General features: G+C 36.1%; 5 protein-coding genes across 19 annotated transcripts in view; 4 read left to right on the top strand and 1 right to left on the bottom strand.

The window, feature by feature from the left end:
* Positions 1-15,534, top strand: part of LOC131163796 (ubiquitin carboxyl-terminal hydrolase 6-like) — a 40,553-nt gene extending 25,019 nt beyond the window's left edge. Inside the window, exons 12-19 of the mRNA XM_058120551.1 lie at positions 12,690-12,778; positions 12,958-13,027; positions 13,262-13,342; positions 13,442-13,537; positions 13,652-13,700; positions 14,059-14,169; positions 14,285-14,359; positions 15,248-15,534. Of these exons, the coding sequence (XP_057976534.1) occupies positions 12,690-12,778; positions 12,958-13,027; positions 13,262-13,342; positions 13,442-13,537; positions 13,652-13,700; positions 14,059-14,169; positions 14,285-14,359; positions 15,248-15,303 (627 nt within the window). The 3' untranslated portion in view covers positions 15,304-15,534. The remainder of the gene's footprint in view (positions 1-12,689; positions 12,779-12,957; positions 13,028-13,261; positions 13,343-13,441; positions 13,538-13,651; positions 13,701-14,058; positions 14,170-14,284; positions 14,360-15,247) is intronic.
* A 5,727-nt stretch (positions 15,535-21,261) lies between these two features.
* LOC131163795 (dof zinc finger protein DOF3.1-like) lies at positions 21,262-23,242 on the bottom strand. Its single transcript, XM_058120550.1, has one exon. It carries the CDS (start codon positions 22,286-22,288, stop codon positions 21,608-21,610), a length of 681 nt encoding a protein of 226 aa, XP_057976533.1. The 5' UTR covers positions 22,289-23,242; the 3' UTR covers positions 21,262-21,607.
* Positions 23,243-68,116: 44,874 nt separating this feature from the next.
* On the top strand, positions 68,117-78,402 carry LOC131164306 (PHD finger-like domain-containing protein 5A). Its single transcript, XM_058121400.1, has 2 exons — positions 68,117-68,264; positions 77,853-78,402. Exon 2 carries the CDS (start codon positions 77,894-77,896, stop codon positions 78,224-78,226), a length of 333 nt encoding a protein of 110 aa, XP_057977383.1. The 5' UTR covers positions 68,117-68,264; positions 77,853-77,893; the 3' UTR covers positions 78,227-78,402.
* Positions 78,403-94,490: 16,088 nt separating this feature from the next.
* On the top strand, positions 94,491-100,017 carry LOC131163758 (oleosin G-like). Of its 3 annotated transcripts, XM_058120489.1 has the most exons (3): positions 94,492-95,037; positions 98,389-98,507; positions 98,606-98,800. In XM_058120489.1, exons 1-2 carry the CDS (start codon positions 94,568-94,570, stop codon positions 98,480-98,482), a joined length of 564 nt encoding a protein of 187 aa, XP_057976472.1. In that variant the 5' UTR covers positions 94,492-94,567; the 3' UTR covers positions 98,483-98,507; positions 98,606-98,800. The 3 variants fall into 3 exon arrangements, with proteins under 3 accessions (XP_057976474.1, XP_057976472.1, XP_057976473.1); XM_058120491.1 differs by lacking the exons at positions 98,389-98,507; positions 98,606-98,800 and adding an exon at positions 99,613-100,017 and having other exon boundaries at positions 94,491-95,037; XM_058120490.1 differs by having other exon boundaries at positions 97,754-98,800.
* Positions 100,018-109,492: 9,475 nt separating this feature from the next.
* Positions 109,493-143,648, top strand: LOC131163757 (glutamyl-tRNA(Gln) amidotransferase subunit C, chloroplastic/mitochondrial). 13 transcript variants are annotated; one of them, XM_058120486.1, is made up of 8 exons: positions 109,503-109,961; positions 116,049-116,133; positions 126,079-126,327; positions 126,488-126,528; positions 132,161-132,216; positions 133,139-133,190; positions 133,299-133,389; positions 143,408-143,648. In XM_058120486.1, exons 3-7 carry the CDS (start codon positions 126,139-126,141, stop codon positions 133,372-133,374), a joined length of 414 nt encoding a protein of 137 aa, XP_057976469.1. In that variant the 5' UTR covers positions 109,503-109,961; positions 116,049-116,133; positions 126,079-126,138; the 3' UTR covers positions 133,375-133,389; positions 143,408-143,648. The 13 variants fall into 13 exon arrangements, with proteins under 13 accessions (XP_057976458.1, XP_057976469.1, XP_057976471.1 ...); XM_058120488.1 differs by lacking the exons at positions 116,049-116,133; positions 143,408-143,648 and adding an exon at positions 141,109-141,302 and having other exon boundaries at positions 126,032-126,327; XM_058120487.1 differs by lacking the exons at positions 116,049-116,133; positions 143,408-143,648 and adding an exon at positions 140,713-141,082 and having other exon boundaries at positions 126,032-126,327.
* The last annotated feature ends 531 nt before the right edge of the window (positions 143,649-144,179 follow it).

Genomic DNA, 144,179 nt, shown 5'->3' with positions numbered 1-144,179 from the left:
CAGATAGAGGATGGATGCAGGAGTCCACTTAGTTCAGTTATTGCATTCAAGATTTTGAGCCACCCTTCCAAATTGAAACCCTTCGGGAAGATCAAATCCACCCTTTGCTGCTGGTTTCTAAGATGGAGATGAACTTGCCATGCTTGTTTGGCTTCAGGAGGAGCAACAGGGTTTTCTCCTAGTTTTGCATTCTGTGAAATCTTGAGGGTGAGAGGGGGCCTCTTCTTGAGCTCTAGAAGTCTTCCAAACTTGAAGGAACCAAGAAAGCTTCTTCAAATCCAAAAAGAAGTGTGACAACCATTCCATAGTTCCATGAGTCTCAAGATGTTGGTTTCCTCCCCTTCAGTGGTCAAATCGGAGGTCTTCCTCTTGATCCACATTGAGAGCTTTGTGCCAGCCATGGAAGAAGGCAGGAGGGTGAGGTTGTGGGTGGGGGAGACCCTAAAGTTGCAAGGAATGAAAGCCAAAGTTGTGCAGGGGAAAGAGAATTGCAAGTAGGGGTGTATTTGAGTGTGTTCGAATTGAGTCGAGACAACACAGTAAAATACTCAAACTTGACTCGAAAATGTTAAGTTCGAAACTCAATTCAAACTTGATCGATTTCACAATTGTTAAACTCGAACTCGACTCAGTTGTAAGTTCATAAAACTCGAGCTCGACCCGATTATAAGTTAATATTAAATACATATATAAATATATATATATAATGTAAATATAATATTAAATATATTTATAAAATATATATTATATGACATAATATAAAAATAATAAAATAAAAAAGATCGATTAGGCTAGAAACTCAACTCAAGTATAATGACTGAGCTCGAACTTGACTCGTTAAAATACTGGAGTAGCTTGAACTTGAGTAGAATCGAGTTGAGCCGAGTTGGGGGCTGAGTCAAGTCTGAGTAGCTTGTGAGTAAGCTTGACTCACTTACACTTCTAATTGCTGGGTACGGAAAGGTATTGCAAAGGGTTTAGGGTTTTTGACATAGAAGGAAGGAGAGGACAGAGGAAAGAAGGAAGGGATGAGAAGAAATACAGGGATCTTTAGGTTTAAGGATGCCTCCTGTCATCACGAGAGGGAAGAGCCCTCCGTCGCGAACCAAGGAGGAGGGATGGGCAAGGGGGAATGACGGAGGGGAGCATCTCGAAGCTTCACTCTAAAACAACCTTTTTCAATACTTAAGTGAAGAGATATATTGATGTAGGACAAGAAGTAAGATGTTGGGAAGGTCCTTGCTGGAAAATAATTAAGATGAATTGGGTCAAGGAATTGTGGGGTTAAGATAGTAGTTTATTATGTGTTTTTAGTATTAATTAGTATAAGGATTATGTGTATTTGGGGGTGGCTTGTAATATTTGTGTAAAGTATGGGTTTGTTTGTAATTCATGTAGTTTTAGGGTATGTGTGTTATTTTGTGTTTAGGTTTTCTTATAAATAGTGCGTGAAAGTCATGATGTAGGCAGTTGTTGATGAATGAATTGAATTGAACATGAGTTTCCCCCTGGTATCTCCTCTCTCCTCCCTTCCCCTTCTCTTCTATTTCTTCTAATTTCTCCATAGCTGCGGAACTGTGATGCTGGCCCTGCATCATTTGGTATCAGAGCCTAACCATGATCAACATTCTTCCATTTCGCTCCTCCCATTCTCCCTCACTCTTCTCTTCTTCTTGTTTCTTCTCTGTTTCTGATCTCCTGTTCTGTCCATAATTTCCTGCTGCCCAGCAGCCGTCTGCCCTCTTCTTCTACTCTGTTTCTCTTCTCCTTTTCTTATTCTTTTTCTCTTTAATTCTCCCCCATAACCCTCTCAACTTACTTTCTAATTTCTGAATTCTGAGGCTGTCTCTTGGCAGTTTCTGTCCAGCAACTCCTCCAACCTCCCATCTTCTTCTTTTCTCTCTTTCAGTTTCTCAATTCTCTCTCTCTCCCTCTCTATGCATCTCTGAGTTAAATGAAAATCAGTTCTGCAGTTTTGAACTTTTCAAAAATTTCAGTCGTGTCCCCTACTTTCCAGTGACCATCCTGCAACACCACCCACACCACCAAAAACAGAACTTCCTGAAACCCTACCCCTGAAAATTTCATCGCCGTCTGACCACTGGAGGAACCCCACGTGCCAGCCAAAATTTCTCCAGCCATGGCACCACCACCACCAATAAATTCCTCATCCCTTGATCTCCCCTCAACCAAATTTTCATTGCCAGAGGTGCCTCACTGACACGCACTCGAGACCTGTGACTAGGAAATTTCCACAGTTTTCTGCAATTTCCAGTCTTGCAAAAAATTGCTTCAGCATGGATTTTCTCCACAATATTTTGATCTGCAAGTAGATATTTTGCTGTGGACACAACATATTGAAACAAGGGTGATAATTTGGCACGAAACCCTTAAATTACTGCTGCCAACGTCAAAATTTAGGGTTGTTTTTTTTTTTGGCTGTAATTTGTCAGTTTTCTTCGTGAATTTGTTTCATTTCAGCTGGACAATCAGTATCAAGGCGGATTAAAGATAGTTTTTGAGAAATTGGGAGTAAGGCTTGTGGGAAATTGTGTTAAAGGGTTGTGATGTATAGCTGCAGCATGTATATATGCATAAATTCAGCAACATGATGACAAATTATTGGCCAAAGGAATGCCATTTGTCTTACCTTGGGCACAATTTCTACCTCCTCAACACCTTTCTCAAGTGTGGAGAAAAGGTTTGCAAAATCATCATTGATGGAAAAATGCCCAATGAATGTGGTTTCCATAAATGGAGTCATTTGTCTGCGGCTTCATCTGGAACCTCACCCAAAGCCTTATGTGATATCTTGGGTTGATAACTCTTTTGTACATTAATGAAAGATGTTTGGTTCCCATCCAAATGGGTGAATATTTGGCTAATGTTTAGTGTGATATCCTACCTGTGAAGATTGGCCATGTACGCCTTGGTTCTCCTTGGTTGAATGATTTAGGGGTGACTCAAGGACATGAGAACAAATATGTCTCTCATTATAATGGGATGAAAATCCTTTTGAAGTCCGCTCTACTATTGAACGAAGACAAAGAATCAGTCATAATTACTCAACTTGAAGACGATACAAGGAAGGAGATGAATGTGTTTGAAGACATCCAAAGTCCTTCAAACATTCTAATTGTTGAGTTTGTCATTCCCGATGTGCTTATTGAAGCCAACTCTCAATTAAAGTCTATGATGCTGCCATCGTGGTTTCTTGTATCATTCCCACGCTGGCTTTCAAAGACTCCAAGTCTGCTTCTCCCTTTTGATCCTCCAACATTTCAAATTTTGAGGTCAAATTTTTTCTAATTGGGGGAGAGTTGATGTAGGACAAGAAGTAAGACCTTGGGAAGATCCTTGCTGGAAAATAATCAAGAAGAGTTGGGTTAATGAATTTTGGGGTTAAGTTAGTAGTTTATTATGTATTTTTAGTATTAATCAGTATAGGATTATGCGTATTTGGGGTTTGTTTGTAATATTTGTGTAAAGTATGGATTTGTAATTCATGTAGTTTTAGGGGTATGTGTGTAATTCTGTGTGTGAAAGCCATGATGCGAGGCGCCCCCCCCCCCCCCCCCCCGCGGGGGGGGGGGGGGTTCTCCTCCATTCCCCTTCCTCTTCTAATTTCTCCATAGCTGCAGAACCTTGATGCTGCCCCTGCATCATATATAGTTGATTGTTCCTGTGTGAAATCCCGTTTCTTCTCTGCTGTTTCTTTGAGTGGAACATAGAAACAATTTACTGACTGGATTGATAAGAATAACTGAGTAGTCTTAAGGATGACAAAGGGAGCTATGTGATTCTGATGATTTCTTGGAGAGCTTGTGTTTGTTTGTCAAGGGATTATTGTTGGACCAGTCTATGGCAGAACACCTCGCAGATGTAAATTTTTTGGTTTGCTCACCATCTCGGCCATGCTGTGAGTTTCCATATGATATCCCTGTATATTTAAGTGAGTATTTATTATTTGGGCAGCATGAAGTGGGGATGAGGTCTCTAGGAAGTTTTTTGAAGAAGCACAAGTTGGTGTTTGCCATTTGAAGAACTTAGATAATTGAGTAGAAAATTTAATTGAAGAAGGGTCTTTGGCTATTGTCCTTCAAGTGATTGACTTCCAATTGATGTCATTAATGAGTCTACTCCAAATAAAGAGCGGGGTATTGCTGTGAATGAGCCTATCACGGAGGATCAAGAGGACTCCACTTTCTAAGAAGTTATATTATCCATTCCTAAATTTTCTAATTTTTCTATTGATTCTTTGTGCCGAAAGGAAACATATCGAGGGTAAGTTATCAAGTCCATTAGGGAAAGAATTGAAAGTAATGGTTACTCTTAAACCATAAGACAGAAGAAAATGAGGGTGCAAGGAGAATTGAATAAATTAGCTACTTCTATGAATTATGGAGGGGGAGAGGAGGATGGAGGGGGAGGGGGGGGGGGGGAGGGGGTAAATTGGTTAAATTATAAGATCATTAGCTGGAATGTAAAAAAGTGTCTTGGTTATGTGAGGGAGGGGGGGCTTATTAGAGGATTTTGAACAAGAGTTCTCCCCAGATATTGTTTTCTTCAAGAAACTAGACTTGAAGGTGTTTGGGGGGAGGGATGGGTTGGTGTCAGAATTTTGGGAGGCTAGGTGTAAGTTCCCTGTTTTTTTTTTTTTTGGGGGCAGGGGTGGGGGGGTTGGGGAAATCTATATCTTGTGGGATACTCATTTTATGGTTAAAAGAGAACTGTCATGTGGGTTTTTTTTCTTTGTTTTATTGGACGTGGAAGGTAGGGATCAGTGGTGGTTTTCATTGATCCATGGTTCTAGTAGGTCTGCTTATAAGTCTTATTTTTGGAATGAGTTATTTTCTGTGCACGGTCTTCGCTGTCCTAGTTGGGTTCTACTAAGGGACTTCAATATGGAGAGATTTCCTCGGGGAAGGCGGAATTTTTATAGGTTTATTGGGAATTATGGGCTGAGGGATCTTCCTGGGATAATGCTTTATTTTCCTGATCTTGTTTTTGTTTTTTTTGTTTTTTCTTGGTTTTTGGGGGGGGGGGGGGGGGTGGGTGGTTGGAGTAGCTAGTTTGTTTAGATAGGTTCTCATTTTCAAGGAAGTGTGAGAATGAGTTTCCTAACCTCTCAAAGTTTTTTGTCTAGACCAATGTTGGGTTATTTTCCTCTTTGTTAAGAGTCTATCGTGGCCAAGTGGGGATTGGCTCTGTTTAGATTTGGGAATATTTAGCTCCTTTGTTAGTCCTTCTAGTCTTTGGAGAAATATTTGGAGTGAGAATATTGAGAAGGGGTTGGGAGGCTTCATGTTTATTAAAAACTCAAGTGATTAAACTAGGGGTTAAAAATGTGAAACATTGAAGTTTTTGGGGATACCAGGGGTAAGAAGGATACCATTTTAGGTGAGCTTGATTTGTTCGATAGAAGAAGAAATATCTCATCATCTAAGAAGAGGAGGAGGAGGACATAAGGAGTTGGAGGTAAGAAACCTAAATAGGGAGGATTGCTGTCACTTCTTGGTTGTTGAATAGATTGCCAAATGTTTTTTGCTAATTTGTTTACTTTCGGAGGTGACTCTTTTTTGGGAGGGAGTTTGGGGGTGTTTGTCTATAGACCTATTTGTAGGGGTGTGAGTCAAGCCTAATCACAAGCTAGTCTGGCTCGACTTGCTTTGTAACTTGACTAAACTTTGATTCTACTCGAGTTCGATTCAAGCTTGAGTAGCTTAATGAGTTGAGTTCGAGTTCTATAACACTATTCACAAGCCTAATTGAGCCTAATTGACCTTTTGAAATTTTATTATTTTATATTATAAATTTTGTATAATACATATTATATATATATATATATATATATACATTTATTATTTATATTATTTTTGTATTAATTTATAATCAAATTGAGCTTAATCAAGTCAAGCTTGAGTTTTAAAACTTGCAGCTGAGTAGAGCTTGAGTTCAACAATTTTGTGACTAATCAAGTTCGAGTCGAGTTTCAAGCTCAACATTTTCGAGTCGAGTCGAGTTGAATTTGAGTATCTCATTGTGTTGATTTGACTTAACTCAAAATACACCCCTTCATATGTGTGCGTGTTTAGTGTGGAGACTGAGTTCTAGAGATTGGGCAAGTCTTATGACACAGGCAGGAAGGTCAATATGGTTGTGTTTGGGATGGAGAGGGATAAGGCTTTGGGTACATATGGGTTTATTATGGCTATCTTTGTGATTGTTGGGGTTTTTTTTTTTCTTTTTTTGGGGGGGAGGGGGGAGGGGTGGTGAGAGTGTTGGTGAAGATCTCCAATGAGTCCTATTTTAATGGGATTTAGGGCCAGAGTATTAACTCAACTTTCATCACTTTGGTGCCTAAGAATTGATCTATTAAAGTTGCAGAGTTTTTCCCTATCACTCTAGTGGCCGCTGTGTACAAGATCTTCACAAAGGTTTCAGCAGATAGGTTGAGTTTTGCATTAGGAGACACTATCTCTGAGGCTCAAAGTACTTTTGTGGGGAATTGGCAGATTGTGGATGAGGTTGTTGCGGATGTTTGTAGGAGCCAAGGAGGAAGAGAAGGGGGTTGTGTTTAAAGCAGACTCTGAAACCTTTTCATTCCCCATATTAAATTCCTGCTGGGAAGGGGTAGTAATGCCCATTTCTGGAAAGATCCTTGGTTGGGGAATATAGATTTGTCCACCTCCTTTCCATGCCTCTTTCACTTGAGCTTAGGGCAGGATGGTTCCATTTCTTCTTTTTTTGTTGATCCAATTGGTGCTTTGCCATCTTGGGATTTCCATTTTCGTAAGTCATTGAACAATACAAGAGGGAGATGGTAGAGCTATCCATTTTGCTAGTCTTGTTGAATAAATGTCATTTTTCTTTAGAGGAGGATTGTTGGTCTTGGTATTTGGATCTTTGAGGGGCTTATTCTTGCAAGTCCTTTTGTGACTTTCTGACTAGATCTATTAATCTTTTCCTCTTTTTAAATCCATTTGGAAGGCCAAAGGCCTCTTTAAAATCAAGGCTTTTATCTGGTTGGTTGTGCTTGATAGAATTAATACCAATAACTTGCTGCTGGTCGGGAGACCTTTGAAGGCTGTATCTTCATACGTCTGTGTTCGTAGTTTTAACTGTTCAGGATCTGCATTTCATTTGTTTATACATTGTGATTATGCTTGGGGGTTATGGAATACGTATTTGGTTTTTTAGGCAAATGGGCGAGTTCTGAGGCAGCAGAGGATTTTTTGGCAGTTTCTTTTGTTGGTTTTGGCAGGGAAAAAGAAAGGGCAGTGCTCTTGAAATGTGCTTTTTGTGCAGTATTTTTTTAGGGGGGGGGGGGGGTGGTTCTAGGGAAGTCATCTTATTTGCTGGTTTGGGACAAGATACATTATTTGGCTTCTCTTTGTTGTGTGGGGTATGGAAATTTTAAGAGGGTGATTTTTTACGATACTCAGCGTGATTGGCGTTATGCGTTGGAATGTTAGTTTGTGCTGGTTTTATTTGTTTTTTTGGTTTTCTGATTTTTTTCTTTGTTTCTTTATCCAGATTTTTGACTTCATTAAGAAGATGCCTTATTCTCCTGGTTGTATATTTCTTTTACTATTCTTGTGATGTATTTTTCTAGGGAAGTCATCTAATTTACTGGTTTGGGAAAAGATACATTATTTGGCTTCTTTTTGTTGTATGGGTTAGGGGAATTTTAAGGGGGTGATCTTTTACGATACTCAGCGCAATTGGCGTTATGTGTTGGAATGTTAATTCGTGCTGGTTTTTTTAGTTTTCTGATTTTTTTCTTTGTTTCTTTATCTGGATATTTCTATACTTTATTAAGAAGATGTCTTATTCTCCTGGCTGTATATTCTTAATCTATTAATGAGATTCTTATTTTACTTTTTTTTTAAAATAGACTTTGAAAAGGCTTATGACGTGTAATTTTTATTTATTTATTTATTTTTTTGCATAAAATCTTTATGAGGAAGGTTTTGGTGATAGGTGGCGTGATATAGGACAAGCGAGAGATTTGAGATATAGAGAGAAGAAGAAGAGGAAGAAGAAGTAGAAGAAGCAATTAACTGCAGTAGTCTGAATTCAAATCAATTAACTGGAGAATAACTTGCATGTTCCCCAGGTATACCCACTACTAAATAATAACACATTTGCATAAAAAACTCAATAAAACAAGAAATTACATAACCCCAAGGTACTTAAATACACAAAATAAAACTGAAGTGACTAAACTTCTAAAATAACAAGAGTTTTTCCAAACTAAAATTTAAAAACATAGAACATCTAAAATTCTCCATTGGTGGTTTTCCATTATGGCGGGCTTGGATGAGTGTATGCTTGTCTAATGCCTATTTCTTAGTCATTATGAATGGAGATCCTAAATCATGGTTTAGGGCTTCAAGGTGGGGTTACATCAAGGGATCCACTTTCGCCTTTTTTGTTTGCTCTTGTGGTAGATGTCTTGAGCAGATCAGTTCATGGGGCCATAGATAGTGTGGGCTTGGATGGGGAATGAGGGGGGTTGTTGTGTGTCATCTTCAGTTTGTGAATGACATTATTTTACTTTGATCATAGGGAGTTCTTAAATATGCTTACTAATTCGCAATTGTTTGAGCATGTTTCTAGTTTAAAAATAAATTTGAAGAGAGGAATGGCTTGTATCAATTTGAGTGTGTCTAGAATCTAGATCCTTGGAATTGTCCTCTTGAGCTGGGTGTGGTATAGGTTGGCCTTTGACCTATCTAGGAGTGCCTTTATGTGGTAATCCTAGGTCTTTTAGGTTTTCAAATTTTATGGTGGAGAAGGTGTCCAAGTAGTTGGACTGGTGGAACCCTAAAAGGGTGCTTTTTTCTTCTTCTTCTTCTTCATTTTTTTTGTTTTTTCAAATTTCAAATGGGGATCAATTCTCTTGGCATTTTCATTTTCGTAGGTCTCTTAATGATGGGTAGGTGTTGGAGCTCACATGCTTATTATGCCGTACTCCCTCTCGGAATGACCGGTCACTTGTTATTGACACACTTTGGGGGAGCATTCTTGCGACCTGTGTTTTGAGCATTTGACCCATGTTTTACACTAAATTTGAATTTGATTTGGTGAACCAAATTTGAACTTGAGTTGGGATCTAAATAGTTAATATTGAATTATTTTAACCATTTGGTAGCTAATATCTTAAGACATGTTGTTCAATTTTTACCTTCTCAACTCTTAGGAGCATAAATATTTTGATAAAATTAACAAACAATTATGTAAACTAAAAATTTTAATTCAATTTAATAATATTTTATTTTCATATATTTAATTAATAATTATAAATAAATATAATATAGTTATTTTTATATTAAAACTAATATTATTTTTAAAAATTTTTGGAACTTGAGTGTTGAATTTTGTCATTTTAAATTTTTAAAAGGGATAAAATTGGAAAAGAGACCTATGAATTTCCCAGTAACTGAATCAGACATGTTTGATGTTTCCAAGTACAGTTTTATCAGACAAATTTTAAGAAAATTTAGAGTGGTCACGAAATAGTGTGATGTCTGACGGTTCTTTTTCGGATATAACCTCTATTCAAAGGCAATTAATCAAACACATGCGCCTTTAATAGGGTTAAAATTAAGAACTCAACATTAACAATCTGTTGCAGAGTAGGAGGCCTTTTAAGGATTTATATCCGGATGTATATTCTTTTACTGCGTTTGGGAGCATGGATTTTGCATGGATTTGTATTTGGTTCGATTTTGACAGATTTCAATACAATTTTATATTACATCTTATCCTATTCCAATGCAAATTCAAATGCATTGCCTCTCCAAACATAGGGTTTATGTTTTGTTGGTTAGAATCTGTTTTGCACCTGTTCCTTCATTGTTCTTTTTCATGGAGGGGGTGCAATAATTCATTTGGTCTATTTGGAGAGAGTCGGGTTTGTTCAAAGTTGGTGGAGGGAAATTCAAATCCATGGCTTCTCCAAACGTAGGGTTTAAGTTTTGTTGGTTAGAATCTGTTTCGCACTTGTTCCTTCATTGTTCTGTTTCATGGAGGGGTTGCAATAATTTATTTGGTCTATTTGGCGAGAGTTGGGTTTGTCCAGAGTTGGAGGAGGATTTATTGGCTATCTTGTTTACAGGTTTTGGGAGTAGAGATGATTCGGTGTTGTGGAGGTGCGGGTTGTTTGCTGTCTTGTGGGGATTTAGTTGGAGCAGAATGCACATATATTCATGGGATAGATGTGTTGCTTCGGGATAGGATTTGGTGTATGACCTTCTTGTGAGCTTTTGCACCTGGTTGTTTTAGAGGACTGTTGATTTTGGGTTTACAGCATGATTGGAGGGCATGCTGTTTTGGGTTTTTTTTTTTGCTTTTTTGTTTCTTATATCTTCAAAAGAGTATTCTTTTGCTCCTTCTTGTACTTTCTTTCTCTCAATGAAATATCTTTTTTTTTTTCTATAAAAATGAATTACTCCATTTCATTCACCATCATTACTTAATTTACATTTTTTTTGGTATTCTTTTTTTGTACCCCTGCTTTCTCTAAAGCCTATATGTTTTATTTTTCAACAATTTCTACGAAAAGCTTTTGTGTAGAGGACATTTCTTTTCTAGTCCCGTCCATTAGCATTGTATCGTCAGCAGTTCAGCACCCAAAAAAAAAAAAATGCCTCTTGCATAATGCAAGCGAGCATATTTATTTGATAATTTTTTTGTAAGTTAATAATTTCGTTCTTTCTTTACGTTTATTTTTAATTAGGTAATATCTTTAATATTCTAAGGTACTGATATTTAAGATGGTTATTTTTTGGTTTGTTTAGGATTCTAAAATTAGTTTTCTTGTTTCTTAATCATTGTGAGCTTATAAATGGCCCCTTTTTATTTATTTATTTAGAGCTGAATTAGAATTGAATTTGTGTTGGTCAATTGTCCGCATCGATTAGTAACAGAGCAGACTCTGAGTTGACACAGTTACCAGTGTGTTAACAGGATATGGGATTTTGACTTAAATTGCCACGTCTACTGGTGTCTGATAGGATTGTTTGAGAATTTCATTTTAAGCTCGCACGTTTCATGATGTCAACTTAGACTGACATGTATTGCCGACTCACCACATGTTCCACCTTTGCCACCACCATTGTCACCTTCTTACCCGTTTCTCCTATCGTCACCTCCTTGACCCTTTCTCCACCTGCTACTATCTTTTACACAGCTGCTGGATTTGAAAGAAAAAAATCAGTTTTGTCATGAGGTATATTTGACACGAGCAAAATTTTCTTTAAAAGATTTTTCTTTCATCTTCTTGTGACCATAGTTGAGGTCCAAGTTTGTGATTGAAGATTGGATCAGTGATCTCTTAGTTGAGCTTGAAACTTTTTTTGTCCCCGATGGCTATAGCCTGGATCTCATTTTGGGTTAACCCATGTCCACGGTCTTAGTCAGTTATCCTTGGTTTACTTAAATGGTCTCTTACTTTACCTGGACCAGTTGTCTTGCTTGACCCTACATAAACCAACATTTTTCACCTGTTGTTCCAACTGGAGTTAGCTTTATGTGCCGTGCCCATCCCAATTGAAGCTGAAAGCAGAACCACTTGTGTTTAGCCCACTACTGAAGGACCAGACTTGTGGATTAACTGAATCTTGAAAGAGAGTTGACCAGATTGCAAAAATTTTCTGATTCTAGAAAGATACTGAGATTGCAGTGAGAAATTCTGACTTTTCCTGTAAGAAAATGAAAATGAAGAGAAAAATGGTGACAGGAATGGAGTGTCAGCCATCACAGGATTAACTTGCCTCCACAATATCTAAGCTGGATAGATTGATTTTAGGACGAGCAATACTTATTTCACCCTATTGTATCTATTGTTAACTCCAATACATGTTGAATTCATTATTCGACATAAATTTGTTAGACTAATCTCTTATTTTGTTTGTATCCTTCATTAGCTTGGCAATCTTGGTTCTTGATCATTTGTATGTTTGAAATTCTAGTCTGAGTTGTACCAGTAGGGGAGAATGATGCAGAATGCAAGCAAGCACATTTAGTTCTTAACAATTTTATTGTAATTTTTTAAATTTCTTTAGTATTATTTTTATTTGGGTAATATCTTTTAGATTCTGGGTTATTTTTTTTTTAGAAAATAGTATTTTAGTTTATTTAGGATTCCAAAATTACTCATGGCCTAAGCGTTGTGAGGTTATAAATGTCCCTTTTTTTTTAATTTGATTTTGAGTTGAATTAGAATTGAATTTGTGTTTGATGTTTGTCATTCATCAATGCCTTAAAACACTATCTTGAATATGTCTAGCAAGGTCTTCCTTAAAGGACCATAGCTAATGCAAAAATTTTGACGTAATGCTGGTCTTAAACCTATCATCTAGGAAATGCATTTGTTTCTCTACAAGTGTACTTGCAGTAGTTAGTAAATTACTGCTACATCACTCATTTCATTCACTATGTTTACTGAATTGCTAGAAATGACTCCCTCCCCCCAAGAATCTAGACTACACACCATTTGGGCATCATGAAGTTCAAAATCATACAATTTAATTGAGGTTTAAAATACATTGTTCAATTGTTTGTTGTTTCTGAAAGAAATTAGTGGCATATCTGTAGGATATTTCAATAATACAATTTCCTCTTAGTCTTAAGCAGCAGATAGAGTTGACAAGTCCTTCATTGCATCAATTTCTTTTGTCCAGGGTCTAAAATCAGAATTGGAAAAGGCTTCTCCTTCCTTAGGCCGTAGTGCAATATACTTGAAAGAGTCACGCATCAATGATTTGCCAAGGTAAGTAATGATTGTTTTCTAGCCTGATCACTGGCGACAAAATGTCTCTACTGCTGTGGTATACTGTTTTATCTCAGTTGAGTCCTTTTGCAACTTTTTTTCGTAATGTTTCACTGCTTCTTTAGTGTACTGTTTCTTTGAAAGAATGAGAAATTCTTATAGCTATTTTTCTTTTCAAGATACTTGACTATTCAGTTTGTCCGCTTTTTTTGGAAGAGGGAGTCAAATCAGAAGGCCAAGATTTTGCGGGTAGCTTTCATCATCTTTTTCTCATGCCTGCTTTTATTTTTTCACATTCTTACTGTTGTGAAAAAAAAAAAAAAAATCACTAAAAGATATGGGGCCAAGTTCAGATTATTGGTCAGCAATTAGCTAATAGCTTGCATGCTTTGATGGCCCTTGCACGTTCTTGTGCTATCAAACTAGCTTCATTGAATCAGTTCAAGTATCAATTATATTCTAAATTTGTTTATATTTTTGTAGAAAGTAGATTATCCACTGGAATTGGATGTTTATGATCTTTGTTCAGATGATCTTCGCAAAAAATTGGAAGCTCCTCGCCAGGTGTTTACTTGCATTATGCTTTGGCTAACCTCAAGTTAATTGTATGTGTTGTCGACATTTGATTGATTCATAACTTTTTCTATGTTGGTAAATTATCAGATGCTAAGGGATGAGGAAGGTAAAAAACTTGGATTGAAAACAAAGCAGAAGAGCTCTAGTTCAAGAAATGATGATGTCAAGATGCCTGACGTGGAGGTACCTGATTGTTGTGGCTGCTCTGTCACTTTCTAGCGTAGCCTCGTGCACACTGATTTGCAAAAATATCTTGTGGTTATATCTTGCATTTTTATATTTATTTTGTTCAAGCAGGGACCATCAAATGGAGGTGGAGAACCATCAACTGACACATTGCAGGAAGGTGAAAATTCTTTTGCGTTTCTCAATGATTTCATGGCGTTTCGAGATTTAATTTGCAGTTCCCCTTGAGCTACAGCAACATTCAGGGCTGTTTATCTGATGTATTAAAAGAAATGACTTGGCCGCAAGAGGCCAAGGCCCAACCCCTTCATCTCCGTGACAGAATAGGCATTACGAATCTAGCTTGTTAGGGAAGTCCATATCCTGTACCCATCCAGTGTGGTCATAAAGGCTCTTGTATGCCACGCTTAGGAATAAAGTAGCTGCGTGGAATTTTTTGGATCAGTGCATAATGGGGTTAACTATTAAAATGCACTAATATTTCTAATGGGGTTTACTATTGGAGTGTTGACTTTCAGGCAACAAGGAAATGCACCTGACTGGAATTTATGATTTGGTTGCTGTGCTGACACATAAAGGAAGGAGTGCTGATTCAGGGCATTATGTTGCTTGGGTGAAGCAAGAAAGTGGTCAGTCCTCACTCCTCCAGGAAAAACTAGTTGTCACCATCTTTATCCCGTAATTTGTGTTAGATTTTACTTTTGGACTGCTAACTAAAGATTAAAGAAATTTGTGTGGTCACAGGAAAATGGATAGAGTATGATGACGATAATCCAATCCCACAGCGTGAGGATGACATCACTAAGCTGTCTGGAGGAGGTAAAGTCGTGCATAAATTGTATGATACCTATTGTGTAACCACTGCAGCATATTAGCTCGTCTGTAATGAATACCATGTTTGCTTTGCTGCTAAATTTTCTATTAAAACCCTCTGTTGTGACCCTCATGCATTATAAAGGAGTATAAATGCAACATTCAGTGCCCAAAGCGCTGTGCCACATTGTGGTTTGGGGAAAGCATGATGTTGGGAAGTTGAATCTTGGTTATTTTGGAAAACTGAAATATGAAATATTAAAGAGTTGGTTTTTAGGAAGTTGGCGGGGAAGGCAGTTATGGGAAGTCAAAGACCATCTTACTTAAATAGTAAATTTGTATTTATTTGAGAGAGGAATTTTGTTTGGAAAGATAGAAAAAAGAATAGAGTAAGAGTACAAGGAGGAATCCAGACCTGTTGTAGTAGTACTAGCTGCAGACCTTGGCTGCACCCACCCACCCTCCTCCTGCTGTTGGTTTGGGAAAATTTGAGATAATTGGTTGTAGACGGATACAGAAACCCATGTTATTCTAAACATTACGCCATAATATTCGAAGTCATTTTCCTTAGTTGCAGTTGAGAGATGTTGCTCAATATTTGCTAAGCTGGAACGGAATGAAAAAATTTATTATGTAAAATGTGCAGAAGAAAAAAGTGATTTTTTCCATCCCATTGTATTATTGTTTTGTTTTCCAATTATGTAGACTGATCTGTCATTTTTTGTCATTCCATGACATTGATTTTGGCATTTTTACTTGAACTTGGTCATCTCCTTCGACCAGAAAAAAAAAAAAAAAAAAAATGTAACCGTAATCGGAGAGCGTACAGCTGTATCATTATCCTCCGCATGCATGTGTTATGGGCACTGACTCAAGTCATCTTTGTGTTTTCAGGGGATTGGCATATGGCGTACATCTGCATGTACAAGGCCCGGGTTGTTTCTTTGTAATATTTATTTCGTACCGTAATTCTTTTTATCCAAACCATCTGTGAATGACCACACACAGGGACTCACATAGTCGATCAGGCATTTTATGAAATGAGGTCTGTTGCTCTTACGCTGGCTGCTTTTGAATTAACATTGTGTTGTAAGGTTTTCTTTCAACTTCATTTGATTCTCATCTTTCTTTTGAACGGAACCCATGTGGAGTGTAAAAAGATAGATACCTTTTGCTTGTCATCTTGCTCTCCTAGAGAAGCGTTCTTGCCGTTTCTGTGAACTTGTAGTGACCCATAATAATTCTCATGTCTTGAAAGCAACTGCATGCGATATTTGCGTGGATGGGGATCGTGACCGGCGCCGATGGCGCTCATGTATGAGAGAGATCTAATCATTTCAGTTCGTCAAATGCTGGTGGGGACTGAAATCAAACGAAGGTGGGCTGGCTGCCGTTGGAAACAAACAATAATTAGTGTAGCCCGGGCAGGGATAAGGAATGAGTGCAATCGCAAACACTTGGTGATGGCCCAAAAGGAAATGCGAAGGTCAAAGGTCAAGAGTAATGAAAATGGTGGGGATGGCCCATCTGCTCCCTATCCACCACATGCCCCTACGTCCGTCGCCATCATTGTCCTCCTCCTATTTCCTCCTTTCTACTTCTACAACATATATGATGCGTAGAAGCAGCCGCATGCACGCAACATCATCATTTTGGGTTAATCACAAAATTCTTCCCTCCATAAGCTTTGACAGCATATATTTAAATAAAAGCGATAGGCACTCCATTCCGAATTTAGATCTAGGGAGAAAAGTGATGAGACATTTTTAAAAAAAATTAATATTAATTTCCTCATTAGCTAGGAATTTTATTTTAATTATACACTTGACTAAAAAATGTAGATTAAAATAAATCAGGTATTAAGGCACGGGGAGTTGGTTACGTTACGTTACGTTAATATATTTTTTGTTGTTACATGTGATTTTGAGCAAATTTTCCCAACAACATGAGCCATGATAAATCATTTATTTTATTCTTTTTGGGCTAGGCATAATCTTTATTTCGTTTTTTTGATTTCAGATATGCCCTTACTATTTCACCACTATCCAAAATACCTTTTTGGTTTTACCCAGTTACTTTTAACCCTAGTTAATTTCTTTTTCAACTTCCACGACATATTCAAGATGTTGACTATATAACTTCATCTATTCTTAACTAGTAAATATTATTTTTTGGAACTAAGATGGCGGTATAAAATTATTAACCTGAGATCCAACCATGATTTCAGAGGGTGGGTGGTAGTGTACCCAAAGTAAGCAACATTATTATTCTCTCTCTCTCTCTCTCAATGTGCATGCAAGAGTGGCCACCCCAATGATGACAAATAATAATATTGGGTGTGCTTAGTTCATGAGTGGATGATGGAGCATAGAATGTGGAGAACAGTGAAATTGTTGGCAGGTGTTGATGGTAAATGCTGCAGCAAAATTGGCCCCTCACCACACAATACACACACACACACACACATTGTCTACGCTGATGCAGACCTCGTTTATTTGGGTGATGGTCATAGGTGAATTCCCAGCATTCAAACCTGGTGGGCTCAGCAAATGAGAAGCTCAAGTTAAGGGAGAAGGTCAAGTTAAGGGGCTCACCTAGATTGGACATGGAAGATCAGTTTTTGCCCTTTTGCCAATTGCTTCTTGCCAAATTACAAATCATGTAGAAAGCTTCTTTTTGGGAAAGGAATGGACTTTAGAACAGTGCCAACTTAATTTGCCATGCAAGGCCAGGTGCTTTCATTACAAGCTAGCTTCTTCTTCTTTTTTTTCAAAGTCATCTTGTAGATGCAGCCATCAATCGCCATCCATTGGATTGTGATGATTTCGACCATTGATTTTATTTTCCAAGCGTGGACCCACATGAAGTTCTAATTCTAGATTTCCCCCACTAGGCCCAAACATTTTCATTCAAACCTAGGAGGGGTAGGCAGCCCCCACACAGGCGGTGGGTTACAGATGGAATGGTAATAGCAAGCCCCCTAGGGTGGACCATTTTTAGCACATCATATAGAGGGAGAGGGAGAGAGAGAATTTGATGATTCAACTCCCTTAATTGATAATTGTCACATCTATACCCACACATATATGTCATTTAATAGCTTCCCACAATTTATTGAAGATGATGTAATGTATAAAGTTAAAGTAGGTTGGATAAAATGTAGAAATGCTTTAAGTGTACTCTGTGATCGTAGAATACCCTTAAAATTAAAAGAAAAGTTTTATAAGATAGTTATAAGACCAGTTATATTATATGGATCAGAATGTTGGGCAACAAAAAAATAGAATATTCAAAAAGTAAAATTTGTCGAGATAAAAATGCTTAAATGGATGAATGGTATAACATTAAAAGATAAATTAAGGAATTGTAAGGTTAGGTATAGCTCCTATAGAAGATAAAATAAGAGAGGGACGACTCAGATGGTATGGAGACTTGCAACGTAAGCCACATAGTGCGCCAATAAGGAAGAGTGAGTTAATTACTGTGGGGGACAATAGAAAGGGTAGGGGTAGACCTAAAATAATTTGGGACGAGATAGTGAGTAAGGATTTAAAATCCCTGAATCTGTAAAAAAAAAAAAATGATTCATGATCGCATAAATTGGCGGAAAATGATTCATATAACCAACTCCACCTAGTGGGACTAAAAGCTTGGTTTTGTTGTTGTTTTGTTGTATGTATAGTAAAGACTAATAATAGACTTTGAATCAATAATAAAGTTGTTCCTTTATAAGCAATTGGTCATGAGTTGGAGTATAAAGAAATATTTTTCCTACATAAAAGTAGGAGTAATGCTCCATAATCTATGATGACCCTCTTCTTATCCTTGCAAAGCAAAGTGTTTTGTAATCTGAATACACCCTTTTCTATACATGCCTAAAGGCAACAATATATTTACAAAGAGACTCAAATTGTCAACTAAACTATGGAAAACAAGGAGATTAATAACTAGTCTAAAGTTTGGTTCAATTCTTAACTATCTGAGTTGCATTGATTTAGAAAATTACTCTACACAAAGATTTCAAGCATTTGAGATTCAATCCCTAACTATTTATATTCAATTTAGGAAATCAGTCTATGCAAAGGCATCTTACAAACATAATAATGTATTTAATTTTATTGATAATCCTAAAGTTTTTTGCACACCACTATGCCACTACTATTCACTAACAATACATTGGCCAAGTTGTTCCTTTTGGTAACAAGTGCAATGAAAATTATATAGTCAATACTTGAAATTATAAAATCATATTTCATTCCATAGTTGTATACCAAATAAATGACAAGAGTAACCAAACAATTAGGAGTAAACATCTTTATTATATTACTTGACAATGCATGGTATACGATTATGCGTGTAGAGACAAGACAATATTGGACTTGGGTTACACAAGAGGAGACAACCCATCTCCCATCACATATCCCTTTTCACCTCTCCTAAGAGTGGCCTTGAGCCCCTGGGTATGTCCAAGTTTTGTGTAACATTTTGTTACTTGTGTTGTTTAGAATTGGAGTCTATGGCTCCTTGCTCGAGGTATGTTCGGAGACTTTCTGTACATATCCCTTTTTATCAATATATTTACCCTTTATTGATAAAAAAAAAAAAATTGAACTCAAGACCTCCAATAAGGATGTTTTAAGTTTTGACCACTAAGATATCTCCTAGGAAACAAAAACAATAAAAAATATTTATACATTCCCCTAATCATTAACTAATTAAACTATCCCTTAACCTTCCAAATTCCCCTTACATATGTGTGTATTTTTTAAACCACCTCCTTACCCTCCCAAATTCCACTTATATGTGTATATATTTTCATTCCCATTTTTTTTCCCTTCTTTACCGTTAGTGTTTTAAAAAAAAAAAAAAAAATGTTAAAGAGGTTGTGCTACAAAATAGAAGTTGTACATCCCACTTATAAAATTCCTTCTTACCACATTTATAGTGATGAATACCATTGGATAAAATTTGGACTTTGAGCTAATGATTCATATCTTGACTCCTTATGGAAAGGTTTAGGGTTTAAGTTTCCTTGAAAAAGATTCCTCACAATTTTTTAGGGGGAGGGGAGGAGGGACATTTTGTGGTTTTAGGAGTGAGAAGGGGGCATATCTATTCTTACATTCCCCCCAAAAAAAGTTCCATGGATATTATCCTAAGTCCAATGCTTCAACTATATGTTAAAATTTCTTAAAAAAAATAGCTTCAAGATTTTTTTGATAGGTTTTTTTCCCATTCAAATCAACTACTAAAACCAAACCATTTAAATTCCCAAAAAAAGAATGATTCACTTTACCTTCTCCTTTTTTCTAAATCTTAACACTTCAAACAACTCATTCACTATAAACTATAATGACTATGATAAATTGGAATACGACTATGATGCATTTTTATTCATTTGCTTAATTGTTGTGAAAGTTTAATATTTTCACAAAAAAAAAAATATTTAAAATATTTTTTAAAATTAACTTTAAAGAATTTATTCCCTTTTAAAAATATTTAAAAAAAAAATTAAATTTAAAGAATTTATTCCCTTCTTTAAATGAAACAGAATGTCATTGTTTCTCTAATTTGATTATAACTTTATTCACTGTGTCATACCACGTGTATTAAATAAATTTATTTCTTGTCATCATGAATTATTAAATAATTAATATACTTGTTTTTGGAAATTTTATTTCAAATAATTCAATTTAACTTAAAATTAGTAATCAAATTGATACTTCGTTATGATATTAATTGCCATGCTTTAGAAATAAATTTTTGGTCCAAAATAAATTCATGTCTTTAGTTCTTCAATTTTTTTTCACAATATTGACTTTCCATAACCATGTGAGCATAAATGTCCTTATACTCAAATGTTTGAGAAGGCGAAAGGCGGTAGAGTCATTTTAACATAAAAAGCTTTCTTTTAACAAATCTAATAAATAACCTAAACTTGCATGCCATGTATGAAAAGAAAAAAAAAAATAAAATGATTTTTTTGTAAATGTAGTGATTTACGACTTTGAACATTCGACTAATTTACTGAAATAACGAACTCACTCTTCTAATTTTTTTTTTCACTTAAATACAAAAATTTAATACTAATGGAAGTTTCGTAATCCCTTAAACCCTAACCTTAACATAAAATAAAATTAAAAAAAAAAACAAAAAACAAAACAAAACATAAAATTATAAACCTTGCAATTATATTTTTTATACCACCACCTCGGTGAAATTCATGGATGAGAATGACTTAAGTGAAACATGTCCCAAGTGCATGTCTGTCAGTGTCACCATGTAGTGTATAAAGTACATTAGAAAATTTGTGACAACCGGCGATGCCGCCGGCGGTAAATGCCACCCATAATCCAGCCAAGCAAGAAAATTAGGTTCCTGCAAACTAACCCTAACTTAAAACCCCAAGACTACTCAATTCACCAATAGTAGTACTGCAGTAGTCCTATGCAAACTCCTGCCGCTTTCACTGATTAGTGATTTCATTCACATTATTCACATCCAGTTTCCACTTTCCACGCAAACTCCACATTTGGGCAAGGCAGCGCCCACCACCCCCCGCCCCCCAAAAACCTCAGTTTCTGTCTGTTTGGACGCCGAGAAACCAAAGAAAAATCATAAAAAGACAACTAGTATAAAGTGAGGAAAAGGGCAATGCAGAAACATTATAAATATTATAATAAAAGCTTCAGCAGCTCGCTCTCTCTCTCTCTCTCTCACTGGATTTCTGATATCTCCTCTCCATAATATCTTGCCGGTGAACAACAAAATGTCAAATCATCTACAGTGTCATAGGTATATTTATGGAAGAATGGATTGAACATGACATGGCAACAATCTGCATTAACACATATGGAGACTGATGATCATGATAAATCATTATAATAATAAGGGAAGGAGATAAGAAATTCTCACAAGATAGGAGATATATTCATATAATACATATATATATATATATATATATGTAAATATATAATTTTACTTGAAAGAACACATACATACACACACCACACACAAACATGATGATCTAAATCAATACCTACAGAAAACCATTGCTGTGGGGGAGAGGCATGTCACCTCAGGAGCATCACTACAAAATCATTCAACCTCATCTGTGATCAACACCATACCTTCTAAGTATCATATCATCACATTTCTCAAAAACCAACACCATTAGGATCATCATCATCATCATCATCATCATCATCCCAAACAAACTCTCTCTCTATCTCTCTCTAGTTTTTTTTTAATCATTTACTGAAAGGTAGAACCTGGTGTGTAAATGGCAAGATCAGGCCAGCCATTGCTACCGCCCCAGCAGCTTGGATCACCAGCCTGAATGCCCAGAAAGGTATCTGCATTGCTTGTGCTCTGCAACTCCAATGCCGGGTCTGCAACTCCACCCGACGCAGAACCTGAATTGAGGTCCGAACCCGAATTCAGGTTCTCCCCAAACTCACCCAGCTGCACCGCCCGATGACCCGGTCCGTTCGGATTCAACCCATCCAGCAGGCTCCCGAATTGCCCATTCGACGCGAGCAGCGAGCTGAAGCTCCCCGGAACGTCCAGCATCCGGCGATCCGGATGATCGACCGATGTCGCCGGCGGGGCGAAAACCGCGTTGATTTCGGGTTTCGGAGCCCCATTTTGGGCATAACTAGAAGACGATGCCGATGGAGAAGACGAGGACGCGCGTTTTGGGTTAGAGGAACGCTTCGTGTTCTTGCGGCTTCCGCCGCCGACGGGGATGTTCCTCAGAGCACCGCCTTTGGTCCAGTATCTTCTGCAGTTCTTGCAGAAATGGCGCGGCTGCGAGAGGTTGTAGTTGTTGTAGTAGCAAAATTTGGTGTTGGTGGAGTCGCAGCGAGGGCATTTCAGGTGTTCTTGCTCTGGAAATGGAGGTTTGATGGTGGGAAATGTTGATGGATCTTGCATTCTTGAGACCCAACACGCACAATTTTTTGGGTTTTTCTTTGTCCCTTCTTTGCGATTGTTGCGACAGAAGCACAAGAAAAACGAGGACTAATTTCAGAACAAAGTTTTGAACCTTTTTTCTCTCTGCTTTTAGGATTTGGCAAATTGGGTATGGTGGAAGAGAGGGATTTTTTTTCCTCGAGTGGGCTAGCAGAAAAGAGGGGTATGAATGAAGATCTGAAGTGGGTTTTCGAGGATTTCAGGATTTGATTAACTGTGAACCTTTCTGGGCGGCTGCGAAGCGGCGAAAAGCAGACAACACCAACCAAAAAAAACACAGGACAAAAAGGGATGGCAAGGAGATATTTTAAGTCCCAAAGAAGATTGCAGAAAGGGCAACACCCAAAAAATACAAAATCAGAAGCTACTTGTAAAATAGACGACAGGCAACACAATTTCCATTGCCACAGCTCACAACCCAGAAACAGAGAAGCTCCGAAGTTGAATTTTCATGGCGAAACCCAGTAGAGAACTCAATTTCGCAGGTGGGTCTTCTGTTTCATGGACGAGAAACCAAGAAAAGCAACAGAAAGCTACAACCACAAAGAAGAATAAGAAGAAAAAGAAGAAGAGAAGAAGAAGAAGAAGACGAAGAAGAGGAGGAGGAGGAGGAGGAGGAGGAGAGAGATGCTTTGGCCTGAACCCTGATGCAGATTATGAATCCGCGTCCGCGTGAGAGTGACGACCAAGCTTGAAATAGAACACAGCTCGCTCTCTCTCTCTCTTTGTAGCAGGGGAATTTGGATTGGCTAAGCTTCTGGTCAGTCCCACAGCTTCCACTAAATCTAATTTAATCAAAAAGTAATCCATATAATGTTAAATAATGGAAACAGTAATTTGTATATGCTCTGTTCTTGGCTGCTCTTGTAACTAGCAAGCATAGCCATTGATTTTTTATTGAGACCAAACGTCAAACCCCCTACTCAAGCTGTTCTCACTAGACCTCAACTGGACGACTCTTCCATGACCATGACTTGTCCTTGTTACTTCTCACCCCTTCAATGCTACTAACTGTATTATAATTTTCTTGTTGCTTTGCGCCATTTTTCTCTTTAATAAAAAATTAAGACTTTATGCTCTGTTGACATTAGAAATGAATCATCTCTTTAAAATTTTTCCTATTAGCGTGTGCATATTTGTTATTTTAAATCTCATTTAAAATTCAAAATTTTAATATTTTGAAATTTTAAAAAATAAAAATTATATTAGTTGAGAAATAAAATAACTCGAAAAAGTTAATAGCCCATTTGAATGTAAAAATAATTTTTTTTATTTTATCTTTCAAAAAATTACAAAAAAAAATTTAGCTAGTTTTTAAAGTTTATGGCATTTGTTTAAAAAATACAATAAAATAGTTTTCTTAATTATAATTTTGGGTTCTGGTGACACTAGAAATAATCTATCTCTTTTGAATTTTTCGATTAGTTTTATTTGTGTTGGCAAGATCATTAGTCTGAATATGAGTTAGTAGTTCGAGTTTAAATTTTGAAAATAATCAAATAATGAGTGAGTTGGGAAATGGATTGGCTCACACTTTATTCCAATCAGGTTTAGTGTAAAATTTTCCTTCCTTTGAAAAAAATGTTATATTGGTGTTTGACCCAGAAACAATATTTGAAGGTCTAAGCAGTCAAAACCAGATAGCACTTCACTTGTTCCTTATTTCAAACTTAGTGCATCTTTATTTCCTAATACAGATGAGGAACGTAGGTATATGTCACAAGTTCCTTATGCAAGTGTAGTTAGTAGTCTGAAGTATGCAATAGTTTGTACAAAACCTGATATTTCACAAGCTTTTAGTATGGTGAGCAGGTATATGCATGATCTGGGTAAAGGACATTGATAAACTTTGAAATGAATTTTACGATACATTATGAATATTATTGATGTTGGTATAATATTTGAGAAAAATAATACTATTGATCAACGTGTCGTTGGATATGTGAATTCTGATTTGGCATGTAATTTGGATAAACGCCGACCAACTACTGGATATGTATTTACATTTATTAATGGTCCAGTGAGTTGGAGGTTAACCTTATAGTTTACTATTGTTTGTCTACAACAGAAGTAGAGTACATGGTAGCTTCAAAGGCTGTTAAAGAAGCTATTTGGTTGTAGAGTTTACTTGAAAATTTGAGAATTTTTTAGAAGCACATTATTGTGTTTTGTGATAGTTAGAGTGTTATTCATTTGATAAAAAATCAAGTCTACCATGCACGAACGAAACACATCGACGTTCGATTTCACTTTATGTGGGACATAATTAATGAAGGCAAAATACTTCTTCAGACGATTGTTACAGAAAATCCCACAAATATGTTGACCAATATTGTGACAACAATCAAGTTCAAACATTATTTGGACTTAATCAATATCTTACAAGTCCGAATACTTTTGGAAAACACCAATGATGTGAAATTCTAAAGAATGTTTGTGATTGAAAATTTTGTTGAATTTATTGTTAAGATGGAAAATGTTATTTTTTGTCCCATATTGGTGGACAGTTTTTTAAAACTTTTAGTTTGAAACTATGTAAGGAGCTTCCCTCACCATTTATAATTATACCTCCCATTTGAAGAGTTACAAATAGTATTTGTACTCTAAAATATTTCTAATTACTATTGGTAATTTGAAATTTACACAAGTTGTAATTTTCTAAAAGTAGTGGATTGATCGTTGGTGCCCAATAGCGTAGGTAATTCTATACCAAATCTCATAAGTTTTTGTATTATTCTTTATTTCTGTATTTTATTATTAGTTTTTGCATTATTTTAGTTTTGTTATATATTCAATAACAAAAGTTATTATATTGGTTGTTGATTAAAGTGTAATCCCAAGAGGGGGGGGGGTGAATTGGATATTAAAAAATTAATTCACTTAATTTTCTTTTACATACTTCTTATAGGTTTACCAACTACTTCTAGTTGCTCAATTATGTGTGAGTGTGACAATCCTATCTATGCATGCAATATACTCAATTTAAATACAACGCGGAAGATAAAGAGTAAAAGGAAGAGAGATGACAAACACGATTTTACGAGATTCAGCTGACTTGGCCTACGTCCTCGCCTTGAGCAACCACTCAAGGATTCACTAATAACTCTACTCCTTAAAGTAGGACAAAGCTTCCCTTACAAACCGCTGCTTACAAGAGATACAACTCCCTCCTTATCCGCTGCTCAAAAGAGGTACAGCTTCCTCCTCACACCCAGTTCACAACCCGAATCGTGTTTACAATGAAATATGAGAAATAACACTCAAAACAATGCTTCCAACAAAAGCTTGTGAGTACAATTCAATTTCCTAGTACATTATCATATGATATAACTTGAAGCTCAAGAATGTATGAAAAAACGATACAATCGTTTGATGTATGATATGTGTCAACACACAAATTCGTATTTAATCAAAAACTCCCAAGTGAAAATATATTTGGAATGCTTTGGAGTCCACTAGGGTTCTTGATTCACTTTGTAAAGATGCTCAAGTATATTTGAAGTGAGTTATTTAACAAAAATTTTGCTTGAATACAACTCAATCAAAAATCACAAAGTTTTCCTTCAAGTTCCAATATTTTAATCAAAGTAGGTTTTTCAATAAGAAGCCCAATGAACAATATATATATGAATATGTGTTTATCTACTTCTTGAAGTTCAAATCAATCAACCACGCTAACAAGTTTTTCTCAAAACATGATCTTCTCGAAATTCAGTTTTTATATGTGAATATACACTTAAGATCAAAACCTCTTTCTAACAATAAACAAGTAAAGAGATGAGAGATTCTTGAAAAATGATAACTTGACAGATCAAACCTTAATACTGGATCAAAATTTAGTTCGATGAATGAATGCTCTTTTGATTTCAGTAGAGATTTTCCCAAACGGAGATGGAAGAAGATTGAAGTGCAGAAAAACCAGCTCTAGGGTTCAAATCTTGCAATGAGAAGTTTATCTTTCTTGGTTTGTCCTTGTGCATATGTTCTAGGGTTTAGATATTCATAATATATATTATATTACCCTTAGAATTAATCTTAGCCGTTGGATTAATAAGATACTTTGCGTGTCTTTTTAATAAAGAGCTGATTTTTAGGCTTTCCCGTGAGTTCAGGCAATCGAACTCGACTTCAGGCGCCTGAGGTTCCAAGGTCAGGCGATCGAAGAGCCTCGACCAGGTTCTGTCTTCTCCATTTAATTCTTCAGGCGACTGAACTTAATCTTCAGGCAATCGAAAAAATTCTTCAGGCTATTGAGGTTTGAGTTCAGGCGACCGAACTACCCATTCTCTCAAATTTTTATTTCTAACTAAAAATATGCTTGGCTTCTTTTAATGGATCTTTCATAAAATATATTTTTCATGATTTTGAAAACATTTCAAGGTCCATGAGAGTTTCCTAATGATGTACATGAAATGCATGAATCCTAAAACTATTCTAAGTTATAATGAGCTTCAAAATAAATCATATGCCAATGTAAATACATAAGCTCTAAATACCCATTCCCAAGAGTTTCTTGAACTTTGCCTCTTCCATCTTGATTCTCGTACTCTTTAAGTTCCAAGATACTTTCCACGATTTGTAGGCTTTACTTGAAGGCATCCACAACTTGTTATCTTTCCGTGCATGGTTAATATAGGTCCTGTACACAGACTCAATGCACAAATCAAATACCAAGTGATTTGTCATTATTAAAACAAGTTTGGACTCGTAGAGTCAATAATCTCCCCCTTTTTGATGATGACAAATGCACGAGCAAAAATATATAATGGATTTAACCCAACTAAGGCTCCCCCTTAATTAATGCATCAAATATTCAATGAATGACAATATACTCATGTTCATACACAAAGTGTTTATCCTGAATCCAAATGAAATAAGAAATATGCTTATAATAAATGTAATATGCTAGATTTCTCCCTTTGAATATCTCACCCTTTGCAAATTAGTTTTACCACCAAGACTCTTTGCTTCCATTAATTAGTTTTGCTTTTCCAGATTTTTGCTTTCCAGATTTTCTCCCCCTTTTGACATCAACAAAAAGGTGTAAACAAATGTTCTTTTTCCCTTTAGTGATCTTAAGGTTTTGAATGTATCCAAAAGTTGATACCAAATATTAATAATATTAATAATATGCACGTTCAAGTGATTAAGTCGTAAGAGATGTTGCTCCCTTGGAATTATATCATTTAATCATGATTCTAAGCAACCTCTCGACTATGCATGAGACCTATTTTTTATGTTCTACAACAGTTGTATAAAAAAACATAGTAATAAACAAGTTTTAACACTATTTTCTTGTGAAAATAATTTTTTTTTTTCATTTCTAATTTTTCAAATACTTATAAAAATGCCACCAGATCTTTCAATTTTGTAAATAAAATATAAAAATTGAAAATATCTTTCTATTTTCTTTTTTCAAATTTTTGACTTTGCATTTGGGGAGTATGCAATTTGGATCTTCAATTTTGATTTGTATAGATATTGAAAAATATAATGTAAAATTGCATTGAATTTCTTCAAAATCTACACAAATGCAAATCTAAACCTTAAAATTCATGATCTCAAATACCAGCTTCTATAATTTTTGAAAAATTAAACAAATAATTTTATAATTATTCTAAAGTTTATAAATAAATAAAAATATATTTTGAACAACCAAACAAACTCTTTATTTTCTGTCTTTTACTGTGAATTTTGGAAAACTAAAAAAAATGCTATTTTTTTAAAATTCTTTGGAAAAACTAAAAAAATTTAGAAAATATTTTCTACAATTAAATAGCTTTAAAAGTTCTTGAGTTCGAATAGTGATCTAATATGGAAACGGGCTTTTGAATCTAATGATTTAGAACTTTTAAAACTTAAGATTTTTATGATGTAGGTTTCAAATTCTAATCTTGGAGGGAGTGAGGAAGAGTATGAGATAGGAAAGGAGTTATGACCTCTTTGATGGGGATCAACAATCCTCAAACATAACATTCGCTGAGATGGTGTCATATGGATACATTTCTTGAGATGAAGACAACTGTGCAACTTTATAAAAAAATGCATAACTTCATCTACAAAGGCCCAAATAGCCCGATTCCAATTGGGCTAGAAAGAAAACTTCCATACCTTTCTTTGGGTATAAGAAAACACATGAAGTTCAAATTGTGCACGAGTTGGCAGCCCAATAAAAGTAGTCATTCATCTAGAAATTCTGCATCACTTGGACATTTGTACGCCTTCCCTAAATATGCCATAACTTTCTCTAAAAAAATTAGTGGTTCAAAGTGTGTTGCAAAGAAGACTTCCATATATTTAATTTGGTATATGGTAGGTGAGCTAATTCAAAGTATTGAACATATGGAAGACCAAAGAATTAGACTATTTGTTTTGAAATTTCTACATTTTTGACTTTTTGGTTTCACTTTATCCTTTTCCATTCAAAGCTTTGTTATATTTTATTTACCTATAGTTAGAGGGTTGTTCCAACATCTCTATATATAGCTAGGCATGTAAGTTATTAGGGACATCATGTATTTTGAATCGAATCAAGAGTTATTGCCTTGTGCTTAAGCTTTAAGCTTGTTCCCTCTTTGTGAACGAGTGGTGAGAGACCACATCCCTTCTCCTTTGGAGATTGAGTGGTGAGAGGCCACAAAATTATCATTCTCCATTCTCTATCTTACCATTCCAGTAGATGTTGTGTGAGATTATTGCTTCAACAATCAATCGGATCAAACACAACCCCAAGTAGTGCCAAGAATCATCATTCAGGATATCGAACAAGGTTCGAGTGTGTTGTGTTCATCATTCCGAATAATTTCAGTAAGCTCATTTCAAACACTTCCAAAATACACCCTAGATAGTCAATATAATATTCATCTTCTAGTAGCTTTTTCAAAAAATCCATTGCATGTATTTGAATAATCTTTGCAGACAAACTCTTCAAAGCCAAGAAGATTTTCAACACTTGACCACTTAATTGTGTCTTATTCTAAAGATATATAATTTGTATGTTTAGGCTTAATTCTAAGGCTTAAATCTACCATCTTTCAAGTGATTATTTTATCCTACTTGATTAGATCCTTAAGGACAAGTCTACGTGAATCTTATAACTTTTTGAAATTTCCACAACTTGTAGTTTTCGCATATAATTTATATTGTTCATTGTGGTTAGTTAAATTCTCATCTTAAAGTGTATCTAGTGTGTGCACATGTGATACCCCATGGAATAAAGTCTTGAAAAGGATTTGATGTTACTACCCATATCAACAAGGTGCACCTTTCTTTTCGAGAATCTTCCCATAAGAACTCCACAGTTAAGCATGCTTAGCTTGGAGTAATCTTGGGATGAATGACCTTCGAGGAAGTTTCTAAAGAAGTGTATGAATGAGGACAAAACACACTGAAAAGGACACGTGTTGGTTTGTGGAGTCAGTCATTAGTCCGATAAGGCCCGCCACCCCTGTTGTCTTGTCCAGGTGGACGAGGAGAGACATAGTGTTCCCTGACAAATCCAGGTTGGGGCGTTACAAAATGGTATTAGAGAGATTATCCAGCTGGAAGTGTGATGAGATTCACATCACCTGAGTTTGGAAATGTGGGTTCGCAACAAGGACGTTGTGTTTATAAGTGGGGAAGAATGTGATACCCGTGGAAGAAAGGCCTGAAAAAGATTTGGTATTACTACCCATATCAACAAGGTGCACCTTTCTTTTCGGGGAGCCTTCCCATAAAAACTCCACTGTTAAGCATGCTTGTTTTGGAGTGATCTTGGGATGGGTGACCTTCTGAGAAGTTTTATTAGGAAGTGTGTAAGTGAGAAAAAAATACACTAAAAAGGGCACGTGTTGGTCTGTGGGGCGAGTCATTAGTCTGATAAGGTCTGGCCCCTTGTTGTCTAGGCGAGGTGGAGGAGGAGAGACGCAGTGCTCCCTGGCAGACCTAGATTGGGGCATTACAACATATTTGTGAGAGGGTCTTTGGTAGGACTAGGGTTCCTAGAATTGTCCTACATCATATTGGCATCAGAGACTAAGTTTGGCTAGGTTGGCTAGTTTACATAGCTCAAGTAGTGGATTGACCCTCATTTTCACTTTGGCCGAATGCCCCATTGGGTGTTCCTTGTGTTGGCTTGATACCCATTAGATGGCAACTAGGTCTGGAAATGCATATTGAGGTCGCAGATCTGATTATGAACGGGATAACATCCTTGATGACCTCCAAGAACAAGTCCTTAGATTGAATAGGGACCTAGAATAGGCCTTAACTAGAATTGAGAGGCTAGAAACTCAAAACCCACAAGACCCACCTCAAGGAAGCATAGAGCAGCCCTTAGAACAAGAAAATGAAGGCTAAGAGAGGCCTCCATCTAGGGAACGACCTCTATCCTCGAGGATTCGACCTCACTTTCCAAGAGGATGACCTCCTCCTCCACCAAGATGATTTCCTCCCAAAGATAATTATAGGAGACCCCAACATCGTAATCCTTATGACCCATACTGGGATGATGAGGAATATGACTTGGATGAATTTCAAGGTCGAAAACCACACCGTAGGGACTGACATGATCCTTACGAGGACATGACTAGGAAGGTGAAGATAGAAGCCCCTATATTTGATGGTGAAATGAATACCAAACTTTTTCAAGATTGGTTAGCTGAGATGGATGCCTACTTTGAGTGGTACAGGATGATTGACCCTCATCGGGTCCAATGTGCTAAGATGAGATTGATTGGGCAAGTGAAACTCCATTGGATGAATGTGGAGAGGCAAGAGGTCACCTACATTATAGGTCCATTGAGCATTGGGATTTGATGAAAGATATGCTCACTAAGAAGTATGTGCCTATTAGCTACCAAAAGCACCTTATGGATCAACTCTACAGCTTACGCCAGGGTAATATAACTGTTTCTGAGTATAGACCCAATTCGATGAGTTGTCTATTAGGTGTGGAGTTGATGAGACAGAGAGACAACAAATTTCTAGGTTCCGCCCTGGGTTAAGGCCCGAACTAAGGAGAGAGATGTTTCCCCATCATATAACATCTATTGAACAAGCATTTAATCTAACTTATGACTTTGAGCAGATGAACAAAGGGCAAATGGGAAGGTGGTATGGAAACCCCTTAAATGAATTTTATTTTAGGAAAATCCAGGGCATTGAGAAGTCTAAACAAGCATCTGCAAGTCAAGTCACTTCTCATGGGAGCAACCCCACATTCCAACAACCATTGGACAAAGGAAAAGCCCCAATGAAGGGATCCTCTCGCCAAAATTCTAGCACAAAAGTATGTTTCAAGTGCCACAAAAAGGTACACTTTGCCAGGAAATGCCCTAATAGGAATTTAGCAATTGACAGAGAAGAGGAAGAAGACAATGCACTATATGATGCTGCAAATGAAGCAAGTGAAGATGTGCTAAGTAGTGAGGATGATGAGAATGTGCAGCTAAGTGTGATGAGGGATCTTATAGTAATGCCTAGGGGAGAGGAAGATTGGCTTCGTACTTCTATTTTCTACACTTATATCAAGTATGGGAGTAAAATCTGCAAAATGATCATAGATGGTGGGAGCTGCATGAATGTGATTTCAAAGTCAGTAGTTGAAAAGTTGAGATTAAAAACAGAGCCTCATCTGAACCCATATAATGTTGCATGGTTCAATGCAACCACCATGCTAGTAAGTCATAGGTGTTTAGTCCCTATTAATATTGGAGAGTATGAGGACCAAATTTGGTGTGAAGTGCTCCCTATGAACGTTGCTCATATTCTATTAGGGAGACCTTGGATATTTGACATGGATGTCTCACATAATGAGCGTGCCAACACCTCCTCCTTTAAGTGTAATGGCAAGAGAATCATTCTCAGTCCACTTGAGCCCAAGAATGAGAAAATCAAGAAGAAAGAGGAGATGAAAGGAAAACAAGTTGGTCGAACCTTACATATTTTGAACAAGAAGGACTTTGAGTTTAAGAGTCAAGAAACTCAGGTCGTTTATGTGGTTGCTGCCAAGGAAGCCGAGCTGAAGAGTCTTAAGCAGGAGACACCTCCAAAAGTATTCCCCATACTTTCTGAATTTGAGGATGTCATTTCTAAGCCACCGAGTGAATTGCCTCCGATGAGAAATATTCAACATGCTATTGATCTTGTTCCTGGTTCATCTCTATCTAATTTGCCACATTATAGAATGAACCCAAAGGAACATGACAAGCTAAAGAGGTAAGTAGATGAACTAAGGGAAAATGGTTTTATTCAGGAGAGCATGAGTCCAAGTGCATGTCCTACCATTCTCACTCCCAAAAAGGATGGCACCGGGAGGATGTGCATTGATAGTAAAACTATCAACAAGATCACCGTCAAGTATCGATTTCCTATACCTAGACTTGACGAAATGCTTGATCAGATGGTGGGATCCAAAATATTTTCCAAGATAGATCTTAAAAGTGGATACCATCATATTAGAATCCGATTAGGGGATGAGTGGAAAATTGCTTTCAAGACAAAGGATGGGTTATATGAGTGGTTAGTGATGTCATTCAGCTTAACTAACGCACCAAGTACTTTCATGAGAGTTATGACCCAACTTTTAAGACCTTTCATTGGGCACTTCCTAGCAGTCTACTTTGATGATATCTTGATCTATAGTTAGACTAGGGAGGATGACCTTCTCCACTTGAGGAGCATCTTTGAGGTCCTAAGAGAACAAAAATTGGATGCAAACCTAAAGAAGTGTGTCTTTATGACCACACATGTAATGCCCCGGACCCGCCACGTGGTGCCCGGAGTGTTAAGAGTCCAAAAATGTGTCTCTAATACCATTCACATAGCAGAACTAACTAAACAACCTCAAATAAAATACCAGAGTGCTATATATATATATATATATATATATATATATATATATATTTGCATATGCAAAACCGTAAAAAGAAAAAACAACCATATTCTCCATTTTTACATAATCAGTACAAAATATTAAACACAGTCTATACACATATCCATTCTTTTATTTACTCACAAAACTACCCCACCCTGGAGCTTTCTAAGCTCGATCACCTAGAGGACCTGAAAATATTAATAAACCATCGGGGTGAGACACCTCTCAGTAAGGAAGAAACAAGTTACAATAGTGTGTGGCTGAAGTGTTTAATATATAATTACAAAATATACATATAGTTGTATTTCACTATCAATAGCAGTTGAGAAAATGCATTCTTAATCACATTGTCGACTTCTCTGTCACCCAATCACATACGCACATACATAATCATTTTTACTAATAATTTTCAAGAATAGGGAAGTCTACTTGCCCATACAAGTTGATTCCCTATGCTCTAGTACTAAAACCAGGGCACTCACCTTTCTCAGTAAGCCCTCGGATTATGTATCCCAGTAAATTCTCCGAGAATAGGGAAGGTCACTCGCCCATACAAGTGACTTCCCTCTACTTTAGTATCCATAGATAATTACCAGAGCACTCGCCTTCCTCAGCAAGCCCTCAGGTGAAGAGTTTGACTTTACCGTAAATACTTATGTAATTAAAGTTACACATATCCAATGCCGTAATTTCACAGAGTTCCACACATATACGCATACCGCAACCAATCCACACAGGATAATTCACACAGTCTTCATTCACACCTGCATAGGGTTCATATCCACATAGAATACAACATCCACACAGGACTATCAACCACATAGGTTACACGGTCCACACAGGACTAATCATCACATAGGTTACAACACATACCACCATGTTCATGGTAAATAGGTAAAACAAACTCCTCATACTACTGTCAATGTTTTACCCCCCAATATAAACGTCCATATAATGACCTCCTTATACCACTGCCAACGTTATATGACGTTTATATCAGGTACGATATAACGACCTCCTCATACCACTGCTAACGCTATATCGCAATTTACATGAACCACAACACAAATCAATAACAAAACCAACCACTCAAGCATATCACACATCTACCACAGTATACACAATCAAACAGTATCCACAACCAACTAGTATTTTTAACCAAGGAGAATTTGCAGCCCAAATAGTATTCATAATCACACAATAAATCATAATTCCATAGTACTCGCAACCATTTAATTATCAAAGTTGTTTTCATGCCACACAATTGTTCCTAATATAATATATAATCAAAAACAATATTTTCAATACTTGCACCGTTCAGAAAACTATACCAATATATATATATATACATATATATATATATATATATAAATATATATATATATATAAAATTTTATACCCAAATTTAACCGGTTTAAATTAATAAAAAGTTGTTATAAAGTATTTCCCCTTACCTGCTCCTCATGTTCCTGCCTAAACCAAACGAAAATAAGACTCTGTATTCCAAAAATCTCAACTTAATCAAATTTCAGAAAAACACTCATTTAATACTTCCTAGGCTCCATATATTTCAAAATAATAATAAAACCCTAAAATATCTCACTTATCCTGATTTTGGGATGATTCTCAAGTACTCTAAACTGAAAATCTTCTCTGCCTATGTTGCAGAGAATCTTCCCAGGAGTCTCGTGGTAGCTTCCGATCATCGAATCGAAGAGAAATGGGACCAGTAACCTAGAGAAAAGGTGAGAGGGCCATTTTCTAGAGAGAGAGAAACTACATGCAATATTTTCTTGCTGAAAAATGAGGCAAACTCTATTTATAGGTAGGGACTCGTCTATGAGAACCGTGGATTCATCGACGATCCCATGAAGAACCCTCATCGACGAGATTATGTGCTCGTTGACAAGTTTCAAGATATCTCAAGCCCTCTCGGTAACTCCTCATCGACGAGACATGTGCCCTCGTCGACAGGCCAAGGAAGAACATTCATCGACGAGACCAGTTGGTTTGTCGACGAGTTCTCACTGATCTTTCTTTAAAAATTCCTTTTTCTTCCTTTTTTCCCTTTCTTCTATTTTTTCTCTATTCCATTTATTATCTTCCTTATTATTTTAAATAGTTAAAATTTTTCGGGTCGTTACATTATCCATTCCTTCAGAAAATTTCATCCTCGAAATTCGTTAATCATCCATTTTTTCAACTAAAAAGCTAACTAACCACATTCATACATTTCAATCAATTTAAACATATACAACATCGAATCATGCAAAGTCAAACAAAATTAATACTTATGCTAACGTAGACATATTACCTGCGCCTTTAGCATTGTCCCTGTCGGATGTATCCAACATATAAACATGTGCTGGGGCACTGCTGCTGCGAGGTATGAGGTTATTCCTCTAATTATAATTTGGAGTTGGTGCGTTGTTCAGAGGATCTCGATATTCCCGAGCTATATGACCATATTTGCCGCATCTATAGCACATGACACCCCTACTCTGGCATTCTCCCCAATGCCGCTGGTTGCATTTAGAACAGTGGGAGAGTGACGAATCGCCCTAACGTCCTCGATCATTTCTTTCCGACCCCTAACCTGCAACATCTTTATCTCCCCTCCACAACCCTTGTCTGACATTTGTTTGGGGATGGGGAGACACGTGTCTCCTTCTTCGTTTTGATGCCTCTACGCCTCACTACAGACTCAACTCTGCAACAATGGCTTTCTTCACCAATTCTTAGAAATCCTAAATCTGCAAACATACCATATGCTCGTGAATCCTCTGATTCAGACCCCTTTCAAACCACCTCGCCTTTTGGTATTCATCTGGAACCATGGAAGGTGCGAAGTGGAAAAGTTTCAGAAATTTAGTAGCATACTGCTGAATAGTGAGACACCCCTGAGTCAGGTTGAAAAATTCTTCCACCTTCGCATTTTTGGTGGTAACGGGGAAGTATCGGTCATAGAAGACCTGCTTGAAATGACCCCAGGTCATTACTATAGGTACTGCTCGCTATTCTTTCAACAGTTTCATCGCATGCCACCACCATTCAACTTCTCCAACCAGCTTAAAGGTGGCAAAAAGAACCTTTTGCTCCTCAGTACAATTCAGCACTACTAATATCTTTTCCATCTCTTGCATCCAAGTCTCAGCCTTGATTGGATCGGTGCCACCCTAAAAAATAGAGGGTTTCAAGCAGGTGAATTGATCGATTGTACAGCCCTGGTACACTAGTGGATAGCTTAATCCCACGAAATCTCGTCTCATCTCTTCCCTAACCTGACGAGCTATTCCTCGCAACAGTTGAGAGGTGTCAATTTCATCCTCATTGGAAGCTCCCAACTCGCTTCCTCCTTATTCATCCACTCCTTTGCCTCTAGAATCCATCCTGAATATATATTTAACATAGGCAAGTTTAAAATCTCTACATTTTAATATATCTGACAAAATCATAAAATAAGAAACCAATTTAATATCCAAATCCTCAATTAAGTATCTGATATTCAATTATCCTCAATCATCTTAACCTTCAAATTCGAATTCCAAATTTCAGTTTCTTCGCTTGGAAACATCACCATTGATGGATTTGCCGTGGTTTTTTTGAAACTGTCGACTGATATAGAAAATCATAGAAGTCCGTCAAGGAATTTCTACCTCTAGGCTAAAAAACAAACTCAAACTCCTATCAGTACTTTAATCTACCAATTCCTACCCTTATTCAACTCAAACCTATATTTTAGTGTTAATCCTCCTAAAGTCTGCAGAATCTATAACCTAAAGCTCTGAGCATTTCCATAACCAGGCAGTATGAATCTTATCACACTTCTGGCTGGCTATGGCTCTACTACCAACTGTAATGTCCCAGACTCGCCACGTGGGGCCCGAGTGTTAAGAGTCCAAACACGCGTCTCCAATACCATTCATGCAGCAGAACTAACTAAACAACTTCAAATAAAATATCAGGTGCTATATATATTTACATATGCAAACCCATAAAAAAAAATAACTTTATTCTCCATTTTTACATAACTAGTACAAAATATTAAATACGGTCTATACACATATCCATTCTTTTATTTACTCACAAAACTACCCCATCCTAGAGCTTTCTAAGCTCGATCACCTGGAGGACCTGAATAGATTAATAAACAGTCGGGACGAGATACCTCTTAGTAAGGAAGAAACAAGTTACAACAGTGTGTGACGAAAGTGTCGACTTTTCTGCCACCCAATCACATACGCACATACATAATCATTTTTACTAATAATTCTCAAGAATAGGGAAGTCTACCCACCCATACAAGAAGATTCTCTCTGCTCTAGTGCTAAAACCAAGGCACTCACATTTCTTAATAAGCCCTCGGGGTTATGTATCTAAGTAAAGTCTCTGAGAATAGGGAAGGTCACCCACCCATACAAGTAACTTCCCTCTACTCTAGTATCCACAAATATTTACCAAAGCACTCGCCTTCATCAACAAGCCCTCGGGTGAAGAGTTTGACTTTACCATAAATACTTATGTAATTAAAGTTACACATGTCCAAAGTCGTCATTTCACAGAGTTCCACACATATACACATACCACAACCAATCCACACAGGATAATTCACACAGTCTTCATTCATACCCACACAAGGTTCATATCCACACAGAATACAACGTCTACATAGGACTAGTTCACACAAGACTATTAACCATATAGGTTACACAGTCCACACAGGACAAATCATCACATAGATTACAACAAATACCACCATGTTTATGGTAAATAGGTAAAACAAACTCCTTATACCACTGCCAATGTTTTACCCCCAAATTAAACGTCCATATAACGACCTCCTCATACCACTGCCAACGTTATATAATGGTTATATTAGGTACGATATAACAACCTCCTTATACCACTGCCAACGCTATATCGCAATTTACATGAATTACAATACAAATCAATAACAAAACCAACCACTCAAGCACATCACGCATCTACCACAGTATACACAATCAGACAGTATCCACAACCAACCAGTATTTTCAACCAAGCAAAATTCGCAGCCCAAACAGTATTCACAATCACACAATAAATCATAATTCAGCAGTACTCGCAACCATTTAATTGTCAAAATTGTTTTCATGCCACACAATTATTCTTAATATAATATATAATCAAAACCAATATTTTAAATACCTGCACCGTTTAGAAAATTATACCAATATATATATACAATTTTATACCCAAATTTAACCAGTTTAAAATTAATAAAAAGTTGTTATAAAGTATTTCCCTTTACTTGCTCCTCGACGTGGATTCGTGGATGATCCCATGAAGAGCCCTCATTGATGAGACCGTGAGTTCGTCGACGAGTTTCAGGATATCTCAAATCCTCTTGGTAATTCCTCGTCAACGAGATATGTGCCCTCGTCAATGGTCCAAGGAAGAACGTTTGTCAACGAGACCAGTTGGTTCGTCGACGAGTTCTCGCTGATCTTTCTTTAAAAATTCCTTTTTCTTCCCTTTTTCCCTTTCTTCTATTTTTTCCCTATTCCCTTTATTATCTTCCTTATTATTTTAAATAGTTAAAAAAATTTTGGGTCGTTACAACACAAGTCATCTTCTTAGGGCTTGTAGTCTCTAACAAGGGAGTTTCTGTTGACCCCGAAAAGGTCAAAGCTATCAAGGATTGGCCCACTCCCCAAAACATTCATGAGGCAAGGAGTTTTCATGGGTTTGCCACATTCTCTAGAAGGTTCATTTGAAACTTCAGCATTATCATAGCTCCCATTACAAACTCTCTCAAGAAAGGTAAATTTTCATGCTCAAAAACTGCAACCAAAGCTTTTTTGAATATTACGGATATGATGACTAGAGCACCAGTGTTACGTCTCCCTTATTTTCAAAAACTATTTGAGGTTGCATGTGATGCATTGGGAGTTGGCATAGGTGTAAAGTCCCGAAAAATTAAAATGATTAAAATAATTAAATAATAATAATAATAAATGAACATATAAAAGAAATAGTATGAAAAAAAAATAATAAAAATATATATGAAATAAAATGAAATTAGACTAATTATTAATTAGTTAATTAATTGAATATTATTTAATTGAATTAATAAATTAATTAAATGTTATTTAAATAAATTAATTAAGTAAATTATATAATGGGTATATATATATATATATGTATATATATATATATATATGATTAAAGTAATAAGTATATATTCAATGTCCTGCTCCACGCCCCCCCCCCCTTCTCTGCAATTGCCTCTGCAATTGTTCCTACCTCCTGCGCAGCACGCTCACCTCCATCTTCCGTCTCTCTTCTTCTCTCAATTTCTCGGTGAATTTGTAGTGGATCGGGAAACGGAAGGTGCCGTTGGATTCCTAGTTCCGCTGCAGACATTTCTACTGAAGCATATTGATCGTGGGTTCCGACTTAGGCACTGCTCCTGGGGAAAGGTAATTTTTTCCCATTTTCTCAATTTTGCTTTAAATCTACTGTTAAATCGGCGAACGGGTACCACCACGTGGTCCTAATCATCGTCGTCGTCATTTTGACATAGGTAATTTTTCAATTGGGATTTTCTAGGCCCCACTCCAAAGCGAGAGTAGGATTTAGGAAATTTGGCAAATTAATTAAATTTGCGGGTATAACTGTAAATTGAAAATTTTGATCTTAGAAAATATTTAAATAGTACATTATTTAGAAATAATTTAAATGGAATTAAGGTTTTTGAATTAGGGCTCGGGTAAGCGCCGCGGGTGTAATTTTGGGCCCCGCAGGCATAATTTAGAAAATTAAGTGGGAGTGTTAAATATTAGTTTAAATGTTAATTTGAAGCGTGTGGAGCCTAGGGAAGGATAGATGGGTAGTATTTTGGGGAAATGAATTAATTAATTTAGGAAATTTGGTAATTTGGTTATATTTAAGGATATATTTAATTATTTAGAATTTATAGGTCTAGAAATTATTAAAATAATATTTTATTCAGGAATAATTTATTGGAACTAAGAATTTAATTTCAGGATCCGAGTGAACGCCACATGCATCTTTTCGGGGTCCCTGTTGGCGTAGTTAAAGAAACAAGGTAAGAGAGAAATTTATATATTAAATCAGGTTTTTCATGAATTATAAATGAACATGTGTTATTTATGTATATATATATTTTTTATGTGGGTTTAAAATGCCAGCCATGAAACTTATGTTTTCTGAGCCTAGGTTGTCGATATAGTTATGTATGTGTGAAAGTAAACAAACGAAAGTGAAAGGAATTTTCTAAGGAATTATGTAAGAAATGAAGTGCATTTTGAGCATGTAAATGTTAAATGTGGGTTGGCTTATTTTATGAGAAATATGTATGAATTTTACTGCTAAATTGTGTGGCATGAGTAAAATAGAATTTTGTATGAAATTATGTTATATATACGAGGTGCAAGATATACAGAAAATGAAATGAGCATGAAAATGATATATGAAATATGCTGCATGTGAGTGTTAATACAATCATGGAAATAACCATGGCTGAAAAGATGTCGACCACAGCTGAAAGGATGCCGAAGCTAACCAATCACGGCTGAAAAATGCCGACCACGGCTGAAAGGATGCCGAAACTAACTAATCACGGTTGAAAAGATGCCAACCACGGCTGAAAGGATGCCGAAGCTAACCAACCACGGCTGGAAAGATGCCGAGTATTTATGAATTAAAATAAAAATGAGTATGAAATCAAAATGAAATGTGAAATGTGAACAGATGTGTATAATTGAATAATGATAAAAATAATGATGTATTATGATATTAGAAGTATTTATGTATGTAAAACATGTTACGTTTGGGCGGGGCGCACTCTTCGCCTGAGGGCTTGCTGAGTAAGGCGAGTGCACTAGTAGCTTCAGATGTGGCAGTAGCTGCATTACGCACTAGGGCAAAGGGAACATACTTGTATGGGCGGGTTGGATTCCCTATCCTTAGGGCCTTTGCCGGTAAACTATTGTTGAACTGTGTGGGTACGAGATTAATCTACCACTTGAGGGCTTACTGAGTAAGGTGAGTGCTCTGATATGTTTTAATTGTGACCTTAGGGTTACCTAAGTATCAAAGGAGAGGGGTGCTACTTGTATGGGCGGGTAATCACCCCTATCCTTAGGTAATCTCATGGGTTAAATATTTGCACGTGATTGTTTAGGTTCAGAAAATGATTTCAATATTATATGATGATTTGCAAATGAAATAAAAATGATATCTATCTATCTCATGTTGGCCACACGCTGTTTTAATATGTATATTTCTTCCCTTACTGAGATGTGTCTCTTCTGAATATGATTATTTTTTTTTCAGGACATCCTCGAGGACGAGCCTAAGGAGCTCGAGGGTATTTAGCATTTTGAGGGACTTAAAGAGGAAGGGTATATTTTCAAAACACTTTGGGGGAATGTAAATATTTATGTTTTAAGTTTTTATGTTTTAAGCCTGTTGAGAACAGAATGGTTATGAAAATACTGAAATTCTTTTGGAGATGTATGTATATATGGGAATGCAGGTGTTGGATGGATACTTTGGATTATAGATAGAAATTAGTAAACTCTGGTATTGTGTTATATGGAGATTTTGTTATGCTTTCCATTGCGTATGTTAGGTTAATTATGGATTATCAAGGATTTTACCCGGTATAACGCGCCGGACCCAGGTTTAAAGGGTTCGGGGCGTTACAATAGGAGGAGTGCTTAGTTAAGAAGGTGACCCGATTGCCTTCTTCAGTGAGAAGTTGAATGAGGCAAAATAGAGATATTCCACTTATGACAAAGAGTTTTATGTAATAGTGCAGTCATTACGACACTGAAGACATTACCTCCTTCCTCAGGATTTTGTCTTATACTTTGACTACCAGGCCCTTAGGTATTTGCATACTTAAAGAAAGTTCAGGCATAGACACATAAAATGGTCGATTACATACAACAATTCACCTTTGTGCTCAAATACTGAGCTGGTGTCAAGAACAAAGCAGCTGATGCTTTGTGCCGAGTCGTAGCCACATTGCAGACACTTCATATTAAGGTTATTGGCTTCGAAAGCATCAAGCATGAATACCCTCAGTGTCACGACTTTTTTGATATATTCTTTGATCTACTTCAGGGTACTTCTATTACTCACCCCGATTTTGTCATTCATGATGGGTTCCTCTTCAAGGGAACAAGATTGTGCATCCCATCCACATCTCTATGTGACCATTTGCTTGAAGAGTTACATACGAGGGGCGCCACAGGTCATTTTGGTAGGGACAAGACAATTTCTATGGTAGAAGATAGGTTTTATTGGCCTAGTATCAAGAGGGATGTTGCCAGAATTGTTTCCCACTGTCGCACATGTTAGACAGCTAAGGGTAGGAAACAAAACACTAGGTTATACACTCCATTTCCAATGCCACACGTACCTTCGCAAGACATTAGCATGGACTTTATGCTAGGACCCCCTAGGACTGTGAGAGGAAATGATTCAGTATTTGTGGTTGTGGATAGATTTTCCAAGATGTCACATTTTATTCTATGCAAAAAAACACATGATGTAGAGACCGGGTGAATTATATTAATTAAATAATAGGAGGAGAAGAGACAAGGAAATTGTAATTTGGAATTCAATAGGGTCTCGTCGACGAACGCAACACGTTCGTTGATGAACATGTTGGATGGGATTGTCGACGAAAAGTTACCGAGGGACTAAGTTCTGAATTTCATCGACGAGGAATAAGCGTTCGTCGATGAACTCCCTTCGTGGCCTCGTCGACGAGGTGACGTGTCTTGTTGACAAGCGCAAGTGTATAAATAGCCTGAACTCGGTTTTCACCGCAGAATTCACGCGAATAAATTCTCTCTCTCTCTCTCTCCTATTTGGTTCTCCTTCCTTCTCTCTAATATTTTGGGTCCGTTCTTTGCCGGATCAATGATCTAAAGCCGCCACACTACTCCTAGGGAAGTTCTCTTTAAGTCTGCTAGAGTGGCTCGTTGGTGGGGCTGACTTGGACTCCATCCCAAATTCAGGGTAAGACTTTTTATTGAGTATTTGACATTCCTACAATTGTAGAAAAGGTAGCATTTGGAGAAATATTGAAGTTTTGTTTGGGGCAATATTATTTTCAGGGTGTTGAATAGGGAACCCTGCGCGTGCAGGACTAGTCATTTTAAGGGCTTTCCAGTTGTCAGGTAAGAGAGTAAACTAAAGTAGTAATTTTCCATGAAAATTATTATGAATTAATAGTAGATTAATTTACAGAAAACATGTACTATGTATGAGTATATTTGGGAATATATATACACACACCTGGGAAAATGTTAGGAAATGTGATTTTAGAATAGAATTCATGATTTTATTCAGTTTGTGTGGCATGAATATTATTTCACGTAGATTGTATTATGTTAAGTCAGTTCTACAGAAAAAGCATGTTTACAGTTATTTTCAAGAACAACATGGTAATACAGGAAATTATGATTTCAGAATATATGATAAACAGTACATATGCTTAGTTCAGTATCTATGATATGTTCAGTGCAAGGCCGCAGTTATTTATGTTAGCCGGTGCAAGGCCGCAGTTATATATGTATCCGGTGCAAGGCCGTGATTATTTATGTTATGACAAAATTCAGAAAATGTTATCAATCTATTTATGTTAAAACAGTATATGATTATGTACTATATATTATCAGAACCCGGATGATAGTTCAAATCAGTTTTCAGAAGAACGGTACCGTAGCTATATAGTTCAGATTAGTTCAGACTTGTGCTAACTACCCCTGCCAATAGAGGGGATGGGAGATGGATAGTCGATATGGCTTTCAGTGTAGAGTTGTAGAAGTCCACTTGGCAGTTCGGACCAGAGTGTGGAGGGCCCATCGTACTTACAGACATTTTTTATTCGGCAGTGGTCGGCCAGCCATTGTCGGGTTTCACCTTCGAGCTGCACAACCCGTCATAGGGGTTAATACATGACACCAGTTAGCTATTTATCCTGGGTAAATTCTAGTACTACTAGTTATAGCAAATGATTTCATGAACATTGAGATACAGTATGATTCAGTATAACTATGAAATGTATGATTATTCAGTTATAATACTATTAGTGTTTTCAGGCTTGTAATATGTACTATATGTTTATTATAGGACACAAATATTCATGTTACCACACAACTGTATTTAGTTTATTTCCCTTATTGAGAGGTGTCTCACCCCAGCTTAAACCATTTCCGGGAATCCAAAAAGACAGGCGGACCGAGCTCCGCGCCGTTGAGGTAGTTGTTCTACCCTACTAGAAGGGTGAGTTTGAACTAGGGTTAGTAGGTTTTTGATGTAAGATCCTAGTTTTATATTTTTGTGTTTTTAAGGATTGTATATATACCTCTACAGAAATATGGTGGAATGTAAGTAACTTTGATATTGTATTTTATGGTTGGGTGGATGAAATTTATGTTTACTACTATTTAGGTGTCCGCTGCATACAACAAGTGTGTCGTTATTACCCACGGGTTCGGGTTGACTTTGTTATGTTATAAGTTAATGGTATCAAGGAATTTAAAATGGTTTATTATGTAGTAAATTAAGTAGGTCGTTATAGTTTGGTATCAAAACCTAGGATGCTAGGTTTTGTAGACTCTAGAATGCAACGGTAACAATACCAGAGTATAAGATAAGGGAATTTAACGTGTAGTCTAGATTCAGGACTTTCGTGATAGTTTGTGTGTCTTTCCTGGGAAGACGATTTCAGGAAAGCCATGGTAAACTATTGTCGGGTTGGGTATTTAGGTTGTAGGATTGAACCTTGAATTAAGATCAGGAATGATAAATCGGTTAAGGATATAATATACTAGTTAGATGATATGTTATGGTAATAGGGTCCTAAGTTAAGATTATTGTCTTTTCAGGATGGACCCTAGAGGTAGTAGCACTCATGTTAGTGGTAATGAGGGTGTTGGGCCCTCGATTACTGCGCAGCGTGGCTCAGCAAGTTATGGCTGAAATTGTTAGGAACTCCAGAGAGCAGGGTGGTCTGTCTGCAGGCCACAATAGTTCGATTAAGAAGTTTATTAAGATAAATCCTCTGGCTTTCTTAGGAGGAACAGATCCTGCAGTCGCTAAAAATTGGATGCAGGAGATTGAAAAAGTGTTTACAGTGCTACAGTGTACTGAGGAGCAGAGGGTGTTGTTCGTTAGATATAAACTGACTAGAGAGGCCAAAAGATGGTGGATAGCAGTGAAACTTCTGGAGTAGCAGAGGACAATGCCTATATAGATGACATGAGATCGGTTTAAGGAGATATTTTTCGACAGATACTTTCCAGCCTCGTTTAGAGAAGCCAAGATAGAGGAGTTCCTAAATCTGAAGCAGGGACAGCAAATAGTGCAGCAGTATGTGGCGAAGTTCATTGAGTTATCTCGCTTCGCCCCTACATTATTCCAAATGAGACGAAGAAGGTAAAATAGTTTGAAAGAGGTCTGAGGAGAGAATTATATAAGCAAGTGTTGGTACTGAAATTGCAAGATTTTGCCGAGCTGGTAGATAGAGTTGTTATGGTAGAGGCCGGAAAGCGGTTGGAGGCTGAGGAGTAGAAATAGAGAAAGAGATCAACGCCTTCTGGTTCTTTGCAGGGGTCTAGTCGAGGTTCGTAGAAAAGAGGTGGCTACTATAGAGATCAGAGGCAGGAGTCAAGGAATCGTGGGTTTCAGGATATGCAATCTTTTCCAGCTTGTCCGACTTGTGGGAAGAGACACCCGGGTGAGTGTCATGCCGGGTGAGTTATTTGCTACCGATGTGGGGAGACAGGGCATATGATGAGGGATTTTCAAGCTCAGATTGGATCTGTTCCCACTCCTAGACCTGCTCGAGGAGACTATCAGGCGCCTTATGGAGATTAGTAAAGGAATTCGGCTCCAGCGAGAGTGTACGCCTTAACGCCTGGTGATGTTGAGACAATCGGCGACATGGTGACAGGTATGGTTAGCATGCTTTCATTTAAAGTTATTGTATTATTTGATTCAGGAGCCACATACTCGTTTGTGTATATGGGGTGTATTAAATTGTGTGAGGCAAAAACACAGTTGTTAGACACTGAATTGTTAGTAACTACACCGACCGGGTTAGTAGTGAGGTGTAGTAGGGTGCTCCGGGGCTGTCCAGTTGATATCTAGGGAAAAGTTTTGTTTGATGATTTGATAGTGCTAGATATGCACGAGTTTAATGTAATATTCGATAAGGATTGACTGGCAGCTAACTTAGCCAGTATAGACTATCGTTTAAGAGAAGTGATATGTAGACCTCCGGGAAGACCAGAATTCAGGTTTATAGGGTCGCGAGTGCAATTCCCACCTCAGTTAGTTTCAGCTATTCAGACGAGGAAACTGTTCTTAAGTGGTTGTCAGGGATTCGTGGCCTTTGTGAAGGAAATGTCAGGGAATGTATTGAAGCTCACTAGTACACTAGTGGTAAAAGAGTTTACGGATGTTTTTCTAGATGAGCTACCAAGCTTGCCACCTGATCGTGAGGTATATTTTCCTATTGATATGCTTGCAGGTACAACGCCAATCTCTAAAGCACCTTACCGAATGACGCCCACAGAGTTGGCAAAATTAAAGAATCAGTTGCAAGATTTTCTTGATAAGGTTTTTGTACGACCCAATGTATCTCTGTGGGGAGCTCTAGTGTTATTTGTGAAGAAGAAAGACGGGTCCACGAGAATGTGTACAGATTACAAGGAAATTAATAAGGTGACAATCAAGAATAAGTATCCTCTATCCCTTATAGATGACTTATTTGATCAACTCCAGGGTACACGGGTTTATTCTAAGATTGACCTTAGATCAAGCTACCATCAAGTGACAGTTAGGGCAAAAGACGTCTCGAAGACAAACTTTAGAACCAGGTATAGGCATTATGAATTTCTTGTTATGCCTTTTGGTATGACGAATGCTCCTGCATATTTATGGATTTGATGAATAAAATCTTCCACCAATATTTAGACCAGTTTATTGTTGTTTTTATTGATGATATACTGGTCTATTCGAGAAGCTATAAGGAGCATGAGACGCATTTGAGGCAGGTCTTACAGACGCTCAGAGGACAGAAGTTGTATGCCAAGTTCAACAAATGTGAATTCTGGCTCGAGAAGGTTGCATTTTTGGGGCATGTCATCTCAGGGGATGGAATTTCTGTGGTTCCTAGTAAAATTGATGCAATAGTGAATTGGGTTAGACCGAAGAATGTTCAGGAGATCAAAAGTTTCTTGGGGCTGGCTGGTTATTACCGTAATTTTGTTAAGGGATTTTCAGCGTTATCAGGACCTCTGACGTGACCGACTAGGAAGAATATCATATTTGAATGGGACGACAGCTGTAAGTAGAGCTTCCAAGAATTGAAGCAAAGGCTTGTCACAGCACTAGTGTTGATCATCCCGTCAGGGGGTGAGGGTTATGTTATTTATAGTGATGCGTCCGTGAAGGGACTTGGCTATGTATTGATGCAGCATGGTAGGATAGTAGCGTATGCTTCCAAGCAGTTGAAATAATATGAAAAGAACTACCCTACCCATGATCTTGAATTGGTTATAGTAGTATATGCATTGAAGATTTGGAGGCATTACCTGTGTGGCGAGCGATGCGAAATCTTCTTCGACCATAAGAGTTTAAAGTACTTTTTCACTCAGAAGGAACTGAACATGAGGTAGAGAAGGTGGTTGGAGCTTATTAAAGATTTTTATTGTACTATTAATTACCACCTAAGAAAAGCAAACGTGGTAGCTGATGCGTTGAGAAGGAAGTCTGTGGGACCAGCGCTGGCAGCTATGGAGATTCAGTATCCGATCATGATGGATCTGAAGAGACTCGACATTGAATTGGTCAAGAGTGATCCTCAGACATGTATCGTCAGTTTAGTGGTGCAACTTACTATGTAGAAAAGGATTAAAGCTGCTCAGAAAGAGGATCCAGAATTAGTAGAGGTAATAGTCAGAGTACAGGGTGGTCAGGGAGAGGAGTTTTGTATTACAAATAACGGAGCTTTGCGGTTCTATTTTAGATTATGTGTTCCAGCTAATGCTGATATCAGAATGACCATCCTAGAAGAGGCTCAAAGATCTCTATACACAGTTCATCCCGACAACACGAAAATGTATAGGGATTTGCGAGAGTCTTATTGGTGGAGTGGTATGAAGAAGGAAATTTTTGAGTATGTAGCACAGTGTTTGACGTGCTAGCAGGTAAAGGTTGAGCACTAGAGGCTGGCAGGTTAGTTGCAGCCACTTTTTATCCTGGAGTGGAAATGGGATCACATATCTATGGATTTTATTTCAAGGCTGCCGTCGGCATTGCATGGTCAGAATGCAATCTGAGTGATTGTAGATCGTTTGACCAAGACCACCCATTTCCTTCCCATCAAGATCAGCTACTCCATTAATAGACTTGCAGAGATTTATATTCAGGAGATAGTCCGTTCTCATGGTGTGCCAGTGTCTATAGTGTCAGATCGAGACCCGCGTTTCATGTCACGATTTTGGAAGAGCTTGTAGGAGGCTCTAGGGTCTCAGTTATCTTTCAGCATGACATTTCATCCTCAGTCAGATGGGCAGATTGAGAGGATGATTCAGATATTAGAAGATATGCTTCGAGCAAGTGTGCTGGATTTTGGGGTAGTTGGACCCAGTTTATGCCATTGGTGGAGTTTGCGTACAATCACAGTTATCAGACCAACATTGGCATGACACCGTTTGAAGCACTCTATGGTAGAAGGTGTCGATCTCCTCTATATTGGGATGAAATGGGAGAACGGAAAGTTGTGGGACCAAAGTTAGTACAACAAGCATATGATAAGGTTTGACTCATCAAAAATAGAATCAGTGCACCTTAGAACCAACAGAAAAGTTACGCTGATACCGGCCGCAGGAAATTGGAATTTGATATCGGCGATTATGTGTTTTTGAAAATAGATCCGTTAAAAGGGGTTATGAGATTTGGAAGGAAAGGTAAACTTAGCCCTTGGTTCATTTGCCCGTTCGAGATTCTAGAGAAAATGGGGCCGGTTGCCTACAGGCTAACTTTACCACCTGTGTTGTCTAGGATATATGACATATTCCATGTTTTCATGTTGAGAAAAATATGTCTCGGACCCTTCTCACATAATCAGTTATGGTGAATTAGAGTTCAGTGATTCATTAGTTTATGAGGAGGTACTAGTATATATTCTGGACAGGAAAAAGTAGGAATTACGTAATAAGAAGATTCCTCTAGTAAAAGTTCTGTGGAAAAATCAAGCAATAGAAGAAGTTTATTGAGAGCTTGAGGAATAGATAAGGCAGAAATATCCACATTTATTCAGTGGGGTTCAGTTATAATCAAGAAAGTATAAGTGGTTATGAAATGTTTCTTTTGCTGGTTAGTCAGTACATGTAGTAGTTTAGTTAGTAAGTAGTATTTTAGTTTTGGGAGAATTTTATTTTATATATGTAATCTCCCAGAACTCTAAATGTAACCACGATATTCCTCCACACAAGTGAGGGTAAGTAATAAAATAAGTAAACTGTTTGTTTTTAGGGGATGGTGAACCATATGGTTAGTAAATTTCGAGGACGAAATTTTTATTAGGAGGGGAGAATGTAGACACCCAGTGAATTATATTAATTAAATAATAGGAGGAGGAGAAAAGGAAATTGTAATTTGGAATTCAATAGGGTCACGTCGATGAACGTAGCACGTTTGTCGATGAACACGCTTGATGGGATCGTCGACAGGAATATGCATCTCGTCGACGAGAAGTTACCTAGGGGCTATTTTTAGTTCTGAATTTCATCGACGAGGAATAAGCATTCGTCAACGAACTCCCTTCATGGCCTCATCGATGAGGTGACTTGTCTCGTCGATGAGCGCAGGTGTATAAATAGCCTGAACTCGGTTTTCACTGTCGAATTCATGTGAAGAACTTCTCTCTCTCTCTCTCTCTCTCTCTCTCTCTCTCTCTCCTATTCGCTTCTCCTTCTTTCTTTCTAAGATTTTAGGTCCCTTCTTTGCCGGATCGACTATCTGAAGCCGCCACACTACTCATGGGTAAGTTCTCTTCAAGTTTGCTGGAGTGGATCGTTAGTGGGGCTAACTTGGACTCCATCCTAAATTTAGGATAAAACTTTTTATTGAGTATTTGACATTCCTACAATTGTAGAAAAGGTAGCATTTGGAGAAATATTGAAGTTTTGTTTGGGGCAATGTTGTTTTCAGGGTGTTGTATAGGAAACCTTGCGGGTGTAAGACTAGTCATTTTAGGGCTTTTCCAGTAGTCAGGTAAGTGAGTAAACTAAAGCAGTAATTTTTCATGAAAATTACTATTAATTAATAGCAGATTAATTTACAGAAAGCATGTATTATGTAAGAGTATATACACTTAGGAAATTATTGTTTTTACACAGGAATATGTTTTGGTGTAAATGTTAGGAAATGTGATTTTAGAACAGAATTTATGATTTTATGCAGTTTGTGTGGCATGAATATTATTTCATGTATATTGTATTATGTTAAGTCAGTTTTACAGAAAAAACATGTTTACAATTATTTTCAGGAATAAGATGATAATACAAGAAATTATGGTTTTAGAATATATGATAAACAGTACATATGCTCAGTTCAGTATCTATGATATGTTCGGCGCAAGGCTGTGATTGATAGCCAGCACAAGGCCGCAATTATATATGTTAGCCGGCATAAGGCCACAGTTATGTATGTATCTGATGTAAGGCCGTGATTATTTATGTTATGATAGAATTCAAAAAATGCTATCAATCTATTTATGTTAAAAGAGTATATAATTATGTACTGTATGTTATTAGAACCGGAATGATAGTTCAGATCAGTTTTTAGAAGCACGGTACTGTAGCTATACAGTTCAATTCAGTTTAGACTTGTGCTAATTACCCCTGCCAGTAAAGGGCATGGGAGATGGATAATCGATGTGGCTTTCAGTGTAAAGTTGTAGACGTCCACCTGGCAGTCCGGACCAGGGTGTGGTGGGCCCATTGTACTTACAGACATTTTTGACTCAGCAGTGGTCGGCCAGCCATTGTCGGATCCCGCCTTCGGGCTGCACACCCCGTCATGGGGTGTAATACATGACACCAGCTAGCTATTTATCCTGGGTAAATTTCAGTACTACTAGTTGTAGCAGATGATTTCATGAACATTGAGATACAATATGATTCAGTATAACTATGAAATGTATGATTATTCAGTTATGATACTATCAGTGTTTTTAGGCATGTAATATATACTGCGTGTTTATTATAGCAAGCAAATATTCATGTTACCGCACAACTGTATTTAGTTTATTTCCCTTACTAAGAGTTGTCTCACCCCAGCTTAAACCATTTCAGGGAATCCAGAAAGACAGGCGGACTGAGCTTCGCACCGTTGAGGCAGTTGTTCTACCCTACTAGAAGGGTGAGTTTGAACTAGGGTCAGAAGGTTTTTAATGTAAGATCCTAGTTTTATCTTTTGCTGTTTTTAAGGATTGTATATATACATCTACAGAAATATAGTGGAATGTAAGTAACTCTGATATTGTATTTTTGGTTGGGTGGATGAAATTTATGTTTATTGCTGCTTAGGTATCCGCTGCGTACAACAGGTGTGTCCCCGTTACCCACAGGTTCAGGTTGACTTTGTTATGTTATAAGTTAATGGTATTAGGGAATTTAAAATGGTTGATTATGTAGTAAATTAAGCAAGTCGTTACACATGATGCATTTAAAATTGCCAACATATTTTTTCAAGAGGTAGTGAGACTTCATGGTCTTCCTAAGACTATTGTTTATGATAAAGATGTTAAATTTGTTAGCTACTTCTAGAAAACTTTGTGAGCAATGCTAGGTACCAAGCTCAAGTTATCAAGTGCATACCGTCCCCAGACCGATGGACAAACTGAAGTGTTGCTTGGTTGGAGAGCATATCACCACATGGGATTTATATCTTCCTATGGCAGAGTTTGTATTCAATAGCTCAGTGAATAGGACCACAGGACTTAGCCCTTTTCAGGTTGTCATTGGTTATAGTCCTAGGAAGCCTATAGACCTCATTCCATTGCCACTAGAGTCTAGAGTTAGTGAGTCAGCTGATACTTTTGCAAAACACATACATGACTTACACTTTGAGATCAGAATGAAAATTAATTTGAGCAATGAACATTATAAATCTATGGCTGACATACATCGCAGGTTGCAGGAATTTTCAAAAGGTGATATGGTTATGGTTCATATTCATCCCAAACGAATTCCTTCAGGAAGGGTAAGAAAGCTTCATGCTAAAAAGATGAGACCATTTAAAGTCCTAAAGAAAATAAGTTCTAATGCATACATGTTAGATATTCCTTTTGATTATGGCATAAGCAATGTATTTAATGTTGAGAATCTAACCCATTTTCTTGAAGCCAAATCTTTTTCAGAGCCTAGTCATACTAACCCTGCAGGTGATCTTTCCCCATTTATAGACACAGATACTACTAAAGAGCCAAAATTGCCTTTGCCACCACCATTAATTCTACCCAAGAAACTTGAGCAAATTGAAAAGATTTTGGATGATAAAACAATACACACACGGGCTGGATCATATAAAAAAATCTTGGTCAAATGGAAAGGCAAGCCCCTATCAGAACGAAGTTGGATCTTAAAGGAAGAAGTTCTGCGCCTCAACCTAGAACTATACACCGAGTATCTTCAACAAAATTCTTCGGGGCAGAATTCTTCTCGGCCAATGAGAGATGATGGGGATCAACAATCCCCAAACATAACATTCGCTAAGATGGTGCACGTGGATACATTCGTTGGGATGAAGGTAACTACGCACTTTTACAAAAAAAAAATGCATAACTTCATCTATAAAGGCCCAAATAACCTGATTCCAATTGGGCTGGAAAGAAAACTCTCATACCTTTCTTTGGGTATAGGGAAACACATGAAGTTAAAATTGTGCACGAGTTGGCAGCCCAATAATAGTAGTCATTCGTCCAGAAATTTGCATCATATAGACAACTGTACACCTTCACCAAATATGCCATAATTTTCTCTAAAAAAAGTCCAAATGAAGTGGTTCAAAATGTGTTGCAAATAAGACTTCCATATCTTTAATTTGGTATATGGTAGGTGAGCTAATTCAAAGTATTGAACATATGGAAGGCTGAAGAATGAGACTATTTGTTTTGAAATTTCTACATTTTTGACTTTTTGGTTTCACTTTATCATTTTCCATTCAAAACTTTGTTATATTTTATTTACCTATGGTTGGAGGTTGTTCCAACATCTCTATATATAACTGGGCATGTAAGTTATTAGGGACATCAAGTATTTTGAATTGAATCAAGAGTTATTGCCTTGTGCTTAAACTTTAAGCTTGTTTCCTCTTTGTGAGTGAGTGGTAAGAGACTACATCCCTTCTCCTTTGGAGATTGAGTGGTGAGAGGCCACAAAATTATCATTCTCCATTCTCCATCTTACCATTCTAGTAGCTGTTGTGTGAGATTATTGCTTCAACAATCAAGCGGATCAATCACAACCCCAAGTAGTGTCGAGAATCATCATTCGGGATATCGAGCAAGGTTCAAGTGTGTTGTGTTAATCATTCTAAATAATTTTAGTAAACTCATTTCAAACACTTCCAAAATACACCCTAAATAGTCAATATAATATTCATCTTCCAGTAGCCTTTTCAAAAAATTCATTGCATGTTTTTGAACAATCTCTGCAGACAAACTCTTCAAAACCAAGAAGATTTTCAACACTTGAATGCTAGATTGTGTCTTATTTTAAGGATATATAATTTGTATGTTTAGACTTAATTTTAAGGCTTGAATCTACCATCTTTCAAGTGATTATCTTATCCTACTTGATTAGATCCTTAAGGATAAGTCTACGTGAATCTTATAACTTTTTAAAATTTCCACAATCTGTAGTTTTCACATATAATTTATATTGTCCATTGTGGTCAATTAAATTCTCATATTAAAGTGTATCTGGTGTATGCACATTTGTGAGAGGGTCTTTGGTAGGACTAGGGGTCCTAGAATTGTCCTACATCACTCTCTAATGCCCTATTTTATTTACTTTTTTTCTATTTTCAAATGTGAAGTCGAGGTTCAAATTCCATTGTTAATAGCAATAATAGTTAAGGGAGAGAATCCTGTTATATGATCGAGTCAATTTAGAAAACACTCATTCGGTTGTTAGAAAATTTGTTTTAGTAAAAAATTATTAACATTTAAAATTAAAATAATGGAGCTTCAAAACGTAACAAGTCAAATTAAGCGTTTGTTATAGAAAAAAACTCTTACGTCACTAACAAAATGCACCGTGGCTTGCACGTAAAGATTCTTAATTTAGAAATGAAATTATAATAAAAATATTACAGACTCATGTTTAATTCAACATTCATGCTATTTAAAAAAAAAAAAACTTTAAAATATAAAAAAAAAAATTATTTGACATTTATAGTCATGTTATAATTTGTAAAAATAAAATATTAATAAAATACGAAAAATTTTAATTTGTAAAAATAAAATATTAACAAAATGAAAAATTTTAATTTAATATTTATAGTCATGTTATAATTTGTTAAAATAAAATCTTAATAAAATATAAAAAAATTTAATTTAACGTTTATAGTCATCTTATAATTTGAAAAAATAAAATATTAATAAAATATGAAAAAATTTTAATTTAATATTTATAGTCATGTTATAATTGGTACAAATAAAATATTAACTTACTAGAAAAATGTCAATCAACAACAATATATATATATATATATATATATATATATATATATATCTCTTGTATAATTTATAATTTAAAATTTATTTCATATATTATATGTATAATAAAAAGAAGAAAAACTTATCTTTATAGCCGAATCCCAAATTTTTTTCTTTTTAGGTGTAAAAGACAATTACTTGGGTCCGTTTGGATTAAGGATTTTACATGGAAAAAAGAAGAAGTAGGGAACTCATTTTTTCTTATATTTTCATTCTCTATTAAATGCTATAAAGAATGAATGTTTATTTTAATATGATTAAAAAATTTTAAAAAATAAATATTAATAATGTGTAACATCAAATTTTTATTTATATATTTAATATATTTTTATTTTCTTTCTCATTTTGCTTGATAGTTAAACAATAAAATAAGGATTCTTTGATATTTTCCTTTCCTTTACCTAACATTTTTTGGACTCCAAACAGCGCCTAAGAAAACAAAGTACACAAAAAATATCACACCAATTAATCCTCACTCGTTATTATTTATAGATTAAAATATAAATAAATTAGAATAAAAAAATAAACGGCTTGAGATTATGTCTTATCAATGTTCAAAATTTAAATGTCAACTTTAAGCAACCTAAGTGACGAACACAACCCTTGTCGATTAATATTTACAAAATAAAATTATTTAAAAAAAAGCCTATATTAATATTATTTTTAAAACATATATATTTTATTTTTTTATATAAAAAAAAATTCAGTTGGTCTCCTAAATCCTAATTGCTAGGTACTCCTTGCTCCCATAGGTCGGCAGCCAGCTTGTGTCTCCCAATCAAAATCCTTTCCCGCAGTTCCATCACCAATCAAATGAATGGAGATTTTTATAATACCCAATTGGAGTAGGCCGGCTGTTCCAATCTATAACATGCCAATTTTGCTTTCCTTTGTTCTGGTTTTTGTTTTGTGTTGTGTTTTTCTTCTCCGGCACATAAAATAATTGTTGTCCCACCTGTGACAATGAAATTTCTCTGACCATCTTCTCATTTGTTGTAATTTGACAAAGCCATTTGACACCCCATCCCCCACAAATCCCTTATCTTATTCTAATGCTCGATTTAAGATTTAAAACACATTAGAGAAAAGAAAAGAAAATGTTAGAAAAATCTTCGTTTTCATGTTTGGCTATTAGGAAAGGTAAGAGATAAAATGAAAAAATATACCAATTTCACATGTGACAATGAATTTTCTCTGATCATGTTGTCTTTTATTGTAATTTAACAAGGCCATTTGACACCCCATCTCCCACAAATCCCTTAAATTATTCTAATGCTCGGTTTAAAATTTTAAAAATATTAGAGAAAATAAAGGAAAATATCAAAAAAAAAATCTACGTTTTCATGTTTGGTTGTTAGGAAAAGTATGAGATAAAATAAAAAATATACCAATTTCACCTCTGACAATGAATTTTCTCTGATCATGTTGTCTTTTATTGTAATTTAACAAAGCCATTTGACACCCCATCCCCCACAAATCCCTTAAATTATTCTAATGCTCGGTTTAAAATTTTAAAAATATTAGAGAAAATAAAGGAAAATATCAAAAAAAAATCTACGTTTTCATGTTTGGCTGTTCAAAAAAGTAAGAGAGAAAACGAAAAATACACCAATTTCATGAACATAATTTTGATTTTGCACATCATTAGTATTTGATTTTTCTTTATTTTTAGTCATACAAAAATAAACTTTCATTTCTAATAGAACTTGATGGATAGGGAAAATATACTTGAAAATGAGTTTCCTTCTTCTTCTTTTTTTCTTTTTTTTTTTCTTTTTCCAAGTAAAGTCCTCATTTCAAACGGACCATAAATGTTCATATTAAATATTTGAAATATTGTCATGAGTAATAACCCAATGTTATGAGTACTTTTTCTTCTAAAATCAAATATTTATAGAATTTATAAGCTTTTGCTTAAGTCAGAAGAACGTAAAAGTAAAGAATGCTAATTGACAAAAAAAATAGAGAAAAAACTAAGACTAAACTCACGTTAGTTATGTGTATATCTTTACGAGGTTATGTCTTATTCGTAGAGTGTTATAATTTGGTCTAAATCATAAACACTCTACATCTAGTAGCATTATAAATCTGACATAGTAATTATTTCTTAACATTGATTTATAAAAGATTTTAGGAATCCCCTCTAGATTTATTTTCATAATTAGATTGTGACATTTTAATTTAAACTTAAAGTTTTATTGTTCAAATTTTCATGTTTTATAATACTTTGCTCAGTTGAGTTAATTTTATGAAATTGTTCTTTCGACAAAGTACTCAATTAAGCTGCTTTAGGTAAACTCATTCTTCTTCTAATATCCTACCAAAATTTTAGACCGGATTAAAATAATAACCATGTCTTAGATGTAATATTATCAATAAAATCATGTATTTACCTTAAAATATTTTTTTACATCTGTAGTTTAAGAGAATGCAACTTATTCTATAATTCAAGTCAATCATTTACGAAGATTGATGTAGCGAGATTTTAGGAATGTTCTTGAGAGTTTCTTTTATAATTATATTCTAAAAATTTAGTCTAACTTGAAGTCTTCTTGTTCAAACTTCCATGATATATATAAGACAATATTCAACGAAACTATTTTCATAAAATCATTTCTTCTAGAATGATCAAATTTTGTTCAAAATTTTTTTTTATTACATAGGAACTCCAGCCACCAATGAGCCCTTTGAACCTCCTGGTGCGGCACCAAACTTATGGATCAGTGTCCTCCACCCCCAAATATCGCTAATAAGAGTAAAGTCCGAAATGCAGACACGACTTATGTGCGTCAGTTGGAAGTTTGGCCAACCCAACCCCTAGGACACATCTTCATTACCATCCATGGTCTCCTCTGTCTCATAGAGAACTCTCATCATCCACAGTCCAGCGAACTCTCATCATGCACGATCCCCACTGGCTCACAGAGTAAACTCTCACCATTTACAGGTACCGCTAGCTCTATGAGTGTATCTACCTAGAATTGAACCCTCGGTGCTCATTCTTATTTGCTGATGCCTTTCCACCGCGCCATGCCCGTGGAAGAATTGAGATAGAAAACGAGACACTTCTCATTATTTAGTGTAGAGCCTCCAATAAATCCCAAAAATAAAAAGTACAATAACTTACTGAAATACTCAATAAAACTGGTTAGATAAAATTATTCTTTCTAGTAAGTTTTATCAAATTTTAAATTAACTTATACTAGCACCCATCTTTCAACATTAAAAATAATTTTCCTAATAAAACTTCCAAGGGTAATGTTTGTGAGCTTTAACTTCAGATCTTGGAATTAGGTTTAAGTGACGATTTAGACAAATTTCAATATAATTTTATATTATATTTTATCTAAATCCAATATAACTTCAAATCTAAGGTCTCTCGAAACATAGAATTTTTTTTTTTTTTATGCTACTTTGAAAATGTTGCTCGTTTCATATTTGGTGTCAAAATTTGGCACATCAACTATAGTAAGAGATTAAAAAAATGGTGCATTAGGTAAATAGGTTAATTCACACTAATAAAATATTTATATCTTAATTAAAATCAAACCATTAGGGTATTTAGTATTGGCACATTTTCTCTTCTCCTTTGGGCCCCGTCACTGGGCCCGTGTATAAAGCGTGTCTTTGTCACATTAGAAATTATGTTTAGCCCATTTTTTTTATTAAAAAAAAAAAAACACAACTAAGCATTAAAAAAATTAAAAATTAAAAAATGCTTGCCGGCTCGGCTAAAACTCTGAAGCTTGAAGCCGGAAACTAAAACCGCAGCTAATCATCCCTTTTAATTTGATGGGGCATCTATTAAGCCCAAATCTTCCGAAAAGCCGAGCCGAGCCTAGTCGGGCAATGATGGGCCTACCAGGCATAGGCCCAATCAGGAGCTTGCGTGCGAATCAAGCAGTGTGTGCCAGCGGGAGCATCATTAGGGTTTTGCAACAGCGAATCTGGGCCGTTCATCTCACGGCGAGGGCATCTGTGGGCCCCACAACCTTGTGATTAGCGACGCTCGGTGAGGAATCGTAGCGTTGGGTTGCCGTCAAGGCACGGCCGGTGTCACAGGCGACGCGTGGCGGGTGATGGCGTGTGGGGTCCACTTGAAACTGTTCGGACGTGCTAAAGTGACAGCTCGGTGCAGTTAAAACGTTGTGAAGGGCCAGTCTTATTGGTCGGGGGCTGATTAGAGTTGGTCTGCCTTTCGCCTAGCGGGTCCTTCATTGCGCAATTTAGCAAAAAATTATCACAGATTTTATATTCTTTAATTTTAAATAATAGTTATTCTTACTATTGTACATTTTGAATTGGTAAAAAAATCAGAGCATTTTGAAAAATATAAAAATCACTGTTGTTCCCTTACAATAAATGTAAGAGTAGTAAAAACCCTACCAAACACATTTGATAGTTTAGGTTGATCGATAACCTCAAAACGAACATATGTATGATAGATATGGTGCACTACTAATTCTCTTCGTGAGCATCATAGAGAGGAGGGGGCATAATAGCGGTGTATGATTGTCTGTATCCAAAGATAGGACAGTAACCACTTAAGAATATGGTAAGAGATGATATAGAAGTAACTGTCGTTTTATGTTATTTGCATGTGTAATACGATTTCTTAAGTCCTTGTACTAGTCTCGAAACAGTCGGTGCTAATTTGATGCCAAGGCAGTAGGTTTTAGCAATTACTATGACAACTCGCTGTCCATTTAGCATTTACCAAATTCATTCATTCATTCAAAAAATTTATTAAATTAAAATAACACGTGAATGATTCGGAATGCAAGTATGAACAATTGTGGCTAATGTGACTATTATAAATTTTATTTTTTTTCCTTTTTCTACTCCTATTTTATTTCATTATGATTTCTAGTTACTTGCAAATATGATAATTATTATTTTACCTTAGCTTCCTCCCCACTTTTCATTTTTCTCTTTATGGAGAACTAAGACCCTATTTGAAGCTAAAAAAAAATATTAGATAAAGGAAAGAAAAATGTAAAGGAATCTTTATTTTCATGTTTGATTATTAAAAAAAATAAGAAAGAAAATAAAAAATATACCAAATTTTTAAACAAAAATTTGGTTCTACACATCATTAATATTTAGTTTTCTTTTTTTTAGTCATATTAAAACTAACTTTAATTTTTGATAATATTTAATAGAGAATGAAAATATAAGGAAAAATGAGTTTTTTTCTTATTTTCTTTTTCATTTCCCGCGTAAAATCCTTGATCCAAACAACCCAAAATATATAGTAACTCTGTAGTGATTTAGAGGAATTATGGTATTTAAATAATAGAAGAGGGAGGAAAATGGAAATTTAAAAAAAAGGAGAAATAGCAGGCCTGGTCGACGAGGGTGATTTTCGTTGACGAGAAGTTACCGAAAGGTTATTTTACAGCTCTGAATTTCGTCGATGAGGAACAAGCGTTCGTCGACGAGGTGACGTGGCTCGTCGACGAGGTGACGTGGCTCGTCGACGAAGGTCAGTGGCCCTAAACTCGATTTTTCAGTAGATTTTCACGCAAAATACCCTTCTCTCTCTCTCTCTCTCTCTCTCTCTCTCTCTCTCTCTCTCTCTCTCTCTCTCCCTCTCTCTTTGGTTTCCCTCCTCTCTCTAAGATTTCGGGCCGATCTTTTGCCGATTCTATGATTCGAAGCCACCACGACACTCTTGGGAAAGTTCTCTTCAACTCTACTGGAGTGGATTGTTGATGGGGTTAAGTTGATTTTCATCCCAGATTTGGGGTAAGACTTTCTATTCAGTATTTGACTTTTCTGCAGCTATAGAAATTGTAGTAGTCAAGAAAATACCGAAACTTTGCTCTAGAAGATGTTGTTTTCAGGATGTTGAACGGGGAACCTTGTAACACCCCGGCCCCGAGGGGCCTGGGATATTAACTTTTTACTACTGATTTACAGCGGAAGCAAAATAAACTCAATTTTTATTAAACCAGAGCACTAATTATCCATATTACAATCATTTATTTCAAAAGAAGAAAAATTACACAAACATAAATATCTGAAACCATACTAATATTTCTAATCAATCTTTAATTTTCTATCCCCACCCGTATGCTTGCTAAGCCTGATTTCCAACATGCTCTCCAAAGTTATCTGAAATAAAAATATGATTGGAGTGAGACGACGCTCAGTAAGTAAATAAGATTATTATTAGTGTGTGGCCAAAATGAGTTTTTAAAGAATTTCGTAAAACAATATTTAATACTATAACTTCAAGACTGCTTTTAGAATAAATATAAATTTAAAAATTTCTACATAAAACTTTTGTCATCAATTTCAACTGTAAATTTTTATAATCATATACTATAACTGCTAAATTAAACTCTTAACTTTAAAACTGTAAAAATATTTAATGATAAACATACATATACTTTTCTTTATACGTTTTCCTTAGATCGTCATTTAAGCACTAGAATGATCCTTTTCACGTAAACTTACACTTTTCCTTCAAATCATCAGTAACTTTGTACACGTAATTAAATATGTATAAACATATATTATAAAAAATCACCCTTAGGTCTGTTTGCCGTAAGTCATGTTTACCCTCATGACTGGGTTGTGCGGTCCGAAGACTGGACTTAGCTGGCTGGCCGACCAAACTAAATCAACGTACGTAAACTTTAAGTGAGATTTTCCTTATTAAGTCCTGGTCCGGAACCAGGTGTGCACTCAGGAGAAATCCACTAACATAAATAACCACTCTGTAAACAGTGTGGGTGCACTCTGATCCGTATAAACTTTAAACTGCGGTACCGAGCATCTGTAACTTTGAACTTTCATTGCCATAAGGGGTTTTAAAATCATCTTATTATAATTTATGCAATTTAAAATAATATCGTAAAAATCTCATCTTTTCTCATATTTACATAAAATTGTAATGTAGAAGTAAACTCATGCCACACAATTTTTGTGTTAAAAATATATATAATTTTATTTTTGAATAGAAAGAAATGCTGAAAATTTACCCGAGGGGATTAGAACATTTCTTAACCCAAAAATAGGTGCAAGTATATTAAAGATAGAATTGGTATAATTAAATACGTGTAAAAATAAACTCATGGAAATTTTTGTATAACTAATTAACATAATTAAAATTTACTCATAAAATAAACTCGGGTATGAATTTTAAGTAAAAGAAAACTAACATAATCAAAATTTACTTACAAATAACTCGGGTATAAATTTTGAATAAAAATACTAACATAATCAAATTTACTTACCTTCTTCTTTTACCGCGTGCTACGAACACAATAACTATCTTTAAAAAAATGAGATTGGAAAGAGTGGGTGAGTGAGAACTTATTCAAAAATTCTCTCCCCACCACAAATTCTTTCACTCACTACTTCTTCTCTTCCTTGGAAAATTGTTGTGAAAAATGAAGGTTGAGAGCTCCCTATTTATAAGAAAATTTTGGGGAAGAATTGAAATTTATGAAAGTATGGGGAGATGGGTGAAATTATAATTTAAAAAAAAAATTAAAGAATGGGCAAGGTATGGGTTGAGTGGAGGCTATTTGGGAGTGCTTGCCACCATTCCCACTAAATAAATTTTTAATTAATTACTTACCTAATTAATTAATCCATTACCTAACTAATTATTTTATTATTTTATTATTTTTCTTAATCATTATTATCATTATTATTATCATTGTTATTAATTTTAAACTTGGGTGGAGGCCATTTGAGAGTGCTTGCCACCATTCCCACTAAATAAATTTTTAATTAATTACTTACCTAATTAATCCATTACCTAACTAATTATTTTATTATTTTATTATTTTTCTTAATCATTATTATCATTGTTATTAATTTTAAACTACTTTTAGTATTTATTTTATTTTATTTTATTTTTGAACAAGAATTAAATTTAAATTTTAAAAACTCATGTGGACCCCATGTAATCTTGTGGGCCCCACACAATTTCGAGACCCAAATGGATCGTACGTAACTCCAATAATCCTCATACAATTTTATGAGCCCTACACAGTTTCGAGACTCGTGTAAACCTCCATACGGCTTCGGGACTCATGTGGGCCCCACACAGTCTTGTGGGCCCCGCATAGGATACCTATATTATTATTATTTTATCATATATTTCTTCAAATTATATCAGTTAAAACATTATTTTATGTACTCATTTACGTATATAAATAGTGTCTTGTGGCTCCGGGACTCATGTGGACCCCACATAGTCTTGTGGGCCCCACATATGATACCTATATTATTATCATCTTATTATGTATTTCTACAAATTATGTCTGTCAAAACACTATTTTATGTATATATACTTATTTATGTGTACAAACAGTGTCTATCCTGTTTATCATATGAAATTCCATTTTGACCAGGTCGACCTCCAGGGAGCGACTGAGCCGCAATGGTCTCTGAGCACTCGTTAAGACAAGGTCTTTCTTAGGCATCAAACATGGAATCAAGGATCCTACAGAAAAACACTTCTGTATTGATATTAACTTAATGACTATTTTTATTATTTTATTATTAGTGTACTTTAATCATATATATATATATATATATATATATATATATTTTTTTTTGAGTCATCACAAACCCTGTGGGTGCAAGATTGATATACTTTAGAGACTTTTCAAAAGTCAGGTAAGGGATAAACTAAGTTAGTTGTTTATGAAAATATATGTATAACTTTATAGCATTTAATTTCAGTAATATATATATATATGTGCATTATGTTGGGAAAATACTGCTGTAAATGATGATATGTTTTAAATATGCGTAATACCCATTTTGTGTGGCATGAGTAGAATTTATTATGAATTACTATTTTCTGAGAAAATGTTAAATGATACAAAGTTTTACTATGATATACCGGCGTATGGGCCGTGAATTTTTATACGATATACCAGCGTATGGGCCGAGAGTTTTATATGATATATCGGCGTACGGGCTGAGGATGTTCTCACATGATATGCTGGCGTAAAGGCCGAGCTTTTTACATGATATGTCGGCATATGGGCCGAGTCTTTTATATGATATGCTGGCGTACGGGCCGAGCCTCTTATTTGATATGTGATACAGCGTACGGGCAGTGATTAATAAAATACGAAATGCTGGCGTAAGGGCCAATGATTTTCATGTTATGTATGAAATGTGATATGATGATAATGATTTGACAATTATTATTATGGAATAACAATGTATCACAATTTGAAAATATGTTATATGTTATCATAACCTAGTTGACTTGGATTAGGTTTACACGAGCACGGTACCATAGTTATGTGATATTGTGATATTTGTGTTATTGCTGTCGTACGAGGCAGCGTGAGGATGGATAGTCGATGTGGTTTATTGAAGTGTTGACGCTCCTAGTGTACGAACTAGGTCTGGCAGACCCATCGTACTTACAAACATTTACTTTGACTTGGCAGTGGTCGGCCAGCTATTGTCATGTCTTGCCTTCGGGTCACACAACCCAGTCATGTGGGGGTAAGACATGACACTAGCTAGCTAACTTTCTAGGGCTGTTTTATATTATTATTATATAAGATGAATTATGTTTATGGAAATCCAATATGTTATGTCATGATATGATTATATATATGTTTTTCTAGATATGATACAGACAGTTTCACTGAATATGTTTATATATGATTTTATGTATAACACGAAAATACTTATGTTACCACACACTGATATTAGTTTATTTCCCTTATTGAGAGGTGTCATACCCCAAATTGCATGAACATTTCAGGAGCTCCAGATAGGAGAGCGGATAAAACTCCACAGAGGTAGTTACAACTAATCTACCCTTTCTGAAGGGTAAGTATTTTGATAGGATTAGATGGATTTTATGGGAAGTGACCCTAGGACTCTTTATGCAATTGGGTTGGTGCATATTCTTTTAATGGATGTGGTAACTCTGGTATTGTGTTGAATGGTACTATGAGATATATATGATTTTATGTTTCCTGTTACTTAAGCTTCCATGTTGTAATTCTGATATATTTCTAGTACCCACGGGTTCAAGTTGATTATGATCTACTGGATTTATTATATCGGTCTTTATTATTATGGAAAAAAAAATTGGTAAAAGAAGCAGATCATTACAAACTCATAAAGGGAATTTAAATTTTACAAAAGCTATGGATAAATAAATAAATAATTAACTCTTTCAATCATTTTATAGAAAGCAAATTTGTTTTTAATTTTTAATTTTTTGAGAATTACAAAAATACTAGCCTATTTTTTTAGTTTTTCATAATTCTTATTAAAAAGACAAATGCTTTACAAAAAATAGAAATATATAAAACAAAAATTCTTTTCCAAACTAAATGACCCTAAACTTCAAAAAGATATTCTATTTTTGCAGCCTTTTTATTTCTACTTATTTATCTTTAAAATAGATGTTTGTTCTATAATAAATGAAACATAATAGTATTTGTTGAAAGTGTTTTAATATATAGAATCAAATATGCTTCTATGTTTTGTTGGGTTTTTGTGGAGTCTAGTTATGTTAAATTTGGATGATGACCCGACTTTTGTTTAATGAGAGATTTATGTACAGTTCATGTTTAATTACGACATTACTCATGTTGCTATACACTGATATTAGTTTATCTCCCTTAGTGAGAGATATCTCATCCCGGCATTACAAACATTTCAAAAAATCCAGATAGAAGGGCGGATAGAGCTCTGCAGCAGTAGAGGTTGACTGAGTTATCTTGTTAGAAGGGTAAGTAGTTGAGATAGGGTCAGATTGGTTTTTGGGTTATGAAGAGGAAGGAAGATCATCTGCGAGAGCTCCAAGCAACGACGGCAACAACGACTGTAGGGAGCTCCGAATGACAACGTAGGAAGGGAGTTCAGTGCAGAGATTCAGAGATAGTGCAGGAAGGGAGCTCGGTGTCTGCAACAATCGTCGCCACGAGCAAGAACTCCAACCAACTGAGATAATGCCAATGTGCCCATCAGAAACAAAACTGCTGGAAATGAACCAACGAGAAAAGCTAAACAACTGAGTGTAGTATGTGCTCAAATCAGCCTTGCCGAGAAGGCACTGATACCATGTGAAGATTTATACTTCCATGTAATGGTACAGTTACATAGAGGAAGAGAGAGAGAGAGAGAGAGAGAGAGAGAGAGAGAGAGAGAGGCAACGGCTGCGCGCAGGCTAGCCATAATTCAATATCCCAAGCAGCAATACAAAAAGGGCTAAATAGAAATAAATCCAAACCTAATACATATATGTACATAGACTAAAATGTTTGGAGAGATATCAATAAACAACCATAGCGGAATAATTCTTCTTCCTATATACAAGCAAATATAGTGTATCTCTACTTTTATACGTGCTGGAAATAATAAGAGAAATAATCAATCACACCAAGTCACAAGAACACAAGCAGTTTTTTTTTACGTGAAAAACTTCCCCGGTGTGAGGAAGAAAAATTATGGAACCTAATCCAGTTAAAATCTCCACTATCAATCAAATAATGGGTACACAAAGTCTTCTCTAATTGTAATTAGTGGATACAAAAATCTCTCATCAAGATATCTACAATCTTGGTAAATACAAAAAGAATTAGAGAGAATATACCAAATTCGCGGTTACTGTTCACAAGCAAAAACCCCAACTCCTGAGCTCCAAATCCGATCTTCACCGTTCAAATTGTAGCTCCTTGAGTCGTGAACCTCTCCTCCAAATTTCAACTCGATCGGACCACAGACGAAACGGGATCGGAATCTTGATGAAATCTAAACAGCATGAGAAAAAACCACGTTTTTCTCTCTTTCTTTTGAGAAGTGACGGCTCCTCTCTTCTCCCCTCTCTTTTTACAACTTCCTTTAGATTTTCCACACTAAAAGGGCTGGGCTTTGATCTTTTAATAAAACTCAGTTGGGCTTTCTCCACATGGAAGGAAATAACACAACATAAAATACTCTTAGTTAAAATATATATTATCAAAGAGACCTGGCTGGTTGTCCTTAACCAAATTGCCAAACACATGTTTCATAAAATTAGTTTCTTTGCATGCAATAAAGCCTCGGCATCCATTTATATATATATATATATATATGCAAGGCACCTAGTGTGAACATAATAAAGGAAGGGCCTTGACCCTTTCTTATATAGTGTATATATATATATATTGTAGAAGGGCACCATGCATGATTGGCGGTCTACGTATCAAATCAATGTCTTCTCACTGTGTCATTCTAGTTCTTTTAATCATTTATTATATATGATAATTTTGTATTTAAATATGATTAATAAAATTAGTCATGTTCCTAAAATTTTTAATTTGATTTATTTTTTAGCTTAATTTTAATAGTTCATAAAGAATGTTTTTTAATGTACACATTATTTTAAATAATAAATGAAAATTTTACTTAAATTATGAAGATGAGTTTTTCCACTCTACAAAACCGTAAATAAGATTTTCACCTCATATGGCTCATCGAGTTCGTGCTTGAGTTTCGAGTTTAACTTCCTGCTCAATTTCTAATGAATCAAGATAACCATTCATCTTGGTATCGTTTAGTGGGCTAATCTTGACATTTGTATGAATTCAGTGCTCATATCAACTAGTTTGACTGGAAATGAAATTCTTAATTTTAAATATTGACTTAATTTTTTTAAATGCATTAGATGGTAAGTTTTTAGTAGTGAAAAATAATTTTTATTTTCATTACTTATTTAATGGGACATAAAAAATGCCAAATTATTTTTAAAATTTTTGACATATCTGCAGAAAATTAAAAAAGGGATTTTTTTGTTGTTTTAAGAATTAAAGTTTTCATATGAATATTGGGAACTGAAAAGCCGAATAATATTTTTGTAATTTTTTTAAAAAATAAAAAAAAAACTTTTTCATGAATCAAAGGTGCCTATATTTTTTTTAAAATAAAATATTTTAATTAACAAAATCTATTTATTCTTCTAGCAAAATTTCTCCATTTGTTGATTCCAATTTCAACTCTTTCCCAAAATGAGGCCATGTCCGAAGTGGGCCGAGTTTGGTTGGGCTTTGGGCCCAACAAGAGACAGACCTCTGGGCTCCATCAGCTGTGGGTAATGGGCCATTGTTCTTCATGGCCCATGGGAACTACTAGGAAAAAGAACGACAGAAGCTGCTGCTGCTGCTGCTTCTTCTTCTTCTTCTTCTTCTCCTTCTCCTTCTCCATTACAGGCGCTTCGGGGCTGATTCCTTCTCTGTCTTCGATTTCCTGCTATTTCTCTCTCCATTGAGTTGCAGGTAAACTTCTCTCTCTCTAGTTTCAAACAGAAATTGAAACTTAGGCTGGAACTTCTTTCTTATTTGCGTTTTTGGTTTGGGGCTTTTCAAGCGAATAATGGGTTATCACGTTATAGTTTGGCGTTTTGAAGCAAACAGAGGAAAATGTTTGAGCTGTGATTTTACTCCGTTTGGAATGCTTAGATTTTACATTTGGTTTGATTTAACGTTTTTTGGACTTGTTGCTTCTGATGTTGATTTTGTTAATTTGTTCGTTTCGCTATTTCTTTTCGTACATGCATTTGTATTCGCTATTTCTTTGGGTTTTGATGCAAAATAAAGGTAGGCGTCCACCTTCAGATAAAAGAATATGAGACCTAATAGTTGAAAGATTTTAGAAAAGGTTAGCATGTAATTTTAAGTGATTTTTGACTGTAGAAAACCACAAATTCTGCAAAACCTTTCCCATATCTCCAGGTCACTCTCAAAACCCTAATTCACCCCCCCTAACGCAACAAATCTCTTTTACTGCTTTCTGCTGCCGCACCAGCTTTGTAATCCCCTGCTTCAAACATCGTGGTTGCTCCTCCAATTACTCCGTAAGTCTGCTTGCAAATCTGAGGTTCTCTTTCCCAACCGCCCCTTAGGCCGGAGTGAGTATGCAACAGGTTGCAATGAGTGTGGGTTCTGTGATATGCAACTTATTATTATTATTTTTGAATTTTTATTTATGATTAATTGGGTTATGTGAGGTGCTTTTGAGGTTTAGAAAAGGGCATAAGACACCCACCTCGCCTGAGATTTGCTAAAAAGACAAGAACGAAGTTTGAAATCACAGACCTCCCCTACATTTGGATCCTTGGACACTCACACCCCTTCCAATAATAAATTCTTTACACCGTTTAAAAAAAAAAAAATTAGTAGGACAAATTTGCCCTTCAAAATTCAGGGCTGCTCGTTCAACATCTCTCTCTCAATCCTCCCTCCCGTTGATCATCCCCTCGAATCTCACCTCTCCCAATTGTCGCTTGTACCCCGCTGCCGGCCCCATTCTCTCCAGCACCAAGCTTAATTCAAGGGAACAAGCTGAAGCATATGCAAACTTTCTATGGAATAACCAATCTAGACAATATCATGTGATTCATGTTCAACTTCATGATAGAACAAATGGAGAATTGCACACACCCTTCTGCCATCATCAACATAACGTGATTTTGCACCCGGTGGTGGGGGCCTCTGCCATCATCACCAGCACCTTCGACAACTTCGAGTCTGAAGTCTTGTGCACCCTCGCCACCAAGTTCCCCCGCATTTACACCACTGGATCCCTCAACCTCATCGCTTGTAAATGGCCCAAAACCCACTAGTCCTCCCTTGTGAATTGCGGCCAACCATTTTTGTGGATCCTGCGGCCAAACGTGGTGATGGGCGAGACGGAAACGCTGCCCGGAAAATGCAGAGGAGGTGAAGGAGAAGGGGTTGATAGTGAAGTGGTGTGCACAGGAGAAGGTGCTTTTTGCAATGCCTTTGGTGGTGGGGGCGTTCTTAACGCATACGGGGTGGAACTCAGTGTTGGAGAGCTTGGGGACAGGGGTGCTACTGCTGTCATGGTCGGTGCACGGTGAGCAGTGGATGAACAACTTGTATGTGTGTGAACGAGCAGCCCCAATTTTCAAACGGCAAATTTGCGCTATTAAATTTATTTTTAAAGGTGTTAAGTATCTGTTATTGGAAGGGATTGTGAGTGTCCAAGGGTCCAAATGTGAGGAGTGGTTTGTGGCATTTTTCGAACCTCAGGGGAGGTCCTTACGAAAGGATCCAAATGTGAGTGTCTTTTCCTCTTTAGAAAAAGATTGCACTGTCATTGCGAGAGGAAAAAAAAATTGTTCTGGTTTTTTTATAGGTGTGGCTTGATAAATATTCCAGCGGGCCAAAGGGTTTTTTTTTGTAATATTGACTCATTGTTGAATGTTTATGTGTCTCAAACTCCAATCCAGATGTGTTGCAAATTCCAATTTTGGTGGAGTAAAATGCTTGTGTTTAATATTATTATTATTCAGTGATGTGAGGAATTGGTAATATATTGAATCGCAAATAATTCAAGACACATCATCTACCACTTCCAAACTATTAGAATAATAAGAGGGAAGATAGATGAATTGCCATGACCAATTGGGCAAACTAACGATGTTTTGGTCAATAATATTGGCACTAATTCTCTACTACAACTGCCACTACCACTACATGTGATGATATATATCAAGTGATGGAAAAATCAGGAATTTGTGATAATTTACTTCAAATAGTGTAGGAAGAGAAAGAAGTGAGGCTTTTGAGGAAGGACAAGCAAAGTTAGGCCCTGGGTATAGACAAAATGATGTGGACTAGCTGTATAGTAAATATTTTCGGTAGCTAGGGACCTACAGTTTAGGACCATATGATTAAATTCATAGTATGGTGTATCATGGTGTAATAATCAATGTATATTGATAGCTAGAGGTGGAAGGAGGTGGTTTAGGAGCAAGAGCACATGCTAAAATTAGCCAAAGTTGGTGCCACATCAGGGGGTCTGAAGGGCTCGTTGATGGCTGGAGTTTCCACGAAATAAAAAATAAAAAATAGCCAAAGTTGAGATTAGTTTAATAATCTAAGTATTCTCTTTGTTAACCAAACTCATCTTCCATTGAAATATATAGAAAATCATACAAGCAGGTCAATCCCCCTCTTAGTACGTGATTCTAACATTTACTTAAAAAAAAAAAAATATTAATAGTATATTGACGTACAAACATTTAACTTCTAGACCTCATTTTAATGAATTTCATAGGTAAATATTATTTTTATGATGCTGTCTATATCACACTTGGGGATTTATGGCACCTTACTACAATATGCAGTATTGGTTAGGAGATTTTCGCTGTAGGCATGCAACATTGGTGGAGGAAAAGTTTAGTCATGCTCATGCACACATTAGAAATGACATAGAGAGATTTTTTGGTGTTTTGAAGGCTAAGTTTCCAATATTGAAGCAGCAATCTTATGGTGTTTTGAAGGCTAGGTTTCCAATCCTCAAGTAAATGGCTCATTTTTACAATGATGTTGAAAGGAATTTAGTTTCTTGTTTTGCAATTCATATTATATGAGGAAGGAGTCATTGTCATATGAACATTTCCCCAATTTGATCAACCTGTAGTACTAGTTGGAGAGGAAATGACAGAAATAGAGGTGATAATGAAACAAACATGTCCCATTGGAGTGCACAAGACCAGCAATTTATAAGAAGTTTACGTGATGAAATTACAATCCAATTATTATAAATATGGGATGATGTTAATGCGAGATGGTAATTATGGTACAATTTGTGATCTAAATAGCATTTATAATTGGTGGATGGAATGTTTTGTTTGTTATTATAAGTTTATAGTTCTAGCTATTTTATCTTCATTTTTTATTATTAAAAATAACACTTTCAAGTTCTATAACATTTGTATTAAAAGAAAATATTTGTAGCTAATATTTTTATGTTTTATATACGAGGCATTATTTTTTGCTAAATTGTTTTGAGTTATAAAAATGCCTCTTAATTTTTAACAAATATTTTTTTTATAAAAAAAAAAAATCAGTGAAGAGAAAATTATATTAGCACGGCATTAAGGGGATGCCAACCTGTGGTACAAAACATCGACCACTCTTTAGAGTGTCACAAACATCAAGGATTGCATTATGATCATGAACAATTTGCCCACTAAGCTAGCTGGAGACAGCAGCAACCCACTGGTCTTTGCAAGTGTAAATCGGAGTAGTTGAATCTTTGAAGACTCTCTTATTTCTTTCTTTTCAAGCACACCAAAAGATGGTGAGAGGGATGAGGTTCAAAGCCTTTTACTTCTCCTTGGTGGCTCTGATGCCTTCCCAAGCCCAAAATTCCCCTCCAACTGATTTTTCCATAACCTTCTGTTGTCTAGTCAAGGATAGAACCGAAGTCCACAAGTTCCTTGTCCAAGGGCAGGGGAGAAGAATGTCGTTGACTGATTCTGCATCAATCATACAAAGAAAACACCTATTTGTGACTGTAAGCTCTCTTTTCTGCAGATTGTCAAGGGTTAAAATACTTCCATATGTGGACTTCCAAACAGAAAAGGCTACCTTTGAAGGGGTTGTTGTCCTCCAAATGTGAATCCAAGGGGAGTAGTTGCAATTTGTTCCATCGATGAGAGTTTCTTGTAGATAGATTTAACAGTGAAAACACCATTTTTGTCCAAAGCCCATTTTGGTTCATTGAGGATGTTTTGGAAATGGAATTTATATAGAATTTTGTAAAAGTCAGAGAGTGCATGAAGTTCCCAATTTGTCACATTCCTAGTAAAAAGAATATTCTAGAAAATTTCTTGATCAGTGATTTGGGGATGATGGCTGAGAAGGGTATTTTTCTCACGAGCCAAGCTGTAGATGGAAGGAAAGACAACTTTATGTTTACTGTTCTCACTCCACACATTTGCTGTAAATAAACATTGGCCTCATTTCCCACTTGCAAATCTCACAAAGGTCGTATTGATGCAACTAACGAAATTTTCCTGATCTATGAAACTCCTTGAACACGGTTAACATGTCGTGCTTGAGGAGACCCAGTTAGCCTGAAAGAAAACCAAGGACGCTTTATCCCCATTACAATTCTTTATAGCTTGGAGGACTTTTGCTTCATCAAAGGGTCTCTCAAGCTGCCCCCCACAGTGAAAGAACTGAGAGATTTGACATTGATGCCATCCACTTTAAGTCTCCTCTTGGGTTCAGTGTAAGGGTCTTTATAAAAATCACAAATACCTTTCCTAAAATCCTCCTCCCTGGTTAAGGTGATTTCCCCAATTTCAATTATGGATAGGGTGTTACTAATACGATGAGTGTTTTCTGTCCGATGAAAGAATTTTCTGTTACAGTCTCCCTCCTTGGGCCATAAAGCTCTAGATTTCTTCTTGCAAGAAATGTCTTTAGGATTAATAAACTTGTTCAGTTCCTTCTTAAGCATAGGTCTTTTGGCACTCTGTTCATCATCAAGACCTTGGATTATCACCTGCTCATCAAGCTTCTTGATGCCATTAAGATAACAACCTTCTTCGCTTGGACATTCCCAAAGGTGTTCTTGTTCCATATCCTTAGCTTTTCTTTTATTCCTTTCAACTTTGAGATAAATTGACTAGAATAGAGGACCACCAAGTTTTCACTAACTCCCCAAAACCATCTTGCTTTAGTCACATATTCTCGAATGGTCCCCATTTAACTCCCCTAGTGTCAAGGGTGACGGGGAAGTGATTTGAGATGGGCCTAGGAAGTAAATTTTGAATCATGTGAGGAAAGTGAAGTTCCAACTCAACCGAAATTAGGAACCTATCAATCCTTGAAAAGGAATGCGGCTCCCTAGAGTTGGACCAAGTGAAGTTGCCATCAATGAGAGGGAGATCAATAAGGGCATTCACGTTGATAAAGTCAAGGAATTCTCTTATGCTACTTGTCTCAAGGCTGCTCTCACTTCTTTCCTGTGGATTCACAATCATACTGAAATCAACAATTACTCCTATCGCAAAGAACTCGTTCCAAAAAAGAGGCCTGGAGGGTCCTTCACCTGGGCCATAAACCCTTGTGAAAATCCACTGAAAGTTATCATTTGTGCTTTTGAACAAACAGGAGACTAAAGAGTTGATGGAGTGGTCCAACAATTCCACAACACTAGGCTTACACAAGACAAGGACGGCCTTTAGTATGCATATGCTTAATTTTATCAAATGCCCCCCATAATGGCTAGGGCATTGTCGGACAATCGAAAGAAACTCCTTTGAGGCTGTCCTAGGTTGAGCTTAAACACCGTTTTGACAAGATGGGAATGGTGAGATAGTTATGAGGGGATTGAGAGTTGATAGCTTCATAACTTGTTGGGTAACTTGCTTTGGAGATTTAGAATGGAAAAGGGAGACCTTTTGAGTAAGTTGGTAGAGGTGAAGTATGGGGTGGAAAATAATGCATAAATGACTCAGCAGCTAAGGGGTCCAAAGGGTTGGCAATGGATCGCCATTCTTTTTTGTCATCATAGCTGGTGTGCTGATTATTTTTCAAAGGTTTAAGGGTTAATTTCCTGATCTATACTCATTGGATATAGAAAATGATGCTCTGATATGCTTCTGCATGCATTTTACAGATGGGGTGGTGGAGGAAGTGCAATTCTTATGAAAGGGATAGGAATGGGAGCCAGAAACTTTTTAATGCTTGACAAACTGCTGAAGATGGGTATTGTGGGGGCAAATATATTATATGCTATTTGTATGAGGGAGAGTGGGAGATACAGTAATTCAAACTTTGCTAGAGAAGGAAGATAGTTTCTTGTGAACATTTTCAAAGTCCTGCCTTTTTAAGCCAAAATAAGATAATTTAAGTTGGTTTTTACGCCATATGGACCCTCAGATACAATGAAAGGTTATTTATGGCAAGAATTGAAGGATTAGAAGCGTCAATGGTCAGTTCTTTGGTATATAGGGGGTGATTTTAATGTTGTAACTTGTAAATACCATAAAAGAGTACACACTAGCAGAAAAACATTTGCAAAGAGGAATTTTTCTGAGTTCATGCAGGAATCAGAACTATTTGTCATTCCATTAGCAGTGGCTATGTGTACCTGGAGCGACAATTGGGTGCATCCGGTTTTATCTAGCTTGGACCATTTTAAAATATCATTGGGATTAGAAAAAAGGTTCCCAATATCAGCCAAAAAGCTCAGAGCAGGCAATTTTTGATCATGTGCCTATCAAGCTTGAAACCAATGGAGTTTAACATCAGAAAAAAGGCCTTTCAGATTCAAAAATATGTGGCTAAAATCATAAGATTTCCATGATTGTGTTAATAATTGGTGTTTAGGTATGTTTTTGAAGGAAGACCAAACTGTGTCTTAGCAAAAAAATGCCGAGAGAGCTTCAATTTTAGCTGAGACTTTAGAACAAAGAAGAATTCATGAAGGTAGAGTCAAGAATGAGGTAAGAAGTGAATTGCAGATTTGGATAGAAAGTAGAAACAATAATGCGGTCTGCAGTTGCTCAGACTTATAGAAACACTCTAAAAGGTATGCTTAACTCACATGCAGAAGTGGAAGAAATTTTCTGGAGGTGTAAGTCAAAATTCAAGAGAGCTATGGATAAATGTAGGGGTCACACGAGAAGAAAATTTGTTAGCTGGTTAGTTGTGAAACAGGATCACCACAAGGAAGACATTAAGGCAGAAACTGTCAGATTCTATTAGGAGCTTTATATGGAATACTGGGGATGTAGGCTTCTGTGGGATGGATTAGTGTTTTTAAAAGTTTTGACAAGAGTGCTAGCAAGTAGTTGGTGATCCCCTATAGCAAAGAAATTTTGAGGTGACCAGGGAGCCGAATGGATATGCACTGGGGCTGGACAGATTTACACTGGCCTTGTTCCCTTGCTTTTGGGACTCGGCTAAGGACAATGTTATGGGCTTTTGGAAAGAGTTCCACAAAGATGAGAACTTCAAGAGTAGCCTCAATGCTAATTTCTTGGTACTCATGCCGAAATTGCTGGTGCCCATGAACTCCATGACTTTAGACTGATTGCTTATCAGGGAGTGCATACAAAATCATAGCAAAGGTATTTGTTGGAAAGTAAGCTGAAAGAAAGCGTTGGCCAATCTGGTATCTCAGAACATTAACGTCTATGGTAGACAAGTACTGGATGCTTCATTCATAGCAAATGAGTATATACAGTATGTGCAAAGGAAAGTGAGGACTGGAGTTCTTTGTCTGTTAGATTTGGAAAAAAGCTTGTGCCTAAGAACTGTATGACTTTTTTTAATTCTATCTTATTAAAGATGAATAATATCCTGGGCTAGGGATCTCTAGACTCTACTAATGGTCTATCACCTCTTAAAATAGCCCTAATTCCCTCCCCCATGCCTTAAACAATATGTGTTCCTTGTATCCCTTCTGCCCTCTCTCTCTCTCTCTCTCTCTCTAAACCCTTCAACTAGTTCGGTGAGACTATGAGCAAGAATAACACTTAATGCCACTGGCAAGCATCACCAGTCTCAAGGTGAACAGTTTTGGTAGGTTCCTTGCCCTAAAGGAGATCAACGCCAGCGGATGGAGGTACATAGCCTTTCCAGAGGGGTTCAATTCAAAGGGCTGGAGCAAAATCATTAATGCTGTGGCAGAGCTGGGAAGTAGATTGATCCACTAAGGCCACATAAAAAGAACCCCCATTAAAGTAATTTATATTCTTGAAGCCATTGAAACAGGATCTTCAATTTATATTACTCATTAACTCTTAAGTATGCAGCTAGTGCCTAGCTTCAAGTGAACATGTGGTAAGAAAGTGAGTCATATGATGAATAACAAAGCAATGAGATTCATTCCAACACTCTTTTGTAGGCAATGTGCGTTTAGCAAGAGAGGCATGTAGGCTGAACACGATTATAATGGCTAGTGAGTTTTACAAGGTGAAGATTTCACCCTTCCCCATGTATCTTTTTGTGCAATTCCTAATCTAGCACAAGAAAACCTTTTTTCTCTAACATGTTGCTCAACTTAAAGAAAAATCCTTGCGATACTATTTATTTACCCGCCAAATGGGCACAAGGCAAGCGGCTATAAGCAAGTTAAGGCTCTACCACCCTAGACAAGCTTGGCACAACTTTTTCCCTAGTTGAGCAATTGACGTCCTTGCAGACTACTAGACTTTGACCTAAGTGATGTTATACTTTGTTGACAAACAGATGCAAGTCTTCTGCTGACATATAGCATGTTTCTTCACTATGAGAGCCTTTCACTTGACTAAGATTGTGGTATTCTACAATTTCTTTGAAGGCACAAATTCCCTGCTTGGATTTTTTTTTTCTCCAATAGTGACTAGTGTTTATTTTCCATGCATGCAAGTAAATTGGGGGTGGATATTCCTTGCAAGCCATTATGTCCTTTTGGCTGTGCTGCAATTTGGATTGAAGAGGAAAAGTCAAAAAGATAAAAAACAACTGTTCCCGTTATGAGCCTGAGTTTGAAAGTTGGAGACCAGACTAGTGGACCTGTTGTGGTTGTGACAAAGCTTGCATCAGGTTTTGATGTTGACAGATGTCATCTTTGTTCATTGCATCAAGTTTGTTGTCACAGATGCCATATTTTTCACTGCATCAATTATGCGATCTTGGTCCACAACCGAACAGCTTAAACTTTTATGTAATGTGGTTGCTTAACAATAAATGCTATATTTGTTTATCGCACAAAAAAAAAAATCTACATATGCAAGAGAAAAAGGTTGATCATTGGCAAATAGAAACTGAACCATTTCTTTGGAAGGTACAAGGGGAGGAGGAAATGATTTTGATGCTATTCTGGATGCTCATTGTCTTCTGACTGGATATTGTTCCATGTCCCATGAACTGTTTTATTATATCTGTCTTGCATTTAATTTAACCTCTTATTTTTTAGTATTATGGTCCTGATTATAAATTTCTATGCTGATACTATTTTCTGCTAGTTTTATCAGTGTGAGGAGAGTATAATATACACTGATGAGACTATCTGCTACTGGTATTAACTGTGTGGAATGAGAAATTTTGCAGGTCTTTTAGTACATTTGGAACCAAAGCTTCTTGGACAAACCATGGCCAAGCATCATCCTGATTTAATTATGTGCAGGAAGCAGCCAGGCATTGCTATTGGACGATTGTGTGAGAAATGTGATGGAAAGTGTGTAATCTGTGATTCCTATGTGCGTCCCTGCACGCTTGTGCGAGTTTGTGATGAATGCAACTATGGATCATTCCAGGGTCGGTGTGTCATCTGCGGAGGAGTTGGAATCTCCGATGCCTACTACTGCAAAGAGTGTACGCAGCAGGAGAAGGATAGGGATGGTTGTCCTAAGATTGTCAATTTAGGGAGTGCTAAAACAGATCTGTTTTATGAACGTAAGAAATATGGTTTCAAGAAACGATGATGGGTTTTTCTTTTTTCATTACTGTTGTCTATTTGTCTCCATGTAGCATACATGGAGATGGCGCTAGAAGTACGTTAGAAAATTTTCAGTATTGAATTTGTATGTGGAAAGAAAACTGGACTATTATTACCGAGAATGCCGTTGCAGAAAACTTAAAAATCTTGAAATTAGATCAATCTGGAATATTTAGGGCCTGAGCTGTGGAAAATAGTTTTTATTTTCAGTTTTTAAAGAATTACAAAATTGTCACCGTACTTTCTACTTTTATAACTTTTAAAAATACTGAACAGACCCTTCTTGACATGGATTCCTTGGGTCATCTCTGCAGGCTTAACTCACTGATGTTGATTGTTGGTGTTTATTGATTTGGTTATGGCTCATATATGTAGGGTGGTTTACTTGAAGTTTTTTGACAAAATTTTGTTGCAAGTTCATGCATCGACTTAGTTTTCCCTCATATTTCATTATCAAAATGATCATATCAAAGATCATGGCAAATTGTTTGAACGCATCAATGGATGATTTATTTGCTCCTTCCCAAGCAGCTGTTTTAAAAGTGCTATTATGGATAATTTAATCTTGGGTAAAGAGATTTTTGGTAGGGATGCCCTCATGGGGGTTTAAATTAATGCACCGGTCTTGGATCAACTTTGGTGATTATTATCCGTTTTGATCTATTAGGTCTGATAATTTTGTTTTATAGAAGGTGTTTCACGAGGTTAAAGTTTAAACCATTTTTATGTGACAAATGTCTATAATATTTATTCAATTTGGGAATGTGATTCCCGACTAATTTTCAGTGTTCTTATTAAAGTGGTCCACACATCAATCTAGGACCCATATCCTTGTGTATGATTCACTCATATGACAGTACTTCTATAATGGGTATAATACTAAATGTAATGGTCTACCAACTTTGGGGAGGTATTGCCTTCTTTGACTACTAGACCTCTTACAAAAAGTGTTTAGTCTAAGTCATTCTTATAAAGCCAATATCTTCTATTACATGTTCAGTTTAGATTATGAGAGGACGAAACTACTTAGGTTCATATTTTTACCTTTAGAAAACTATTTATAAAGAGATATAATTAGAAAAGAGTTACACTTCACTCTAGGATAAGGAGGGGATGTAAATATTTGGATTGACCCCCGGCTTCCCACTCTTCTAGGGCTCGCACGCAATTCTAAACCCCCTGGCTTCCCACTTCTCTAGGGTTCACACCCAATTCTAAACCCAACACATCTAATCTTTCAACAAGAGTGGGATAACTCATTTTTAAGAAGGAAGGTTGTTGGAAGGAGGATATATGAAGCAACTTGGGTCTAAAAAAGCGACTCCCTCTTAATTAAATTAGTTTATTGGATCAATCAAACATGTTCATCAACATGTCAAAATTTTCTTTTAGAAACATATTTGGAAGCTCATAATCCATGAGAGATAAAAATGATGCTATAGAAAGTCTTTTCAAGCGTCATTCTAGTGAGGTTGAGCCCAAACTACAAATTTGACATACAGCTACCCTTTAGGTTAGAACAGTTGGAGTTGCCATAAATTTGAGAATCTCCTCTTTTGCATTTGGGCATTTATGGGCAAATTTACCATAAGGTAGGATAGACACCCAACAAAAAAAAATGTAAACTTTTCCACCTAGACTTCTCAAATTCTAGTAGGGAAACCTTTTGAATTAAGTATTGAATAGTTTTTTGAAAGCTTAGTTTTTGTAGGAATAAGATAGGAAAATGTTGTAGTATTGAAAAATACTTCAAGGCACGTTACAATGTCGTTTTCCTTAAAACGTTATTTGCCCCACCACATTAGCGTATATTGGGTCAGTAAATACATTTTCACGATATAATGAAACTCAGAATATAATCTGATATCAGTTTGCGTAATACACAAACGAAAACTGATCACAAACACCCTTAAAGTAATTTGAATAAATTTTCTGGAATTTTATTTCTGCAGATAATAGAATCCAGATTTGAAAATGATATAATCTGAGGAAGCTTTTTGTAAGAAAGCGAAGGAGAGAATGATGAATTTTCTATATTTTTCGTGGAGTTAACTCTGTCTTTATATAGACAAAATCATGCTTTTTCCGAAAGGTTGCATCTATTCATATCGCGATGCAAATTCGACCTGGTCGCACCTGGCGTCGACTTAGTCGAGTGCCTGGTCGAGCCTAGTCACACTCTGGTCAAGCCTAGTCACGCTCTGGTCAAGCCCCTGGTTAAGACTCTTGAGATTTCATGTTCAGTCTATGGTATTGTTGACCAGGTCGCACCTAGTCTCCTGGTCGCACCACTTGGTTGTGCCACCACTTTTTCAATGTGGGACAAACCGACATAACATTAAATACTCCTCATGGATGCGTTAGAAAATTCATCAAAGGAACATTTTGAAAACCCATAAAATCATATATTTTAGAAAATATTTCAACATTCCCCCATCATTTTCAAAATATAGATGAAAAACAATTTATTTAGAGAAAGATAATATATGCATAAATGAAGGTGTTTTTAGAACTTGAACCTTCACTTCGTAAACACATATCAAAGTTAATCAGGATTACATATTAGTCAAACTTTGAACTAGCAATCCTCTTTTGATTAACCGGATGTATATCACACACAAATTATCAGATCTTTGGGGTGCTCCCAAAAGTTGACGCATGGATTGGCCTTACATCTATATCCCAGTTTGATGAGTGCTCTAGAGATAAATTCATTTCTCATAGGAAGCGCCACCACTTTCGACACTCATATAGGTAGGCTTATCAAAGGTACCCCTGTAATTAAAGTACTTCATAGAATCTGTTATAAACCTATTAAGAGCTTAAGCTCAACCTCACCTTTTCACATTACAGGTACAAAACACTATTTTCCTTAATTGGGATGAATTATGTGACACATATACATTTTAGTGCTTCCAGTCACTACATATGATGTACTTTGTTCATTGAACTCAAAAGCTTGAAAATTTCAAGTGTTGATTCGAGTTTCCATCATTGGTGACTATGAGTTATGGATTTAAGTCCCATCCCCTTTATTATTTTCTAGACCATGTCTCTTGCAAGTCCTTTTGTTAATGGGTTAGCCAAATTTTGGCTTGATCTCACAAAATCTATGGTAATTACACCATCAGTAATTAATTCCCTCACATAGCTATGTCTTAGGCCAATATGTCTGGATTTACCATTATATATATATTAGTATATGCCTATGACAAAGTTGCCTCACTGTCATAATGCAAAGATATAGGTGGCATAGGTTTTGATCAAATTGGAATTTCTAATAGCAAATTCCTAAGCCATTCTGACTCTTTGCTACTAGAAGCTAAAGCCACAAATTCTGATACCATAGTGAAATCTGTCATAAGGCTTTGCTTCTTTGAACCCCAGGAGATAGCTCCTCCACCAAGGATGATATCCACCCATTAGTTGATGTATGATCATTACGATCAGTGAGCCAACCGGCATATGTGAATCCTCCTAAATAGTAGGATATCCTTCATAATGTATGCCATAATCCATAATATTTTTCAAATACTTTAACACTCTATATATAGCATGCCGATGAATATCATGCAATTTTATAGTATTAATATGTCCTAAACGATTATGCCATAAAGAAAGTGAATCAACAATATAAACAGAAACATTCACTTTATTGATATTAAGCTTAAACATACCCTCATACATATAGCCTTTTCTCACAAAGACTCCATGCTTAGAGAGTACAAATTTGTCAGATTCAAACACTAACTTAAAACCAAACTTATTAAGTAGACTTCTAGAAACTAGATTCTTTCTACTTTCTGATACATGGTATACATCAGTGAGAGTCAAAATTTTTTCAGAAGTAAATTCAAAAGTGACATCTCCTTTGCCTTTGACTATAGCAGTGGACGAATTTCCCATGTAGAGAACATTGCCATCTTCCATCGATTCATGCTTTGAGAATGAACTCTTATCTTTGCAAACATGCCTTGTTGCACCTGAGTCAATCCATTAGGCACAGTCATCTTCAACAACATTGATTTCAAAAATCATTGCCACAAACTTGATAGAGTTTGTTTCATTTTGCTTTTTCTTGAGAAGACAACATTCACTTTTGTAGTGTCCAGGTTTTTCACAATGGAAGCATGAACCTTTCTTTTTCTTATTTTGATTCTTGTCAGAATTGTACTTCCTCTTCAAATTCCCTTTTTTGGGATGTTGGGGTTGTTTAGAACTGCCTCCTTCTTCTATCATATGCACTTTGGAAATATGCTCTTTTGCACTTTTTTGGTTTTGCCTGAACACTTCCTCAACTTGGAAATTTTGGCCCAATTGTTCAAGAGACATATCATTCTTCCTGTACTTCAAAGACTTTCTAACATCTTTCTAGAATGGAGGTAACTTGTCAATAATAGATGAAACAGATATTCATTCATCCATTTTCATATTATGTTGATTAAACTGGTTAAGGACATGTATAATTTCATGAAACTGCTCTACAACAGACCTATTATCAACCATGATATAATTGAAAAGTTTTCTAGTCAGAAATTTCTTTCTAGTCTCATCATTTGTGAGATACTTAGCCTCAAGTGCATCCCATAACTCCTTTGCAGTAGCCATATTCTGATACAAATCGAACAGATTGTCTGACATTGAATTGCAAATGTGGCATTTGCAAATATAATCATCTTGTTCCCATCTTAGTCTTGCACGTCCTTCAGCCAAAGTCTCATTCTCCTTCATAGCAGGTTTGGGAGTGGTCAGAACATACACCACTTTGAGACCCGCAAGAAGAAAGTGCATCTTTTTTTGCTAGCGCCTGAAATTGCTTCCATCGAATCGTTCAAGTTTGACAAAATCTGTAGCAAATTCCCTCAAGGTTGAAGAACCAGCCATTTCGCAAAAATAAAATTTTAAGATTGTAGGAATAAGATGAGGAAAATGTTGTAGTACTAAAAAATGCTTCAAGGTACATTACAATGTTGTTTTCCTTAAAACATTATTTGTCCTCACCAGATCGGTGTGTATTGGGTCAGAAAACACATTTCCAGGATACTGTTATTTGTGGCTCTTATACTTTTGTTTTTATAAGCAAAGAAAGAAGAAGGAAAAACATGAAGGGGGCAGCACAGCAGCCTCGTTGATGAGGGCTTATGTTCGTCGACGAGGGGATAGCAGAGGCTCATCGATGAAGGCTCTGAAGTTCGTCGACGAGTAATTACCAAGAGAAGAAAATTTCAATTTTCTGGATTCTTAGATGAAAGTCTACTCTCGTCGATGAAGGATCTTCTTGGTCTCGTCGACGAAGCCCTGTGTTCGTTGACAAGAGGCGCCTGGGTTGCGAGCAGTTTTTCAGAATTTTTGAATTTTGAACGTTAGGTGGTTGGGCAAACGGGGGGAAACCTCTGAGAAACTTTTATATATGTTATTCTGGGCATATATGAGAGAGAGAATGATCATTAGAGAAGTGTATTGTGTACATCTTTTCTTAGTGAAAATTCGTGTGCCATTGCTTCCATGGATGTAGGCTTTGCCGAACCACGTAAATCTTGTTCTTGTTGTGTATTTTTATTTACCTGTTGTTTAATTTTCATTGTGCATCTTCATTATCCGATCCATTATCACAACAAATTAGTATCAGAGCGAAGTTGTTATGGCATCAGGATCGTCTTCTGCAAGGTTTGACATCATTAAATTTGATGGAACTAGAAACTTTGGTTTATGGCAGAGGAGAGTGAAGGACATTCTTTTGCAACAAGGAATGGCTAAGGCTCTGCTTGATACTCAATCGAAAGGAATGGATGAGACAATATGGGTAGATTTGAAAGCAAAGGCAGCATCTACAATACGCTTATGTTTGATTGATGAAGTTCTCTATTAGGTGATGGAGGAGGATTCTCTAGCGGCTATCTGGTTAAAGTTAGAAAGTCAGTACATGTTTAAATCCCTCAATAACAAACTTTTTATTAAGCAGCGTTTATATTGACTTAAGATGGTAGAAGGATCTAGTCTAGATCAACACATCAATGCGTTTAATCAAATCATAAGTGATCTTATGAGAGTTGATGTGAAATTTGATGAGGATGATAAGGCTTTGATGCTGTTAAATTCCTTGCCCTCAACTCATACCTATGAAAATCTTGTAACCACTCTTACGTGGGGAAAAGAAACTCTTGATTTAGAATAGGTAACAAGTGCTTTGTTGAATTTTCATCAAAGATTGAAGATTTGTGATGAAGGAGAAGGACTTGTGATAAAGGGTAGCAATGAGCAAGGCAAAGGAAAGTTTAAGAATGGGTCTAATCAGAAATCCTGAAATCAATCCAAGAAGAAGAAGGAAATCTGGTGTTATAAATGCAGTAAAAAGGGGCATGTGAAACTGAAGTATCCAGATTGAAAGAAGGGAAATGCTAACAAGCATAAGGGGATTTTAAAATCTGTGAATGTTGTTCAAGAAGAGGATTCAGTGGATGGTGATGTTCTATCAGTTTCAGCAAAGTTGGATAATCTAATAAACTCTTGGATACTCGACTCGGCATGTTCTTATCACATGACTCCAAACAAGGAGTGGTTCAGCACTTACAGGTTAGTAAACTCTGGATCAGTTCTTATGGGTAATGATGCTTCTTGTAAGACAGTTGGCATAGGAAATGTAAAGATAAAAATGTTTGATGACGCTCTAAAAACATTGTGTAATGTAAGACATATACTTGAGTTGAGAAAGAGTTTGATATCACGTGGCACTTTGGATTGTAATGGCTTCAATTATAAGTCCAAAGGTGGAGTCTTAATGGTATTGAAAGGTTGTCACACCCCGAACCCGCAGGTGGGTCCCAGGTGTGAATTCAGTAACCTAACCTGTCTCTATATTAATTTAAAATATACATGATACAATACAAATTGAGGGTCCGACTCCGTGGGGTGAACGGATGCCCACATACGTACACGCAACCATCCATACTCATCCAAAATACGCAGCGAAATACGGTCTTTCCATACATAAATTGTACCATACCAAAGTCTATACCATACAAGGATATACATCCCTATGAATACCATACATACTATGGGCGTCTACAAAATCCATCATGACAACCCGATTACAAAAACTCGTACCTATCAGGCACTAGTAGTAGCTAAACAACACCCCTCGCTTCCGGATGCTAGGATGCTAGTTTCAGCTACCCAAAGTACCTGAAAACATTAATACATATTCGGGGTGAGTCATCTCTCAGTAAGGGAGACAACAAGTAATATCAGTGTGTGGCATACCGGTGTTATATTACATACTTCATAACACTATAAAATACGATACAGTTCGAAACATTTCCATACAGTTCCATACATATACATACAGTTCCAGTATTTTCACAAAAACCATTCCAGTACATATGATACCCAAAACATACATACTTACATGCATACGGCCAGTGTCGTCACACTAGTACGCAACTACACAAGGTCACCTCGTCTCACAACAATTACTGTAAGAACCCAGAAAATATATAAAGGGATTTCTACAGATTTCGTCGACGAAGCCAGATTTCATCGACGAAGGGAGTAGACTTTTCGTCGACGAAATTCAGAGGTTCGTCGACAAAGAAAAGCCGAGAGGTCTGGAGAAATTGAAATATCAGACTTCGTCGACAAGGCTACCAACATCCGCGATGAAATCCTTGACTTTTCTTCAATGAAGGTACTTTTCGTCGACGAAAACCGGGCGGGTCAAAGGGGGTATAAAAGGAAAATTTGGTTTCTTCTTCATTAAGTTTCCTCACATCTCTCTCTCTACTTTCTCTCTCTAAACTCTCTCTCTCTCTCTCTCTATAGATTTCCTAGCCAATAGTTAATAAAATCGAAAATCTGAGGTTACCACGAGGATCATGGAGGGATTCTCTACAACTTCTGTGGATCAGAATCTCGGTTCGAGCATTTTTGGGTTTCGGGCCAAAATCGAGTTAAGGCTTGATTTTCATTTCTGATTCGGTATATGTGTAGTAGTATGGATTATAAGCATGTTTAGTATTGTGGTTTGTAGATTTCGGAGTCTCGGTTCGTAGTTTTGAGGGCCGTAGAGTTCGTGGTTCGGTTTGGGGTTGAGGTAAGGGGATTCTGTTTATATCAGTTCATTTTTGAAATCAGGATCGGTAAGCCTATAGGGTACGATCGTATGTATGTTTTGACTACTTATTTGGGGGAATTTATCAGGTAAAAATACAGGATTTTTGGGTTATAGTTTTCGAGAAAATTGGGGATTTTGCGTATCATCTCTTATTTGATTGGAAAACCGTTTATATTGTTTAAACTGTATTATTGAGGTGATCGTAATCCATATTTGCATAAACTGTATACTTGAAATTGTAAACGATATGATTTGCCGTAAACCAAATAAGTGTGGTACGTGTGTATGTATGTAAATGTTCCAGGTATTTGTGAAAAACAGTTATGTGGCGGCTTATAACCGTATGCTGAAATGTATAGGGACGTGAGTTCCAAAGTGATTCCAGGTTTTGTGAAAAACGGCTAGGGGCGGCTAACTACAGTACGCCATAACGGCTAGGGGCGGCTAACTACCGTACGCTGTAACAGCTAGGGGCGGCTAACTATCGTACGCTGTAGCAGCTAGGGGCGGCTAACTACCGTACGATGTGCCCTGTAACAGCTAACTACCGTGGGGAAGAGTGGCCGGCTCTATATCTGGGGTGCGAAATATCACCAGTATGATTCGGTTGGTCACCGAATGTAGCAACGGACCATAGTGGGCCTAGGTTGACGCAGCGTAGTTTTCACATGGTAACGTAATCGGGGTTAGACCAGGTGACCTTGTGTAGTTGCATATGTAGCAATGGATTCACTATTGGGCTTGAGTCGGAAACCTTCGTAGTTTAATGTGTTGGAACGTAACCGCTGTGAGACTAGGTGACTTATGCAGTTGTGAGTAGTGTGACAATACTGACCATATGTATGTATGTATGTATTTGAGTATCGTATGAACTGGAATGGATTTTATGGAAATATTGGAACTGTATGGATTTGTATGGAAATGTATGGAACTTGTTTTGAAACTGTACGTATGTGTTTCAAACTGTATCGTATGTAGTGTTATGAAGTATGAAAATGACACTAGTATGCCACACATTGATATAACCTGTTTTCTTTCTTACTGAGAGGTGTCTCACCCCAAATATATACAAATATTTTTCAAGTCCTTCGAGTAGCTGAAACTAGCATCCTAGCATTCGGAAGCGGGGTGTGTTTAGCTACTGTTAGTACCTGATAGGTACAAATTTTGTAACCGGGTTGTCCTGATGGATTTTGTAGACACCCGTGGTATGTATAGTATCTTGTGGTTATGTTTAACCCTATATGGTATAGAATCTGGTATGGTACAGTTTGATGTAAAGAAAGACCGTATTCCGCTGCGTATATTGATGAGTATGGACATGTAATGTATGTATGTATATAGGGCATCCATTACCCCACGGGGTCGAACCCTCTTGTATAGGGTATCATGTATGTTTTATATTGATACAAAGACATGTTAGGTTACTTAATTCACCCCTGGGTCCCATTTCAAGGTTCGGGGCGTGACAATTATATTGCCACATACGCAACTACGCTGCGACGACCGAGGCCCAATAGTGATTACATTGCTCCATACGCAACTACACAAGGTCACCTAGTCTCACATCGATTACATTGCTACATATGCAACAACAATGTGACGACTCAGACCCAATAGTGATTACATTTCTACATACGCAACTACACAAGGTCACCTAGTCTCACATCGATTACATTGCTACTAACGCACAATGTGACGACTCGAGCTCAACAGTGATTACATTGCTACATACACAACTACACAAGGTCACCTAGTCTCACATTGATTACATTGCTACATATGCAACTACACAAGGTCTCCTAGTCTCACATCGATTACATGGCTACATACGTAACTACAATGCAACGACTTAGGCCCAATAGTGATTACATTGCTACATACGGTGTAGAGCACATCCTTCGGTGACCAGTCGGAACATATTAGTGATATTTCACACCCTGGATATAGAGCCGGCTACTTTCGCCCACGATAGTTAACTGATACATGGCTGTTTTACAAATCTAATCATTTTGGAACTTACATTCCTATACATTTCAGCGTACGGTAATTAGCCGCCACATAGCTATTTTACAAATACCTGGAACAAATACATACAACCATACGTACCACACTTATTTGGTTTACGAAAAACCATATCATTTACAAATTCAAGTATATAGTTTATACAAATATGGATTACGGTCACCTCAATAATACAATTTTAGCATAACTAACAGTTTTCCAAACAAATTAGAGATGATACCTGAAATCCCCAATTTTTCCAAAAACTGTAACTCAAAAATTCCGCATTTTTTCCCAATAGATTTCTCCAAATAAGTTACCAAAACATACATACGATCGTAGCCTACAAGCTTACCGATCCTAATTTTGAAAATGAACTAATATAAACAGAATCCCCATACCTTAACCTGAATTCCAATTACGAACTTTACGGTCCTCACAACTATGAACCGAGACTCCAAAACCTACAAACCACAGTACAATACATACTTACAATTCGTACTACTACACATATTCTGAATTAGAAATAAAAATCGAGCCTTACCTCGATTTTAGCCCGAAACTCGAAAACACTCGAAACGAGATTCCAATTCACTAGAAATGTAGAGAATCCTTCACTGATCCTCGCAGTATCGTTGGATTTATGAACTGGCCAACAATCTGCAAAAAAAACTAGAGAGAGAGTGTGTTTGGGGAAACTTAGCCCCAAAGCAACCCAAAATATCTTTTATAACACCTTTGACCCGAGTAGATTCGTCGACGAATTGTGTCCTCATCGACGAATTCTTCACTAGCCTCGTCGATGAATCGGCAGCCTCGTCGACAAGTTAGATATTCCAAATTTTTCCTAAACCCCTCGGCATTCATTCGTCGACGAGCCTCTGAATTTTGTCAACGAGAAGCCTTCTACCTTCGTCGACGAATTATGGCCTCGTCGACGAATTCTGTACAAATTTCATTTTTACCCCTCTTTTACATAATTAACCCACATGTCACGGTTCAGGTTCTTACAAAGGTAATCTGACTGTAATGAAAGGACAAAAACTAGATGGAAATATTTACACGTTGTAGGGAACTACTGTTGTAAGTGGAGTTGCAGCTGTGGATGCTGAATCAGATGAAACCGTCTTGTGGCATTTGCATCTTGGACATATGGGAGAACATGCCATGAAAGAACTACACAAAATAAAATTGTTGAAAGGTTTGAAATCATGCTAGTTGGAATTTTGTAGATTTTGTGTTCTTAGAAAATAGAATAGGACAAAATTTAGTTTTGCTACTCATAAGACAAAAGGAATTCTTGATTATGTGCATTCAAATATTTGGGGCCTAGTTAGAGTTGCATCAAAGGGTGGACATGTGTATTATGTGAGTTTCATTGATGATTACTCACGGAAGGTTTGGGTTTACTTCATGCATCACAAATCTAGTACGTTTGCTAAGTTTAAGATTTAGAAGGCTGAAGTGGAAAACCTGATAGGGAGGAGAATCAAATACTTAAGGTCAGATAATGGATCTGAGTACGCTGATTCTCAATTTATGGATTTTTGTGCTTAATAGGGCATCAAGAGACATTTTACCGTTTTCCGGACACCTTAGCAAAATGGTGTGGTAGAACGGATGAATTGGACTCTTGCTGATAGGGTTCAGTATCTCATATTGAATGCAGGGCTACTGAAGAATTTCTGGGCCGAAGCAGTTAGTATGACTTGTTTTCTGGTAAACCAATCACCAAGAGCATCACTAACGGGTAAAGTAGCAGAAGAGATTTGGACGGAAAATGCAGTAGACTACTCCGGATTGAAGGTATTTGGGTGTCCAGCCTATCTCCACGTGTCTAATGAGGAGAAGTCTAAGCTTGATCCAAAGTCTCCTTGTTGCATCTTCTTGGGGTATCCACAGGGTGTGAAGGGGTATAAGTTATGGGACCCAGTGACAAACAAGGTGGTGATCAGTAGAGATGTAGTCTTTGATGAGAAGGCTATAGTGAAGCGTACTCAAGAGCATTAAAGCTTATTTTGGGGTTCGTGATCACTCCCAGACATAAGGTTTGTGTTGTAGCTCGTCGACTTCTGTTTTTCGACGAGTTTGGAGCTTAATTTTTCAAGTTTCCGTTTATTTCAAGTGGTTTCTTTAGGAATTAGGTAAGTGGAAATATGTTATAGCAGCTTTTTTTAGTTAATTTGAACCGATTAAATTATGATATACAAACTTATACATTTATATATGATTTTCTGAAAGGTTTAGGCAGTTGGATAAAAAAAAAAAAGATTTTGATTATATAACATATTTGGGAAAAATAGTGTGGCATACATTCATAAATAATTGGCTATGAGTTTTGTTTGATTGCGAATATTGTTCGTTTGTGAATACTGTTGGGTTGCAAATTATGTTTGGTTGTGAATGCTACTTAGATGAATAATTTTGTGAACTTGGATGCTTTGATGTGTGTTGTTTTATGGTTCATGTAGATTGTGATATAGCGTTGGTAGTAGTATGAGGAGGTCGTTATATCGTACTTGATATAAATCACCATATAAAATTGGAAGTGGTATAAGGAGGTCATTAGATGGGCATTTATATTAGGGGGTAAAACATTGGTAGTGGAATGAGGAGTTTGTTTTACCAATTTACTACGGACAGGTTGTGTTTGTGGAAGTAACTTGTGTGGTTGTGAGTCCTGTGTGGACAGTTTACCTATGTGGTTGTGAGTCCTATGTGGACAGTTTTCCTGTGTGGATGCGAGTCTTGTGTGGACTGTATTTGCTGTATGGATGAATAGCGATGTATATGAATTATGTGGAATGATTAGCATTGGATGTGTGTGTGAATTCAATTGCATGGATATTTATGGCAAAGTAATATACTCTGCCTGAGGGCTTACTGAAAGGTGAGTGCCCTGATCAGCATCAGTTGTAGCTACACCCAAATTATGGGTAAGGATGCAAACGATATCAGAGCAGAGGGGTGCTACTTGTATGAGCGGGTAATCACCCCAATCCTCAGGAACTTTTGCTATAAATATTGGCTTGTTTGTGTGACTACAATATGTTTGCACTTTATTGGATGTTGATGATTATTAAATGACGATATTTTTATATTTTTATTTAAACTCTTCTATCACACACTGTCATAACTTATTTCTTCCTTACTGAGAGGTGTCTCACCCTAACCATTTATTATTCTTTTCAGGTCCTTCAAGCGATTGAGCATACAAAGCTCTGGGGCGGGGTTTAGTTTTTGTGAGTGGATAAGTACAAATATGTGTATAGCTCTATGTTTTATATACCGGTTATCTACAATGGAGAATTTGTTTACTATCCTTTTAGGGTTTGTATATATGTATAGATGTTACTCTGGTATTTAGTTTGAGATTATTTATTTATTTCCACTACGTGATTGTTATATATGGTATTAGGAAGAGGTGATTGGAACATGTAGTACCCCGGGCCCCACGTGGCGGCTCTGGGGCATTACAGATAAAGTGTCCAATAAACCGCTACTCCATTTTGGAGAAGGAACCGATATAGCTAGGTTTCAGGGTCTGATATCATGCCCTAGTGTTCCCTTTTAGAGTGGATGCAAATGCTCAGCTCATAATTGCATCTGGTGCACCTTGCAGTTGTATCAATACTTTGAAAGTATCCAGATGGTCGACAAGATCAGACGAGCTTTCGTATCTCTCCAAACTCGACATTTTAAACTTACTAGGTAGGGGAATGTTCATTACCTCTCTAGTGAAGGGTGAGTCTGAAGACTTCAATGAGGACTCCTCGAAGGACGCATTGCTGCGAGCCTCCGTCATCATCTTCTCTAGCTCATCAATTCTTATAAATCTGTCTTTCAGTTCATTTGATCCCTGTTCATTGATTCCCACAATATTTGCTTCCTCCACCTTCTTTGCGGGGTTGACCTTTTCATCGATCCCCTGTAGGACTGGAGCCTTCCCACGTTACTCGAGATCTGCTTGCTTAAGGTGGGGAACAAGTTCCTTATGATCTTTTTGTTGTATGATCATACTAAACATGTCCTCCGTCCTTTTCTAGAAAACAAGGAACTCATCTCTTGTCACACAAGCATGGTCACCTGGTGCGGAGTGTACGGACTGGGGTCACTGGTCACCCATGGTAGGCTTTGACTTTGAGTTATTCGATGTGGTTATGATTCAAAGATTGGAAAAGGAAACCTCTCAAGAATTTCCCATAGATGGCGTCAACTGTTGCTGAATGAAATTGAACGATCCTTGGAGATGTTCCTTGATCACGACCACCTGAATGAGAGAAGGTATGAATGGCTTGGAGGATTCGAGGTATACTCCTTGGGATCACTCTGATGTCTAAGTAAGAGACTTTGTTAAGAGGTTTATTGCAACAGTAAAAGAATGGGTATGGATGAGATGATCCTTACCTCTTCCCCGCGTCCCCTTTTATAGTGGTGGAGTTTGACCCTGCGGTGATATGACATTTATCACCACATTATTGCACTTGCGTGAATTGCTGTGGCTGACATTGATTTAGGTGTTTTGTAACCACCCCCGTCAATATGAGTGATTTAGTCTCCTCGTTGTTTATGGAAGACGTTTTAATGAGGGAGTCAAATTTCGGGCTCACTCTTTAATGAAGATATTTTTGGAGTATATCACTTTTTTATCTGATTAAATAGCTTAATTTAATAATTTTTTATTAGCATTCCCTAGAGGTGACTCAAGTTATAAACTATAAACTCTCTCAATTAAATGGTTAATATTCAATTTGTGAAGTTATAACTTTCCATTTGACACATTACTTTATATTTAAGTGAATAAGGATAGAGTTACCAAAAAATAGTTATTACCAAATATGAAATTATACATTTACTTGTACCCTTTTTTTTTCCTCCATTGATAGCTCACATGCACAAAGCTTGTACTATACAACAAAAAATAATAACTTTTTTATTTAATTTTAATATTTCTTCTCCTTTCTAATTTTATACTTAAAATGTTCTATATAAAATTAAGTTAATTTTAGTCATCAACATACTTCCTAAAAAAATAATAAACAAAATAATGTCAATAAAATCTTTTCAAAATGTCATGCAAATTTAACCCTCAATGAAAACATCTTAAAAATAAATATTTTTTTAAAAAATATTTTTTATAAATACTTATTTTAATAAGTAATGTTTGATTTACAATTAAAAAAATGTCAGTTATGCTTTATGGTTCAGAACGTTAGGCAATTGAGAAAAAACATGTACAAAAAGTAAAAGTTGTTTAAATATGAATATTAAAGTAGATGAGTGGTTTAACATTAAATGATAAAAAAAGAAATAAGCACATACGCAATTATTTAGAAATAACATCGATTGAAAACATGATAAGGGAGGAACAACATAGATAGCTTGGGCATTTGAAGCTCATATCTATTAGAGCACTTGCGAGGAGTGAGTTATTATTGTTTTTGGTATGAAAAAAGGGTAGGTGTAGACCTAAAATCCCTTGGAATGAAATAGTAAGGATTTAATATCTAATATAAGAAAACATCTTTGATTAAGTGAATTAGAGAAAAAGGATTCATATAATCAATCCGACCTAGTGGAACTTAAGGCTACTTGTTGTTGTTGTTGTTGTTATTTTTACCATTTAAAAATATTTATTTTTAAAAATTAAATTATTTTCACAAAAAATAATTTTTTTTTAAAAAAATGAAGCTCTTACAAAAAATAATTTTAGATCATTCTTAAATAATTATTTTTTCAAATCAAAAAATACTTTCCTATAAATAATTTCAAATGATTTCATAATATTTTTAATAAAATAAATTATTTAATCGCGTCAAATTTTTTAGAAGTAATTGTATTCTTCAATTAATCAATAATTGTAATTAATAATTACATCAAAATTTGGTTGTTCTAAAAAAAAAAAACTTATATCCTAAAAAGAGTTTCGGCAAATCCAGACTTGCGTACGTCTCTCGTGATGCTTTTGAGGGATGCAAGTTACCCTTGGAGCACGTACTATGCCCTTTTGCCACGCGTCAGATGCCCATCAAACCACTCTCATGCTAACTTGCCAGCTTCCGGCATCTGCTGCAGATCACGCCACGTTTCCCGGCACACCCCTTCTATATATGTATATAATCGTCCTTCACCCTCTTGATCCCCAATCTCCAGTTTTAACCATCCGATTTCACCAGAAGGCCTATCACTCAGTCACGGCCGTCTATCGTGTCCATGGATCAAGCTAAACAGGTGACCCAGAAACTCCATAGATCGGCACCGTCGTCCCGCCAAACCGTCAAGTTCTTGACGGCCACTACGATCGGCGCGACTCTGCTGCTGCTCTCTGGGTTAACCTTAACCGGGACAGTGATGACCTTAATCGTGGCTACGCCGGCTTTTGTCCTGTTTAGTCCGATTCTGGTCCCGGCGGGGATAGTGGTCCTCGTGGCCGCAGCCGGATTATTGTTCTCCGGCGGGTGCGGCGTGACGGGGATGTCGTGGATATATGATTATGTTGCCCGAAAACACCCGCCGGGAAAGGAGCAGCTGGATTATGCGGGGACAACAGTCGCCGGCAAAGCTAGGGAGTACGGAAAGTACTTGCAGAGCAAGGCTCGGGAGGCTGCTCATGTCTTGATGAATATATATATATTGAGCGACGGCGACGGGGGATTCTTTAGCGTGCGTGAATCAATTGCAAGGTGGGAAAAATGTGTTAAGACACTGTTTGTGTATTGTAATTCTCGAATCATGTTGATAGATATATGTTGATGACGGGCAGATTCGTTATAATTTAAAGTCACTACTTAAATCAGTTCGATATACATAGGTCTAAAGTTCATAGATAATGATGATGGTACGATAAAGTTTTCATGTTACATTAATAGACAATTTTCACATAGTATTTATAAATAGACGAGCAAAAAATTATTAACAGAATATTAATATCTCCATACACTAAGAGTTGAGTTTGAAAAACTATACATTAAAGATTTTGAATTAGTTTTGAATTATTTTTTAAAAGTTTTGGATATTCTTAAACAATTAAGAAGATATGGTCAAAATTTAAAAATGTTCAAGTGAGAAAATTTTTTTTGATCATATATACATATATATGTTTTTTTAGCCATTGAAGAATCCAAAAATTTGAAATTCATGGCTATTGATGTACTTATGGGGTATTTGCAAACCTATGAAATTTGCTTTTCAAACTAAACTTTCAAAAAGGTTTGTGATTGAGGTTGAGGAAGAAGAAGTTATTCGACCTCATCCAATAATGATGAAAGGAATCGAAGACGTGGAAGAGGATTGAATTTGAGAAGATAAAAATATGACAAATCTCAAATGTAGAACTCTCAACCATGTTGAAGAAATGAACTACTGTTTTGGAGAAGAAAAGTGGATCCTACTCTACTACTAGCATGCATATAAAAAAGAAAGAAAAAACAATAATAATAACAAATAAAAAAGAAAGAAAAAACAATAATAATAACAAATGTCATTGTTAATAATTAATTATTTAATGAGTTAGATGTATGTTGTCGTTATAAGATGGTCTTATCTCTTTGCACGCATTATCATAAAAAAAAATTAAGAGTTATAATAATGACTTTAAAATTGCATATGGTTGCCAATGTCCTATCTCATTGTTAGAGAGGCCAAAAAATTAACTAGCACCTAATGCTCCTCGGGGGGCCCCCCCCCCCCCCCCAACCTCATAGTATTCACTTCAAAAATTCAGAACTCTTTTTTTTTTCCCCTTCGGAAAAAAAAATCAGCTAGGGTCTAAGGACAAAGGTAGAGAACAAAACTTAGAATGTCAAAGGATTTTTACCATCTCGTTCACCCAACCATTGAAGCTAAGGTAAGAATTGAAGCTCTTCAATTAATTGGTAGATGATGCTAGGTAAAGTTTGTTATATGTAACATAATATCATGAACGGAGGCAATTGCGTTATAGTTATTGTTATATGATGTCATGTGTCCCCCTTAACGAATGGACTTTCCTAGTTTGATGAGAACCATGATGAATTTTAATTGTTCCTATATTAGATTTCATGTTGCATTTGTTTATTGAATTGAAAATCATTTTATTATTATTAGAAGGAAATATGGTCGTTGGTTGTCATATGCCATGTTTAGTTATGGTTGTGGGTCTTGCGGTTGGTTTTTAAAAGACTTGTGTATCCTTATTCATGTGTGTGATTACTCAGTTGTAGTTGCTGCTCTTGCTCTGTCTTGGTGGTGATTGTTGTTTCTACATGCTTGTATGTGCTATGTCTACCTCTTATTTTAGACTTCTATAACATTATTCAATACTCATGGCTACCTGAATTTGGGACCTTTACATTGCTTTTTGTTTTTTGGCCTTTTTTCTTTGGCTTGCTTACTTATTGTATTGTTGTGTTTTGATATTTTGATTTTTTTTTTTATAAAAAATTCAAGTCTATGTTATGCTTATTTTCTTTGCTATTTTTTAATTCCATTTTTGTTATGTTTTGTTTGCTTATTTTGTTCATTTTTTGCTCTTTGACTGTGTTCTTTTTAATTAATTAGAAGTCGAATGTTGGTCCTTTCTTTACTGTATTTTATTGTTGCCCATTAGTGATTCTTTATCGGGTTTTGTTGTGTTGATTAGTGTGTGGATGAATATTTGATAATTTGCATTTTTAAGAGGGGTATTCCAAATTACTTGTTTTGTTTTCGATTTTTTTTATAACTAAACTACATGGGCCTTCAAATAATTTTTTTAGAGACTACTTTCTTCAACCAGGGTAAATTATGGATATAAATGTAGGTGACATTGGAGAATGACAACCTAATGCTGCAATGAAATTATTGACAAGAAAAAAGAATATTTTCAAGTTGTTTCAAGGGAAATAATTGCAATGGAGAATATTGAAAGCACATTTCTGAGATGCCATCTTTTACATTTTATAATATCTTGATATGAACATAAGCTATGGTATCTTTCCTGTCTTGTCAACACTTTTGATTATCTGGCACTAGGTGTGTTTCGACACATTTTCTTGTTTGCCTTTTGATTCTAGGTCTATAATATGCTCATACTTTGTTTTGCATCTTTTGTGCAAACATATGTTATTGTCCCTTTATATTTACAAATTGAAGTTAGGGTATTTGTAAAGTGAAATAGCTACTATGAAATCAGATGTGTACAACTTTGGAGTTCTCTTGTTAAAGCTTGTAATTAGAAAAAGACCCAGTACTAATCCATATTTTCTTAACAAGGGCTTAAATGTTGTTTGTTGGGTGAATTCTTCGAGCCTCCTTTTGTGATAAGGGAATATGTTAGTCTTGTTATTATAATTCACTTACAACAAGTAAATATTCTAGAAGGATATGTTGTGCACTATTACCTTCTTTATGTCACTAATTTAAATATAAATGATTTTGCAGCTTCTAGAGTAAATGGTGTTATCATACATTGCAAACAAGAGTCATGCACAAGCTAGGTTGCATGATTGAGAGGGACTTTTGATCATTTAGAGTTGAATAAAAATGATGTGCTTTAAAAATAGAAAGAATTCCACACCTTAGCTTAAGTACACTATTATACAAAACACTAATACAAAGAATAGTGAAATTTAGTTCTTTGTATTCAATTTTTATATGTAGTGTAGTGACCCAGAAAATAATAGTATTTTAAAATGATAAGAGGGAGGAAAATGGAAACAGGAACAGAAGGAGGCAGTAGACTTCGTCGACAACATCGCATTTTGGAGAAATAAAATTTCAGGAAACTACCAAACTTCGTCGACAAATACAGGATTTCGTCGACGAAGGTCTTCATAATCTCATCGACGAGGTCGCATTTCATCGACGAGAAAAAACCGAGCGAAGGTTTGGGCTGCTCTGAATTTAGTCGACAAAGGATAAGGTTCGTCGACGAATTTACTGAAGGACTCGTCGATGAGGTGACGTGTCTCGTCGACAAATCTGACCCTATAAGTAGTGAAAAATCATATTTTTATCACATTTCAGTGCCTCTCTCTCTCTCCTACGGCCCCTCTCACTTCTCTCTTTGATTTCAGCCCCACCAGTCGCCGTATCAACGATCTGAAGCCACCACGACGCTCCTGGCGAAGTTCTCTACAAGTCTTCTGGAGCGGATTGTTAGTAAAATGAAATTGGATTTCATTTCAAATTCAGGGTAATGCCTTTTAGTCCATTTTTGGCCATATGACAATTATAAGAAATGATGTAAGCGAACAAATACTGATATTTTATTCTGACAAACGTTGTTTTTAGGGTGTTATGTAGGAGGCCCTACGAATGTTAGGCCAGTATACCATAGGGGCTTTTCAGTAGTCAAGTAAGGGAAATATGCTATGCTAGGAAATTTTGAAATATTATACAGTTTATTAAATTATGAAAATTATGTATTAAAGTATGGTGTGGCTTGAAAATATGAATATAGTACGGTGATATATTTTATGAATTTAAGTACCATGATTTTATGAATTTCAGTACCATGATTATATGAATTCTAATACCATGATTATACGAATCTCAGTACCATGATTATACAAATTTCAGTACTATGATTATGCAGTTATTAGTGTTATGATTATATAGTTCTCAGTATTATGACGTATGAATTACAGTTACAGTTTATGCAGCATCATGGTTATTACGATTATTTTAGAATCATGGTAAATCAAATAGTAGTATATAGAGATATATTATATAGTATCAGACCCTGTTGGACTATGCAGTTACAGAGCACGGTACCGTTGCTACAGATATTATGTTATGTTATGAGTGCAACCACCTATTTAGATAATACGTGGTAATAGGTCGATTACCTAGGCCCTTGCTGTGGACAGACTCCCCATCAAATATGAGTTGAGGTGGGTAGATCAGATCGATGGAGTATAGTGATTTACCCTGGTCGGCCAGCCAGTGTAGATCCCGCCTACGGGCCGCACAATCCTATCATGATTGGTTAAATCATAACACACAATTATCCACAGGGAAAGTTTTCAGTTACTATTACGTATGTACAGATTTACAGAAACTGGGAACATACTTATGTATAATAGAAGTACTTTGAATAGTAACCTACAATACTGTTATGTTAAGCAACATGGAAAGGGCGGTGTATTTTATTACTTGTATTGTACTTACATATCCAGTTATACATGATTATATGAAAATAGATTTTCATAATACTGTAACTCATTTTCCATACACTAATAATAACATATTTCGTCTTACTGAGTGTTGGCTCATCCCAGTGTTGAATCATTTTTCAGGTGATCTAAGTAGGCGAGCAGACTAGGCTCGTAGATAGAGGGGCTTCTGTACTACCCTGTCAGTAGATAGTGGGTATGTTTGTGGAGAATTTTTGTATATCCCAGCATAGTTGAGGATATTTTGGGAAACATGTAGTACTCTGGTATTGTATGGTATTGTATATATTTACATATGGTTATGTTTATTTGAATTCGGCTTCTCGCTGCTTAGGTTAATGATTAGATTTACCCCCAGTATGGTATCAGAGCATGTAGATTATCATAATATAAAAAAAAAACATCGAAATTAAGCAGGTCGTTACATGTAGAGCTAAAGAAACTTTATCCTTACTTTTTGTGGTTGTAAATTTTACATTAGACAATGTAATGTATTTTTAATTCAATAAAATTAAATTTTTTGGTTTACTTTTATTTGTATAATATAAGCATAGTACTTTTATATTTTAAGTAATTTGAATAGTTTATATGATTTACAATAATTATTTATGTTTTGAATTTAGATACTTTTACTAACAATTTTTTATCGTTTAGTAGCAAATCGTATTGCCATTAAACAATATAGAGATAAGAAAATCATGGACGTTATTGTCGCAACGTCCCGAGAGCGAGGGTGCCCTAAGGAGGCAAATAAAAATGATTTGATATTTTTGGAAAAAATTGGATGTTGCAATCGCCACTAACCTTTTGCAGTTTGGTTAGAACGCGTGATTACCACCCAATTAAGGGTAGAATTGGTCCGTGTGACCATGATCAGGATCTGGAGTTCGATTATGTGAGAGGAAGGTACTAGCACCTCCTACACACACATTTTATGAAAGGTACCTAATTAATTAAAAATTATCCCTTATTAAATTTATTAGTCTTCTATTTTACTCCCTTTGAAAAATTACAAAACACTAATATACATGCACATACATAGACAACACATATATTCGCATAGTATATTTAATATAGAGTATCCCTCGGAACTAAAACACGTGTGGCTTAAAAAGCCCGTGTCCCTATTTGAAATCATAGGGATACCCCCACACAAAAATACTTAATAAAATAATACAAAAATACTAGAAATAATAAATATCGCAATACAAAAATAATGTAGAATATAGTTGAAAATACCATAAATACGTGAGAATAATAATGCTCATATATCATAGCAATAACACATTATCTATAATAATAATATTACTATAATAACACACACACACACACACACACACACACACACATATATATATATATATATATATCACATAATATTAATAACACATAAATATTAATACAATATTATAATACCTCTATAATAATAATCATAACACGTAAATACTAGTATTATACCATAATAGTACTACATATATACCCTAATATTAATAATACATAAATATTAATACAATATTATAATACCACTATAATAATAATCATAACACGTTAATACTAGTATAGTACTACTAAAGTAATAATACACATATATCACAATATTAATAATAATATAGTATGATAATAATACGTCTTAACAAAACCCTAACAATAAATGATCAAAACCTCAATAATAAAACTCTAATATTAGCAATAAAGGAAAATTTTAATAACATGGCAATAAATCAAACCCTAAAAGTTAAATGTAATATGGACAAATATGGAAACAAATGAGACAAAATTATGGAAGACAAACCCTAAAATAAATATACAATGTCAATCCAACCCTAAACAATAATATACAATAATATGGAAGTAATCAAACCCTAAAAATATCAACGTCCAATAATATGGAAATATGTGATAATAATTAGGAAACATATCAAATCCTAAAGTTGAAATGCAATAATAATATGGAAATAAATCTGATCATAAAAATCAATATGCAATAACATGCAAATAAATTAAATCCAAAAATTAGTATACGACAATATTACAAAATACCCTAAATAAATATGACTTAAATAATACAACTACAATAATAATATACATATACAATATAAATGACAGTAAAATAACATAAACATGCAATGCAATATATAATAACGATAACATATAAAATAATAAACCGTAATAAATATATGATAATTAGACAATACAAATCATAAAATTACCTAAATGCATGCATGATATAAAAAATGATAAAAAGCGATATTATGTACTCATGACAATATATACATGAGGATAATACGAACCAAAAAATCCCACCTTTGGAGAAAGATAGGGAGAAGAGTTGTAAGGGAGGAGGAGCTGGGCACTGTACTGTAAGGTGGTGGTGCAAGGGAGCGTGTGCAGGGAGAGTTGCACGGCTGTAGTGGTATGGTGGTTGCCGAGAGATTGAGAGAGGGAGAAGCTGCAGGGAGAGTTGCAGGGCACGACTGCTGGTTTAGGGAAGAGGCTGCTGCTGCTGCTACTATTGCTGGGAAGGGTTGGCTGTGAGGAGAGATAGAGAGAGTATGCCGAGAGTGAGAGAAGAGAAGGGGAGAGCTACGACTGTTTGCTGGTTTTTTCTTTATGGTCATGTGTTTTTTTCTTTTTTTTGGCTTCTGGTGTGTGGGGTTAGGAGAGGGGACTGGGATGGAAGGTAGTGTCGGCTTGCTGTGTGTGAGAGTGAGAACTGCTGGTTTGAGAAAGAGAGATAGAGAGAGCAGTGAATGGCCGTGAAGGCTCCCTGCGGCAGTGTGTGTGTGTCTCTCGTGTGTGTGTGTGTGTGTGTGTGGTTGTGGGCTACAAGAGAGGGAGACTGTAACGACCTGCTAATTAAATTGATTTTTTTTTTATACACTAATATTTTACTTGCTCTGATACCATGTTGGGATAAACCCAACCAAAACCAAAGCAGCAAGCATCGGAAATCATGTAACATAACCATAAATTATTACATACAATACCAAAGTTCAGAAATGTTTTCCCCAAAATACCCTCAACTAACTAGGGTAATACAAAAATGCTCCCAAAAATGATACTCACTCTCTGACAGGGCACTATAGACGCCCCTTTATTTGCGAGCCTGATCTGCTCGCCTACCTGGATCACCTGAAAAATATTTCAATACTGGGATGAGTCAATGCTCAGTAAGAAGAAATATGCTATTACTAGTGTGTGACAAATGAGCTACTATATATCATGAAATCTGTTTCATATAAACATGAATAACTGAGTACAAAAAGTACATCACAAATAATAAAGTACACCACCCTTTTTTCCCTATTGCTTGACATATCAGTATTATCATTATAATTCAAAATACTTTTAGTGTATATAGTAGGATCCCCGTTTCTATAAATCAATACGTAAGTAATAGTAACTAAAACTGTTCCCTGTGGCTATCTGTGTCATGACATGCCCCTCATGACGAGGTTGTGCGACCCATAGGCTCGATTTGCCCTGACTGGCCAACCAGGAATAAATCACTGAACTCCGTCAGTCAACCTACCCACCTCAACCCATATATGGATGAGGAGCCTAACCTCTTCAAGGGCCTAGGTGGTTGACCGTACCACGTATTATCTAAATAGGTGGTTGCACTCATAAAGTAACATAGTATCTGTAGCAACGGTACCATACTCTGTAGCTGCAAGTCCAACAGGGTCTGATATCATATAATATTTTTCTATACATATCTATCTGTTTTACCATGATTATGAAATAACCATAATAACCATGATACTGCATAACGTACTGAATAATCATAACATGGAACTGCATATTCGTAATACTGGAATTCGTATAGTCATGGTACTGAGATTCGTATAATCATGGTACTAAAATCCGTAAAATCATGTACTGAAGTTCACATAATCATAGTACTTAAATCCGTAAAATCATGGTACTGAAATTCATAAAAATTATGAAACTACAATTCGTAAAACATATCCCCGTATTACATACATGTTCACAAGCCACACCATAGTTTAATATATAATTTTCATAAATAAATACACTGTATAATATTTAGAAATTTTCTAACATAGCATATTTTCCTTACCTTAACTTTGAAAAGCCTCTACTATACTCTAGCCCAATACCCGCAGGGTCTCCTACAAAACACCCTGAAACCAATATTTGCCAAAACTAAACATCAGTATTTTTCTACCTGTATCATTTCCTATAACTACCACAAGGCCAAAAGAAGACTAAAAGGCCTTACCCTGAATTTGGGATGATTTCCAACTCCGATTTCTCGACGATCCACTCTGGTAGATGCGTGGAGAACTCCGCCAGGAGCGTCGTGGTAGCTTCAAATCTTCGATTTGGAAACTGGTGGGGCCGAAAATGAAGAGAGAAGGGAGAGAGAGTCGTAGGAGAGAGAGAGGAGAGAGAGAGCGGCGAGAGAAATGGTAAAAATCTTGGGTTTTCACTCTTTATAATGTCGGGTTCGTCGACGAGACATGTGACTTCGTCAACGAGCCCTTCACAAAATTCGTCGACGAAACCCTGTGTTCGTCGACGAAATTCAGAGCAGCCCGAATCGTCTCTTGCTATTTTCTAGTCGACGAAGTCCTGTGTTCGTCGACGAAATTCTGAAGACCTTCATCGACAAGACCCTGTGTTTTTCGACGAAGTTGGGCAATATCCTGAATTTATGATTATCTAATATTATCTCCAAAATGCAATGTCGTCGACGAACGCTACTACAGCCTCCTTCTGGTTCTGTTTCTATTTTCTCTCTCTCTTTAATATTTAAAATGCTATTATTCTTCGGGTCACTACAAAGACTGTGTTGGGTGTGTGCATGAATAGAGTAGTGTGCGTGAGAGGGAGAGGGAGAGGGAGAGGGAGAGGGAGAGGGAGAGAGTTATGGCAGGCAGTGTGTGCCCCTTGCCCAGCGGTCGTGTTCGGTGGAGAAGAGAGAGAGAGAGAGAGAGAGAGAGAGAGAGAGCAATCATCAGAACTATGTGTGTGTGTATGGCCGTGAAGGCTCCCCCTGCCGCCTTATGTCTTTGCATCTGTTGCTTTTATAAGCTACTAATTTGACAACTTGAATGATAATGGGATTTAAATAATAAGATGAAGGAAAATGGAAACAGTAACAGAAGGAGGAAGTCGACTTCATCGACGAACGCGAACATTGTACTCTGGAAGGAATAACCAAAGGGAATCATCATGGCTTCGTCAACGAATACAGGGAATTCATCGACGAGGGCTTAAGAGAATTCGTCGACGAAGACTGAATTTCGTCGACGAAGAAATACCGAGAGAGTTTGAACCGACTGAATTTCGTCGACGAAATTATTGAAGGATTCATCGACGAATGACGTGACTCGTCGACGAATCTAGTTCTATAAATACTAAAAATCTGAATTTTAACTTCATTGCTAAGCTAACTCTCTCCTATCTCTCCTCCCTTTGGTCCTCTTTCTCTCTCTCTCTTCGATTTTGGGCCAAATTTATGTCGGTTCGACGTTCTGAAGTCACCACGACACTCCTGTGGAAGTTCTCTCCAAATCTGTTGGAGCGGATCGTTGGTGAAAGCAAGTAGGAAATCATCCCTAAGTTGAGGTAAGGTTTTTTAAGTCAAATTTGGTCTTACGACAGTTATAGGAAATGATATACACATAGAAATATTGAAGTTTAATACTGGGAGTTTTCAGTTTCAGGGTATTGATTAGGAAATCCTACGGGGGTTAGACCATGATATTTTAGGGGCTTTCTCAGTACCCAGGTAAGGGAATAAATTAAAACAATCATTTTCATACAAATTATTATTACTTATGAGAAAAGTTATTTTCGGGAAAGCATGTATTATAGCTACAGATTATGAAGGAAAATGTACGTTTGAGAAAATTCTACTATATGTTGAAATGTGTATATATATGTATGAGATGCTAGAAAGTATGATTTTAAAATGCAATGTATGGTTTTATACAGCAAATGTGTGGCATGAATATTATTTTACGTGGGAAAATATTATGATATGATGATGATATGAATGCAGTATGATTTGAGAAATTATGAAAGTATACAGTACATTATGATTCTGAAAAATATATGATTAAAGGATTATTTTCAGAATGACGCATGTATATATGTATGATTTTGGCCCCAAGCCGTATCGGCGCAAGGCCATATATATGTATGATTTCGGCACAAGGCCGTATCAGCGTAAGGCCATATGTATGTATGATTTTGGCGCAAGGCCGTATTTACGAAATGTTCAGCACAAGGCTGTAATTATAAAAGATGCTATATTATCATGTACTATATGTTATTAGAACCCGGGTGTTAGTTTAGTTCAGTTTCAGGAGCTCGGTACCATAGTTATATACATCATATGTCTATGTTCAGACTTGTGCTAACCACCCGACGAGGGGGTGGGAGATGGATAGTTGATGTAGCTTTTAGTGTAGAGTTGTAGACGTCCACTTGGCAGTCCGGACCAGGGTGTGGCGGGCCCATCGTACTTACAGACACATTTGACTCGGCAGTGGTCAGCCAGCCATTGTCGGGTCCGGCCTTCGGGCTACACAACCTGTCATGGGGGGTAATACATAACATTAGTTAGCTATTCATCCTGAGTATATTTTCAGTATTATCAGTTATAACAAATGTTTTATGTACGATATGATTTATTAGAAAATATGAAAGCATGTGATACTCAATATGATATGATGAACATTTACGAAAATATGAAATGTATTGTATATGTATAATTGCATTAAATGTTCATATTGCCACACAGCTGTATTTAGTTTATTTTCCCTTACTAAGATGTGTCTCACCCCCAACATTAATTAATTTTTCAGGAAACCCTAGTGACCGGCGGGTCATGGCTGCCGTTGAGTTAGGGATATTATCTCGTTAGGAGGGTAAGATTTTGTACTAGGGTCAAAATTATTTTGTGTTTGATCCTAGAGTCATTTTGATGTTTTATGAGGATGTATATAAATACAGTTACATGATGTTGTAGTAAACTCTGGTGTTATACTTTATGGATGGATGGTTTAGATTTTATGCTTGCTGCTACTTAGGTTTCCGCTGTGAATGACAGGTGTTCCTGTTACCTACAGGTTCAGGTAGACTTTTCCATTTATTATATTACATTTTATATTAAGAAATTGAGGGTCGTTACAACTAACACCTCAAGAAAACCCTAGCGTGCGCGTGTGTGTTGAGTGGACTGTAAGAAAACTTTTATAAATATATTGCAGCCAAAGGATCTTCAATTATCATGAACTTCACATCTATTTTACCTTTTATACAGAAAATAAATAAATTATAACATAAACTTTACATATCGAAATAAGCCATATTAAATCGATCAAAAAGAATATCCGGAGAATCCATAGAAATCGTTTCTCCCACTTTTCCTCGGTCTCTTTCTTTCTTTCACCAGATTTATGAGATTTCTTGATGTTCAGAGAGTAGAGGCGGAGAGAGGACAATTTCCTATATGCCTTTCTTTGCTTTACTTGCAGCTAACATCACTATTCAGCTAACCTTTAGAGCTTATGAGCTTAGCCTCTTCTCTTCCTTCTTTTTCTCTCTTTTTCTTAGCTTAGCTTGATGTTGGCTTTCCCTTACAGCTACTCCCCATAACAGTAGCTAATGAATATAATATAGGAATACCCTTCAAACTTCTAGCCATAAATATCTCATTTATTCTAAGCTAATCTTTTTATGTTAACCCATAAATTCATCCATTCAATATCCTTTATCATATGGGATATATACCCTTTATGTGAGACCCATATCATTCATGTGGGACATATCCTTTGGGATATAAATCCTACATTCTCCCACTTGGCCCATATGAATGATATTAATATAGGTTAGCAAATAACCATAATGTGCACAAAATATTAGCTTACTTATACTTTCAATGAGATTACCATAATATCACAATTAAGCACCCTATTAGCACGAGTCATGGTAGTAAATATCATTAGAACGACATCTTCCCTTCCATGTACCACAATTGCTAATAGACCACTTAACTATGATCCATAATAGGAGGTTACCATACTGTCCCTATAATGTGTTTGTCAAAGACCATTTCTGTTTAACAGTAATCCATCTCCATAATCACGTGATTGATGGTAAATAGAAATAATGTTCATAAACACTTTTATTAATATCATTATACATGTTATAGAACAAAACATAAAGATCCACTATCATACATTAGGGATTACAACAAAGAATCATGTGATTAGCATGTTCCTTAAATGCCTTTGGTGTCAATCTCTTCGTTAAAGGATCTGCTATCATTCATGAATTTAGTCCTTATATGTTCTATAAGCACTGTCTGTTTTCGAACTTCCTTCTTAACGGCCAAATATTTAAGCTCCATATTCTTAGCGCCGTTAGAATATTTGTCGTTTTTGAAGAAAAAGACTGCTGTGGAATTATCACAATAAATTCTCAGCAGCCTGGTTATACTGTCGATAATCCCAAGTCTTAAGATAAAGTTCTGCAACCACAAAGCATGAATTGTGGCTTCAAAGCACGCCACAAATTCAGTTTCCACAGTAGATGCTGCTATTATAGTCTGTTTGGCGTGACTTGTCAAACTTTAGAAGACCCAAACCCAAGTTAAATTTATGGTCAGCTAACTTTTGAGAAAAAATTGGTTTAACATATACATTCTTCAAGTTCCAATGGGTTGGCAAGTGGTAAATGATAATTTGGTTTTTTTAGGGAAAACTAGTTGACCAAATATGGTCACCCTTCATTTGAACGGGACATAATCATCATACTTTTAAAACACCAATTTGTTCATTGATTTGACCAAATGTGAAGCTTGATAAGTTGTTTATGTCTTTTTGATATGAACCCACAAGCTCCGATTGCACACGATGATCTACACATGCCAAGCAGACCCATCACAAGAGCTAGAGCCAAGAAGGTCAATGAGGCTATGCAAGAACTAATCGAGAAGTTGCTTGAGCAAGAGTCAATGAGGGCCTTGAACAATAAAGAAAAAGATTTCTTGAAGAGCTTAAGATGCTAAATTGTCTAAAGGCGTGTGAAGTTGGAACCTTAAGCCAATAAGGGTTGTTTGAGGAATTTTTATGGATTAAATAGTGGGCTAATTGTATCGATTAAGCATGACATGTGATTCGCACATGTTTCATTAAATGACATGACACATGGCATGTGACTTGCACATGTTTCACTAAATGACACATGACATGTGATTTGCACATGTTTCATTAAATGACATGACATGCTTAAGGTTATGTGAGATTATTTTATTGGCCATATTGATGTCATAGTTTATTTTTATTGGCCGAACTGATGCCATGAGTTTCTTTTATTTTTTATAAGTAGTCAACTCTCTATTGTATTAAAGGATGATTATTTTTTGTTGAATACAATTATAAGTAAGGTTTATTTTTCTTCAAGTTGTTCATTGAACTTTCATCGAACTTATCAAAGGTGCTACCTTTGTGGCATTCATCCATTAATTTGATATTCCTAGTTTGTGCTTCACGTCAAGCAATAGGTCAAGGATCCTATACCATGTCGAACCTTATTTTGGGTTTGGGGTTTTGATAAATCTGATTTGGGGTCTCCGGACGTTTGTTCTTGGGGTTCCGTATTATTTGGTATCAGAGTTTTGGTTCTCTTCCGCCACACTTTTCAAATCTAAACCAAAAGCAATCCATAGGCTTATCTTATCCGGTTCAATTTCTAACTGCTTAAGTTTTTGGGAGGGATGGTGGTCTAACTTGGTATTAGAGCACACTGGGCTCAAGCCTTGTGATCTAATACACGTTTTAATCTTCAGAGTAGATCTAAAAAAATGAGAAAAAATTCGTTAATCCGAACCGAATTTGACCTATTTTAAATGATTATAATTAAATTACTTGTTAAATGAATCGAATATTATTTTTCATATTATATCCGCCCTCTTAACAGATATTGGGTTTATCGGGCGGAGATCCGCCAACCTGCTTAAAAGTCTAGATTAACGCGTAAAGCCCAACAACACCCCCAACCCACTTTAGCCACGTCCAATTCACTGCCAACTGCCCAGTGCCCATGCGCACCCCGGCCCAGATTCTTAGCACAGGCCACAGACAGCACTGTACTCTGCGTTCTCACTTCCGAGTTCCCGTTCACTTTCGTTAAGGGTTTCATACTTAAATCTTTCGTCGCCGTCGCCGATTGCCGCCCATCGCTCGCTCGCTCGCGGAGCCTTGTGAGTCTGACAACCCTCGCCTTGCGGTGTTGCCGTACTTTCGCCAGTTCGCTGTTCGCCCATCGCTCTCTCGCTCGAGTCGCTCGTCTGAAATCTGAATCGTCTGATTATTCTCTCATTCTCTGCGTTCTCACTTCTCATTCACTTTCGTTTAGGGCTTCGCTTTCGTCGTCGTCGACTGCCGCCCATCACTCGCTTGTTGCTTCAGCTTCACGAACCACGGAACCAGGTTCAATTCTCTCTCTTTTGGGGAAATTTGTCTTCTGAGTTCTGACTTCTGAGTCGTTTGTTGGTTTTTGATTTTTTGATTTTTCTTTTTCTGTTTTTTAATTTTTATTTTTGATTTCGTTTCTGTAATTTTTGACAATAATACCAATCAGCCCATAAAAATTTTGTCTTAAGTTGTATTTGAGGTAGTTGATTTCGAGCTTTGTACTTAGATGGTATTCAATATAATTTCACACTAAAATATAATTCTACAACTTATTTGAAGAAAAGCAAATATGTCGGGAGAAAATTCAATCGATGTTAAGAGTATGAGTTTTGAACTTATGATTTTAATTGTTGTGAATTTGAAAAAAAAAAAAAAAAAAGTCAGTGCAATTTGAGATTTGTAATTTTAGCATTGCTTGGCTACTTTGTTGGTAGAGCAAGAGATAAAGAGATAGTTTTTAAGAATTGAGGTTACCTTTCATTCAATCAATGTCTAGTTTAAGGATATAAAATCATGATATAAGAAATTGATAGTTTAAAAAAATTAAAAGATGTTATCATAGTAATGTAAATAAGAATGCATCATAACATTGAAAAGAGAATGATAATACCCTATTTTTAATATGGAAAATTGGGAATGTCTATTTTGAGAGATTCTTCGGATTTGAAAATAGCTGTGTTTAAAGAAATTCGCATGCTTTAAAAACAGTTGTAATGTTTAGATTTTAGAGAGACTCACACGAGTCGCATGGTTCAAGTTTCTATTTTGAGTTGGATTGGGACTAATTTATTATGTTTTAATGCTTACAGTTTTACTTACATGAATCATGAGTTGTTAATTAGTATAAACGATTGAATGATTGATATAATTATTAGAAAAGTTAATACACAAACTAATCGCAAGTTGTCGCATACAACTTAAATTATTATGACACAATATAAATTTTTAATAAAATTATATTTGAGAATGGCGGATTATCCGCCCATCCGCCATGAATTATCCGACCCGAAACCGCCTAATCCGCCACTTAAACAAGTCGAATATGGATTATAATTTCTTCACACGATAATCCGCCTTATCCGCCACAGATTATCCGACCCGATCCGCTTTGCTAGGTCTACTTCAAAGTTCCTTAGTCTCTAGATTTTTGTAATTGTAATTTTGGATATAAAAATGCTCCAACAGTGTGGGATGAATTTGATAAATTAATGTGTTGTTAACAAGTTGGGTGTTTATTCTCTTCAATTCTAATTCAGGTACTACACTAGTTTATTATGCAGGTAAGGGTGAGTTGTGACTGAATAAAAACTACTAGGATAGATTGAAATGATGGCAAAAGCTGCTTGTTATTTTGAGGTGATATATTGGGTTTCTAGTTGGAATTTGAATTTCAGTAGAACATGAACATTTTATTTATGGGCCAAATATACATTTGGTACGTGTAGGGCTATATTTTAAATGGATGATTTTTGTTTTTATTGTGACATTAGAAGCAATTTTTTCTATATACAATGGGGTTATGGGATTGAAGGGTGCATACCACGCAACTCCCAGACTTTAATTGTACCAAGGGTTCCCTTCAAGATTCTTTCTTTTTCTCTAATCAAGGTCATCTCCATAGGGCTTTCGCTTTTTGAGGGATCTCTTTAGCTTCTTCATTCCCCCTCTTGGGTAGTATCCCCTTTTGCTTGCCGACCTTGACTTAAAAATCTTTCTTCGCCAGCAAATTTTACCAAATGACTTCTTAGAGTGGTGTTAGATCTGGTGGCATCATTCATGACAGTGCAAGTTTCATATTCATTTTCCCCATTCTCTCATGGGTTTCCTCCCTTTAGATTTAGGTTCTAATATTTAGAAGAGTAAGGGATGACATGATTACATATTCTTTGGTCAGATAGTCAACTGTTTTCGTAGACATTATAAAAATAAAATAAGTGGTTATTCTACTTCTGCAATACCATAAATGCTAACCAACCTTATGAAACAACTGGATTTCTTAGTGGTGGTCACGTACCCTCATTGGAGCAGTATAGCTGAGCTTATTTACATGAGACTCTAGACCCCATTCACCTACCCTTCTTGAAAAGAAGGAAACAAAGATAAAGGCTTAAGGCCTCAATTGGGGTTGGAGGCTGTGGATTCAGACACGAGGCTAAAATTCTCAGTGAAAAGGAATGGCAGTGATGGAGATTGGCTATGGTGATCTCAGGTTCTGCTTAGTGACGTGGGAGCTGGAAAATCGAATCTCATATTGTGCTTTGTCAAGGGCTAGTTCCTCTAATTTCATATGTGTCCGCTTGTACTCTGTTTGTCCATAAAATTGAAATTTTTTGTGTATGTTGTTTGGATTTTCAATGAGTGACAAAATCAGAAAATCAGATTGGCAAGGCACTATAGTTGAATCATGAACAATTGAGGGATTTCTTTACTGTAAGGTTGTGCTGGTAAGAGTGGGTCTTGTCCCACATCGACTAAATGAGGAAAAGACAGTTCTCCTCCCCCCTTTAAAACTTTCCCTAAGTCCTCGTTCTTCAATTTTGATGAGTTGGATCCCAAATGTGTCATGGAATGTCCAAATGTGTTGTGTGGAATGTGGGTTAGGTAGCATTGGGCCTTGGTTTGGGCTTAGACGCTTCACTCAGAGTTGAAGTATAATTTTTTCTTTTGGTTAGACATTATTTTTATTTTAAAAAACCAATAGAAATCGAATGGAACCTATTCAATTGCGGTTTAGATTTTTTTTGAATTGATGTTGGTTTAGATTTTTTTTTGAATTGATGTTGAATCGATGGTTTTTGGCTCAGTGCCAAATCAATTACATCCCTAATTGAAATAAAGTGGAAAGAAACTTTCTTGAGGTGAAGAAGCCTTGTGTTCTAAATTGGAATACTGTGGGATGCAAGGTGAAATAATATTAAATGGAAAGGTAATCAAATAAAGGGCAATGAATATTGTTTGGTGTTGCTTGGACCCTTGGGGTAGCTAGTTGACCAAATTAATTGGTAGTAAATGAATAAGTGTTCTAACCTTGTTTAGGTTATATTAGGTTAGTGACGACTCCATTGACCTATTTTTGACCCATATCTCATTCCTCAATTCTTGATTTCTTATTTCTAGTTCACCATTCATGTCGAGGCATCTAAAGATTCACTTTGGTAGAGGTTGCTCTATGATTTCATCAATCTGGTTTTGATAATACCAAACTATTGTGTACTAATGACTTTTTAATAGGGTTAAGCAATTTGAAGTTGAAGAATTGAGAGAAGATTTGAAGAATTAAATTTTGATTTAATTTCAATTGATCATAGTATTGCATATAATGATCAAAATTTTCTTTCTAACGGCTAGTAAGTAGTCAATCTGGTTCAATAAGTGGTCGACCAACTTGATCTGAAAAAGTTCATAACAAGAAGAAAATAACTAGTTTTTCTCCAATCTCATATATAGCCTCCAAGGCCTAAAGAACGTTAGAGAACATATTCATATTGAATTCTCAAGTGTCCAAACTCTTTACTCTCTGTTAATCTCTCTTTTGCCTTAAATTGCTCACTTTTGAGAGAGACATAAAAAACTCTTGTACCATAATCTTACATACTCTTTGATAGTTTTTTGAATTTCAAATTTGTAAATCATTCATTGTGGGGAAACTTGTTTGTAATCTATCTTGTAATTTGGTGTCCTTGCTTTTGTTAAACTAAGGTTGTATTGGTTTCCTTGTCTCCATAGAAAACAAGGGGTGTAACTAGTTTCCTTAGTCTCCAAAAAGCAAGGGATTAGTGGAGCCTTAAGGTAGTTTGCGTTGAGAGAGTGGACATAGGCCGGTTGCTGAACCACTATAAAAAGAGTTTGGATTTCTTTATCCCTACTCTTCTTTACATTAAAATAATTCAATATTTTTGTATTTACTTATTTTATTTAATTTGTTTTTTAATTTTGTATCAAATACATTAATTTATATTAAACCCAATTCACCCCCTCTTGGGTTGCCACTTGGGCCAACAATTAGTATTAGATCTAGGGCTTTTCTTTAAATTTTGACTTAACCATTTTTAGTGATCAATGGTAATCTTTAACTTTGGCATTGAAGGATTCTCCACCATTCGACTTCCATTCTCCAATGATGAGAAGGTTTACTTAAAAAAATAGGATGACCATTTTTCTAAACACCCTTGACTTTGATTTTTGGGATATTATCCAAGATGAATACACTCCCCTAACCATTATGGAGAATTGTGAGACCAAAACAAAATCTAGAAATATGTGGAATGATAATGAAAAACACATGCACCTAATAAATTCTAAACTTATGAACATCTTGCATTGTGCACTAAACCACATAGAATTTAATAGCATCATTGGATGTACCTCCGCTAATCAAATTTGGCACACACTTCATGTGACCCATGAAGGAACCTATAGGGTAAAATGATTTAGGATAAATATGCTTGTCACAGAATATGAAATGTTTGAAATGTATCAAAATGAGAACATTAATGATATGTTACAAGGTTTACTAATTTCATTAATGCTTTGAAATCTCTATGAGCACCTTCTTCCATACTCAATTTGTGAGTTTGAGACTCTCTATACTTAACTTTTGAGCATACACTTATGCTCAATTTGGAACATCTTGCATTGTGCATGGAATATGAAATGTTTGAAATATATCAAAATGAGAACATTAATGATATGTTACAAGGTTTTCAAATTTCATTAATGCTTTGAAATCTCTATGAGCACCTTCTTCCATGCTCAATTGGTGAGTTTGAAACTCTCTATACTTAACTTTCGAGTATACACTTATGCTCAATTTGGAACATCCTTTTATGTGCTTAATTCGAGGCTTTGTTCAATTTGGAAGCATCCCTTTGGCTATGCTCATCGTGAGTATATATCATTCCATACTTAATTTGTAGCACGTCACCACCTATGCTTGATGTGTAAGATTCCATCTTTCCTTGATCTCTTTATAAACCATGTCTCTCCACGCTCAATTTGTGAGCATACCAGGACCCTATGTCGAACTTATGAGCAACCATTGTTTATACCCAATCTGAGGCACTTATCAGTGTATGCTCAATGTGAGAACATTTAACAATGCTTAAATGTGACCACCTGTCTATACATGCTCAATTTATTAGCATGCGTCCATTTATACCTGATCCCTAAGAATCCATCATTTTGCCTATCTGTGGGCATCAAGTTTGCCATTTCCAATTCACAAATCACAAATATCTATGCATCCATGCTCACTCATGCTAGCCTTGAACATCTCAAATGTTAATTCATCTGGCATACTTAATCCATGTGCATCATGCCTCTCTTTATTGGTCTAATAGGAGAGCATTTATGATACATCCCTTCAATTTTCCAGTATGTCAAGATTCATGACATTAGGGGTACTTGGTCATAATCATGAGTCTTATTCATCTGGTTAGAATGCATTCATTCATTAATTCATGCATTTGTGCATTCTTACATTCATCCATGCACATATAAGTCAATCATGCATCCACACATAAGTCATTCATGCATTCATCCCTGCCTCCATGCATTCATGCATTTATACATGTTTAAGAAACTTCTTTGTAATGTTTGACCATTGCACAACCATTGTAAGAGTAATTCTTTGTTGATAATGTATAATTAGTCCTCTTGGTTATGTGGATTGAACTTTGTGGTGCCATGAAACTAGAAAAAATCCTTTGGTTGAGGTGAAGTTTCATTGCAATGGGAATGAGCATGTGCGATGCTCTTTGTTTCCAAGTGAATTCATGATCTGATATTTGTTTCCTATCAATTTTTTTTTTTAAAAAGGGATATTTTAGAAAATTCTCTAGGCACATTGTATTTCATCTCATGTTGCATCAATAAGTGTTCTTTTTCGGGCATGCCTAGAAAAAGAAAGGGGTTAATAAACTTGGTTTGACAAAGCTCTACATGAACTTTCACTAGAAGTGCATCATTGCCTATGAGAATCAATTGTGTTTTTAGGCATTTGGATTGACATGTTGTGCTTAATATGAATAAAACATTATTCTATTTAATCTAATGTGTGATAATTTTTTTCGTATTATTTGTTGATATTTGGACTAACGACAGGTATTCATCGTTTGGTCGACCAGTAAATCTCAAAGAACCTTAATGAATTGAGTTTTCACTTGTTAGCCCATTTAGCCCAAAACAAGTAAGTTAACTTCTTCTTTAGTCACTTTTCTAAATAGATTAGTGTTTGGGGTCCTTAGAAAATGATGATTCATTTGAGATAATGATAAATGTTAAGATGAAGACATGCCATCTTTGAGCTGTTGAATTTTAAAAAAAATTATCCTTTGCTAAGTCCAGTTGAGCTTATACATATATTTCTTAATCACCCATTAAAGGATCACCCCCTAACTTCGGGTAGTTTTGAGGGTGTTAGTGAAAATAAAAGGCAAAATGAAAAGAAGATGAGAAAAATAAAAAGGAAATGAAAATGAGTAGAAAAATGATAAATGAGCAAAAGCAAAGGAATGAAAGCTCATAATGAAAAGAGCAATAGAAAAGATGCAAGTGCCAAGTGGCAATTTAAAGAAAGAGAATTTTACAACCCCTCTCAAAGGTGATTGCTGGACAAGTTTGAAGCCCTCGTAGATATAAAATTTGAGCCTTATAATCATATTCTTCTTTAGTTCGTGAACCTCAACCTACATTTGGTTATTAATAGAAGTCCTGACTAGATTGGTCAATTGGTTTTTATCTCAATTAAATTGTCAAAATAGGACAGTAAAGTCTTGAAGTACATAATTATCAAATCTTGAGTTGGGTACATGGGCAGCTTATTGGCTCCATGCTACAAGTTCAGTCAATTCCACCCAAAAAAATCATTAAAATAAGAGTACTTACATTACTTGGGGAAAGGGCATCAATGTGGTTTTTAATCCTAGTTTCCCATCTTTCTTAAGCCCTAAAACTTGTCCTATGTTTCATCCGTGTCATACCACCTTGAAGGCCAAAATTCAATAGTGATACTCAAAGAATAACGTTGTTACACATAAAGATTGATAAAACAATGGCAATGTCGCAATGTCAGACCATGTTTTCCAAAGTAAAAGAACTGACAACAAAGAACAAATTTGAGAAGTACACACTCAGAAGAGAAACGCCCAATGGGGTTCAACTATTGATTAAAGTTGGAAATGGCATCCATATAAGCAAAGATAGAGAAACGATAAAGAGAAAAAAAAAAAGTTGAGCTAAAAACTTAAAAGGGCAGTTCAACAACTCCCTATGAGGATGGCATTTAAAATGATGATGGGTGTCCAGCATACGAAGTTCTAGAATTGAGATATTGGTGACACGGCCCAAGTTGATTTGAAGTCATTATCCATTAGATCAATTATTAGGCTAACATATAGCCAAATATAGATTCGATAATGCAAATTGATCACTAGGAATTTGCATCACATTATTTTGTGGTTTCTTTTCATTTTTTAAATATAAAATTATGAATTCTCTTGAAAGTAAATAGCCAATCATACGATTTGCTAACCTATCAATAAAAGAGATTTTAGGTTGCACCTTGTCAAAAGGGCACTTGAAGAGAGTCTACAAGCTTGTAGACTAATATTGAACATTCTCAAAATGAACAAGATGGCTTGAATCAAGAAAGATTCATGATAGTACAATTGGCAAAAGTGACACGATAAAAAAATTGCAACAGTGCTAAAAGATTTGAAAGCGATCGGATAAATAAAGAAATGCCTTGTGGGAACTGTAGTTGATCATTGCATGGTGAGAAGGTAAGTAGAAATAAAGTACTTCATGTATCAATACATGCTACATCTCATGGACCTTTCATTTGCAAAATCATTCTTAACAGAGCTCAAAGTATTGTCAACCAGGATTGGTCTATCACTTCCACCTTTATTCCTTGTAGACTAAGCTAGTTTACACCAACCAATGGCTAGTGGTTTGCCTGTGCCAATGGTAGTTATCTATTTTATAAACCAAGTTGGTTTGTCGCCAATGGCTAGCAACTTGCTTGTGCTAAAGGCATCTCTTATGGATTGGGCTTTTCTATGCCTACTAACGGCTAGCGACTTGCCCTTGTCAAAGGTAAGTTTCTATTTTACAAACCAAGATGGTTTGTCATCAATGCCTAGTGAATTGTATGTGTCAAAGGTCAAAGGCATCCCTTGTAGATTGAGCTAATCTATGCCTACCAATGGTTAGCGACTTGTGCATGTCAAAGGTAGTTATCTATCTTAAAAAACAAGTTGGATTATCTCCAATGACACAATACCATGCCAAATGTTTATTTATTTCGAAATCTATTAGTGACATAGTGATATGGTTACCTAGGTCTATGATAGTTTCCTTTCCTGAAAACCGTTATTGGTTTTCTCATAATGACATAGCAGTGTGCTTACCCATGTCAAAGGTTTATTTCGTCCAACATCTATCAAGGACATAGTGGTTATGGTTACCCAAGTCTCTAGTAGTTTCCTTTTGTAAAAATTGTGATTGATTTTCTCACTAATGATACAATAGTGTGGTTACCCATGCTAGAGGTTTATTTCTTCTAAAATGTATTAGTGATACAATGGTATGGTTAACTTGGTCTCTAATAGTTTTCTTTCCTGAAAAATCGTGATTGGTTTTCTCTCCAATGGCACAATGGTGTGGTTACCGATATAAGAGTTTTATTTCTTCCAACATCTATCTATCAATGACATAGTGGTGTGGCTACCCCCATCTCCGATAGTTTTCTTTCCTGAAAATTAAGATTGATTTTCTCATCAATGACATAGTGATCACTATAAAAAAATTGGTTTTTAGTGATGAAAGTATTAGTGACGGTTCCAATTTCATCATTAAAAGTGACATATTAATGACGATTTTTAAAATCCGTCACTAATAGTGCAAGTATTAGTGATGGTTTTCGAAGCCGTCATTAATAATATACTTTTAGTGGCAAAACAAAAACTATCACTAATACTTGCGTCACTAAAAACCAGCTCTCCCGCTCAAACCATCGCGGGAAACTACTTTTCACGTGGAAACTATTCTGGGAAAATATTAGCGACGTTTCTTGGGGTATTAGTGACGAATTGAAGGCTTCACTAAAACAAAATATCAGTGATGATTTTTTAACCGTCAGTAATAGTAATATAGTAGTCACGGTGTGTGTAAACAGTCACTAATAGTTCATTATCAGCGACGAATTTAATGCATTTGTTGACCGGAAAAACAAGTAGATTAGCTTATAGATAATCCAAACCTAAGGCCTTCCCACTAAGACAGAGATGACCAAGGAATCACCTCGATTGTTAGGTCACCTAAGTGGCCAAGATGCACCACAAATGAGAATCTGGATGAGTTGAAGATAAAATACAACGAAAAGAGCATGTCCTAGGTTTAATGGGATCAGACCCCGGCTTTACACATCATATTATATAGCTTTTCCCCTAATTAGAAAGTCCCACTTTCATCATTTGCGAAAGATTTTAATTTGTTGTTTCTTTGAGACAGACTTTGTAGTGTTAATGTGCAAAGGCTTCACACGCGGAAGCATTACTCATTTTTAGCTTCTTCAATGAATCAGGTCCTGAAGGTCTTCTCACACTTTTTCTAATAGAAGCAACCTCTTTCAAATCTAAAGGAAATATTTACATGTCTGACCATGGACTGGATTGTTCTTAACATAGTGGACAAAAAAAAATGGAAGATATGTCATTGATATATAGTGAATATTGGTTGAAAAGATTCTCTAAATTTTAACATTTTCAAGTTCATTTCTTTTGGAATAATCGTGTACAAACCAGGGTAGGTGTGGTGAAGTTCTGCAATGATTGGACTGATTTCTTAAATGCAATAGAATTAATTTGAGAGATCTTTTGAAGTTGTTCATCACATACAGTAAAAGAAATGGGGTGCACGAAAGAGAAACAACACGCTTTTGTTCAAATGCATATGCATATATGGGTGAGTTCCTTGTGAAGATGATTACAATTCAGTAGGGCTAGTAAGCTAAAAGGCTATCTTCGTAGCAGTGGACAGATAAAAAGAGTTGTTGATATTGCCCTGTTAGTAAGCAAAACTTGACACCACAAATGAGAATCTGGACGAGTTGAAGATAAAATACAATGAGAAGAGCATGTTGTAGGTTTAATGGAACCAGACCCTTTACACATCATATTATTTAGCTTTTCCCCCAATTAGGAAGTCCCACTCTCGTCATCTGCGGAAGATTTTAATTAGTTTCTTTGAGACAGACTTTGTAGTGTTAATGTGCAAAGGCTTCACGGAAGCATTACTCATTTTTAGCTTCTTCAATGAATCAAGTCCTCAAGGTCTTGTCTCACTTTTCCTAATACTAGCAACCTCTTTCAAATCTGAAGAAAAGATCTATATGTCTGACCATGGACTGGGATTTTTCTTAGCATAGTGGACAAAAAAAATGGAAGAGCTATCATTGATAGTGAACCAAGCATATATATGGATTACCAGTAGTCATTTGAGTGGATGAATTCAAGGTCCGCATCGGCCGCAGTTAAGCCGGAATGAGATTCTGCATCCGCAGCAGCCATGTCGGTGCATGCATGGGTGGGTGGTTCGTGAAGATGATTACAATTCAGATGGGCCAGTATGAGACTATTGTCGTAGCAGTGGACAGATAGGAACTATTGCTGATATATATTGTCCAGGAAGAAAGACCGTCACTGTTGGAATTGATGTATTCCCAGAGGGGGGGGTTGAATTGGGTATTTAAAACTTTTCTCCTAGGTCAATTCAGATTTCACAAACAATATTACACAAACCTAGAGTCTTTCTATATAATCAAAACCTCAATCAAATATTCAAACAATTAAACACAAACATTCAAGTGTTGAAATTTAAATTGTGAAAATTAAAAGCAGACACAAGAAATGTTATCGAGATTCGGTCAATACTGCCTATGTCTCCGCCTCAGCTCGCAAGCCCAAGGATTACCATTATTGCTCACTTAACAGGTGGAGCAACACCATTTACAACACCAGGTTAAATTATCAGGGCTGACCTTAACCTTTACAACAAATCCTTATGGGTTGGATTAACACCCTTCTAGGCCACGTCTGGAATACTACAAATAATGAAACACAAATTTTTTGTACAATATATGTGTTTCTCCAATAAGCATATATGTACCAGTATAACCAATACATTTCAATATGATAGGATCTATAAGCTCAGTGAAGATAATATGCCTACTCTCAAGATAATGCAAATATTGCAATCACAGTGTGAGAGTGTATGTGTAGGGATCTTTGAATCAAAATGACAATATCAATTACAACATGCAATATCAAAAATCTTGAAACACACAATCAAAATATCGAAAATGATTTTCAAAAGTCAAGCACACGAGATAGTTTGAAAACAAGCTTGTCAAAAATATTTTCTTCAAAGCACAAGACAAACTCTTGAGTCTTGCAACAAGAATGCAAAGACTCGCTAGCTTACGAAAGTTTCCTTACAAATGAATTTATGGATTAAATCTCCGGGGGAAAACTTTAGAAAAGAATTTGAGACTCTTGTAATTTAGTTATTGTGTTCTTGAAAAGAAAAAAAAAGGTTTAGTTTTCTGTATTCAGGCTGAAGTTTTGAAATAAACTAAGTTCTATAAAAGAAAATGAGGCACTACTTCAAATTTCTCTTTCCTATTATTTAGTTATTGAGAAAAATAGAAGAACATTCTCGTGCTTGGCCACTGCCAGTTGGTTAAGTGGATGGAGGCATCTCTTGTCTTTGTCTAGTGAGATGCTCAGTGACTTCCCTGTGACCCTTGCTGTATTTCCTTTACCTTTTCCCACAATCCGGACAAAATTAGGGACGGATCCTCCAGAACCAACTGAGGAAGAGCACGCCTCACATTGGCTTATTTTACTTACCTGTATGCTGTTTCTCTCCCTCAAAACAGGGACAGAAAAATTAGGATAACCCATGTGCGGTTCTGCATATAGTGAGGTCTGCAAACAAAGGAATTATTACCAACCCATTTGTGTTGTTGCTCTCTGCTGATATTTTGGCACAGTAGGCCAGTAGCCTTCGGCTCATTGTAGTGAGACCTAACAAGTTTAGCCCAGATTGTTTGAAATTCAAATTACAGGTCATATCTTCCATAGACTAGTAATAAATCTCCTCTCTTTCTGTGGGAGGCATCCTCAATTTGGCTATATAAGGTCATTAATCTATATGTTAATTTAAATATTGTTACCTAGAAAATTAATAAAGTTGGAAATTCCAAACTTGGTAAGACAGATTCTACATTACCAGTAGGAGAAGACAAAACTAGTAAGAAACTGCAGGGCTGAGAATCAAAAAATTGAAAGCGAAGGCAATACATTTTGTGTGCAAAAACAGTACAGAAATATGGGGAAACAACAAATATGTTGTGACAGACTAAAGAAAACAAGGCAGCACTCAAATCTGATCATGAATGCAATTATGTGAAGTAGAAAGAAGGAGAAGAAAAGAACTTGCATTTGGTTAACAGATCCTGCTATGTACTGGAGAGAGCAATAAATTTGTTGGATGTGGCTGTAACAAGGTGTGATAGGGCTATGGAATTACCACTTTGACAATTTTCCTGTAAAGAGCCTTATGCTGAACTGAATGAACTACCCTGCAGTAGGATTAAAGCAGGTGAAGTGTCTTGTAGAAAATACGAAACCTTATGCAACTCAAAGCACAGTGACTTTGTTTCAATAAAACAAACACCACTTTAGAGAGAAACAACAATACATACTTTTTTTGAACTGGAAGAAAAACGCTAGAAGGTAATTCAGAAAAGTTACTTTGCTTCAATTCCATGGTAGCTAGTAAACCCCCCCCCCCCCTCCCCCCCAACACACACACAATTACCTATCCTGAAACAAGCAGAAGCTCTACCCCTCCCCATGTTATTACAGACTTTAATTCCATCATTAGATTGATAGATGATGGAATTAACATCAGTGATTGATAGAGAGATAGACTGACAGAGTCAGAGATTAGTAGTTTAAATTTCATCAAGGAGAAAAAATGTTAGGCCAGAATGACTTGTAGACATCATAGGGCACATGCCCCATATGGTCGGTGCTCATCACAATGGCAGCAGCAGCAGCAGCAGTTGTAGCAGTAGTGCTGCTTCCATAAGTACTGCCTTGCAATGGAGGAAATGCTGCAGCCATCTGCTTATGGAAACTTAAAATATCCAAAATGATTAAGATCTGTTGTAGTTGAGGCAAACTTAAATGATGATTCGATTGCCTTAAACCAGTTTACGGTGCTTGGTTTGGTTCCTTTCTTCAGTTGAACAGTCTGAAGTCATGTTGTTATTTGGACTCATTTACTAAGGTGATTGGCTTGATGCTCAAGCTTTGGCTTAGGGCTCCGTTTGTGTACCTTGGAACTGAAAATTGTGTTTGGTTGTGATATTGGACAACCTGTTAGTAAATTTAAGCATGCACTTTAAAGGATCTGGACAATGGATACTCTTAATGTACCCAGAGCATTACATGAGTGTTAGCTTTGTAAGATAGGTGCCTCAATGACTATACAAGTCATTAACATGGTGGTGCTACTTCGCTGGTTGCTTTGTGAATATGAATTTTACTGCAGGATAAGCTGCTTGTATCCATAGTTGTAGCATGGTAAATCCCACTATTCAAACAATATGTAAGAAGTTTTCCCATTGATGTTTATTGATCACAGCATGTAAATTAACATACAAATAATTTTAATCAATGCAGAAAACTTGTCATCACAGCTTGACGTGTACCATGCTTATTGTAGCCATTTTCTGTGCAATAGCTGTCGACTTGTATGTGCTGGTTGCTGGAGAGATTTATTTGATTGTATTTTGTAACTTATAAAATAGATTAAATAGCAATTCGATAAAAGAGAAATTAATTGATTAGTATATACTTCATATGATTGAACATAGGCTGTGAGTTTAATTTCAGTTGATAAATTTGACAGGCAATGTAATGCACTGTCATCTAAGGTAGCGTATAATCTTTGTATTCATTTTATATAAATGTAAATATACATGGACAAAGCTATGTAGGAAATTTGATTACATAAAATTAAATGCAAATGGTATTTGTAGCATTGTTTTTTCTAACTTTTTCCCCCCTCTGCTCTTTTTATGTGGTGCTTCGTCTTTGGGTCTCCTTGATGGCTATGTTGGCAGATTATTTAATATATGTTATTACATCTAAAATTGTAACATATTTTGAAAAAATAATTGTTAATCTTGGCTTATTGGGATGGGTAGCTAAACCCAATCTATTTAATATATGTCACTACGTAGTCATAGGCCTCGAATTAGTTCTGATGTGTTAGATTTTTATGCAAAACGAGAATATATTAGAAGACTTGTGCAAGATCGTGAGGTAGCGTGTATCGACCAATTGAGAATGAATAGACAAGTGTTTTTTAAATTGTGTGAGATGTTGGAAAATATCAGGCACATTGGGCACTTTAGCTCAACAAGGAACATGCTTATAGATGAGCTAGTAGGAATGATCTTAAACATTCTTGCCCAATTTTGGACGTTTGGGGAAAAACAATTAGCCTATGTTTCCTCAAGGTTTTGAATGCAGTAATGCATTTACGTGCACATCTGTTTAAAAAATCGGAACCCATCTCTGCATACTCCTCAAATAATTGATGGAAATGGTTTAAGGTAGGTAGATTACATATTTACTACTTTTTTGGTTTAGGTTTAAATACATTTTGGCACTTCTTTTACAATGTTATTTGATTTCGATTGTAAAATGACCTAGGTGCTTTAGATGAGACTTTTATTGGAGTTAGGGTACTCGTGGTGAATAAACCTAGATACCAAAATCACAAAGGTGATATTGTAATGAACATGTTAGGGGTATGTACACCTGAAATGCATTTTGTCTATGTTCTTCCTGGTTGGGAGGGATCTGCAGCTGATGGGAGAGTTTTTTCGTGATGCAATCAGTAGGAGACATGGGCTTAAAGTTCCCTATGGATAATTGTAGAATTACCTAGATGCTTTAGATGGGACTTTAAAGAGTTAGGGTACTCGTGGTGAATAAACCTAGATACCAAAATCGCAAAGGTGATATTGTAATGAACATGTTAAGGGTATGTATACCTGAAATGCAATTTGTCTATGTTCTTCCTGGTTGGGAGGGATATGCAGCTGATGGGAGAGTTCTTCGTGATGCAATCAATAGGAGACATGGGCTTAAAGTTCCCTATGGATTATTTTAAAAATTTGTGAGTTGAATTAGTTTTATAGTGAAGTGTATGTAATTTGATATTTTGATTTTGGTTTTTATTAAATTTTTTAATTTATTTATATATTTATTTTTTTAACTTTAATATTTGGGAAAATATAGCTCGATGGTTCAAATTATATGCATTTTTAATTTGTTTTTGAGAAATGTGATAATTGAAGGAGATGAATGTACTTGCATTTATTTATTTATTTGATAATCTGAAGCATATGAAAAATATTTTCATTTTTTGGATTATATTCATGTGAAGGCAAATGGGAATTAATAAGGTGAAATGCAAGTGGGACATGCTTAGGGAGAATTGGGAATAAAAACAATAAGAATGGATATTCCTTTTTGCAAACCAAACAAAGGAATAGGAATAGTTGCTCTATTCCTTCTCTATTCCATTCATATGGAATAACTATTCTATTCCTAAAAATAGGTTTTCCGAAAATCAAACGTAACCTTCGTGTCTGTTTGGAACTTGAAAAATCTTACGGATAGGAAAATATGAAGAAATCCACTTTTTCTTATTTGTTTATCAAGGAAAGTGAGAAAGAAAACAAAAATTATGCCAAATCAATGAATAAAAATATGAATTTACACCATTTACATTTGATTTTTCTTTATTTTTAACCATTTTAAAAAAATCATTTTTAGTTGTATTTGGTATAAAGGGAAAATATAGTGGAAAATGAGTTTACTTTTTTTCTTTCCTTTCTTTTTCTCACCCAAAATTCTTGATCCAAAAGGACCCTTAGAAAATTATAAATTGAGAAATGGAAAACTCTCACAACTAAACTGTACCTAGTATTTTTTTAGTGCAAAAGATTAAATGACATCGTTATTAATGACCTAAAATCACCAAGGCAAGTAACTGTGCACGGAGAGTGGATAGGAGCATCAGCTAGCGAGGCCCCTCCATCAAAATGGGAAGCAGCAGGGCAGTGTTTATGCTTTGCCAAATACCGACAAAGCATTGCCTTTGTAGCCGCCAAAGCTGCTTTGGAAAAGCATTTATGCAAAGAGTCCGGAGCTACTCTGCTCGCTCAGCTCAGGATCCTCCCGATGTGCCTCGTTTGGCTGAAACCGCTCGTATCTCTCTTACTCCATCTGAGGTTTAATCTTTGTCTTTGGTCTTGCATGATTTGAGTTTCTGGCAAGTTTTCGCCCAATCTAAGAAGTTGAATTTATTCATTTTTTAATTTAGAAGAAGAAAAGCTCTTCCAAATTGTTGTTTTGTACTTTTTAACTAATTTAATTCTCATTTGTATGCAGGTTGAGGAATTTGCTCCAAAAATTCAACAAGTAATAGACTGGTACTCCTTTCTCCATCTCTCGCTCTTGTGTGCAGAAATAGTACGCACCGACTTGCACATACTTAATCATTTGTGGTTATTGTATATTGCATGAACTTGAGGATTTGGTTTTTCTGTTATGCATCTGTTCCATTGTTGTTGAGACGATGGAGGAAGATATACTAAAGATTTTTGAGTTTTCTGTTTTCTTTTTGGCTAACAGATGGAAATTAAGAATGTGCATTTGTGTGACTAGGACTGTACACGGTTCGGTGCGATTCGGTTTTGGCCAAAACCGAAAACCGATCCGAAATTTTCAGTTTTGGAATTTCTGAACCGAAACTGAAACCGAACTGAAATTATGCTTTAATTGAAAACCGAAAATGTGGCGGTTCGGTTGCGGTTTTTCGGTTTTAAAGCGATTTTTTTTACAAAAAAAATAACCTTTATTTTTTATTGGGACTCATAATTTTAACAAAATAAAATATGTTGGACACTTTTAACAAAAATAACCTTTATTTTTCATAAAGTTCTTAAAAATTTATTGATGATTTTTATTTTCTATAGTGACTATATAGCTATATTGCATGCTATATTTTTACTGGCTATATTATATATATATATCTTATATAAAACGGTTTTTTGGTTTTTTTCGGTTCGGTTTTAACATAAAACTGAAACCGAAACCGAACTATTTTATTTTTGAAAACCGCAACCGAAACTGAAAACCAAAAAACTGAACCATTTATGGTTTCGGTCCGATTTTCGGTTTTTCGGTAATTTTTATACACCCCTAGCAACACATGCATATTATGTGTCAAATGCAATGTTGATTTAACCTCTAAAATTTGTTTTAAAAGCATGATAATCAGTGTTTTAAAAGGCAAAGGCATAAGGCGAGATGTTTTACCTTTCCTAAGACGAGGCCTAAGCCTCGAGGTGTTGAGGATTAAGCCTTTTAGGAATTTAATTTTTTATTATTTTAAATATATAAAATAAGTTATATATATCAAAATTAATATGGAATTTATTAAATTTTGTTGTTTTAATTGTAAACAAAGAATTATATGGAAACAAAACTCTAAAGTCCAAATACATAAATCAGCCACAGGGCCAGGCGTGGGCATGTGGCTGCCATGTGCACACTTGACAGAAATATCAGTAGGGCACAGAAAGGGGTGGGGGAACAGCTCCTCTCTAGACTAGGAGAACACGTGACGACTTGAGATATGAGAGAGAAGTTGTCAAGACGTGAGACGAGAGAGAGAGACTCGAAAACACCAATTGGTCCATCAGAGAGAGAAGATTAGGAATTGTGCTTGGCAAGAGAGACACCAACGTTGGATGAGCCTTGCTGGAGAAGATCAACACAACTTTGTTAAAGAGAGGCCTTGTCAAGGGAGTTGCTTCGTCGAGGGGGGTGCTTAGTTGAGAGGTTGCCATCATTGAGGAGGGACTGGAGCTTGCACGAACGAAGGGGATCTGTTCCCTAATATGATATTTTCTATTTCTTAAAATATTTATATTATTTAGAAAATAGGTTAATAAGAGGATCAATATACATACGCCTTTAATTTTGAGGCATGAAAAGTGCATTTTTTTTGGCTGAGGCATATTCCCAGCTGCAAAAGGCATACACATATGGGGAGTTATTACATTTTAAAATACGCCTTAGGGCGTTTTTGCCCAAAAACACATTGAGGCACACCTCAAAGGCGGTGGTTAAGAACGCTTTTAAAAGACTGATGATAATTATGGAAAGAATTTTTGGAGTCAAAAGTTTTAGGATAAATAAAAAAATGAGGGAAAATGTATGAAATAATTTCAATCATAGTAGGAGTAATATTAAAGAAAAGTTTAAACTTGATGGTCAAGAAACTAATAGCAATACTAGATTTTGATACCTTGAATCTATTATGCAAGCGGAAGGAGAAATCAAAGATGTTATACGTAGAGTTAAAGTACGATTGATAAAATGGAGAAGTTTGTGTTATGTGATCAGTGAATACCCTTAAAATTAAAAGGAAAGTTTTATGGTGTGACTATAAGACTAGCTATGCTTTATGAATCAAAATGTTGTAAAACTAAGAAACAACATATCCAAAAAGTAAAAGTTGTTGAAATAAGAATATTAAAGTGACGAGTGGTATAACAGTAAAAGATAAATTAAGGTATGAATATATTCGCAATTAGTTAGGCAATCGCACGAAGATAAGGGAAGGGCGACTTAGATGGTTCAAACATCTGCAACATAAGCCAAACAGCGTAGAAGAGTGAGCTCTAAAAAATTGCATTAAACTCATTTGCTACGAGTCCACTATGCCAATTAGTAACCATAGTAAACCATTGCTCTTTACTGAAATGAAGTGTCAAGATTGAATTTTTGAAAACTCTCTTGTTTCTCTCTTTCCATGCGCACCAGAAAATTGTGAGAGGAATGAGAGAAAGCCTTCCTCTTTTGCTTTGTTGCTTGAATCACTCTCCAAACCTAGAGCTCCCCTCCAACAAATCTAGTGGTAACCCACCTTTGTTCGATAAGAATCAAAACCACATTCCAAAGGTTTCTAGTCCAAGGACAATGGAGAAGGGTGTGGTCTACTGATTCAGCCTGAACCTTGCGAAGGGCATATCTGATGGCAAAGGAGACCCTCCTTTTTTGCAAGTTGTTGAGGGTCAAGATCTTACCATAAGCTACTTCTTAGGTAAAAAATGCAACCTTATTCGGGGCATCTGTCTTCCATAATTGAGAGCAAGGGGAGTGAATGTTGATCGACTCCTGGATAAAGAGTTTCTTGTAAAATTATTTGACAATGAAGATCCCTTTTTTGTCCAAGGACCAAACAAGGTCATTAATGTTTTGAGGTTGGATCTTGTGAAGATGATTGTAGAAATCAATGAGCTGGTGAAGTTCCCAATCTTCCACATTTCTATAAAAAGGGATATTCCAGAAAACCCCTGAATTGATGCTTGAAGGTGCTGACTAATGCAAGCATCTCTATGACAAGCTATGTTTTAGATGGTTGGAAATAAGACACTAAGAATCTTCGGATAAATCCACACATCATACCAAAAATAAATGTTGTCTCCATCCCCTACTTGAAATCTAATTGGGGATAAAAAGTCATTCTAGCCTTTCCAAATGTATTTCCACGCCCCTATGTCGTATGGTCCTCTGCCAGCCGGAGAGATCTACCTATTGTGCTCAAGCCCATATTTTATTGCTACAATTTTCTGCCAAAGGTGATCCTTCTCAATCATGAATTTCCAAAACCATTTTCCAAGAAGGTCTTTATTGAAGATGCGAAAGGACTTCAAACCCAAGCTTCTTGAACTAATTGGCTGTTTCACTAGGCCCCATTTGACTAGGTGGAATTTGAATTTTGGCCCCACCTTCCCCCCAAGGAACCTATTTTGTTCCCTTTCATTATTTTGGCAATAAAAATTGGGAGTGGGAGGAGGGACGTGAAGTAAATCGAAATGTGTATCAAGGTTCTTTTAATAAGAGTGAGTCTCCCTCCTTTTGTCAAGAAGTTCCCTTTCCATCGTGCAAGCCTTTTCTTAAACTTCTCGATGATGGGTCCCAAATTCTTTTATCTTTAAATTTGGCTCCAAGTGGCAACCCGAGGTAGTTGATAAGGAAGGATCCTAATTTGCACCCTAAGAGACTTGCAAGGAGTGATCCTCTTGAATCATCGCCGATCATAATGATTTCTCTTTTTTTGAGACTTTCAAACCTAGAACGACCTCAAATGCTACTAAAAATGCAACACATGTTTAGAATATATAGAGGGTCATCCTCATAGAAAATGATGGTTTCATCTGCGAATGAAAGGTGAGATACTTCCAAAGATCCTCCATACTGTCAATTGTGAGGCCTTTAAGGAGTCCTCTGCTAGTGGTTTTTTCCAACATGAGGCTCAGGACCTCCATTACGATAATGAATAAGAAAGGGAGACAAAGGGTCCCCTTGTCTTAGACCTCTAGACGAGCTAAAGAAGTCAAAGGGGCACCCATTTATGAGCAGTAAGAAGCTTGGAGTACTTAGGCAATGGGTGATCCCACTACACCATCACTCCTTGAAATCCATCTTTCTAAGAAGATAAAGAAGAAAGTTCCAATTAATGTGATCATAAGCTTTCTCCATGTCTAGCTTATTACCACACTGCTTCTCCTTTCCCTTTGATAGGTATCTACACCTCATTAGCGATGAGGGCTGCATCTATGATCATTCTTGCTACAAGGCATGTTGGTGATGCCAATTACTTGAGGAAATTGCTCATGATCCTATAAATTGGCAGAAAAGGATTTATGTAGTCGGTTCTACCTAGTGGAACTTTGTTGTCGTCATCGTTGTCGTTGTTGTATGTTAATTAAGATTTGAGATGAGAAAACTAATAAACTAAATAGTATTTGACGTAGATTTTAAATATAAAATGGAACTTTTAAAAATATAAATGTGTTGAAAATAAGATAGGTCTGCGAATGAACCAATCCATTCATCTATTTTTATTAACCAAGCGATTTCAAATTTAATTTCAAGACTCATTAATAAAGGATGAAGTTTGAACAAGATTAGACTTGTCTAATTTATGCTTGTTTAATTTACAAGGTGAGCTTGAACAAGACGAAGCTTGGCTCCTTTAATCAATGAAGCTTAAACTTAATTTTGAAGTTCATTCGTTAAATAAGCCAAGACTGAACTTGCAAAACCTCAGCTTGTCTTGGTTGCAGCGCTATGCATCCAATGGAACTCTGCTTGTCTTATAGAGTATCCTCCCCCCTCGCCCCCCCCCCCCTTCCTTTTTCTTTTAGATTTCTTAGTGTTAGAATGCTTTCATCTCCAATTCTACGAAATCTTAGCCCAAAAACATTCTTCTGTTGCATGTTTGGCCATCCATTGATTCAGGGCATCAAATTACATGCTTGTTAGTCCTTATTTTCTTCTGTGATCACTTTTATAACCCATTACCATGTTGTCCATGCTGATGACTCATCTATATATGTTGCTCAATGTGGTACTGTCGGCCCTTCCTCTACCTAAACCCTTGAGTCTGTAGAATATCAGGTGCTTAAGCACATTTTCCTTTTCAAGTTAAATAGCACAATTAAGGATTAGTGGAAGATTGAATTAGAGTTTCATGACATTTGATCCTTTGTTATGTTTATGTTATTATTGGTCATTTGAGGTAGGCTTATTCACTTCTAAATCATCTTCAATTGTATCTAATAACTAGTCAAGCTATGGTGAATTCGTAGTATATTAATTCTGTGACATAATTCCAGTTAGAGCATGCTATGTACACTAAAACTGTGAGAGTGAGAGTCATTCAAAATGGTTTTATTATCTCAGTCCATATTGTGTGCTCTATTGGGGATCAACATGGGGTTAACATAGCAAATTAATGTCGTTTTTATTTTTCTTTTATTTTTATTTTTATTTAACGGTCCATTTTGTGTGCAAAAAAGTTTGTAAATTGAAATATAGGAAGATGTTCTTGATAGGTATGTCAGTATTGTGATTAGTGATAACATCTTCCTACATTTCTATTTACAAACTTTGTTGCCATTTTCAATTTTCGTACTCTTTAGGGTCCTCTCATGATTGTGATGATGCTTTTCAATATTTAGGATTGTTTGGTTTCCTTTGTGACAGGTTTGGACAACTTCAAGCTGTCGATCTCCATAGCGTTGAGCCTGCGTTAAGAGCAGGTTATTGAAACACAACTCAAACGTTTGTTGTTAATAGGCATTTCTAAGTAGCAGAAGTAAAATTGTCGTCACAAATGGGAAAGAGAATAGAATGATCAATCCATTTGTGCTAGGCTTTACTTATTATAACCTATAAGGGAAACTTAACTGGTTATTTAGTCATTAGTGAGGAATTTTAAGATGTAGTTCCTTTCAATAGTTGACTTATGTTGCTGACCTTATCCTGATGGTTGGATAAGCATTGTGATTATCCTTGATGCCCACAATTGGTTCATTCCAGTAGTCCAACATGGTGTCCATTTAGGATATTGTGAAACCCATTGTCCACATAACATTACCATCTATTCTTTTGGTAATCTGGAGTCTGGTTGGAATGGCTTCCTAAACCTAGGGGGATTATTATCTGATTCTCTGAACCAAATGCCTAGTTAATTCTTTCAGATGATGAATCATTTGTTGAGTAAATCATATGATTCCACTATGAGGCGTTGTGCGTATTTATTTTCTTTAGCATTTACCAAAAAATGTATCAGGAGAAGCATGCTTATGAAATTAAGAGTCGCATGCAATAATCAAGGTGAATTGTTGAAATGAGTTTGTCTTCCCTTTTCAACCTTCAAGAAAAATGAGCAACATAAAATAAAAAGTAAATAGAAAAATAGATGAATAAATAACAAACAAACATATGTGCCTCTCCATGCATGAAGCCACATCAATTTCTGTGTACTGGACCAATTAAAATAATCTTTATTTAGCAATCCAGCATTTTCTGTTATGTCATTTGAAAGCTGCATAGGGATGTTAGATTTTGCTGATAATCCCTAAACCATTTTTGCCTATAGATTTTTATATGTTTAGCATTGACCGCAACTGATTTCGCCTACTTTGAGTCTCACCTCCTCATACTGTATTGGTTTTGCAGATACTGAAGGTAACAATTTGCGGGATGATATTGGTGAAGCGTTTGAGAATAGGTGGGAAGGATTGCACTTTGATTTTTTCCCTTAATTGTTGCACCTGCAGCATATTCATAAGCATTGCTATGATTTAATCAGTCTAAATTTAAATCTGTTCATCAATAGGGAGTTCATGATAGCTGCTGTTCCAAGCTATGAGGAGCCATATATTAAGGTTCCCAAAGTCTTAAACAAGGAGTAATTAACACCAGTTTAGGTATTTTTCCTTTCTTCTCTGGATTTTCAGCTAGCTGGCCCTCTTGAAACCAGATGATGCAATAGTCATGGTTTTTTTCTCAATTTGCATAGCAGTTGGTGTAAAGTGAAATGTAGTGATTGTTTTTTGAAAATAAATTTTGTAATGATTATCGTTTTGTTGACGGTCCCCTATTTGGCATATATAGATCTTTTTTCCATTTCTTTCTTCAACTTTAGAATCTAAAACTGAAATGACAATTGCATTGCATGTATAGTAATAATTTTCAAGGACATCATGAATAGCAATTTAAAGTTGCTGTTTAGGGCCATGGCTAACTTTTCACTTGGTTGTTATGAATAGAGGATGTTTTATGACCCGTTTAATTTTGAAAAACATTTTTTGTTTTCCAATGAATTATAAATAAAAATAGTTTATTTTTTAACTTTTCAAAATTCATAATACATAAGTTAGAAAATAGAGTGTTTTTTTTTTTAAGTGTGCAAAACAAATTATCATTTTTCATTTTTAGATTTTAAAATAGTAATAGAAAGATAACTTGTTTTCCAATATTTAAAAATTTATACAAGGTAATATTTGAAATCATGGATTTTGGGATTTGTGTAGACTTAGAAAAAATTCAACACATAATCTAGACAAATTGAAGTCCAAGATCATCCATACTCCCGCATATAAAGAGTTGGAAATCTAGAAAAAAAAATGATTTTGCAATTTTATTATATAAATTTGGAAAATTAGAAAATAAAATGACTCTTTTTGTATTATTTGAAAAAAATTAGAAATGAAGAATAAAACTATTTATAGAAGCAAATAGTTTTAAAATTTTTTTATCATTATTTATTTCATATAAATGTTGTTGAAAAAAAATAGCCAACTCTTTAAAATTTTTGGGAAAATTAAAATGAAAAATGAAGACTATTTTTCAAAACCTGCATCTTTGGTATAGGCGTAGACATGAACTAACCTTAAATGTGAAGGTTGCATGGCTTGACACTAAAAAGGTATTCTCTTGTGCCCTACTTTTCAAATCCAAACCAAAGGCTATCCATAAGCTTATTATATTGGGTTTAATTTCTAACAGCTTAAGCTTTTGTGAGGGATGGTGGTCTTATTAGAGCACACTGGGCTCAAGCCTTGTGATCTAATACACGCCTTAATCTTCAGAGTAAACCTGAATCTTTTGATTATTCTTTCATTCTCTGCGTTCTCACTTCCCACTTCCCGTTCACTTTCGTTTAGGGTTTCATACTTAAATTTTTCGTCGCCTTCGTCGATTGCCGCCCATCGCTTGCGGAGCCTTGTGAGTCTGTGACAACCCTCGCCTTGCAGTGGTTCCGTACTTTCGCCAGTTCGTTGTTCGCCCATCGCTCTCTCGCTCGAGTCGCTCGTCTGAAATCTGAATCTTCTGCTTCTTCTCTCATTCTTTGCGTTCTCACTTCTCATTCACTTTCGTTTAGGGTTTCACTTTCGTCGTCGTCGTCGTCGACTGTTGCCCATCACTTGCTTGCTGCCTCAGCTTCACGACCCACGGAACCAGGTTCAATTCTCTCTCTTTTGGGGAAATTTGTCTTCTGAGTTCTGACTTCTGAGTCGTTTGTTGGTTTTTGATTTTTTGATTTTTCTTTTTCTGATTTTTAATTTTTATTTTTGATTTTGTTCTTGTAATTTTTGACAATAATACCAATTAACCCATAAAAATTTTGTCTTAAGTTGTGTTTGAGGTAGTTGATTTCAAGCTTTGTACTTAGATGGTATTCAATATAATTTCACACTAAAAATATAATTCTACAACTTATTTGAAGAAAAGCAAATATGTCGGGAGAAAATTCAATCCTGGTTAAGAGCATGAGTTTCAAACTTATGATTTTAATTGTTGTGAGTTTGAAAAAAAAAAACAAAAAGCCAGTGCAATTTGAGATGTGTAATTTGAGCATTACTTGGCTACTTTGTTGGTAGAGCAAGAGATAATGAGATAGTTTTTAAGAATTGAGGTTACCTTTCATTCAATCTATGTCTATTTTAAGGATATAAAATCATGATATAAGAAATTGATAATTTAAAAAAATTAAAAGATGTTATCATAGTAATGTAAATAAGAATGCATCATAACATTGAATAGAGAATGATAATATCCTATTTTTAATATGGAAAATTGGGAATGTCTATTTTGAGAGATTCTCCGGATTTGAAAATAGCTGTGTTTAAAGAAATTCGCATGCTTTAAGAACAGATTTTAGAGAGACTCACATGAGTTGCACGGTTTGAGTTTCTATTTTAAGTTGGATTGGGACTAATTTATTATGTTTTAATGCTTACAGTTTTGCTTACATGAATCATGAGTTGTTAATTAGTATAAACGATTGAATGATTGATATAATTATTAGAAAAGTTAATACACAAACTAATCGCAAGTTGTTGTATACAACTTAAAATTATTATGACACAATATAAATTATTAATAAAATTATATTTGAGAATGACCGATTATCCGCCCACACGCCATAAATTATCCGACCCGAAACCGTCTAATCCGCCACTTAAACGAGTCGAATATGGATTATAATTTCTTCACCCGATAATCCGCCTTATCCGCTGCGGATTATCCGACCCGATCCGCGTTGCCAGGTCTACTTCAGACTTCCTTAGTCTCTAGATTTTTGTAATTATAATTTTGGATTTAAAATTGCTCCAACAGTGTGGGATGAATTTGATAAATTAATGTGTTGTTAACAAGTTGGGTGTTTATTCTCTTCAATTCTAATTCAGTACTACACTAGTTTATCATGCAGGTAAGGGTGAGTTGTGACTGAAAAAAAACTACTAGGATAGATTGAAATGATGGCAAAAGCTGCTTGTTATTTTGAGGTGACATATTGGGTTTCTGGTTGGAATTTTAATTTCAGTAGAACATGAACATTTTTTTTATGGGCCAAATATACATTTGGTACGTGTAGGGCTATATTTTAAATGGATGATTTTTGTTTTTATTGCGACATTAGAAGCAATTTGTTCTATATACAATAGGGTTATGGGATTGAAGGGTGCATACTACGCAACTCCCAGGCTTTAATTGTAACAAGGGTTCCCTTCATGGTTCTTTCTTTTTCTCTAATCAAGGTCATCTCCATCAGGGCTTTCGCTTTTTGAGGGATCTCTTTAGCTTCTTCATTCCCCCTCTTGGGTAGTATCCCCTTTTGCTTGCCGACCTTGACTTAAAAATCTTTCTTCGTCAGCAAATTTTACTAAATGACTTCTTAGAGTGGTGTTAGATCTGGTGGCATCATTCATCACAGTGCAAGATTCATATTCATTTTCCACGTTCCCTCATGGGTTTCCTCCCTTTAGATTTAGGTTCTATTATTTTGAAGAGTTAGGGATGAAATGATTACATATTCTTTGGTCAGATTATAGTCAACCGTTTCTGTAGACATTATAAAAGTAAAATAAGTGGTGATTCTACTTCTGCAATACCATAATATGCTAACCAACCTTATGAAACAATTGGATTACTTAGTGGTGGTCACGTACCCTCATTGGAGCAGTATAGCTGAGTGTCACGGACCCCCAAAATGGGACTCAAGTAAGGGCCGTGTGGCACTCGTTGGGAGCTCTCCCTTGACAAGTCAGCCAAGTCTCACACATTCAAGCCTGCAATCACGAGCACCTGGTGAGTCTCAATACTTAAGAAAACCAAGGAACAATAGGATATCGCACGAGCAATATATTCTTATATACCGAATAAGACTATAACCATCAGAGACATCACAATCCAAGGCGACAAAACACCACAATCAAAGGGACTACTTATATTATTCAACAACAAGAGAATAATCATACAAACGATCACATAGATAATCATATATTCATTCCAAATCCCTGAAGAATACAATTATAGCAGTATCTCACTCCCCCTTTTTCCCATTACATTGTCACACCCTAACACTGAGCTTATTTACATGAGACTCTGGACCCCATTCACCTACCTTTCTTGGAAAGAAGGAAACAAAGATAAAGGCTTAAGGCCTCAATTGGGGTTGGAGGTTGTGGATTCAGACACGAGGCTAAAATTCTCAGTGAAAGGGAATGGCAGTGATGGAGATTATGGTGATCTCAGGTTCTGCTCAATGACGTGGGAGCTGGAAAATCGAGTCTCATATTGTGCTTCATCAAGGACTAGTTCCTCTAATTTCAGATGTGTCTGCTTGTACTTTGTTTGTCCATAAAATTGAAATTTTTTGTGTATGTTGTTTGGATTTTCAATGAGTGAGAAAATCAGAAAATCAGATTGGCAAGGCACTATAGTTGAATCATGAACAATTGAGGGATTTCTTTGCTGTAAGGTTGTGCTGGTAAGAGTGGGTCTTGTCCCACATCGACTAAATGAGGAAAAGAGAGTCCTCCTCCCTCCTATAAAACGTTCCCTAAGTCCTTGTTCTTCAATTTTGATGAGTTGGATCCCAAATGTGTTGTGGAATGTCCAAATGTGTTGTGTGGACTGTGGGTTAGGTAGCATTGGGCCTTGGTTTGGGCTTTGACGCTTCACTCAGTGTTGAAATATAATTTTTTCTTTTGGTTAGACATTATTGCTCAGCATGGGTCTATGCTTTGATGCTAGGAGATGCTGAGGTGGTAGGAGATGTCGTGACGGGTACTGTTTTAATACTGTCATATAAAGATGTTGCCTTGTTTGATTCGGGGGCGACTCATTCTTTTATCTCTCAAAAATTTGTTAAATTTTGTGGGATAGAAACTCAGCAGTTAGACATTAGTCTGTTAGTTTCTACACCGACTAGGGCTGTAGTGTTGTGTAGAAAAGTACTCATAAATTGTCCATTTTGGATTCAGGGGTGGTCTTTATCAGCTGATTTGGTAATTTTAGATATGCATGAGTTCGAGGTAATTCTGGAAATGGATTGGCTAGCTGCTAACTATGCCAGTATAGACTGTTATCAAAGAGAGATAGTATTTAGATCTCCAGAAGGACAGAAGTATAGATTTGTGGGGTCACGTGTGCACACCCCACTACAGATGTTATCTGCCATTCAGGTGAGGAGGTTGTTGCTAGAGGGTTGTCAGGGATATTGGTTTATGTGAAGGAGGTATCAGAAGGGGAGTTGAGATTAGAGAATATCCCAATAGTGAGGGATTTTCTCGATGTATTTCCCGAGAATTTGTCGGAACTACCTCCTGATCATGAGGTAGAATTTGCTATTGATCTAGTTCTGGGGACAATGCGATTTTTAAAGCGTCGTATAGAATGGCACTAGTAGGGAAAAAAAAAGTTAAAGGAACAGTTACAAAAATTATTAGATAAGAGGTCTATTGGGCCCAGCGTGTCACCCTGGGGAGCGCCGTCCCCGCCTCAAGCTAACAAGAAGACATAGGCTATATTGGCAGAACCCCGATAACATATCGTGTGTGTACTTTAATTTCGAGCACTTTATATTCCTGCATGTGTATGTTATTTTCAATTGATTGTGAATGCTGCACTTTATTTAATGTTGGTATATCTCATTCATCTGTGGGATTGGTTTATGCTTAGAAAGACCCTAGGTTGTGTAGATACTGTTGCTAGATAATTAAACGTAGGAAGAAATTTTTAAATATCCAATTCACCCCCCCTCTTGGGAATACACCAATTCCAACAATGATAGTACCCCTCAAAGTTCCTTAATGTACTTGAATTCATATTCAAAACGGGATACCAACCTCCGAACATTGGATACCAACCTCTAAAATTTAAACAATTTGATGGGACGGGCAACCCTAAATAACATGTTACTCATTTGTCGAAACTTGCGATAATGTCGATACTCGTGGTGACCTCGTCAAGCAGTTTGTTCAGTCTTTGCAATGTATTGCATACAAAACTAGACTGTGAATCCATTGATAGTTGGAAGGAGCTTGAAAAGGAATATTCCTTAACTGCTTTTATAGCACACCTTGCAATGTTAGCTTGATATAGCTAACAAACACAACAATGGAAATACAAGGTCATTGTGGACTACATCAACATATGGTACACCCTAAGTCTTGATTGCAAGGAGCATATTTCAGAAATTTCTATTGTAAAGATGCCCATCCAAGGCATGTGTTGGGGTTTTCTATATCCTCAAAGGAATTAAAGCACACTCATTTGAAGAATTAGCCACACGTGCACATGATATGGTGATAAGTATCTCGAGCCACGATAACCAATATCATTTTATACAATTCATCATTATTTCTTTCTTATTGTATTGCTTTTTGTAGAGATGAACTATAAAGATTAATTTTATATTTATTCTATTGTGGTTGATCGTGAAAAGACAAGAAGGTAATAAAGAAAGAGTTTTTTCCCATTTTATCTTTATTTTAAAATAATATATTAAATAATATCCTATTTGGGAAATTATTTTTCAGAATGACGCACACTTAATCTCGCTGCTTGGTCCAACTAGATTTAAACAAATCTCGCTGGACCAAGCAGCGAGATTTGCTTGAAATGCTTCAAAATCGCTACTTCATGTAGCGAGATTTGCATGGGTCCTTCTCCCCTAGCCACACTTCTCTCACTTTCTCTCTCAAGCATTGATATCTCTCTCTCTCTCTCTCTCTCACGGTTCACTCCCCGCGAAAACAAAGCAACCTCCAAGGTCACAAATATAACTAGCAGCAGAAGTTTAAAAAAAAAATCCTTCCAAGCTGTTGCCTTTGGGCTCCTGTCGGAATTTCCCCTTCAATAAGCTGATATGCAGAGTTACATCTTAAAATTTGCAGAAATATCACTACACAATCCATGGAAACAAGAAATATACTAATGTATAAGTTTATGCTTCGATTCCCTGCCAGTGGTCCCAAGGTCACCTTCTCCGGCGACGAGCCGTTGCGTGAGAGTCTTTCACTTCACCTTCTCTGGTTAATGCAGCGCCAATGCCAGTGGAAATTCTTTATATTACATTTTTTTATTTTTTATTTTGGAAATTCTTTCATGCCTGTGTACAGATTGATTCTTTCATGTCTTATCTCTACCCAGTGCAGCAAACTCACCGGAAGGTGTACACATATATTGCAAGCTCTTCAGAAGATGGGATTGAATACTTTGAACTAAATTTAAGCTGGGATTGAATAAATTTTATTCATTAATACATCCAAAGGTGAACACGTATATTGCAAGCTCTTCTGGGTTATTACAATTCAGCTAAAAAATATATACTGAAATAAATAATTGTAATAGTATTTTAAACTTCTTTTCAAAAAATATTAATATTATCATACATACCCCTTGACTCTTTATTACTATTTAAATTTTAATGACATGCAACAAGAATCCTTTTGCAACAGTTCACCTGGCCACGATTCCGATCACCGGGACCGGCATCAACCCAGCTTGGAGTCTGGGGGCTGCGGTGATATGCGTGTTGTTGGCTCTGTTTTTCAGCTTCAGAGTCGCTTCTATGCTGAAGTGAAAGCGTGCAACAACTCGTCGACCTTGGGACCACTGGCAGGGAATCGAAGCATAAACTTATGCATTAGTATATTTCTTGTTTCCATGGACTGTTTAGTGATATTTCTACAAATTTTAAGATGTAACTCTGCATATCAGCTTTTCTGTGTCCTGTAAAATGGGTTGTTGGGTTTGCTCTGTGGATGGCCAATTTTAGAAGTGAACAATGATGTATAATTGCATTATACTTACATGCATATTTTTTAACCCTTCTTTTCAATTCACTTTTACAGGCATTGCCACCTTCAGAGATCAATTTTGTGCCCCTGAAACAGGTAGATGGAAACTAGTTTGGTCCAACATTCAATAGACAAATATTCAGAATTAAAGAGAACTGGAACTATGATCATGTGAATGATGTGTTGTTGATAATTACTTATTGAGGGGGAAATGCCGACAGGAGCCCGAGGGCAACAGCTTGGAAGGATTTTTTTTTTTTAAACTTCTGCTGCTAGTTATTTTTGTGACCTTGGGGGTTGCTCTGTTTTTGCGGGGAGTGAAAGAATAGAGAGAGAGAGAGAGAGAGAGAGAGAGATCAATGCTTGAGAGAGAAGTGCGGCCAAGAGAGAGAGAGAGAGAAGCGCGGCCAGGAGAGAAAGACGCCTCGCTACATGAAATAGCGATTTTTAAGCAAATTTTGTTGCAAGATTTGTTTAAAACGTCATTTTAGGAAATATTTTTTCAAATAGGATATTATTTAATATAATATTTTAAAATAAAGATAAAACGGGAAAAAACTCGACCAAGGACTTAATGGTCATAAACATTACTCTTATCAAGATAATAGGGGAAAGCAAGAGTAACAAAAAAGAGTTAATTATCGCCTAAATTAGACCTGGCAAAATGAATACAAATTCGTTAATCCGGACCAAATCTAATCCGTTTTAAGTAATTTATAATTGAACCATTTGTTACGGAGTCAAATATGATTTTTTATTTTATATACAGCCAACGGCTTGGGTCAGATTTATCCAACAGATATCCGCCAACCCACTTAAAAAAAAGTATTAAAAAAACAACTTAAAAGCCCATTAACCCAAAAAGCCCAACGCCCCTCCTCCCAACCAGACCTGGCAAAACGGATCAAGTCGGATAATCCGTGACGGATAAGGCGGATTATTGGGTGAAAAAATCATAATCCATATTCGACTTGTTTAAGTGGTGGATTAAGCGGTTTCGGGTCGGATAATTCATGGCGAATGAGCGGATAATCCACCATTCTCAAATATAACTAATCGAAATCCCGCAATTCTCAAATATAATTTTATTAATAATTTATTTTGTGTCATAATATATTAAGTTGTATACGATAACTTGCGATTAATTTTTGTATTAACTTTTTTAGTAACTATATCAACCATTCAATCGTTTATATTAATTAACTACTCCTAAATCAAGCAAATAAAATTATAAGATCAATAAAACATAATAAATTAGTCTCAATCCAACTCAAAATAGAAACTTTAAGCATGTGACTCGTGTGAGTCTCTAAAATTTAAACATTACAACTGTTCTTAAAGCATGTGAGTTTCTTTAAACACCACTATTTCATCATTTTGATCAATTGAATTCGCTATTGACTGAGACATTTTTTTCTTCTAATCCTTATAATGCACTGTAAAAAATAGAAAAATGGGATTAAACATTTTCATTTTATATCTCTATTGAACATAATGAAATAAGTCAAACGACCACAATATTTATATTGAAATTTGACTGACCAAGTCAAAAAGTTGTCATTATGCATATAAAGAAAGAACAGAAAACGACCATAATCCAACCATCACCTCATACCATTGCCATGGAGTCATGGACTAATTAATATTTAATATAGTTCTTGGTTCTGTCAAAAAAACTTTATGCGTAAGAATGAGAAGAAATTTCAATATTGATATAACTTCAGAATCAGACTCCATAGTCTTTAGAAGTATCCTGAAACTCTGAAAGAGACCATGTACATGTACTACATACAGATACAGACATATATTTACATATATATACCATAAAGAATTTGTACATGTACTACATACAGATATAGACATACATATACATCAACAGTCTTGCTGATGCTAAGAATTTACAGCCTTGCATTACATTTAATCCTTCTACAGCAACCCAACTCAACAAGTGGAAAAAAAATGCAATTATACTACATGGTCATGGACATTGATAATGTCTTATCTTTTTGGCATATGTTCTCTTTTGGAATTCATTCATGGCAATGATGGCATGTACATTGGTGTGGCTTGGAACCACATGCACAACTTTACTTACCCTTTACTCCAAAGTAAAATGTATATTTTCTTTTTCATCTCTGCATTTTAGAAAGTGGCTAGTATTCCTTCTCATGGAGGATTGAATTATCTTATGATGCAGATCAACCTAGATTAAAAAATTTAGGTAGGAGTGGTGTGGGAAAATACAAGCTTTGTACAACAATTGTTGATCATAAAATGGCCTTTTCATTAGTTCAATCTGTTCATTTTTTTGGCCAAACTGACAATCTCTATTCTTGGTCATGTTCTTCTGTAGGATTTATCTGAACAAAGAGAATGTGGGTGACAGAGAGCAAGATACAGCAGGCCTCTCCATATTATCTCCTACTATTAACTTGAAGCCTAAAGAGAGTTCATTCTCCCTTCCAAGATATCCAATTTAATACAACAAGCTTATTTAGCATAGATTAAAACCATGGACAGTTCTGCACTTGGTTAAACTGTTAAAGCCATGTCATGTATCACCAAAACATCCAACAGGAATAAAAGATGAAATTTATGAATTATAAAGGCCGGCAAAGGAATTATTTTTCACTGCCTTACCTTTTTGTTAGTCTAGAAGCAGAAAATTCTGTAGAAATATGTAATGTCCTAATATGCAATAACAGAGAAGTGGAAGAAGAAGAAGACTCACAAATTCGAACTGCAAAGCAGATGAAATCATGAAGGCTTGAAGACGAGCTTGCGAAGAGCTTCTGGTTCGAAATGTCCACGACGAACTCACGAAGCTCCTGACGAATTCGCGAAGGGCTTCTGATGCTTCGCAGTGCGGAAGACCAACTCACGAAGCTCCTGCTGGTTCGAAGGGTCGATGATGAACTCATGAAGCTCCTGACCAACTCACGAAAGGCTCCTACTGGTTCGAAGTGTTGAAGATGAACTCACGAAGCTCCCACTGGTTCGAAGGATCGAAGATGGACTCACGAAGGGTCAGAGGGCAGAGGGCTTCGAAGGGTCGAAGAAGAAGGGTCTCTCGTGCTGGCTCTCTCTTGGATCGAATGTCGAATCGAATAGGGCATTAGGGCTAG

Source organism: Malania oleifera, chromosome 9 (assembly GCF_029873635.1).
Source record: "Malania oleifera isolate guangnan ecotype guangnan chromosome 9, ASM2987363v1, whole genome shotgun sequence".
NCBI lineage: Eukaryota > Viridiplantae > Streptophyta > Magnoliopsida > Santalales > Ximeniaceae > Malania > Malania oleifera.
The sequence above is the reverse complement of the archived record's forward strand: the minus strand, read 5'-3'. Positions and strand labels throughout refer to the sequence as shown.

Bases quoted from the DNA above. Each gene is read 5' to 3' on its own strand.
- LOC131163758 (XM_058120489.1), top strand. From the start codon at position 94,568: ATGGATCAAGCTAAACAGGTGACCCAGAAACTCCATAGATCGGCACCG. The intron at 95,038-98,388 runs GTGGGAAAAATG...CTTTGATTTCAG, and splicing joins GTGCGTGAATCAATTGCAAG to CCCCACCAGTCGCCGTATCA.
- LOC131163757 (XM_058120486.1), top strand. From the start codon at position 126,139: ATGGGAAGCAGCAGGGCAGTGTTTATGCTTTGCCAAATACCGACAAAG. The intron at 126,529-132,160 runs GTACTCCTTTCT...CCTTTGTGACAG, and splicing joins ATTCAACAAGTAATAGACTG to GTTTGGACAACTTCAAGCTG. The intron at 132,217-133,138 runs GTTATTGAAACA...TTGGTTTTGCAG, and splicing joins TGAGCCTGCGTTAAGAGCAG to ATACTGAAGGTAACAATTTG.
- LOC131164306 (XM_058121400.1), top strand. From the start codon at position 77,894: ATGGCCAAGCATCATCCTGATTTAATTATGTGCAGGAAGCAGCCAGGC.
- LOC131163795 (XM_058120550.1), bottom strand. From the start codon at position 22,288: ATGCAAGATCCATCAACATTTCCCACCATCAAACCTCCATTTCCAGAG.